General features: G+C 42.9%; 1 pseudogene; it reads right to left on the reverse strand.

Annotated features, from left to right (window-relative positions):
• Positions 1-39,006: 39,006 nt before the first annotated feature.
• On the reverse strand, positions 39,007-92,571 carry LOC121154905 (annotated as a pseudogene).
• Between the last annotated feature and the right edge of the window lie 51,608 nt (positions 92,572-144,179).

The following is a 144,179-nucleotide window of genomic DNA, read 5'->3' on the forward strand; positions in this document are numbered from 1 at the left end:
TTTATTAATAAAATTTATTTTGACATTCTTTACATAGTTAGTTAGAGTAAGAAGGTTCAAGGGCTACAGGAAAGTGGATAATACTAGTATGTTTTCCATATTGTTACCTTCATGTTTAAAGGGGGGTATTAAGGGAGAAGCCCACCCAATTTCCCACCCTCCCCAAGTCCCAGGTGTAGGGCATGCTCTGAGGTTCTTGCTCAAGTGGTTTTCATATTGCCACAGTTATGAATCACTGTCAATCTTGCCACTCCAAGCACTATGAGGTCTTTGAAAAATCCACTGATTGACATAGTCCATCATAGCTGAGATGGTTGGTTGACCCGTTCTGTCTTCTCTCTTTTCTTCATTAGGGTTCTGACTCCAGCATTTAGATTAGGAAGATCTCCAAAGAAACTTCTTGTATGTGCTAACCAGTACAGGGCCTGGCACCGTCCATCGCTCCAATCAGCTGGTGGTTGTAATTGCTGGGTTGGTTCTGTTTTCACTCCCGACTTCCACTGGAACCAATGGGTGTTGCAGTCCAGCCTGGTTCTGCCCCGCACATACTTGGCCCTCACATAAACCAGTGGGAGCTGCAGCCTAGTTGGAGCGACCCACAATAACCCCCACCAGGCCCACCCCCTACCCTGGTTTGCCAGTAAGTGTAGCAGTAATCCAGTCTGTCCCACACCCCATTCCACCCCAGCCGCTGTCTTAGTTTTATGTCCTCCCGTGGAAGTGGTAACCGAAGAGGGATGAGCCCACTCTTTCCCTCCCAGGCCTCTCCCACTCCCAGATTCCAGTTGATGCTGCCCAAACAAACCTCGCCCACTTTAATTTTGTTTGCACCAGTAGGAATAATCCGCCGAGCTCGGCTTTTCCCTGATCTAGTCCACATGAGGCGCACAGGTGTGGTAGCTCTGCCTAGTCTGGTCTGCCCCCATCTCAGCCCATGCTCTCCTGCGGAAGTAATCCATTTTTTAATGAAATCTTAAGAGATTCCTTTGAGAGTTTCTTCAAAGTGCCTTTTCCAGGAGCAGATGGCAAACATCATTTATTTATTAATTCATTTTTTAAATTCCTCCTCCCATCAAATATTTGCTGTCTATGGTATGCCAGACACTATGCTAGGTGATGGATATTTAGTGATGATCACGTGGGAGAGACAGCCATAAAGACAAGTGATTGCCCTAGATTGAGATAAGCTTGAGAACATGAGTATGCTGCAAGAGCGTGGTGGGAGAAGGGCGCTGGAACCAGGTAGGACAGCCAGAACTTTCTCCAGAGATGATGAGAACAGAGCTGCTACTTGGACAGTGAATATGTGAGGAAACAAACAGAAGAAGCATCCTGATGGAGGAACAGCCATGACAGAACTGGCAGTCAGGAAACGTTGATGGGCCCAAAATGAGTTTGGCAGTTGAGTAGAATGCAGGTGGGAGAACACAGAGAGATGAGGCTGGAAGTCTAGGCAAGGCAAGGGCTCCCTAAGGGTGGGGAGGAAGTCTTAAAGAGGGCAGTGAGCTGAGATGGAAGGAGAAGTGAGGGCCCCCTGGTTTACTCCTGTCCCATGATCCTGGGAGTGTCCTGAGGGTATTGTAATCTCTCCTAGATCTCCATAGACTTTAGGCCTTATTCGCTTCCTAACCTGTTACCTAATCTAAAATATGGCAAAAATAATGCTTACTTCAAAGGCATATCAAGAGATTATAATAAGATAAACACACACGCACAGCTCTAAAATAATGCTTGTGACATGGTAAGTTCCCATAACATTGTAGCTTTTATAATTTTTAGGTTTATTTCTATTTGAAAAACAGTCACAAAGACAAGCAGAGAGAAAAAGAGGCCTTCCATCTGTTGGTTCACTTTCCAAATGGCTGCAATGACTGGAGCAGCATCAATCTGAAGCCAGCAACCAGGAACTTCTTCCAAGAGCTTTTCCCAAGTGGCTGCATGGGCCCAAGGACTTGAGCCCATCCTCCACTGCTTTCCCAAGCCATTAGCAGGGAGCTGGATCAAAAGTGGAGCATCCAGGACGTGAACTGGTGTCCATGCGGGATGCTCAAATGAGAAGGAAGAATCCCTATACCTAAAAATCTGTCTCATGGGAAATTAAAAACAAAACAAACAAAATCACATGTACCAAGGTCTTACCAAATACCGCCATCTTGTTTGTTCTAGAATGAAATGACATTGTTAAGGTAGCGAAGATTTCTTGCCCTTCAGATCCCAAGTACTAGGTTTCAAAATAGTGGTAGAAACTTGTCTAATTACTTTATGACACAACCTTGGAATGATGGAGCCTTGACTGCTGTTATGCCACAAAAGCTTTGAACCATGATGCCTGGGACATTTATGAACAGGTGAGTCATCAAATACTGTTCAAGTCTAGACTTCAATGGAGAGATTTCCTATTTGGTTGGCCGTGGCTGTAGGAGCTGGGATATTTACCGGCTGTTGGAGTGATTCCAATGGCCATTCATCCACTGTGAAATAAAGGTCAAAGAAAGGGGCCAGATAAGTGATAAGAATGGGAGTGGGAGTTGAGGGGAAGAGAACAAAAAGAGACATGTCTCCTGCCATCGTGGCAGTATGGGGGGCTGCCAGGGCAGCGCAGGGGGCGAGTCTCCTTGTCCCCACCCACCTGCCTGTGGCTCATCATCTCAGTCACCAATCCCGTGGGACCCACCCACAATCCCGCCCAACCAATTCCCCAGGCCCCTACACCTTCCAGACTCAACTGGGTTGCATAAAATCAGCCTCCACGTGTGACCCCTCCCCTTCCTTCACTCTCCTTGGCCCTCCTGCATCTTGCTCCTTTCCCCTGCCTTGGCAGCATGTGGCAGGAGACATTTCCTTTTTGTTCTTACCCTACTAGAATAAAGGACGTTCTAAGCACAAAAAAAGGTCAAGGAAGCCAGATTACTTTGTATCCCAGTAAACTTGAGGTAAAGAATCTAAATGAATTTCAGCCTTCTAGTGGGAAATTGGTTAATGACTTCACTGTACTTTGTTTTTATGTCCTTCCCCGAGAAGCAAGTAATAACTCCCTCTCTTGATGGTTATTATAAAGAGTAAACATCTCTGTCTCTCCTTTCTATAAATCTGACTTTGCAATAAAAATTTTAAAAAGGCGGTTGGGGGGGGGGGTGGAGCGGTAGCCTAGCAGCTAAAATCCTTGCCTTGAATGCGTTGGGATCCCACATGGGCGCATGTTCTAATTCCGGCAGCTCCACTTCCCATCTAGCTCCCTGCTTGTGGCCTGGGAAAGCAGTCGAGGACGGCCCAAAGCCTTGGGACCCTGCACCTGTGTGTAGGAGACCTGGAAGGGCTCCTGCTCCTGGCTCCGGATCGGCTCTGCTCTGGCAGTTGCAGTCACTTGGGGAGTGAATCAGTGGACAAAAGATCTTCCTCTCTGTCTCTCCTCCTCTCTGTATGTTTGACTTTGCGATAAAAATAAATAAAAATCTTTAAAAAAAGACTAGCCATGCATAATGCTATTTTACCAATTCAAAAGCAGTTGATGAATTTGCTTAGTCATTTACAGAATTCTCCCCTGATCCAGGGGGTTCATGTTCTAAGATATTTCATGAATACTTGAAACCACAGGTAACAACAAATCTTATATAGCATATACTATTTTTCTTTCTTTCTTTTTTTTTTAAAAGACTTATTTTATTTTTATTGGAAAGGCGGATATACAGAGAGGAGAGACAGAGAGGAAGATCTTCCGTCCGATGATCCACTCCCCAAGTGAGGGCAACGGCCGATACTATGCTGATCCGAAGCCAGGAGACTCTTCCGGGTCTCCCACACGGGTGCAGGTTCCCAAAGCTTTGGGCCGTCCTCGACTGCTTTCCCAGGCCACAAGCGGGGAGCTGGAAGGGAAGCGGGGCTGCCGGGATTAGAACCAGCGCCCATATGGGATTCCCGGGCGTGCAAGGCGAGGACCTTAACCACTGCGCCACCGTGCCGGGCCCAGCATATACTATTTTTCCCATATAGAAGATATTGTTTTTCTGTACATGCATGGCTATGCTAGTTTAATTTATAAATTTGACACCGATCAATAACTAATAAAGTAGAATAGCTATGACTTATAAATATTTGAAATGTATGATTATTCTTATTATTTCTGGAATTTTTCACCTATTAGTTTTAGACCTTGATCAATCACAGGCAGGTAAGGGGAGACTACTGTAACCTGACAAACACTGAATGATCCCGTGAGTGAGTTTAATGTGTCTCTTACTCATTACTGCAAAGTGGGAAAAGCTAAAACAAAGTTTTATTTGAGTGCTGTAGGCTAAACCCTAATGCCTCTTTTGGAGATCAGGAAAAGCTTTACAGAATAAATGATACTTGAGCTGAGTCTGTTTTCTTTTTTAAAAATTTATTTATTTGTATTGGAAAGGTAGATCTACAAATAGGAGAGACAGACAGAAAGATCTTCCATCCACTAGTTCATTCACCGAGTGGCCACAATGACCAGAGCTGAGCTGATCTAAGAAGCCAGGAGCTTCTTCCATGTATCCCATGTGGGCACGGAGTCCCAAGGCTTTGGGCCATCCTCTACTGCTTTCCCAGGTCACAAGCAGGGAGTCAGATGGGAAGTGGTGGAGAATCTCGGACACAAACCAGTACCCATAGGGGTGGGATCCCAGTGCTTGCAAAGTGAGCTTTTAGCCACTGAGCCATAGCTCTGGGCCCTTGTGCTGTGTCTTAAGAAATGGATAAGAAGAGCCTATATGGGGCTGGGTAAGGGCGTTCTAAGGACAGGGAGCTACAGCCCAAAGGAATGGAGACTTTAAGTGTGTGGGGTTTGGGGAAGCCATATGTGACTCAGCTTCCCAGGACTCACTGAGAGGTGTAGAGATGAGGATGTTTAAGTGGGCCAATTATGTCGGGTGTGCCTGGATAGAATGGGGACTGCTCAAGCAGTCACAGAAAGCTTATGAGGAGTACAAACACACATTTTAAAAAAGCTGGAGTTCAAGTGAAAGGCAAGCAATGGCAGAGGATTGGATAAAGCAGTGGTGAAGGGGAAGGAGCAGAGATCTTCATTTGATCTTCATTGCCCAAAGTAGCGGGTAGTGAGAGAAAGGGGTCATGAGTAAATGTTGACACCTAGTTTCTGGTGTCATTGTTTGGATGGAGATACAAGACAACTTCCAGAAGGGTTTAACCCAGTGCTATAAAGGAGTGAACCCTCTATAGCAAGAATAGTAACTAGTGAGCTTCCAGAAGATGAAACGACCAAGACATTCCTTAGAGATCTGCACCTCCAATCAATCTCACTGTAACGTGAAGACAGGCCATTACCCTGCTCCAGGTGGAGTCTTTGTCATGGGCGCAACTTGAGCCTAAAGTTAAGAAATTTTTACTCAATTGTGATGTCTTATATATATGACTGATTGTCTCGCTTGGCTGTGTAATGGCCTTACATAATGTCTGGAAATACGTGATGTGGGTTCACTGGGGGTAATGTGATAAGACTCATGTTTGTGGAGTGCCCTCCGTTTCCTTGTGCATCCCACCTAAGAAATTCCTGTGCATGACTCAAGGTGTGGTTCACATCCTGCTTTTAGGAAGCTGTCCTGTGTGTCACTCTGCAGTTACCTGCTCTGCTCCAACATTTCTTTGCAGCAGTGCAGGGCTTGTTATGGACTCGCTTGAAGATCTCAATTTTAGCTTCTGCAGTCACCAGACCTCATCTTTACGTGGTCTTGTTGAGCTTGTGAGCTTCTAGCTTCTGTTTTTATATGCAGGTCACCTGTAAGAATTATGTACCTCCAGAACATAGCTGATATTTATCCACTTCAATAAACGTTGACTGAGCATGTGCTATGTGCTAAGCATATGCTTCAGCTTAAATCTACCTCCTTAACTTCATCCTGCCATCACTCCCTGGGTTTCAGCTACAGAGACGTTTGTTCTCTCACCTTGGGAATGTTTCTACCTGCTCGTCTGGTGACCTGGTATGCCCCTCTTCCAAGACTTCTTTTTCTTCTTTTTTTTTAAGATTTATTTTATTGGGGCTCAGTGCAATAGTGTAATGGTTGAGGTCCTCACCTTGAACGCCCCAGGATCCCATATGGACACCAGTTCTAATCCTGGCAGCCCCGCTTCCCATCCAGCTCCCTGCTTGTGGTCTGGGAAAGCAGTCAAGGACAGCCCAAAGCCTTGGAACCCTGCGCCCGTGTGGGAGACCTGGAAAGAAGTTCCTGGCTCCTGGCTTTGGATCAGTTTAGCACCGGCCATTGCGGCCACTTGGGGAGTGAACCATCAGACAGAAGATCTTCCTCTCTCTCTCCTCCTCTCTGTACATCTGCATTTCCAATAAAATAAATAACTTTAAAAAAGATTTATTTTATTGGAAAAGCCGATCAGATTTACCAAGAAAAGGAGAGACCAAGATCCCCCATCTGCTGGTTCATTCCCCAAGAAACTGCAATGGCTAGAGCTGAGGCGATCTGAATCCATAAGTCAAGAGCTTTTTCTAGGTCTCCCACATGGGTCAGGGTCCCAAGGCTTTGAACCATCCTCTGCTGATTTCCTAGGCTACAAGTAGGGAGTTGAAAGAGAGGTGGAGCAGGCAGGACATGAACCGGAGCCCATATGGGACCCTAGCACTTGCAAGGCAAGGATTTAGCCACTGAGCCATCACACCAGGCCCAAAGAGTCTTTTAAGATTTGGACTCCTTCAACGGACAATGGGAGGATGACATCATCCTTGGATCGGTGGGATTGGCAGCGTTTAGGAACTGTCCTGGCCACTTGGACGGAGCCCTCGGAAAATGCCCACGTTGAGACTCTGGGTTGACCGTTCCTCATCCCTGGGTACTGGGACATGTGGAAAGTCATAGGTGGTTTTCCCCTTTGTCTCTCTGCTTCCCCCAGGAACAACAGGAAAAGGTGGCAAATTTGGAAGCAGTGAGTTCATCCAATTTTCTCTGAGCCTTGATCCTTTCTTCCCTGGTCAACCATGTGGTCATTACTAAAAATTTTTAAATGAATAAAGAAAGAAAGAAAGATTTGGGTTTCCTTACTCTTATTTTCTCAGTGCGACCTTCTCTAACCAGTCTTCAATGCACTGACTCCCTCATTATCCTCTACTTCTTAGAGAACACATGTTATTAAACTGAAACACGCGTGTTTAGTTGGTTAAGGTGTATTACTCTCTAAGTGAAGGGGACCTGAGTGAGGGCATCATTGTCTCGCCATGTGCTGTAACCTATGTAATGCACAGGATGTCTGACACCCAGTGGGTGTTCTATGCGCAGATTTGTGAATCAATGAATGGACTATTTTAGGCAAGCAGGCACCTTCCTTGTTAGAGCTTACAATCTTTAGAGCTATTGCGCAACTTTCTGCTTGCTTTCTGGTGCTTCTTTGGCTTCATGCTTCCCAGAAGCTTCTTCAGTTTTACTTCTAGGACAAGCCCTTTGGTTACTGATAGCTCTCTTAAGGCTGTCAGGACTATTAAGATATATTATAAAAAAAGATCTATCATAAACAGGGCCTGCATGATGGCTCAGTTGGCTAATCCTTCCCTTGCAAGTACTGGGAAACCCAGAAAAATCTCTCGCTCTTGGCTTCAGATCAGCTCAGCTCTGGCTGTTGCAGCTATTTGGGGAATGAAGCAGTGGATGGAAGATGTTTTTCCTTCTCTGTGTAAATTTGCCTTTTCGATAAAAAATTAAATCATTAATCTATATCTATATCTATATCTATCTTACAGTCCATTTCAGCTTATGATGAATAATGAGGCTCCACTTCAGGCCATTTCACTGTCATGTTTATTGATGAAAGTCGGCATTACTGCTGTTTCTGCATTCATTTCACTCCCACTAACATTGTGCTGATGCTGCCATATGCTAGACAAATCCCCTTACTCAGTCTCCTCCTGTATGCAAAGACAGTTAACCTTCATGCTGTCGCGGTTGTTTATTCTACCACGAAAGCACTCATGCGTTAGGACGTAATTAAAAAGAGTTTTCCCAGTACACTACAATACTGCTAGTGGAGCATACTCTGGCATATGCATGTTTAAGCAGCTATACTGATATATTTTTTGAAATCTCTTGGGATGTTAATTTATCTTGTCCTTGTTATAAAAAATTATTATTGTCACATGGTTGATGGATAAATGTTTTATTTCTGGGCATGGGCATCATAAACACTCGATTACAGCTTTGCCTTTATCTGCTTTATAACCCACTATAACCAAAACGATCTCTCTCCATTCATTTGTTACATTGCGTCAAAAATTGATGTTTGGGGCCCGGCACGGTAACTTAGTGGTTAAAGTCCTTGCCTTGCATGGGCGCCGGTTCATGTCCCAGCGACCCTGCTTCCTATCCAGCTCCCTGCCTGTGGCCTGGGAAAGCAGAAGAGGATGGTCTAAGGGATTGGGACCCTGCACCCACGTGGGAGACCCAGAAGAGGCTCCGGTCTCCTGGCTTCGGATCAGCTCAGCCCTGGCCTTTGCAGCCACTTGGGGAGTGAATCAGCAGACAGAAGATCTTCCTCTCTGTAGCTCTGCCTTTCCAATAAAAATAAAATAAACCCTTAAAAAGCAATAGTAAAAAGTAAAATGAATTGACATTTGTTCACTCTGTGTCTAGTTATAGCTCATTTCTGGTCAACTGAAAAAGGCTTTTGTGTTTGGAGAATCAAATTATATTTGCGGTTAGTTTCTTCATCTCTGCAGCAGCCCAATGGGTGCATGACCGGAACGCACGATGTGTAATTACAGTGCAACTCGGGAGTTGCAGGCAGTTCCAGAGGGCAAGGATCGAAGGAAGCGGCAAGATTTGCCAGAGCTCTCTGTCTTCTAGCTCCTTTTCTGTGTGTTCCTGCACAAACCACCTCTGTACTCCTGGCTTTTCCTTTGTGAAACCCAGAAGTCACGTGGAGTTATCTCTGGACTTTCTTCTGCCTGGTTGTCTGAATGTTTAGTAAGGGGGTTGTGGGAATTTCTTGCTGTAGAAAGCTTCCATCTGGGTGGGCAGGGTGGCTGGGGGCTCAGGCGGTGGCTTCTCATTTCCCTGAAACAAGCAGGAGCGAGAGATGGAGACCGAAACCCAGCACTGCGCTTACTATGTAAACAAGTTAACGAGGCCGTCCATGCCCTCTCATTGCTGTAGAATGGAGATAGGAAATCTCGTGACGCAGAGCCATGCAAATGTAGCAATTCTAGTCTTCACCACACAGCCATTTTATCTCCATGCCATTCAAACTACATGACTTGCACGAAAAAATGTCACCCGCATAGCTGTCAGGTACAGCATAGAACTAGAATAACAAGTATTTGAAAGGGATCGTGCTGAGGCTGGTGCTTTCGCAAGGGAGAAACAGGGAACACAACGGCCTCTGCTCAGCTGGGCGGAGCGACTGGCTGGAGACGCACAGAGCTGCCACAGCCCAGGGTGACAGAAGTTTGAATCTGGCCCTGAGGAGTAACCTTATAATGGGACCGGTGCCTTCGCAGGTTTGAACAGCGCTGTGTCACTCACTTCTACCAGCCAGAAATACGCACTTTGGGGAATTTCTTTGTTCTAAACCCTTGGCGTCCAAGATGGCAGCACCAGTCACGTGTGAGAGTTGAGCCGCAGGCACGTGATTAGGGAACCGAGGGTGTGTTGGAAATGTAAAAAAACACCTACTGGATTTCAAAGGTTTATATTAAAAAATGTAAACGAGTTCTTTTTTTTTTTCAATTTACATGTTGAAAAGATGACTTAAGTACATTACATTAAACATATTATTACACATATAATAAACAAAATGTACTATTTAAACTAATTTCTCCTGCTTTTTAATTTTAAAAAAATTATGATTTGGAAAGGCAGAGAAACAGTAAGAGCTCTAGCTACTGACGGAGAGGGAGTCTAAATATTGACTCCCTAAACATTTGCAAAAGCTGAGTTGGAGCCAGCAAAAGTTGGGAGCCTGAAACCGTCCCACGTGGCTGGGCGGCTTGTCACCTGCAGCCCCCCAGGGTGAGCGTTAGCAAGAAGCTGAACAGGGAATGGAGCTGGGAGATGAACCTGACCCATGGAATGTGGGATATGGCTGTCCCAAAACCGTGGGGTTTTTTGGTTTGTGTTTTTAAGATTTATTTATTGTTATTGGAAAGGCAGATTTAGAAAGAGAAAGACAGAAATCTTCCATTGAGGGTTTACTTCCCAAATGGCTGCTAACAGGCAGAGCTGAGCCAGGGAGTCAGGAGCTTCTTTGGGGTTGCCATGCGGGTGCAGGGCGCAAAGGGCTGAGTCATCTTCTGCTTATTTTGCAGGCCATTAGCAGGGAGCTGGATCAAAAGTGGAGCACCCGGGATGTGAATTGGTATCCATACAGGATGTCAGCACCATTGGCAGATGATTAGGAAACTATGCCACCGTGCCAGCCCTCAAAAAAATAGTGTTTTGGGCCCGGCGTGGTGGCGCAAGTGGTTAAGGTCCTCGCCTTGCACGCCCGGGATCCCATATGGGCGCCGGTTCTATCCCGGCAGCCCTGCTTCCCTTCCAGCTCCCTGCCTGTGGCCTGGGAAAGCAGTCGAGGACGGCCCAAAGCTTTGGGACCCTGCACCCGCGTGGGAGACCCAGAAGAGTCTCCTGGCTTTGGATCGGCATAGTATTGGCCCGTTGCGCTCACTTGGGGAGTGAATCATCGGATGGAAGATCTTCCTCTCTGTCTCTCCTCTCTGTATATCCGCCTTTCCAATAAAAAAAAATAATAAAAATAAATCTTTGAAAAAAAAAAAGTGTTTTAACTGCTGTGCCCAGTGCGCAGTCTCCTCTTCCACTTCCTCGGGCTGCTGCTGCTGCTGCTTTTAATTTTTATTGGAAAAGCAGAGTTTACAGAGAGAAGGAGAGAGAAAAAGATCTTCTGTCTGTTGGCTCACTCCCCAAGTGGCTGCAATGACTGGCTCACGGATCCCAGCAGTTGCAAGACAAGAATTTAGCCACCAGGCTACCATGCCAGGCCCCCTTTTTCTTCTTCTAAATGTGACGAGTGAATCTGAAGTGACATAGGTATCTCACATTTGATTTCTCCCGGACAACACTGCTCTTCCGAAGTCGGATGCTTGTTTACTTGTTAACACTCTTAATTTCCTTGCTCTCCTTACAAACCTGAGTTCCTTTACAGAGTCCTTACACGGATATGAGAAGCCTGCTTCCTCACTCCTCCCTTCAGCCTGCTTGCTGCCCTCCACCTCTTTGCCACAACCCCCTCTGCAGATGGCCGGTGTGAGACATGTTCCTCTGCTCACAAGGCAGCAGTTTCTAAGGGCGCCTGAGTTCTCAGGGAACCATGACTCACAGTGGGTATCAGAGGTGCACCTGACACAGGTTCTACCTGCCGATGGAGTTCGGTTTTTGTCCCTGAGAAAGCCATGGGAGATGAGAAACAACAACGTATTAATTACAGTGTCATGCAAAGAGAAACTGGAGTCCTGCTTGGTATGAGTAGGTGGGGATTCAAGGTCCTTGTTTGATTTGTTCCATTAGAGGCTCAGTTTTGCTTACTGCAAGATGGGTGTGAGAAGATCTCAACAATGCTCTCCGCAGAGGATTACACTCAAGTGAAATGATGTGTAAGAAATTACTCGTGGGTCACAAAGCTTTGTGATGGCGCGTATCCGTCTAGGGGGGCAGAGCCTGCAGACAGATCATCTTGTTTGGTCAGCAAAGGTGCCTGTTATTTAGGGGGAGGGCTTTGTAAGTGATACGCTCCAATTTGTCATGGACTGAATTCTTGTTATCTTAATCCAGCTGATTGGTGTCATCTGCTTGATTCCTGAAGCCAGATCTGTGTGTACTGTGGAAGATGGGAGGGGCACAAGCAGTAACCAGACCTTCCTACTGAACCTGGATGCTGTGTTGGATACAGGCTGCCACGGTTCTTGCTGCTAGCAGCTCTCAGCACCCAAGCCCACGTGAAGCGGTGTTTACCTACCGTGCGCGGGCTGGCCTCTGCCCCAAGTTCGAGACATAGAATGGTTCCTTTAAGAACAAGTCTGCCGTTGGTATGGCTAGATGGGGTGGAGAAGGGGGAGAAACAGGGAACCCTCCTTGGAGAAGGGGATTAGGTACTAGTCATGCAGTTTTAGTTTCTCAACCAGCTCAGAACTGGACATTTATATCAGTATTTTGCAGACAAGGTGGCAGCTCGTGAAACTTGCCCATGATCTCATCAATTCAGAGCCAATCTCTGAATCCAGATTCTTCTGAGTGGTCTTAAACCTACTGTGTGTCCCTCCGGGATTACTGGGAGAAAATGACCCGTAGCCACTATTCTTGTTGGTAAGGCCTTTTCCTCCCCATTACAGGATTCTTTTTAGAGAGTTCCCTCCTTTTGTTTTTAAATCTGAAATTCATTGATAAAATTACAATCAGGTACTTAGAACTCAGTGATTGAAAATAACTGATGTTTTTTTCTTTCTAGAAAAATGTCAGATATAATAGTTTATAAGAACAAAGATAAGTTGCAAGTACCTGTAGTAACATTTTAAAGTCACCTGATTGAATAATTGTGGACCTAGGAAAGTTATCAAATGAGATTTCTTGCCCAGGTGTGTAGGAGGTATATTTGAATTGGTCTTATTCTGGTGACTGGCTAGACTTCAAAAGGGTATGTAGGGCCCAATGCCATAGCCTAGCAGCTAAAGCCCTTGCCTTGCATCACCGGGATCTCATATGGACACCAGTTCTAATCCCTATGGCCCTGCTTCCCATGCAGCTCCCTGCTTGTGGTCTGGGAAAGCAGTCGAGGACAGCCCAAAGCCTTGGGACCCTGCACCCACATGGGAGACCTGGAAGAGGCTCCTTGCTCCTGGTTTTGGATGGGAGCAGTTCTACCTGTTCCGGCCGCTTGGGGAGTGAATCATCAGATGGAAGATCTTCCTGTCTCTCCTCCTCTCTGCATGTCTGCCTTTCCAATAAAAATAAATAAATCTTTTTTTTTTAAAGGCTGTGTATATGTGCCTGTGAGTTTGTGTTTTAAAGATATATGTATTTGAGGAGAGGGGAGACAAATATGTGTATATATTTCATTTTCATTCTCCAAATAATGGCAGCAATCATGCTGGGCCGGGAGGAAGCAGGGAGTCGGGAACTGCAGTCTGCACCTGCTGTTTGGGAGGAACCGAAAGGCTTGGGCGGTCCTCTGCTGCCTTCCCAGGAGCATTAGCACGGAACTGGCTGGCAAAGAGCTCAGAACAGCACCCCAACAAGCTCTGGGGACATCCCAAAAGAAGCCTTCGCCACCCAGCCCCCTCAAGGATGTTTTGAAGATGATGTTTGCACGTACACACAACTTCACTAACTCATCAGCGAGGTAGAGACGGGGCACCCGCATCAGAGGAGTCACAAAAATGTCAGGTGCTCAACCCGCCCTCCTCTAAGAAGCCTGGGCCTTTCTGGCTTCAACCTGCAGGGTAAATTCCTAAGGTTGTCTGTTGCCACAGGGCTCAGATCTGCTGGCCAGCTCTTGGTGCACTTTGAATCCCATGGTGACCAGGGCTGTTTGTTTTAAAAAGCCTGACCTCTGGTTCTAGCAGTTTCCTTCAGCATTGATTCCCTGGTGATAAACAGTCCCGCCTCCACCGCCAGGTGAGTTTATTGGGTCTGTTTCCCTTGGCGGCCGGCCACCGAGGCCCTGCCTCTTCATTCCAAGCTGCCTTGGGATTGGCACTTCCAGAGAGAGAAGGGCAGGGAGCAGGAGTTTCGGGCGGTGCCCTTCCTAGACCTGCAGCCTGGATAAAGGTTGCCCCCAGCTCTTTCAGAAGTCCAGGGCTGGAATCGGCCACACCTGATTCGGACCTTTACCCCAGCTGTGTTTTAGGTGGGTCAACTGGCGTGTTTTAAATTCTAAGCCTTCATTTCCTCCTGTGTACAAATATGTACCAAGAAGGTTACGAAACTTTTCCAACAGCAAACGCTTCTATAGCTCTTGATAAGTTCTGGGCTTTTTTCCCCCTTGGGTATTTTACATGAATGAACTCGGTCTTCACCAGGCATCTTTGTCATCGCCATTTACAGAGCAGGATCAGGAGAATTTCCCAACATCCCAAAGTTAGTAACTTCAGGCCAGACAGATCAAAATGATGCCATTCTTGAGCTGCTCTGTGTTATTAAGTATTAAACACATGCAATTTCAGACATTGTCAATATTCAGTAAGTCCTGTGTTATTGATCCCATTGTTACTCTTTTTGTTGTGCTTGTTTTCCTGGCTTCGCCCAGGCACTTTTGATGTGGAGTACAAGGGCAGGGGTGGGGGCTGCGGGATACAGTTGACAGGAAGAATGATTTCTAATGTCCCATATACCACAGTATGCTTATGAGGAAGGGCTGACAACAATTCATTCTTTATTTCTAAATAGCTAGTAAAGAGGCTTCAAAAATTTTTTTTTAAAAAAAATTTAATTCTTTGGGCCTGATGCAATAGCTTAGTGATTAAAATCCTTGTTGCCTTGCATGTACCAGGATCCCAAATGGGCACCAGGTCCTGTCCTGGTGGCCCCACTTCCCATCCAGCTCCCTGCCTGTGGCCTGGGAAAGCAGTCGAGGACGGCCCAAAGCCTTGGGACCCTGCACATGGGAGACCTGAAAGAAGCTCCTTGCTACTGGCTTTGGATTAGCTCAGCTGTGGCCATTGCAGCGGCTTTAGGAGTAAATCAGCAGATGGACGGTCTTCCTCTCCGTATCTATTTCTCTCTGTGTATCTGCCTTTCAGAAAAAAAAAAAAAAAAGATGTAATTGAGCCCTTTTCTATAAAAAAATTAATCTTTGAAAAAAAGTTTTTAAAAATTCAATACTTAAAGTTTAGTGTATGTATGGGGATACTGTGTGCTGTTTCTTTCTATTGTATGCAATGTTAATATCCAGTCAGGGTAAATATGCTTATGCTTTCAAGCATTTAACATTTGTTTATAGCAAATGCATTAAGATTCTTACAGGTTTCTTAAAAAGATAGGAGAATATACATAAGATTAGCAATATCTATAGTCACCCTGCTGTCGTAGAATCCCAGAGCTTGTACCCATCTGTATCTGACACACAACCCACCTCTGCCTGTCTCCCCGCCTGCTCACCTCCCAGCCTCCTCTGAATCACCAGTGTGTGTTTACCGTCTATGAGATCACCTATTTTTTTTTTTTAACTCAGCATGTGAGTGACTGTGTGTCACTTATCTTTCTGGACCTGGCTTGTTTCACGTAATGATCTCCAGTTCCATCCACGTTGTTGTGTGTGATGAGGTTCCATATTTTTATGAGTAATATTTTGTCGGTACACAATTCAGTTTCTTCGTCTGTTCATCTCTGGGTGGACTCTGATGTTGTTTCCGTTCCTTGGCCGTGGTGAATAGTGGTGCAATAAGCATGGGGGTGCAGGTATCTCTTCAACAGATGGATTTGATTTCCCTCAGGTGTAGACCCAGCAGTGGGATTTCAGGATTGTTTGATGCGACTGTTTTTAGGTTTTTGAAAAAGCTCCGTTACGTCTCCCCAAATGGCTGTGTGCATCTTCATCCCCACCAATAGTGTGTGACTGTTCCCTTTTCTCCACCTCGTTACCAACACTTGTTATCCTTTCAGCTTTTGATATTAGCCAATCATACCACAATTAATCGATATCTCATTGTGATTCTTATTTGCATTTCCTTGATAAGTAGTGATATCAAACATTTTAATGCATCCCTTAGCTATTTGTATATCTTCCTTTCAACAATGCCTGTTTAGATCTTCTCATTTTTAATTGGATTTCTTTTTGTTAATGAATTATTTGAGATTTTTATTATTCTACATTGAACCTCTTGTCAGATGTATAATTTGCAAATATTGTCTTACGGGGCAGCATTGTGGTATAACATCCTAAACCTCTGTCTGAGAAGCTGGCATCCTATATGGTTTGGGTTCAAGTCCTGGCTGCTCCACTTCCGATGCAGCTCCTTGCTAATGTGCCTGAGAAAGCAGCAGAAGACCCCAAGTATTTAGACCCCTGTAGCCACATGGGAGACATAGCTGAAGCTCTGGGGTCTGGCTGCAGCCTGGCCCAGCTGTGGCCATTGCAGCCATTTGGGGAGCGAGCCAGTGGGCAGAAGAGTTCTTCTCTTTTGGTGCCTCGCTTCTTCCCTCTGCAACTCTGCTTTTCAAAAAAAAAATATAGATATACTTTCAAAAAATGAAAAGAGAAAAACTCTTTAAAAATAGGTATTTTCTCCATTCTGTAAATTGTCTCTTCACTCTGTTGGTTCTTTCCTTGGCAGCACAAAAACTTGCTAACTTGATGAAGTTTCATCTGTCTAGTTTTGCTTTTATTTCTTGTGCTTTTGGGGAAGAGGATTTTGAATGTTCTCAACACAAAGAAATGATGAAGTTTTGAGCGAGATAGATGTGCCAGTCACTTTGATTTGATCATTATGTGTGGCATACATATGTAGAAATACACTGTAGCCTATGAATTGATGAATTATTATGTGTCCAATTACAATTTAAAATATGGGGGTAGGCATTGGGTGCAGTGGTTAAGTTGCTCCCATACTGGAGGCCTGGTGCTGCTTCTAATCCCAGTTTTTGGACAGTGCACATCCTGGCAGGCAGCAGGTGCGGCTTGAGTGGTTGGGTTCCTGCCATCATCATGGGAGGTCTGGATTAAGTCCTCAGCATCTGGAAAGTTGGGGAAATGAAACAGTGGTAGTTATCTTCCTGCTTGTCTCTCTCTGACTGCTAAATAGGCAAATAATATAAAATAAAAATATATTAGGAATATTTTAGCAACACCGAAAAAGTGATGTGAAGCACTTTTACATGATTTTTTTTTCATATTTTAAAATTTTTCCATGTCTGCAATCAGTTGCTTTGCCGACTTCCAGCATTTAGTGCCTTAAAATAAAAACACTTTGAAGTTTTTGTGTGTTACTAGTGGGACGGAAAGCCAGGACAGTGGCACAGTAGACTAATCCTCTGCCCTGTGGCACCAACATCCCATATGATTCTTGTCCTGGCTATTCTACTTCCAATCCATCTCCCTGCTCAGGGCCTGGGGAAGAAGTGGAGGATGGTCCAAGTCCTTGGAAACCTGTATCCATATGGGAGAACTGGAAGAAGCTCCTGGATCCCAGCTTCGGATCAGCTAAGCTCTCCATTGTGGCCATTTGGAGAGTGAACCAGCAGATGGAAGCCCTTTTTATATCTCCTCTCTTTAAAACCTGCCTTTCAAATAAAAATAAACAATTGTTTTTGAAAAAGTTTATGAGAAAATGAAATTAAAAACCAAGTGTGCTTTGTTGCAATTTTTCTGAAATTCATGCACATATATATAAAAAAGAAATTTATACATAGATTTCTCATAACACACATTTCTGTGTGATTTTGGAAGACTCCTTGTATGCACAGATTTCGATTTTTGCACCAAGATGATTTTTTAGGTTTTACTTGCTTGAAAAGGAGGGTGAGGGACTCACACATACACCCAGAAAGAGAAGAGAGAAACTGAGACCTTTCATCTGCTGCTTTGCTCCCCAATGTTTACAATAGCTGGGACTAGACCAGGCTGAAATCGGGAGCCAGGAATTCCTCCCAGGTCTCACGCCAGAGTGGCAGATGCCCAGGTTTTAGGACCACCATCAGCTGCCCCTGGTGCATTAGCAGGGAGGTGAGACACGATCCTTGGCGCACCAATGTGGGATTCAGGTATCCTAAACAGGGATTTAATTGCACCACAACACCTCCCCCCACCCCCACCCCTTCTTAAGGATTTATTTTTATTGGACAGTAAGATCTTCCATCCTTTGATTCACTCTCCAAGAGGCCACAATAGCTGGAGCTGAGCTGATCCGAAATCAGGAGTCAGGAGCCTCTTCGGGGTCTCCCATGTGGGCGCAGGGTCCCAAAGCTTTGGGCTGCCCTTGACTGCTTTCCCAGGCCACAAGCAGGGAGCTGGATGGGAAGTGGAGCAGCTGGGACACAAACCAGTGCCCACATGAGATCTGGTGGTTGCAAGGAGAGGATTTAGTCACTGAGCTATCATGCCAGGCCCTCTGTGAACTTTGAAGTATCTTCATGTTTTTTCCATATTTTACAATTTTGCACATTATATGCTTTATATTGTCTTTAGGAATGAATGTTACCTTTTTAATTTTAACACGTACTTCACTCTCTCTCCAAGCCTTGTTTCTTCTCTTTTTTTTTTTTTTTTTGGAGGTATTTGATTTTTTTAAAGATATATTTATTTAATTATTTATTTTGAAAGCAGGTTTACAAAAGAGACAGAACCATCTGCTGGTTCACTACTCAAATGGCCACATCAGTGGAGCTGCGACAGTCCATAGCCAGGAGCCAGGGACACCCTCCAGGTTTGCCACGTAGGTATAGGGGCCCAAGAGCTTAGACCTTCCTCTATTGACTTCCTAGGCCATAAGCAGGGGTGTGGATAGAAAGTGGAGCTGCTAGGATTTGAACCAGTGGCCATAAAGATGATTGATTGATTGATGAACTTCCATCTGCTGGTTCACTCCCCAAACGACCACAATGGCTGAAGCTGTGCTGGTTCGAAGCCAGGAGTCAGGCTTCTCCGAATCTCCCACGTGGGTGCAGGGGGGCCCAAGGGCCTGACCCATCCTCTGCTGCTTTCCCAGACTATTAACAGAGAGCTGGATGGGAAGTGGAGCAGTTGGATCCAGCACCTATATAGAATGCTGGTGCCACAGTGGAGGCTTAGTCTACTACGCCATGATGCTGGCTCCAGTGAGCTCATATTTCTAAAGTGCTTAAACAAGTGCTTGGTGCTGAGTTTGTGTTATGTAAGGGAGCTGTAAATGGAGGGTCCTGAAGCTCTCAGTATGAGTTCACTTGATCCTTGACTTTGATCTTTCCCGGTGGGGATGCATCTGTTGGCAGCTGTGTAGGACCATCAGACTCAGCATACAGTTGCAGTCTGTTTCCACCTGCCGGGTTGGGGGCTGGTTGAGGCCAGCAGTCTGTCTTGAGCCATCCTTTAATGGCCTATCTGTACCACAAGGAACGCTTGATACACCAAAAAAAGGTGTGAACTTTCCATGGAACAGTTACATTTCTTTGTGCCTACATCCAATAGGGAACAAGACAACAAACTAACAGAAACTTGTCATTTCCTAAACTTGTTTTCCCACCACTTATGTGGATTTGATTTAGATCATTATTTCAGGACACAAGGAAGAACCTTTGCTGTGTCTCCTGACAACAACTTCTCAGAATATGTACAGGAAAGAGCATCTGTGTCTGGGAGAAGAAGCCCCCAGCTGACATCTTGGTGCCTGTGCAGAGAGGCAGCGTGGGCTGGGCAGGTTGCTTTACTCCCTCTTGCTTTTCTGCCAAGGGGATAATGCTAATCTCATGGAAGTGCTGGGAGAAGCAGTGGAACAGCACATTACATCACCAGCGCCCTCTTGGCTCAGGGGAGGTTCTAGCGAATGCTTCCCCTTCTTAAACGAACCCTTTCTCTGTGCCAGGTGCAGCTCTGCTGGGATGCGGACCACCAAGAGGGCCAAGATGGGAATGCTCTGCGCACATGAATGAATCATGGGTATGTGGACTCCAAAGTTGGTGTATGACTTAAAGGACGATGTCATGAGAACTAAATCAAGTGTTTCTCTGGGAGGCCACCCATGAGGTCAGAGCTTACCTGCGATCCTACGTGAGCTTTGTGTGGCGGGAAGAAGAGACACACAGAAAACTTTACAGCTGAAAGGTATGTGTGTCCCTGACTGCCCTTGAAGCTGTACCCCTCATAGATTTCAGGGGAACTAGCAGTAGTTGGTAAAGAAGAACAGCTTATAGAAAAAAAAGCAACTAGATATTTGAATTGAGGAAGGGGTGGGTAGCTTGCATCAAACTTCCATCTGGGAAGCAGGGTCAATTTGATTTACTAAAATTGGAGCAAAATTCACCTTGCTGGTCAGTTTTGGTTGTGATAGGTCAATTTCCAAGCCCTTTGAAACTCACCACCATCACTTACCCTGGAGATCCAACTGCCTGCCTGCATGGGCTGTCTTTGGCAAGGGGTTAGTTGCTCCCTCTGCCCACTCACCTGCTCTCATCGCAGGCTCAGTGTTTACCCCAGATTGTCCAGCACCACAGGGCCATGGCGCTAGGTAACATTGTCATTCCCTTTCTTTCAGGGTGGTGGCTTCAAACAAAGGCTGAAGAAGGGGACTTCACTTCCTTTGCTTCCAAGACTGGCTTGCTGGTTGACCTTAGATATCTTCTTAACCTACCTGAGCCTTGGTCACCTGCTCTGGAAAACTCCCATCCCATGACTACGTGAACTGAATTACACAATGCAGGGGAAAAAAAACAGTTGCTGGAAAATAATGAGCATGTAGCAGAGAACAGCTGTCATCGTTATTAGAAGGTACTTTAAAAAGTCTATCAAAAACTAGAATAAAAATATTTGTTGCACAGCACTTTTTGAAATCCATGCATGTTTTTTCGTAATATGCATTTTCATGAATTTTTAAGGTCCTTTTTGTATGTGGGCTATTATCCACAGAAACATTGTTATGTCATACGTGATTAGATGTTCACATAAAAGCTATTGACTTGAGATTATAAATATTGACTTAAGATTAAATGTATATGTATGGTGTGCGTGTATAGCTGTGTATATACCTACACACACACACATTCTGTTGGTTCTAGTTTTGTGAAGAACCCTGATTTACACACCCAGTAATTATCGATCCAGTGGCCTCTTAGTCCATGTGGCTGGGGCCGAGCCAGGGATAGAGAATACAGAGGGCGGTCCAACCCCCTACCCAAACACACTTCCTAGTTTACAGCTTAGGGTGAGGCAGAGTTGAGGTATGCTATTGCAAATAATAATTAACTAAAAGTGAATGCTGTGCCTCAGCAAGGGCTCAGGGAGCTGAGTGGGTGTGAGATGGGGGTCTTGGCTGCTCAGAGAGTCAAAGAGGACGTGATGCAGACACTAGCTAGGCCGGATCTGAGGGCTGAGCAATGATTGTGGCGAGGGGGGCTGTGGGGCAAAGGAACCTGGGCTAGGGCGGCAGCGGGGATTTAGGCTTCCTGTAAGTAGGGCAGGTGCCTTGAGTGTTTCAGAACTGAAAGTAGACAACTTCCAGGAGTAAAGAGGCCAGCGCAAACTAACAAGCAGGGCTGCTTATTCCCTCTTGTTTTCTGGAAGAAACTGTGTAACAAAAAATTTTAAAGACTTACTTATTTGAAAGGCAAAATGAGAGAGAACTCGCTCATTCACTGGATCATATCTCCAAATGGCCTTGTCAGCTGAGAATGGACCAAGCCAAAGTCAACAGCCGGGAACACTGTCTCTGTGTCTTGCATGGGTGTAGGGAACCAAGCGCTTGGACCATCTTTAGCTGTTTCTCCAGGGGCATCGCAGGGAGCTGGATTGGAGGTGGAGCAGCCAGCACTTGAACTGGTGGTCCTATGTGGGAAGTTTGCATTGTAAGTGACAGCTTCGCTCATTGTGCCATATGCAGGTCCTCAGTTTTTGAAAAAAGAAATTTTAACAAAAATTATTTGTCTATTTTTACTGGAAAAGCAGGTTTACGGAGAGAAGAACAGACAGAGAAAGATCTTCTGTCCACTGATTCACTCCCCAGGTAGCTGCAACAGCTGGAGCTGAGCATGTCTAAAGCCAGGAGCCAGGAGTTTTTCTGGGTCACCCCAATGGGTGCATGGTCCCAAGGCTTTGGGCTGTCCCTGACTGCTTTCCCAGGCTACAAGCAGGGAGCTGGATGGGAAACAGGGCTGCCGGAACAGGTCCTGGCACCCATATGGGATCCTGGCGCATGCAAGGCAAGGACTTTAGCCGCTAAGCTACTGCACCGGGCCCTCCATTTTATTTTTGTTGTAAATTTGTGTGTGTAGAGTTATTTAGAGTAGTTCCCTATTAAGCTTTTTTTTTGATAGTCTATGTTCCTATTCCTTCTCATTCTGAATGCTTATAATCTGCATCTTTTACAACAAAATTTTTGTTTCATTGTTTTTTTTTTCTTTTTTTGGTTTCTGCTCTTGTAATTATTAGTTCCTTTTTTTTCTGTTTTCCTTGGGTTTCTTCACTTTTGCTTGTACATATTTCCTGAGATCGGAGCTTAGGTCATTGCCTTGAGATATTTCCTCTTTGTTAGTGCCAATGCTATCAAGTTTCCCCTCACTACTGCTAGCACATTTCGACATAGATTTTCCTTTCTGCTCAGCCCATTGTTTTTAGCTTCCTTCGGGACCTGTTCTATAGCTCGTGACGTGTTTGCAAATAGGTTGTTTGGAGATTTTTCCCGATCATTTTTTGTTATTGGTTTCTAATGTAATTGCACTGTGGCTAGATAACACACTCTTTATAATTCGTTGAAGTTGGTTTTATGGCCCAGAATGCGGCCCATTTTAGTAAGTGCTTTGTAGACGTTTGAACGTAATGTATATTGCTACTGTCCGTAGTCCACAGGTGTTTATCGGGTGCTATCAGTTCGTAATGTGTAGAGCTGTTCTATGTCCTCGTGGGTTTTCTGAATAGTCCTGCCAGTTGTTGAGGATGCAGATGTTGATGTTGATACCTGTGATTTTAGACATTTCCATATCTTTTGCAGTTTCTAACAGTTTTGTTTCATGTATTTTATTCCTCTGCTTTTTGCATATTTATTTAAGATAGCTATATATTCTTGATGGATTGATCCCTTTGTTATTATGTACTATTTTTCTTTTTTTGTTTAAAGATTTATTTATTTTTATTGGAAAGTCAGATATACAGAGAGGAGGAGGGACAAGAGAGAAAGATCTTTTGTCCACTGATTCTTTCCCCAAGTGGTAGCAATGACCGGTGCTGTGCTGATCCAATGCCAGGAGCCAGAAGCTCTTCTGGGTCTCCCACGCTGGTGTTGGATCCCAAGGCTTTGGGCTTTCCCAGGTCACCAGCAGGGAGCTGGATGGGAAGAAGAGCTTCCAGGATTAGAACCAGTGGCCACACTGGATCCTGGCACAGGCAAGGCGAGAACTTTAGCCACTAGGCTATCATGCTGGGCCCTATATAATATTTTTCTACATCTCTGATAATTTTCTTTGCTCTAAAGTCTACTGTATGTGATTTTAATGTAGTTATTGCTGTTTCTTCTGATTAATATTAGTATGACATTTATTTTTCATCTTCTTTCATTCTACCTATATAATTATATTTGAAATTAGTTTCATGTGAACAGTATGTTGTTGAGTAATTTTTTTACTCGACTCCCCAAGACTCTGAGTTACACAGAGTGTATTAGGTCATTTATATATCATGTAATTATTGATATGCTAGGGTTTATGTGCCATTTTATTTGAGTTTCTCTTTATCTTGCTTTCTATTTCTGTTTCCTTTTTCCTACCTTGATAGATCATTGACCATTTTATAGTGTACTTGAATGTTTCTCCTTGTGTAGTTTTTGTTTAGTAGTTGCTCTAGGTTTTATAATGTATTTGTGTATAGATGGCTTGTTACAGTCAACCAATGTTCACATTTTACCCTTTAAGTCTTAAGTCTTCTATTTATGCACACTCAGGAACATGCATGGTATTCACTCATATTTCTACATTTCTGTCTGTTTTTTAAAAAATATTTCCTCCTGTCGTTTTTTTGTTCATTTCTTTTTGTTTAGAGAAATTGCTGTAGCCGTTATTGATGTGAGTTAGCAATGGCTCTTTGCATCTCCCTGTATCTAAGAACTTCTAAGATGTATCCCCATTCCTACCCCATATTTTCTCAGGATACAGATTTCTGCTTGTTAGTTCTTTCGTATCAGCACTTGGAAAATGTGCAATTCTCTTCTGGCATCCATGGTTTAAGATGAGAAAGCTATTGTGCTCATTCGATGGTTGCAATGCCAGCGTCCCATGTAAGTGCTGATTGGTGTCTTGGCAGCTTCACCTCTGATCCAATTCCCTACTAATGTGCTTGTAAAAACTGCAGAAGATGGCTCAAGTGACTGGGGCTTTGCTCCCCTTGCGGGAGACCTTGGGGGAGCTCCTGGCTCCTGGCCTCGGCGTGCCCCAGCCATCTGGGGAGTAAAAGATCCACTCACCTGGGGGCTCAGGGAAGGTCTTTTTCTCTCCTTCTCTCTCTGCTTCTTTTTCCTCTTTCTTTCTCTGTAGCTCTAACTTTCAGATAAATGAAAATATCTCAAAATTGCTAGAGATACAGGGAAATATTACATAGTGCCCAGTATGATAGCATAGTGGCTGAAGGCCTCGCCTTGCATACACCAGAATCCAATGTGGGCACTGGTTCGTGTCCCAGTGCTCCACTTCCCATCCAGCTCCCTGCTTGTGGCCTGAGAAAGCAGTCAAGGATGGCCCAAAGCCTTGGGACCCTGTACCCGTGTGGGAGACTCTGAAGAGTCTCTGGTGTCTTGGTTTCAAATCAGCACAGCTCTGGCCATTGCAACCACTTGGGGAGTGGGTCAGAGGACAGAAGATCTTCCTCTCTGTCTCTCCTCTGCTTGTATATCTAATTTTCTAATAAAAATAAATAAATCTTAAAAAAAAGTTAAAGTTTCTGTGGACACAGGAGAAAAAAACAAAGAAAGAAAATAGCTGAAACATTTGTCCCACCCACTTTCCTTGATGCATTAACCCTGCCCGCTGGATTGGAGGCCTACGTGGCTGTGCATTCCTTTCAGCTATGTGAACAATATTTTAAAAAAATCAAAAGAAAAATGTAAATGAATGGCAGTCAGATACAATCAGTGCACTTTCTGAACCCCCGAGTGTAGCTGTGTTTTCAATGTTCTTAGGTTAGGATGGACTCACCGGAGAACAGTCTGTTGCCCCGCCTGAATTCAGGTCTCTGTTGGTCGCTGAATCTCATGGAGGAACAAAATTGGAACAGCCAGAAAGAAGAGAAAATTCATGGATGTGAAGGAAGGGTCAGCCAAAGGTCAAGGGAAAAGCCTCGCCCGTGGGCTCCCGTGGAGGTTATGGTAAGTCCTAGAGCGTGATGTAACCCAGGAAGGAAGCTAACCGTCTTTTCGTACATTTCTCATAATGTGTCACACGTGTTTCCTGCTCAGCCTGGCTTTCCAAGGATGAAGTCTCAGTCTCAAACCTTAAGGCCAAATGAAAACAGGACTGAACTCCAAACAGACCAGTTCGTTCGTCAGAGGGGCAGGCCTGTGAGGCCGTGAACCGTGTGCCTGTAACGGTGAGTCATCCAACAAGGGGGCCGAGTCAAAACTGAGCCCTCCACTGCCACTTGTGCAAGAAAGATAACCCAGATTTATTCCTGTTGCAGCTGTTCCTGGAGGTCACTGGGTTATGGAGTCTCTGGTACAAGTCCTACCCTGGTGCCGGGAAGTCATTCCTGACCTTTTAAAACTCATGCCCATTTCACAATTAATGTCCTAAAAACTCTCTTAGGAATTGAAGCAAATTTTTAGTGTTTGTTACTGTTTTCAAAGTAATAGAAAGAACCATGTTTAGTTTTAAAAAACAATCTAAGACAGGTCTGTTATCAAAGATATATTGAAGTGTATGTTAGTGTTCTATGATACTTACAATGCATATAAGGACCATATTTGGCTTTTCCTATTTAACAAATTCTATATGCTCTTTTATTTACTCTAAATTAATTACAGACAACATGATGAAAACCGAATATAAAAATAATAGGATATCTTGTTTGCTTTGGAATCCAGATATATATTAAAATATGCATTAGGCTGTAAATTACGTGTTGAAGAATCCACTATAACAGTATTCAAGAACTTAGAGTTGTGTGATTAAAATCATCACTTTGGTTATTTTATGTTTTGCTTTTGGGGGAAGAGAGAGAGAGGCTGAGGGCTGTGTGCTGGTAGATCACCATTTGCACAGAGGCGAAGAGCAGGATGGGGAGCCCAGCTGGGTTGGAACCTGCCTCGGACTAGTTAGTTTGATGCTAGAAAGCTGCTTCAACTCTCTGCCCTTTGTTCCCTTCACCTGGCGCCACCGTCAAGTACCTTCTACTTAAGAGCCCAAGGCCCCAATCCCCTCTACTGTTTTGAAACCCACTCTCCCTCCTTTCCTTTGAACAGACTGATGTGCCAACGTCAAGAAGTTCCTTGACCTCCTTGCCTCCTCCTCCCTTTGCAGGGAATGGAGAAACTTGACAGCCTAAACACGAGCAATGTGTGTATTTGGGGGTGATGATAGCAAGGGAAACAGGAGTAGAATATAGGGCTCTACTTAAAAGTTTTTAAATAAATCCTGAACTTGAACATGTTAGGATCACTAAGAGAAATAGAAGAGAAATCATGACATAAAATAAATGCCATAAGCATTTTCAAAGTCCCCTGAGGATTGGTTTGGACACAGGCTAGGGAAAAAAAATACAGATGTGGCTTTTAAGAATCTATTGTTAGGGAGATGGAGGATTTCTCTGCATTCCCTCCCCATTATGGAGTAACATAAGGTATTAAGAGTGTTTTAGGTTTTACAGATCTTTGATGTAGATCTTAAGCATTCTGACTCACATTAATTGTTGTATTATAGGTTACAATGCATTGTCTTATTGCATTGGATACATGTTGTCAGAAGTTGCAATAATGTTACAATGTATTGGTATTATTTTCCAGATTAACAACTTTTTGTCTCAGATTAAGGCAAACATGTGGTATTTAATCTTTTGGGATTGGTTCATTTCTCTTAGCATAATGGATTCCAATTGGGCCCATTTGGCCACAAAGAACTGTATTTCATTTTTTTTTGATAGCTGAGTAGTATTCCATGGAGTATATGAACCAGAGCTTTCCTATCCAGTCCTCTGTTGAAGGGCATTTCGGTTGCTTCCAGGTTTTTGTATTTACTGATTGTGCTGCTATAAACATAGGGGTGCATGTTGGTTTCTCATAAAACAGGTGTTTTGGATAAATTCCTAGGAGTGCTATTGCTGGGTCATATGGTATGCTGATTTTCAATTGATTTAGTATCCTCCATCCTGATTTCCATAGAGGCTGTACAAGTTTGCAGTCCCACCAACAGTGGAGTAGGTTTCCCTTTTCCCCACATCCTCGCCAGCAAGTGTTGTTGGTGGTTTTTTGTATGTGTGCCATCCTTTCTGGCGTTAGGTGGTACCTCGTTGTTGTTTTCATTTGGATTTCCCTTATTGCCAGGGAGCTTGAGCATTTTTTCATATGTTTGTTTGCCATTTGGGTTTGTTCTTTTGTGAAGCGTCTGCCCATTTCCCGTGCCCATTTCTTGAGTAATTTGTTTGTTTTGGTGCTTTGGTTGTTCTGTAGATCTTTGTATATCCTGGAGATTAGGCCCCTATCACCTATGTAGTGTGCAAAAATCTCCCATTCTGTGGGTTGCTTTTTTACTTTGCTGATTGTTTCCTTTGCTGTACAGAAGGTTCTTAGTTTGATGAGGTCCTGTTTGTTTATTTTAGTCTTGATTGCTATTGCCTTTGGTGTTCTTTTTAGGAAGTCAGAACCTACACCTCAATCTTGTAGTGTATTTCCTACATTTTCTTCCAAAAGTTTGAAGGTTTCTGGATGTAGGTTTAAGTCTTTTATCCATTTAGATTTTATTTTAGTGTATGGTGAGAGGTATGGGTCTATCTTCTTGTTTCTACAGGCTATCATCCAGTTGTCCCAACAGCATTTGTTGAAGAGACCTTTCCATTTGCTCGGGTTGTCGTCTGTCTTTTTGTTGAAGATTAATTGGCTGTATCTATGTGGGTTTCCTTCTGTTGTTTCTATTCTGTTCCATTGATCCTGTTCTCTGTCTTTGTGCCAGTACCAAGCTGTGCATGGACCCAAACAGGCCTCACTAGGTGGGACACAAAGATTAGTAATACCTCACTGGGGTATTGGGGATTTCTCTGCACACCCATCCTAAATTAAAAAAAAATGTATTGTACCTCAACTGATAACTGTATGGAAACAAGTTGAATACAAACCAAAATTGAAATGTCTATGAAGAAGTCACAGGATGTAGTTAAGAAACCACATCTTCCCCATCAACATACTATTAATCAATGCCATGTCAATTGATGCCATGAGGTTGTAAATGGCTGTTGAGGGCATGTTGGGGTCTTTAATCATTTGGGATGAAGCTTAGCTGGACTTACCTTCGGACCAGAGATGGTCTCACCAAGAAATCGTTGAACCCACTAGGACAATAAGACACTGGACTTTATGCTTGGTAAATATTTCCAATGAAAGAACCACAACTGAATTTGAACTGTAGTAATGCAACAAGGTGGAGAAATCCACCATTGGGAGAGGGTTTGGGGAGGGGTGGGGGGAATTCCAGTGCCCATAACACTGTGTCACATAATGCAATACAATTAATAATAATTAAAAAAAAAGAATCTATTGTGTGTGCCATGCAACTGCCCTACCAACCCTTTGCTTAGGAAACACAACACCTGATGTAAGAGGCAATGGGTTTCAGTTTGCACATCGTCACTGTCTTTTTCTAGAAACAATTACTCTATTGTCTCTGGCCTCATCTCCAAAAGTCACCTGTGACAGTAACTGCGCAATGTCAAAGTACAAACAGCTTCATGATTTTAACTATCTTCTCTCTGAAAATTCTCACTGCACAGTTGGATTCTCTCTAATTTGCAAAGAAAAATGAGACTCTAAGCAAAGCTTTGAGCTGTTTTGACTTTTCCAAAAATGCAGTCCTAACCTAGGGTAGACAGAGGACAGCACTGGATGCCCCTGGGGACTGAGAGCGCCAGCAGTGGCACTTGCTCCTGCTGCCGATCCCTTTGTTGCTCCCACGTCCCTGTCCCTATGCCATCTCTCATCTTTCCCTGGCAGCCTTGCTTTGTCCCCAAATGTCTTTGAGCAACTTAGGAGGTGAGTCTCAGCCTGAACCTTCCCAGCTTCTCTGATTGCCACTCTGGTGTCTACAAGCTTAACACTTCGCTGCTCGGGCTGGCCCTGCCTTTATTCTTCTTCTTTTAATAATTTTTAAAAAGTTTTAATTTTATTTTTATTGGAAAGTCAGATATATGCAGAGAGGAGGGGAGACAGAGAGGAAGATCTCCAGTCCGATGATTCACTCCCCAAGTGAGCGCAACGGCTGGTGCTGCGCTGATCCAAAGCCAGGAGCCAGGAACTTCTTCCAGGTCTCCCACACGGGTGCAGGGTCCTCAGCTGCTCTCCCAGGCCACAGGCAGGAAGCTGGATGGGAAGTGGAGCTGCCGGGATTAGAACCGGTGCCCATATGGGATCCTGGCGCGTTCAAGGCGAGGACTTCAGCCGCTAGGTCACGTCACCGGGCCCCGAGGGCTCTGCCTTTCTTGAGCTACAGTCATTTCCAATCTGCTCCACAACTTGCATATATCCACATAATGTTTGTAATATGAATTCCTTTATATTTTTCTTGAATTTGACTCATAAAAAAGTTTTAATTGTTGGAAAGCCTTTAGTCAGTCACGTTTAATGGAAAACCACTACCAAATGGAAGTCCACCTTAACAGCAACTGCATTGGCTATAACAGAAACTTCAGACAAATCAAATTTAGCGTAGTTTAATTAAGCAAGGGAAGATCTGCAAATTGGACAGCCCTCAGAACTAGGAGTCAGAGAGCTCAGCTCTACAACACCAGCAGGCAGTGTGTGAGCAGAAAACGATTTGAGGTACACAAAAAGCTTTGATTGGTTAGAGCTTGGTGGTTGCCTTAACTCAGGAAACATTCATTTAGATCTCAGGAAGCATTCACTTCTCATTTAAAACAAATTCCAGACTCACAAACAATACTTTTGTTCAATTCTTTTGATGAAATGGAGTATTTTTCTATATGCTCCTTTAAGCAGGGTTTCAAAAAATGGGCCTTAAAACTCATTGCATGGGCCCGGCGCAGTAGCCTAATAGCTAAAGTCCTCATCTTGCACACACCAGGATCCCATATGGGCACCGGTTCTAATCCCAGCAGCTCCACATCCCATCCAGCTCCCTGCTTGTGGCCTGGGAGGGCAGTCTAGGACAGCCAAAAATCCTTGGGACCCTGCACCTGCGTGGGAGATCTGGAAGAAGCTCCTGGCTCCTGGCTTTGGACCAGCACAGCACTGGCCATTGCGGCCTCTTGGGAAGTGAGTCAGTGGACAGAAGATCTTCTTCTCTTGTCTCTCCTCTCTGTATATCAGACTTTGCAATAAAATTAATAAATCTTTAAAAAAAAACTCATTGCACATTTTTTTTTAAGGATTTATTTATTTTATGAGATACTGCTTTTTTGAACTTCAACAACACGGAGCTGTATCTCCTGGTAAATTAACCATGCAACATTCTGCCTACTAAATGGGTATTGTTTTTTCTTTACAAAAATTAGTTAATTATTTTTTTAAAGATTTATTTTTATTATTTTTTTATTGGAAAGGCGGATATACAGAGAGGAGAGACAGAGAGGAAGATCTTCCGTCCGATGATTCATTCCCCAAGTGAGTGCAACGGCCGATGCTATGCCGATCCGAAGCCAGGAGACTCTTCCGGGTCTCCCATGCGGGTGCAGGGTCCCAAAGCTTTGGGCCGTCCTCAACTGCTTTCCCGGGCCACAGGCAGGGAGCTGGAAGGGAAGCGGGGCTGCTGGGATAGAACCAGCGCCCATATGGGATCCTGGGCGTGCAAGGAGAGGACCTTAACCACTGCGCCACTGCGCCGGGCCCAAATTAGTTAATTATTAACAATGGTGGAGCAGGAGAGAGGAAGATCTTTTATCTATTCATTCATTGCACATATTCCTGCAACAGACAGCACTGGGTCACATTTAGGCCAGGAGCTAGGAGCTCTCTATCCGCGTTTCCCACGTGCGTGGCAGAGACTCATGCACTTGGGCTGTGCTCGTCTGCCTTCCCAGGTTTGTCAGCAGGAGGCTGGAGCAGAAGCAGAGCAGCTGCGCCACGGTGTGAGTACCCCAGCTGTGTTCTGGCAGGACGGAGGAAGAATTCACCCTCAAAGTGCCTCCCTATGTTTGGGTTTCCCATTTCACAGATCAGTAAACTGATTTTTTTTTTCCAGAAAGATGTCTTATTTTAATGGCTATTGCAGAATATAGATCTTTGTTTAATCTGTAGAATTCATTAATGTGCTCTGAATTTATCACCAGGAATTGGAGAGGACATGGGCAACAGTTAGCTGGTAAATGCTTTTTGGTAGAAGCCAGGACCCCAGTCCAAGTTTCCCACAGAGGTGGCAGGAACCCGAGCCCTCGGGGCATCATCTGCTGCCTCTCCGGGGATTCACTGGCAGGAGACTGGCTTTAAGAGGGAGAGGCAGGCCTCAAAGCGGCTCTGTGTTCTGGCCGTAGCCATCCGGGCAGCAGCTTCACCGCTGTGCCTGACACCTGCTCCAGAAAAATTGCATCTTTACCACATTATCTGTGCCTCAGATTTCTAATTGTAAAGTGAAGATAAGAATGGGAAGCATTCAATGGAGTAACTACTTTGTGCAAATATTCAAAGTGTTTAACCTTTGGCTTGGCTCATTAATTTTCGTAAGCAATCTAAGGTGTAGGTAGCAGTGCAGGTCATTACACGGCTGGGAAATCTGCCAGGGTGACCTCGCTGGACAGTAGGAGAAAGACCTCTTCGAGCAGTCCAGCCCCGGCCCCTGTCGTTTGAGCAGTTTGCTACCTTAGCAAAGTAAATGCAATAAACACACATGAAATGACCTGCCTGCCCCGAGGCTTCAGTCATAGTTAGCAGTTACTGTCCGCAGTCTGTCATTGCTTAGGGCTCCCGGCTGGTGGGAATGGGAGTAAATTACTTTTCCATATCCTACTCGTGTGGCCTTTTCCATAATCCTTTGCCACTGTGCATGTTTCCCTGTAGAGAATCAAAGTCAGAAAACATCTTGAGGGCTGGCATTTTGCATAGCAGTTGGGACTGCCTGTGTCCCGAGTTGGAAAGCGTGGGTCAGAGTTTGAACATCACTTTCCGTTCTGTCTTCCTGCTCATGCGGACTGTAGAAGTGATGGCTGAAGTAGTTGGGTCTTTACTAACCAGACAGAGGACTGTCGGATTCTGGGCTCCCAGCTTTGGCTTGATACGGCCCTGGCTGTGTGGTCGTTTAAAGAGTGAAGCAGGGCCTGGCGCGGTGGCGCAGTGGTTAAGGTCCTCGCCCTGCATGCCCGGGATCCCATATGGGCGCCCATATGGGCGCCGGTTCTAATCCCGGCAGCCCCGCTTCCCTTCCAGCTCCCTGCCTGTGGCCCGGGAAAGCAGTTGAGGACGGCCCAAAGCTTTGGGAGCCTGCACCCTGTGGGAGACCCGGAAGAGGCTCCTGGCTTCGGATTGGCATAGTATCGGCCCGTTGCGCTCACTTGGGGAGTGAATCATCGGACGGAAGATCTTCCTCTCTGTTTCTCCTCTCTGTATATCCGCCTTTCCAATAAAAAAAAATTAATAAAAATAAATCTTTAAAACAAAAAAAAATAAATAAGGAGTGAAGCAGACAATGGGAGATTTTTTTTCCCTCTCTCTGTATTTCTCTCTCTCTCTGCCTTTTATATAGATTTAAGAAGAAAGCAATAACAAAAAACAAAACAAAACAAAAACCTTGGCTTAAATGAGCCGATGTAAAACTACCTACATAAAAAGAATCATGAGTTTTAAAACTTGCCATTTTCACGTCATGATCCTGCCTTAGCTCTGTTAACTCAGGCTCTCTCCTCTCCATTGCTGCCACGTTCCTGGGTTACAGTACGGAATCTCATAGGCGTTGGCGCTATTGAATCCTGCGATAACTTTGACTAAATCTGAAGGATATTTGCACGTAGCACTTTTGCAGCTAATAGCTAAAACAAACAAAAAACCAAAAAACCCCTCAAAACTGGAAAGTTACATCTGGTAGGGAAGGCAAGATGTGTAAAACTCATTCACTGTACTGAGAGTCCCATTCACTGCTCCTTGGAACACAGAAAACTTTGAGATCTGGGAAACAGTTTTATTATTTTCTTGCTCCTTAAGCCAAAGAAAGGGACAAGATGCTTCAGCTTAGAGTTGACATGCAAGGTGGTTTTATCTATAATAAAACGCTGGCCACAGAAGTCAGTTTCCTTCAAGGAAATTCACATTTTGAGTTAAATTGCAAACTGTTTTTCAGGTCCTGAAAACAGATCGGAAACTCGCTTCCAATTTTGTTGACTGGGTTCTTGATGATGCAAAATGACTTTCACAGCATCAGTATTACGGAGTCGTACTGGGCCAGGAATCTGCCTTCTTAATATAGATGATGCAGTTCGCTTTACTTCTCGGTTGCTGCTTTGGAAACATTAGCTCTGCAACCTACATGATAAGAATTATTTTTCATAGATATTTTTATGCACAGCTGAAATTCACTGTTAAAAACGGCCAGTGAGGTCAAAAGATTGTGTAAAGATCACTTGAAAGATCAATCAGTAAATGAGATAAAATTCGTTTCTCTTTTCTCTCTGCTAATTGCTTTTAAGTTTTAAACTTGATAATGTAATCTGTGCATCTGCATCCCTTCTAAAGAAGCTGAAAATACTCCAGTGGGAAGAATAACGATAATTATGCTTCCACACCTAAACAAAGTGCAAGAAACTCCCTGTTGCCCTTCTGGCAAGCACTGCGAACCCTGCGTGGTTTCCTTGCTTTACTTTCAGTTTTCCAGGCCCAGCATTCCAAAGCAAACAGGGGTTTGAGAGGGAGCCAGGGCTGGTGAATCAGTCGATGATTTAAATTTTTCCATTTGCTTTCGGGACATTTGGAAAGGCTTGGCTTATCTTTTAGAAACATTTATGTATTCTTATTAGAAAGGCAGATTTACAGAGAGAAGGAGAGACAGAGATCTGCTGGTTCACTCCCCAAATGGCAGCAATGGCTGGAGCTGGGCCGATCTGAAACCAGGAGCCGAGAGAGCCTCTCCTGCATCTCCCACACAGACGCAGGGTCCCAGAGGTTTTGGGCCATCCTCCACTGCCTTCCCAGGCAATATACACAGGGCCTGATGGAAAGTGGAACAGCTGGGACATATGCAATACTGGTGCCTAGCATTGTTTGCTTACAAATCTCTCGGAAAGAGCTGTGATCATAGATTGGTGATAAGAGAATGGTCAATCTGTTTAGGGATTTCGTGGATCTCCACACCCGTCTACCCTGTGTATATTTACCAGGAGAGGAAACAATAAAGGCTCGGGATCTATGTCTGAATGCTGGCGATATCACTCATCAGCTGTGTGGCCTTGGGCGAACAACTATGCCCGAATGTCATTGACTCTCATCAGTTAAATACTTCTCCTGAGTATTTTAAAAGGTGAGATTTTAAATCATTGGATGAATAAAAAAGGCCCAAACCAGTTCCAGACATTTGCATAAATCATATATTGAAGCAGTGTTTGTGCTGTGATCACTCTGTGAAATGACTGGAAGAAGGAAAACCTCGTGTTAAGATGCTGGTGACACCTCTGACTGGAATGATAGATTCTTGAAAGCTTTTTACGATGCTGAAAGCTGGTGCTCTGGTTCAACTGGCTTATTATCTACCTCCAAGAGTTGATCATTGGGCCGACTGTGTACCTACAGAGTGAACTGTTCCCAGCGTTAGTCAGAACCACGGTGTCGGGAACCTGAGTCCCTAGGACTGTGATAAGCCCGGGAGCATTGGACGGCATCAGGCCGGACCTCTACCTCCTTCTCCCCGCTCTGTCCTCTGAGTTCTAAGAGAGTTATCATCAGATTAGGTTTCCTTTCCATTTTGTTTTGAGCCTGCATTCTTGTGGAGAGAAACAAAAATACACAATATTCTTGTTCTTGTTTCAATGGGAAATGACGTTCATAAACCATAGGCTCTGGGGCATTCGATTCCCATGACCAAAACCGGTAACTGTTAATATGCTAAGTTTGTTTGGGTAACTGACTCTGCCAAGAAGAGACCTCACGGAGTTTTCAAGAGTTGAGTTTTGCTGTGGTGGTGGTGATCATGGTTACAGAGTCTCATAGGAACTATTTCCAGAACAGAGGAGGGTCAAAATAGGCATGCGAGTGAGTTAGAGGGCCCCGTCCATGCTCACCCTGTAGCACCCACTGTAGAAAAAGTTGGCCCTCCACCTGTGTGTATCTCTGACCTGCAAGCTTCTCAAATTCGGGGTCTTCTGCCTCTTTCATCTCATCTTTATTTCTGCCCGTGAACCTGCTTGCCATGGTCAACAGGAGTCTTCTCTTTGTGTTTTTTTTGTTTTATTTATCTATTTATTTATTTATTGGAAAGTTAGATATACAGAGAGGAGGAGAGACAGGAAGGCAGGAGCCAGGAACTTCTTTTGGGTATCCCACATGGGTGCAGGGTCCCAAGGCTTTAGGCCATCCTCGACTGCTTTCCCAGGCCACAAGCAGGGAGCTGGAGGGGAAGTGGAGTTGCTGGGATTAGAACCGGCACCCATATGGGATCCTGGTGTGTTTAAGGCGAGGACTTTAGCCGCTAGGCCACGCTGCTGGGCCCAGGAGTCTTCTAACTCTTTGTATAGACTCATATTACTTAATATCGTACACCTGCTTTCAACTTGAACTATTTTTGGCTAGGCAACCTGATTGAGAAATTGTACTCTCTCCCTAGCTACCCAGCCTGGTGATCCTTGCTCCTACCAGGTGGTTTTCCTATGAATTATTTCAGATCTCTTCCTGTTACAAACAGTACAGAAATACAGCACAATGCATATCCTAATTTTTATTTATTGATTATAAAAATATATAGAAAGGCAGATTTACAGAGTGAGAGAAAGACAAAGACCTTGCATCCACTGGTTCACTTACCAAATGGCTGCAACGGGCAGAGCTGAGCTGATCCAAGCTGGGGTTGAGGAGCTTCTTCTGGGTGCTCCCAGCTGGGGCATTCCCTGCTACTTTGCTAAGCCGTTAGCTGAGAGCTGGATCAGAAGTGGAGTAGCCAGAACATACACTGGCCACCCATTCGGGAAGCTGGTGCTTGGAGGTGGAGGGTTAACGTAATAAACCACCACTGGCTCCGAAATACGTTTTCTCATGTTTCTAACTTATCTTCCTTGTATTGTAGGCAGAGTTGATGTGATAGGACCAGTTATATTTCTATTGTAAATTGTGTATTTATGGCCTTTGCCTGTTTTTCTATTGTTTTAGATATTTTGTTGTTTGAGCTCTGGAATACAAAGAACATTCACTTATCAACTAATGATAAACAATAATGTACCAGTCTCCACAAGGACACAGAGTGGATGGAGTGATTAAATGGCAGCCTTACCTTCAGAATATAGAAATATATATATATATATACATACATACACACACATATATGTGCGTGTGTACATTTATATATACATATATATGCATACTCACACAGTTTTTTAATGCACATTTTTCATGAGCTTATTTTTAAAATCTTATTTATTTATTTATTTATTTTTAGTGAAAAGGCACATTTACAAAGAGAAGGAGAGACAGAGAGAAAAAGATCTTCTATGCATTGGTTCACTCCCCAAGTGGCTGAGATGGGCAGAGCTCAGCTGATCTGAAACTTGGGGATAGGCGCTTCTTCCAGGTCTCCCACATGGGCAAAGGGTCCCAGGTGGATGCCAGAGCTTGTGGGTGGAGGATTAGCCAGCTGAGCCATCACACTGGCCCCTTCCATGAACTTTTTTTTTTTTTTTGTAAAGATTTATTTTTATTATTTATTTTATTGGAAAGGCGGATATACAGAGAGGAGGAGAGACAGAGAGGAAGATCTTCCGTCCCATGATTCACTCCCCAAGTGAGCGCAACGGGCCGATACTATGCCAATCCGAAGCCAGGAGACTCTTCCGGGTCTCCCACGCGGGTGCAGGGTCCCAAAGCTTTGGGCCGTCCTCAACTGCTTTCCTGGGCCACAGGCAGGGAGCTGGAAGGAAAGCGGGGCTGCCGGGATTAGAACCGGCACCCATATGGGATCCCGGGCATGCAAGGCGAGGACTTAACCACTGCGCCACCATGCCGGGTCCCCCTTCCATGAACTTTTAAAAAAAGGTTCATTTTATTTTATTTTATTATTTTATTTTATTTTATTTATAAAATAAAAGAAGGAGATACAGAGAGAAAGATCTTCCATCCACTGGTTCACTCCCCAAGCGGCTACAATGGCTGGAGTTGAGTCAATCTAAAGCTAAGAGCTCCTTCCAGGTATCCGACACAGGTGCAAAGTCCCAAGGCTTTGGGCTGTCCTCGACTGCTTTCCCAGGCCACAAGCAGGGAGCTGGATGGGAAGTGGAGCAGCTGGGATGTGAACTGGTGCCCAGAAGACAGATACAAGGTGAGGCTTTAGCTACTAGGTTATTGTGCTGGGCCCAACCCTTCCATGAACTTTCAAAGAAACTTTTAGAGAAATATTTTAAGTGTTGACATTTGTTTCTGCATAAAAAGTAAGCGTTTTAATTTACATTTTCTATGAAGTTATTGGAGCTTCCTTGTGTATCTGTACGTAGACATACGCAGAAGGAATCACAGTATCAGAGCCAAAATTTCAATGTGTGAATGGTGGCCTGTGCCCAGGAAGACACCCCTTCCAGTTTGGGATGGGTCTGGAAATTGCAGAACAAATTCCTAGTGCAAAGTAATCCAGGCTGGCAATATTCTGGGCCTCTTAGCTCCCTCCTCATCTCCTCCTCCAGACCCTGGTGAGTGCTAAATGTGTGCTCCGGAGTGCAGTCACTGAAGATGGATGGTGACGACGACATAAGAGCCCTGTTGGGATGTGAGTAGGCAGGTGTGATGCGAAGACAAGACCATCCTGCCGGGCTGGACCAGGACAGCATGCTGCTCTTTCTGAACCTCTGCAGTGGCTTGCAGGGACCCTTGGGTCCTTGTCTGAGTCCTCGCTTTGAAGGAGTTGACCCATCCATCTGGAAGCCAGCTGCTTGCTTTTTGTTTCTTGCTCGTTGAGTCTCCTGTTTCACTCACTTCCTCCTCCATTTCTCTCCCTGCTTTTCTCTCTCACCTGAGCCTGGCATCTTGGCTCCATTCCCAGGCCAATAAACTGGAGATCATCTTCATGTTGTTTGTCTGCGAAGTGTCTTCCCCCTTCCCCAATCTCTTTCCCTGTCCCAACTCAAACAGATGCTCTTCTAGTTTCTTAGGCTGCTGTAACGAAGTCCTGCAAACATGATGGCTTAGAACCATAGGAATACTCTCTCCCATAGTTCTTGAGGCCAAATGTCTGCAGCCAAGGTCTTGGGGAAGACAAATTCTGGTGAAAGCTCCTGGGAAAAATCCTTCCTTCCTCTGGTTCCTGCTGGTCATCCTGCGTGTTCCTTGTCCTTTCTTCCTGAACCTTTGCATTCCTGTTTCCCTGCCTGAACCCCATGGACCATCTCTTTGTGAGGACAGTAGTCATTGGATTAGGACTCACTCTAAGCCAATAAATCCTCATTTAACTTGATTACATTTGTCAACATCCTATGTCCAAACAAGGTCAAGTTCATGGGTCATGGGATTAGGACTTTGACATAACATTTTGTTTGTTTGTTCGTTTATATTAGAAGATTTACAGAGAGAAGAAGAGACAGAAAGCAAGATCTTCCATCTGGTGGTTTACTCCCCAAGTGGCTGCAAATGCTGGAGCTAAGCTGATCCAAAGCCAGGAACCAGGAGCTTCTTCTGGGTCTCCCACACGGGCGCAGGGTCCCAAGGCTTGGGCTGTCCTCTACTACTTTTCCAGGCCACAGGCAGGGAGCTGGATGAGAAGTGGAGCAGCTGGGATTAGAACCGGTGCTCGTAGGGATCCTGGCATATGCAAAGTGAGTACTTCAGCCACTAGGCTATCGTGCTGGGTGCAACATAACTTTTTTGGAATCAGATAAGAGATGCCCATGTAGTTACATCTTGCTTGGCTTTTTTTTTTTTTTTTACAATTTTACATTATATATATATATATATAAAATTTATTTTTAAAATATTGTGAATTGCTCTTATATAAATAATCAAGTGTTATTTTTTCAAACAAAACTCCTTTACAGGCTAAAAGAGGGTATGTGGTATTGCCCCATCAAAAATTTAACATATACTGCTTTCTATGCTAGTACTTCTACTATCTCAAAGAAGCCATTTGGCAGGATCACGTAACCTCTTTCCGAAAAGTCATCTTTTCTCTTTTTGCAAGTGTAGAACCTCTTTTAGCTTCTCAAGCTGCCCTGTCTTCTGCATCGCTGCTGCTGTGCTGTCTCGAGCTTCTTTGAGTTTTTCAACTTGAGTTGTTGAATCCTCTTCCTCTGGTGCATGGTAACCTCCACGGTGTCATTGTGGTTACAGAAAACTGAGAGACTGTGGGGCTCTGCAGAGGAGGCGTCAGCCGCCCAAACACAGCATCCACCTGGGAAGCGGAGGTGTTAACGGTGGTGGGGGCAGCTGCTCCTGCGACTCCAGAAGATCTTCCTTCTTGTCATGTGGTCCAGTGCAAAGCAGTATCGTGGACACAGCGTTCTCTTTCAGAAGCTTGTTGCTGCACTCCCTCTTGAACCAGTCTGAGCCATACTGCTGCTCTTGGTGCGCTGAAAGTCTTTCTTCCTGACAGCTGCTTCCTTTCCTCTTCTTTCTTTCTTTCTTTCTTTCTTTCTTTTTTTTTCCACAAAGGCTGTGTCAAGTCAGTGGACACTTGTGGAAAGACATGGGCTTTTGCTTGGTATTTTTCAAAATGACACACCGTCATGGGAAGCATTTCTTACATACAAAAAAGAGAGATTTATTCATTTAAAAGAGTATGAAGAGAAAGAGAGAGAGTGCCTCCATCTGCTGATTTGCTTCCCAAATGTCCACAGCAGCCAGAGCTGGGGACAGGCTAACGCCAGAAACCAGGAATTTCATCTGGGTCTCTTACTCGGATGCTAGGGGCCCAAGTACTTGGACAATCATCTGTTGCCTCACCAGGTGCGTTAGCAAGGAGCTGGATTAGAAGTAGGAGGACCGGATCTCAAACTGGCACTCTAATCTGGGATGCTGGCTTTGCAAGTGGTGACTTCACCCCCCTGCCCTACACTGCTAATTCCATGGAAATTATCTTTGCTGCGTCTGAAGGATACGTACTTTGGTATAGATCTGAGTTTGGATCCGTCCTCTGCTTTCACACAATTGATCTTAGCTTCTGCTTCCATACTTGTAAAGTGGGGAAAGTGATACAGTGTGTGTGCGGTTGCTACATGCTAGGTACTCAGCACTGGCCCTCTCACATGGGACACCTCCTGCTTCTCATTGTTAAGCTAGTAGACTCCTCTCTTTCCTCCTCCAGCTGAGTACAGTCACACGGACTTAGAGCAGACACCCACAAAGGATTCAGCGTCCCAAATGGATATTTGACATCCTCAGACCTGCCCACTGTTACCACCATAAGCCCTCTGGGCTAGAGAACAGAAGAAAGAGCTCCAGAACTACCCAGGAGACAAGTTCAGCTTTCTTTTTTTCGTGTCCCTCCCTGTCCCTGTGCCGTCCACTTGCTAAGCAGAAAGCAGCTTAGAGGAAATGTTAGGAAAGCAAAGGTTTCCAAGTGGCAGGGGTGTGAGTGTGTAAGCTTAGATTCCCCAGGGGGCTGCCTTCTGTACACAGCTTTCCCTCTCCAGTTTCTGTTTGTGCTTTAAGCAGCCAGCCTGCCCACGGGGTGGCACAGAGCACCCTGCCTTGGCTCTCTGCTGGTTTCATGTGCTTTGTGGCTCTTAAGCAGTGGCTGGTAAAAACAAACCCGCACTTGTTTTATTTAAAAAAAAAAAAAAAGAAGAAGAAAGAAAAGAAGAAGAAGAAAAAAAAAGAAAGCCAGTCTTTTATCTTTCAGGTTCCTCTAAGTTGCCAAAGATTTTATTGTCTTATTGGAGAGAGAGGAAACAAGTAGGGTTTTATCTTCTACCCGTGCCAGGCAGCCACATAGAACATCAAAGCCGGAAGGGCCTTGGGGAGTGATGGGGAAGTAAAACCACAGAAAGAAGCTGGGCCGCACCAGGGAATGCTGGTGCTCCCAGGCCATTGGGTGACTTTGGTGGTAGCTGGACAAGATGAGAGAGCTGGCAGTTTTAACGGAGAGAGGGTTGGTTCTTAGAAGCGGAGGGCCCAGTGCTGTAGCCTGGTGACTAAAGTCCTCGCCCTGATCATATTGGTATCCCAAATGGGTGCCAGTTCTGATCCCACCAACTCCACTTCCCATCCAGTTCCCTGCTTGTGATCTATTGGAAAAGCAGTTGGGGATGGCCCAAAGCGTTGAGATCCTACACCCACATGGGAGACCCAGAAAAAGCTCCTGACTCCTGACCTTGGATCGATTCAGCTCCGGCTGTTGTGGCCACTTGGGAAGTGAATCATGGGACGGAAGCTCTTTCTCTCTGTCTTTCCTCCTCTCTGTATATCTGCCTTTCCAATACAAATAAATAAATATATATATTTTTAAAGCTTCAAAGTCAAATTCGTGAGATATGTTTTGGTGTGGAGAATGAGATGCTGTCTTAGGTAGGACAGCAGTGTGTCTATCACAGCAGGTGCCTTCCTAAGCTGCACACATCCGGAGGCAGGACTTGGGACACGCACTCCACCCACATCACCTCCTTAGTCCTTGTTACGAGCCCGGGAACGCCATTGTTATCCCCAACCTGCAGGCTCGAGCTTACACAGCCGTGGGATTCAAACCCAGGACTGATGCCTTAATTACCTCTTGTTTCATTTCATTTCTTTTTTTTTTTTTCTGATTAAAGTACATGTAACTGAAAACATACTGCCTTAATCACTATGAAAGTGTTTTGCTCATTAGCATGTTGAAAATGTATGTCCTTCTCCCTAATTTTTCACCTTTTAAACTGAATGTCTATAATCAGTAAGCTAACAGCTCCCCATCCTTGCCTCTCCCTCGGCTCCAGCGACCCTGTCACTGTGAATGCCACCCTCTGAGGACCTCAAATGGTTCTTGTCTTTTTTATGACTGGCTCATTTCACTCAACATAATGTCCCAGGTCATCCAAGGATACCATGTGTCAGAATCTTCTTCCTTTAAAAGATGAATATTTCATGATATGGGCATGCCACATTTTATTCATGCATCTGTTGAGAGATGTTTTTTAAAAGGATGTATTCATTTTACCGGAAAGGTAGATCAGATTTACAAAGAAAAAGAGAGGCAGAGAGAAAGATCTTCCAGCTGCTGGTGCACTCGCCAAATGGCCACAATAGCTGATCTGATCTGATCTGATCTGAAGCCAAAAAAGTAGGAGCCTCCTCCATGCCCCGGTGCAGGTGCGGCATCCCAAGGCCTCGGGCCATCCTTCGATGCTTTACCAGGCAATTCAGCAGGGAGCAGGATGGGAAGTAGAGCAGCTGGGATACAAACATGTGCCAGTGTAGGATAGTGGCACTGGCAAGCACAGCATTAAGCAATTGAAACCCATCACATCAGCCCTGGCACCCCTATTTTTATACAAGAAAAAAAAAAGCTTTGTGATGTTTCTGAGCACCCCTAGGAAGTCTCAAAACAGTTTTAGGTAGAGAAGATACTCTGAGTGCGTTTTTTTTTTTAAAGTTAAGATTCATTTATTATTTTTATTTGAAAGGCAGAGTTACAGAGAGAGGAGAGACTGAAAGAGGGAGAAAGAGAGAGATCTTCCATCCTCTGATTCACCTCCCAAATGACTATCCTAAGTGGTGGCTTAACCTACCGTGACACAATGCCTTCCCCTCACAGATTGTTCAACTGATGTGTTCTGAACTTTGTAAAAAGAAAGCACTTTGGAAATTGTAGATATTGGGGCTGAATAAAGAAAGTTCATTCTCCTTGATAAAAATAGCTTTGGGAAAAGTAAGGTTCTGAAATCATCTCCCCCATCATTCTTATTCCTGACCTCCTTGGGCATTCTCACTATATGCTTTCCCTCTTTTTACTGGATTTTTCTTTCCTTGCAGTAAGAAAAAAATCTTATTGGAGAAAAGTTGTGCCAAACCTGAGGACCTCAGGCCAAACTCAGCGAGCATGAGGAGCTTTCTGGTAGGAACTGTCTCTGTAGGGATGGAAGCCAGTCCCGAAGGCTGCAGCTCCAGGTGGGTGCGGCAAGTCTTTTCACATCTGTCCAGCTCTCTAATTATACTTTTACTCACTCAAGTTCTTAGTGGTTTCCTATCTGTTATCCTGCCTGGAAGCTCCTCCAGGGGCTATCGCATCTGTCTCACATTCTGTTTCTCAGGAGACTAAGGCCATTCAGTGTAGTCTGTACATTCTGTGCCCGGTTTCGCTTGAGTTTCTCTGTTTCTTTTGGCCTGATAGGCGGATATTTTATCCCAGGTGATTTTTCTCCTGGGAACCATACACTTCACTGTAGGAACGATATGTGCTTTCAAGTCATTGTCAGTCTCGCTCACCTAGCCCTTAAAAACAAACTCTCCGATTCATTAGGTGCCGATTGTAGGAGAGGCACTTTGCTGAGCTTATTAATGTATTATTTTATCTCAGTTTCCAAGTAACCAGGATTCAAACAATTCATAGTTTACAATAGAGAAAACAAGGCTTTCATGACCCAGTTAAGTGACCTTCTTGTGATCATGTGCCTAACCACAGGGTCAGAATTTAATCCCAGAACAAACTAGGACTAAGAAGTTTGTCTAGTTTGCAACTTATTTATATTTGTATGCTGTGGTAGTGGCGGGTAGGTGAAGGGGCAGAATCTATTTCAGACTCTAGGAAAAGAAAACTAACATGTCTATATTTTGTTAAGTCTAAACTCTCAGCATACTCGACTGGGAAAGGTGGTTGGGGTCTTGGGTTAGTTACTGAGGAAGTAAGTGAGTAAGTTTTTGGCATTCCCAGGGTGCACTTGCGGGGTGGAAAGTTGGTGCTTTTCCTCACCCATTGCAGGAGCCGAAGCCCACACCCTGTAACAAAACGTTAACCATGTTCACAGATTGATTGAATAATAGTTTTCTGTGAAACAGCAACCTTTGGAAGTGGAAAAAAACACTGATTTTATGCATAGATCTAATGAAGCATGGAAAGCACACAGATGTAAGATTGGAACCAAGGTGTGTGAGCTGTGGGCATCAGGTCAGGGGGAAATGCAGTAGCGCAAGTTGAGGACTTCAGTCACTAGGCTATTGCGCTGGGCCCTAATTCTCCCCTTTTAAAGATTTATTTTAATTACTTGAAAGGCAAAATGACAGAAAGTTAAATTGGGACAGATAAATAAAGTAGCTCTTCATCCACTGGTTCACTCCCCAAACAGCTGCAATGGCTTGTGGTTGGCCAAGCCAAAGCTAGGAGGCAGAAACTTTTATCCTGGTCGTCCACGTGGTGGCAGGGCCCCAAGCACTTGGATCGTGCTCTGTTATTTTCCCAGGTGCATTAGCTGGGAACTAGATTGCAAGTGGGACAACTAGGACCAGAACCAGTGCTCATATGGAGTGTCATGGTGCTGGCCCTGTTTTCAGCTCTCTGAAGGGCAGGAGAAAGTCAGATTGGTATGCCTAGGTTTTATGGCTTACTCGGGAGAGGAGGAGTTGTAGTTTCTTTGACCTCACTTTCAAGAAGAGGAAGCTTGCTTTTGTTCTAAAGACAAGGGAAGACAGGAAAATGTCAGAGAAAGACTTTGCTTCTGAGGTCTTTTAATATTCCTTAGTCCAAAGCACTCAGCACTCTAAAGGGCTGTGCCTTGGGATATCTTTTCTGAACTCCATCAGTGATGTTTTCTCCCTTTTTAATTAGATTTCTGCTTTTCATAGATGTCTCTCAAAAGCACAGACCATCCCATGACTTTATTTATTTGTCTTTGCAAAAGCTGGAGGTGACATGATTTTCTGGGAGTCGTATGTTTAGGAAGTCCTGGTAGCAACGGTATTGGGTTACATTTAGGTCAATCTGCAGTTTGATTTTGTGTGTGTGGTTCTCCATCTTCTGTTTTGTTATTCTTTTCGTCTTTAAAGTTAACTCACTTACTCAACTTCCCATACCAAGTTCAGGGGCTTGTGGCTATGGCTTTTGCTACTAGGGAAAAAATTAGATAAAACCATTTACTTGACTTACCTTGTTCTTTGTGTAAAAGAATGCTACAGCGAAACCTCTTAAAGCATAGTGTGATAAGGGTGAAGATCTTAGACTTTGGGGGCAGAGGTATTTAAGGGTCTGGTCTACATTCCTTCCCAAGCTGGCCCTCTCCAAACACAGGGGCTTGGTGTCTGTTTTTCCTTGAGCCAGAACTTTGTGCCTCCTTCCTAGCTGACAGATATTTACTATTTAGGTCTCAACTCAAGCTCTGCCTTTCCAGGGAAACCCTTGTTGACTTCTGTGGTTATTTCAGATTTTCCCAACTTAGGCTGTTAAAGCACCATGATCACTCCTACTTAACACTTGTCACGGCTTCCATTTTTCATATTCTTAGGTGGAGTATTGTAGACTGACTCTCCTACAAGTAGACACCGGGTTCCACGAGGGCAGAGGTCAAGTGACACATGGTTTATGTTGTGCCACCAGTTAATAGCTGTTGATTGAAAAGGACCAAGAACCTTCAGGGACTTTGGGTACCTTGCTTTCCTTCCTTCTGTCCCATTATTTACTGAAGATGAAGAGCAAACATCATTATCTTTCTGAAGAAGCCTGTAAATATGAAATCTGGCAGAGTGAACAAAGATGGCAAACATTTCTTTCCAATGCTTTAACACATTTCTTTTTCAAAGTTCTGTATGGGTTCTGTGCCAGGCAGGCATGTACACCCTTGTGTTGCCCTGGGCTGAAGTCTTTACTAAACATCTCAGAATATTCCTTGGGACTCCTATTGAATCAGTGTGGAGCCAAACTTGTTCAAGGCCCGAAGCCCCAGGATGTCGTCCTCTTGAGTTGTTTGGCATGACTCAAGCCAGGAAGCCAGGTCTTCCTACAATCCCAAGCAAATTTCAGTGTTGACTATTTCTGGTTTTATATCAGCAAAAAGAGTTGTCCAACTTTTGTAGTTCAGATCTTGGCCATTTAGAACAAGTTCTTCCTTCACCGTTCTTCTTCCTGGAGGCCCTGACCGTCACATATTGTCATTGCTGGGGCCACCTCGCCCCGGGAGGTCTTTCTTAAAGCTGCAGGACAACGCTCTGGCCTCAGACCAAACGTGGAGTGGGAATGGCCTGGCTTCTTGGCAGCTTTTCTGTTCCACTGACAGCAGCCCTGCTTGTGGAGGCGTCTGGTATCAGGAATATCTTGAGCTTGGGTCCTGGGAAAATTCTTCTCTGTTGCTTTTGTGGGGAGAAAAAAAAAATGTGAAGACTATCTGTGTGTAGTATGTGTGGGGCAGATTTTATGCCAAGTGTTTTTAAAAATGCTGGAACAAACCAAGATAGATTCCATTCTAGAAACAGCATTGATTATTTATAATTGAGACTTTTGTAACTCGTAATGTTGAAGAACAGAAGTATGTTATAGTAAGAGTTTCAGAACAGCAGTTACTTTTGGAGGAATGATGGTGGGAAAATAAATCATAATTTAAATTGCATGCTAGACATTTTCCATGTGCGTTAACGTAAAGATTTAAGAGCCAGGAGTTGGGATCTTCAGTCCAAAACCACTGTATTTGTCTAAGGAGCATGCATTGAATTGTTTTTGAAATAACAGTGATAAAATTAGGGATTAATTGTGTAGGCTCCAAATCAGGTATTTTCTGTATGACATCTGGAATCTTCTCTCTGTAAGCCTGCCCATAAACTGGGGTGGGGGTAGAATCTCTGCCTTGTGGAGTTGTCAGGGCTATTTGAGATGACATATGGAAGTACTTAGCATAGCTTTAGGCAAACAATGTGCCCAATGACTGGTGGCTTTAATTGTAATTATAATTTTTGAAGGTAAATATTTATTATTATTTTTAAAAGATTTATTTACAAGGAGAAGGAGATTCACATAGAGAGGGAGAGATAGAAAGATTTTCTACTCACTGGTTCACTCCTCAAGTGGCTGCAATGGTTGGAGCTGAGCTGATCTGGAGCCAGGAACCTGGAGCTTCTTCTGGGTCTCCCATGTGGGACAGGGTGCCAAGGCTTTGGGCCATTCTCAACTGCTTTCCCAGACCACAAGCAGGGAGCTGGATGGGAAGTGGAGCAGCCGGGATACAAACTAGCACCATATGGGAAATTGGTCTATGCAAGGCAAGGACTTTAGCCATTAGGCTACTGTGCTGGGCCCAAGATTTATTTATTAGAAGGAGAGAATTACAGAGAAAGAGAAAGATCCCCCATTTGGTGGCTGAGCCCTCAACATGCTGACAATAGTTGGGGCCTGGTCAGGCCGAAGCTGGGAGCTTTATCCAGGTCTCCTACAGGAGTGTGGGGGTCCCATCTGGGTCTCTCATGTGAATGTGGGGGCCCAAGCACTTGGCCCATGTTCAGTTGCATTTCCCATACTACTGCCAGGGAACTGAATGGAAAGCAGACCAGCTGGGACTCGAACTGGTACCCATAGTAGATGCTGGTGTCACAGGTGGCTTAACTGGCTATGCCACAATGCCAGCCCCTTTATTTATCATTTCTAGGGTATTCCTGAATCCAAACTGACACCTCTAGGCCGCTCCTGAGGGTGGCAGGAAGAAGCAGACTGCAGTTTCTAGCGATGGCGTGGAAGGTGCAATGAGGAAGCAGAGGGAGCCCATTCTAGAAGAATTATTAATTTCTATCAACAGTAATTACATTTGGTTAATGTTTACAGTTTACAACATGTTGCATCTTTCTCCTCCCAGTAACTTTTTGTTATTGTTGTTAATATAAACACCTATGGGGTAGAAGACATCAGCTCAGTTTTTAGGTAAAGAAATTGAGGTCCAGGATCTTAAAATGACCACATCATTGCACTGGGAGTAAGTAACAAAATTATGGAACTTGGATAAATGCAGTTTCCTAATTCCAAACTCACACATCATTTCTATTATTTCATAGCAGTAAGACTTCACCCAAACTCAGAATTAGGAGTTTAAAAGTACGTATTCTGGGCCCAGCATGGTAGCCTAGCAGCTGAAGTTCTTGCGTTGCTCGTACAAGGATCATATGTGTGCCGGCTCGTGTCCTGACAGCCCCACTTCCCATCCAGCTCCCTGCTTGTGATCTGGGAATACAGATGGCAAGAGCCCAAAGCCTTGATATCCTGCACCTGTGTGGGAGACCCAGAAGAGGCTCCGGGCTCCTGGCTTTGGATCGGTACAGCTCTGGCCGTTGCGGCCATGATTGCAGAGTGAGTTAATGGAGAGAAGGTGTTCTTCTATGTGTCTCCTCCTCTCTGTATATTTGACTTTTCCATAAAATTAAAAAATAAATCTTGAAAAAAAAAAGTACGTATTCCACTTATCTAACAAATCATGCTGCTCTGTCATTTGCCTGGGAGAGCAGGTTGAAAAATCCTCCTGGTTTTGTTAACTTGTCAGTTCCAGTCCCTTTGAGGATATGTGCATCTGTCAATGAAGATGTACAAGCATTTGGGGACTTCAGTCCAAAGTCACAGGGCCTGGTCAGGCAGGAGTGAGTGAGCTGAGGCTCGTGGAACTGCAGTCTAACCTGGTCCCCGGAGAGGCGGCCCCTCTGACTGTGCAGTCCTCCCAGCCCAGGAGCAGGTGTCCAGAAGACTCCCGTGGGTGTGGATTCGGTGATGCTAGCCGTGGACTTGAACATGTCCTCTGTACAGGCTGTAGTTACATGAGTTCCTTGTTTGCTGTGGACAGCTCACCAGGGTGTACAGCGGCTAAAGGGAGGGGGTTGTCCTGGCCTGGTTCTGACATCCACTTGCTAAGCCACTCAACGCGCCCCTCTCCGATCAATCCAGTCAGTCTTGCTTATTCTTGTTATCTTTCCCAGGACTAACTGGTTTCAATGTGAACCCTAAAAAGTAAAATTGCAAATCAAGCACAAAACCAACCGACCAGCCCCAGAGATCCCCCAAGGGGGAAGAACAGCTCCGGGTAACTGTCCTCCCTCGCTGCTGCTTTCACAAGCAGACAGTGGGTCCTGCTTCCAGGGCGTCCCCACCCTCGGCCTTGACAGTGAAACCAATCGAGTTCTGTATGCAGTGATACTCCCAATTCAGTGAGTTTGAGTGAATTGTTGTTAGAGAAGAAAAATGGTTTTAAATGTAATGTTTTGTTCTTCCTGCTTGCAAACTAAAGACCTTGGCATTAATTTAATTTCTTTCCACTTATCTGTGGCTGCTAATTGATATTGGTTACAAATTCGGAATCATACAGTCCTTTGTCCAGAGTCCAAGGCCTTTCAAGCTCACATCTGCAAACTTCTTTTTGTTCTCTAGAGAAAAATCAGTTTACTCTTCAATCCTGTATAAGTATAATGAATCTCCACATAAATGCTTTGATTCGGGGAAAGGCTGGAAGGAAGTTTGATTCCTAAACTGTAAGAGGCATTTTTTCGTTGTGTAAGTATGCACAGCAGCAGAGCAGCTTCCTCCTAGCGCAGCAAGAACTGAAAGACAAGAAAGGCCACGGGCAGGGACAGAGCAAGCAGGGGAAATTGGCTTAAACCTTGGGCCAACATGCGTTGAGGGTCTCTGTGTCTAAGAAGCCAGTGGCAGCATCAAGAATGGCCTTGAACAAAATCCATTTTTTTTTTTTCCTGAACCACAGATGACATTGAAGTTGTCCTACTCTGTGAACTAAAAGGGAGAACTGCCAGTGTTTTGTCTACCGACAGGCTAGTTCAGTATGCTGGGGTCATGGGCGGCAACGTGGCCTCATTGTAGGCTAAGCTTCCACTTGAGGCATCAGCCTACTTTGGGCACAGGTTTGAGTTCCTGCTGCTGTACTTCTAATTCAGCTCCCTCTTTATGACTTGGGAAGCAACAGACAATGGCCCATGCGTTTGGGCTGTTGCACCTATGTGGGAGACCCAGAAGAAGCTCCTGGCTCCTGGCTTTAGATGGCCCAGCTGCAGCCATTATTGCTATGTATGGAGTGAACCAGCACATGAAGATGTCTCTCTTTGTCTCTCTTCTCTCTGTAATTTTGCTTTTCAAGTAAAAGTAAAATAAATCTTAAAAAAAAAAAAAAAAGAAATGTTGGGTCATGACCAAGGTCAGGAGCAGATACGTGTTTTCTTCACTTCCCCAAATCTTCCAACTACCGGACATTGCTATTAGTCTAGCCCTCCCAGGTAACATTGAACTTCCCTGCTTGCTGGAGTAGGCATCGTAGAGAACAGTGCTTCCCCGACTTGAATCACGGTCAGGATCTCACCTAGCGCTTAGGAGGCAGAAATCGGTGGGCTCCAAGAATTCCTATATCGTATCAAATCCGTTTCCAGTTGATACTGATGTTGCTCATCTGGGCGCCTGCTCTGGAAACTGCTGGGCTGGAGGGCAGCAACGACGGAGACAAGCAAGGATCCTGCAGCCCAGTTCTTCCTGTTCCCGTGTGCCTTGCGTGAGCTTTGAGTTTCTCATCTGACACAGCAGATAATGAGAGATAATTCACAACAGTGCCTTGTAGGTGGGAAACTATTAGGATTTTTTGGTAATTATGGAAATTATCTATATGCCATAGACATAGAACTCATCTCTCCCAAAGCAAACCCTAAAGATTAGGGAAGCGGGGCTACCTGGATTAAAACAGGCACCCATTTGGGATCCTGGCATGTGCAAGGCAAGGACTTTAGCCACTAGGCTACCACACTGGGTCCTGATGAAATACTTTTACCTCCAGGTTATTTGAACTTATTTGGGAAAAAGAAACAAATCTAGGCTAATGAGTCACTGATGTTGAAGGCACACAAATGTTGCTAACTTACAGAGTATTCCACTAGTTCTGTTAAAAGTTGATGTTATTTTATGACAAAATGAGAAAGAATCTGAGATTGTTAGTGGTATAAATTTAATGTTAACTTTATCACCCAATACTAGTGCAATGAAAGAACCTCCAATTTGATAGATGGCAAGAACCGCCTTAATAGATGAACAATGTGAAGCAAGTGAAGGGATCTCTACCTCACAGGCCTCACCAAAGGAGCTTTGCTATCTTGTTACAGCACAGTGTTTAAACATCTGGATGCTAGTGGACAAGGGCTTTTCGTGAACACTGGAGACTGGGGCAGACCGTGTACGCACTTCCTGCCTTGCTGTTCTTATCTGGGAGCAAATGGAATCTAAAGGAAACCGTCATCATCCTCTCTTCTAATTACTGGAACACTTAAGTTCCAGACATCAGGCGTGTTTGGTTTTATCTTTGACCCACTGGAGATAGCAAGACATGGGTGCCGTGTTGTATTGACCCTGAGGAAAGCATGGAAGTCTCTGTTCCCAGTGGAGTAATTCACAGTCAGGTTGACTCCTGTGATGCCAGCAAGCTGAGCTATGGCAGGATGTCAGACCGCTGCTAGCCACTCCTCCTGAAAACAGAAAGTGAAAAGCAAGTAGAAGGCCCATTGCAGTAGCCTAGTGGCTAAAGTCCTCGCCTTGCATGTGCCAGGTTCCCATATGGGCGCTGGTGCTAATTTCAGTGCTCCACTTCCCATCCAGCTCCCTGTTTGTGGCCTGGGAAAGCAATGGAGGACGGCCCAAAGCCTTGGGACGCTGCATCAGCGTGGGAGTCCTAGAAGAATCTCCTGGCTTTGGATCAACTCAGCTCTGGCCATTGTGACCACTTGAGGAGTGAACCAGTGAGTGGAAGAGCTTTCTCTCTGTATCTCTTTCTCTCTATATATCTGTGATTCCAATAAAAATAAATAAATCTTTTAAAAAATAAATTATATGGGATCCTAGCAGGTTCAAGGTGAGGACTTTAGCCACTAGGATATTGGGCCAAGCTCAGATTATCTCTGTGACAAGTGTAGCTGTCCCTCCTTGGCCAGTGCCCCCAGGGGTGCCTGAAGCTATGTGTGTGCTCATGTTAATCTGTTGTTTTGTCTGTACCTGTGCTAATATCTGATTAATATACGTAGATATTGTAAGAGATTAACCACGTTAGCTAACAATAACACAGTAACTGTATACTACAATCAAAACAATTTAAAACGTAACTTCTTTATTTCAGGAAATTTTATTTTTAAAATTTATTTATTTTTATTGCAAAGTCAGATATACAGAGAGGAGGAGAGACAGAAAGGAAGAGCTTCCATCCATTGAATCACTCCCCAAGTGGCCACATTGGTCACAGCTGAGCCAACCTGAGGCCAGGAGGCCAGAGCCTTTCCTGGGTCTTCCACATGGGTGCAGGGTCCCAAGGCTTTGGGCTGTCCTCGACTGCTTTCCCAGGCCACAAGCATGGAGCTGGATGGGAAGCAGGGCTTCCAGGATTAGAACTGATGCCCATATGGGATCCTGGCACATACAAGGCGAGGGCTTTTGGCGCTAGGCTACTGCACTGGGCCCAGGAATTTTTCATTTAGTGTGTTTGAACTGTGACTATGAGTACATGACACTGCAGGAAAGAGAACCACAAATAAGAGGGTCAGATAATTAGCTTGGAGAAGCTAGATCTGCTCTGTGGGTGGGCATAGCCCCCATGTTGTCCTCTGGTGTCCCTCTGACCCCATGCGCAAAAGATGGGCAATCTTTTCGTGGCCCTGACACCTGTGACACCCCAAATACTCTTCTCATCTGGTTTAATCTGCCTGAATTTGCAGTGGAGTCCGGTTCTCTTTACCTCTAATGTGATGCTCAAGACATCTGCAGCACGCCTGCACCCCTGGACCTAGTGTTTCTATCTTTAGAAAATAAAAACTTTGCAACAAGAGCTGGCATGTTTCCAAGGAGTTCATATTCCCAGAGCCTTCCTGGATTATCCTAGATGTGATGTATAATTCAGGCTCTGGGTCGTGAAAACAGATTTTCAGAAACCAAACAGCCAAAACAGCCAGGGAAGCTTATCTACCTGTGTGAAAATGTCTGGTTATTTTATTTGCCTTTCTTTCTCCTCTTCCGCCTCTTTTTCTTGTCTCCTCCTCCTCTTCCTGTTATTCTTTCTCCTCCTGTTCTCTTCCTTCTCCTTCTTCTTTTCAATGGTTATTTCTTTTACCTGTAAGTCAGTGTTACAAAGAGAGTGTTGGAGGGAGAGGGTCCCTGCATCCGTATGGGAGTCCCAGAAGGAGCTCCTGGCTCCTGGCTTAGGATCAGCCCAGCTCTGGCCACTGTGATCATTTGGGAAGTGAATAAGCATAAAGAAGACTTCGCTCTCTATTTCTTGCTATTTCTGTCCTTCCTCACACACTCCATCGCCTGCCACTCCCCCCACCCCACCCTGTCTCTCCCTCTCTTTGCAACTCAGCTTTACAAATAAGTAAAAGAAATCTTTCAAAGCGTATAGATGGCTAAGGACTTAGAACGCCAGCACGGGGAACTGAGTTTACAATGATGTTCTCTGTCTCCTACAGCTTCTGCCATCACCTCACTTGGGAAGGGATGTTGTTGAAATGTGCGTGGGGGTGACCCCGCAGAGGAGTACTGTGAGGATGGAGTTAAAGCACAGGACAGCCAGTGAGTGCTTGCAGACAACTGGAGAATGGATGGATACAGAAGTGTCCCATGTTGAGGGAGTGGTGGGCATCCAGTGTTTTCAGCTGTCCCTTACTGCTTTGGTTTCAGCAGTGAGCTATGGGGGAGAGGCCAGAGTATGTGAGGAATAAGAGGAACAAAGCTTGCTTTCTCTAACAATGGAAAACATTAACTATTCAGCAGGGGTCATCTTTAAGGTAGATCTGCATTAGTAAAATAAACTTTCAGTTGATTCTAATCTCTTGGCTGCCAGTATTTACTTTTCCATGATGAATGGCAAGATTTGCTGTTGCCAAGAGAAAGAACTTTCCCTAGGTTTGAGCAACCTCTAACTTTCACAGGGTTGTTGTCACCGTGTCCCTATCCCTGCTTAGCTGGTAGCACAGCATCTGAAGTCATCCTGTCCCTAGCGTGGGTGGGGCTGGAGGCTGGGGCAAGTCAGAGGAAGTTCCTGTTTCCGGTCTATTCAATTACTGCTTCCATCTGTAGAGGTGCTTTAAAGCTTCGTCTTTCTTGAGAAACCGGCTTAGACCCAAGGGTTGGGCAGCCTCCTTCCCCATGCCCATAGATGCTATGATTTAAATGTATTCCCAAGAAGTTTATGGGCTGAAAACTGAGCCCCAGATTCAGGTGTGAATGGTATTTGAAGGTGCAGCCTTTGAAATTAGATGAGGTCATGCGAAGGTGGCGTCCTGGTGATGACACTTGTAGCTAACAAAGAAGAGGAAGAGAGGTGTGAACTGGTTCTCTCTTGTTTTGTCTCCCTCCCACCATACGCCACCCTCTGCCATGTTGCAATGCAGCAGCAAGGCCCTCCCCCCCGCCACCCCTCACCACGATCCAAATAAACCTTGTTGTAAGTCATCCTGTCTCAGGTTTGTTGTTATAGCAACAGAAAACAGACTGAGACAACAGGCAATCACCTATCCAGTCTTGTTTCTGGACAAATCATCAGGCTGGCAGTTCATTGGAGAGGAGTGTTGGGCACAGGAAAGAGCTGATTTCAAGAAGCCAGCATTCTAAAGGAAAGATGGATTTCTTGTTCCAAATTTTGTTTTTTACGCCCAAACAAGCCAGCAGAAAACAGGGGGGTGGGGCGCAGATTTTAAAGGCAGCAGGAGTAGTTGTATGGTAAAGTTTAGGGAAAGCAAACAAACATATGAGCCCAAACAGTTGATAGTTATGTATGTTCAGGCTTAGTTCTTTTTCCCCCAAAGATTGATTTATTTATTTTAAAGACACACACACATGCATGCATGCACATGCATACACACACATGCATGCATGCACGTGCATACACACACATACACACACACACACTGGTCTTCCTCTTACTGATTCACTCCCCAAGTGACTGCAATGGCCAAGGTAAACATCAGCTGAGGCAAGGAACTTTATTTGGATCTTCCACTTATATGTAAGAGCCCCAGCAGTGAGCTGGATCAGCAATGGAGCAGCCAGGACTTAAACTAGTACCCACTTGGGATGCTGGTGCTGTATGTAGGCAGTGGCTGAACCCACTGTGCTACACTGCCAGCCTCTTGTTCTGATGCCGATACATTTGTGAAATGGATATCAGCAGGTGCAGGCTCCTTTGATGGTGGAGCTGAGCATCCATTAGATGCAGCTGCATCTAAGGTCTGCCATTTCTAATTATGTCATTTTAGTAGGTTCCTGATATGTATATTTTTAAGATTTATTTATTTTTTATCAGAAAGCCAGGTTTTATAGAGACAGAGGAATTCCATCTGCTGCTTCACTCCCAAATGGTTGCAACAGCTGGAGTTGAGCAAATCCAAAGATAGGGGTCAGAAGCCAAGAGTTTCTTCTGGGTCTCTCATCGGGTGCAGAGTCGCAAGGCTTTGGGCCATCCTTTGCTGTTTTCCCAGGCCATAAGCAGTCAGCTGGATCAGAAATGGACTAGCTGGGACATGAAGTGGTGTATATACGGGCTGTGAGTTCTTGGAAGGGGGAAGATTAGGTTGCTACGCTGCAGAGCAAGCAGGTTCCTGAAATTCTTTTCAAGCATTATTCACAAGACAAGGGGTAGGGAGATGGCCTCATTCAGATAAAATTGTGAAAAGGGGAAAGGAAGATATGCTTATAAGAGTTATCATCTGGTCACTCTATTTATTTTTAAAGTAAGTATTCTCAAAAAGAATATTAAAGACACAGGATGTATTCCATCCTTGTTGGTGCTGTATATACAGCACCACTAGGGATTGCCCCAACCAGAGGTTCTTGCAGGGCCTCTGACACTAGAGCAAACTTGGGCCAGGCCTTTCCAGTTTTCCTTTGAAATCTTGGCAGAGGCTGGAAGGTCCCTATGCCCCTTGCACTTGTGCACCTGTAAAAGCAGTGCTCTGTGGATGCTGCCAAGAGTGGCTGCCAGCGTGAGCAGTGCCTCGGCCTGCTTTGAACCATGGCTGAAATAGCAGCCCAGTACTTCTCTGGCAGGCAAGGAGTAGAATCCCAAGGTGACCCTTGGCAGGTAGCCCACGAGGACCATGGTTTCTGTCCTTTGAAACAGCTTTGTCCTTCTAGACCTTTTAAATTGTGATGGAAGGGGCATCTTCAAAGATTTCTGAGATGATCAGATAGTGTCAATAGTCTCCCATTTGTCATCTTGTTCCCCTGAATCTGCTTTTTGACTTTCTGTGTCTTGGCTGTGAATTTTCCAAATCTTTCCAATCTGTTTCTTCTTTTCTTCCTTCCTTCCTTTTCTTTCTTTCTCCTTTCCTTTTCTCTTTCATTCTTTCTTTCTTTCTTTCTTTCTTTCTTTCTTTCTTTCTTTCTTTCTTTCTTTCTTTCTTTCTTTCTTTCTCTCTTTTTTTCTTTCTTTCTCCCTTTCTCTTTCTTTCTTTCTTTTTCAGATTTACTTTTTTTTTAACTAGGAAAGTAGAGTTCCAGAGAGGGACACACACACACACACACACACAGAGAGAAAGAGAGAGAGAGAGAGAGAGAGAGAGAGAGAGAGAGAGAGAGCCTACACCCAAATGGCTACAAAGGATGGCTGGCTGGAGCTGGGCCAGTATGAAGTTGGAATCCAGGAGCCCCGTTCAGGTCTCCCACGTGGGTGTAGGGTCCCAAGCACTTGAGCCATCCACCGCTTCTTCTTTCCAGGCCATGAGCATGTAGCTGGATTGGAAAATTAAGCAACCGAGACACTTATCAATGCCTATATGGGATGCTAGCACCAGCAGAGGATTAGCCTGTTGAACTACTGTGCTGGTCCCTCCACTCTATTTCTTTGACTCCTAAGTTTCAGTGTAAATTTGACAGAAAGTCTAATCCTCCATCTGCATCCCATATGGACACTGGTTCATGTCCAGCTGCTCCACTTTCACTTCAGCTCTATGCTTGTGGCCTGGCAAAGCAGCGGAGGATGGCCTAGATACTTGGACAGCGGCACCTGCACTCCACCTGGGAGATCAGAAGAAACTCCTGATTCCGGGCTTTAGATTGGCTCAGCTCTGGACATTATGGCCACTTGGGGAGTGAACCAGTGGATCAAAGATCTTTCTCTCTGCTTCTCTCTGCTCTTCTCTGTAAAATCTGCCTTTGAAATATAAATACATAAATCTTAAAAAGAAAAACAGAAGAGGAAAATTTCATAAATGTCTTCATGACTTCAGAGTAGAGAGTGAGTTAAGAATACAGTAAATGCACGTTATAAAGGCAAAAATATCACATGCAAATCTAAGAGAAATTCACTGAGAGAAGTATTTGCAGCAGTCAGAACTGACAAAGTATGGATATCTGGAATGTACTTTTTCCCTTGGGAAGGAAAGATCTATTTTGGCTTCTAAATCATGCTTAGTATTGGTGTTCCCATCAGTCTGATGGCAGGTGGAGGCTGGCAATAGTGGAATGGGTACAGAGATGGGATTCCTGGTGAACCAGGTAGCAGAGAGAGGTTGGCCAAACTCAGCTGAAATAACAGGCCCTCTTGTGAGAACCACCCTCTCAAGATAAGCCCTGTAACCTAAAGATCTCCTTCTAGACCCTCTTCTCAGACCCGTAATTAGATCAAGTGTCCCCCATTGTTCCATCAACTGTTACTGTAAAACCTCAGAGTTGAAACATATGTATGAGTTTGGGGAGCTTTGTCATCTTGAGTCCATAGTAGTCTGACGCCCCTAAAACTCATATCCTTCTCACACGCAACGTAAAATCCCCAAGTCCATGTCCTTAAGTCTCCTCTGAGACTGAAGGCAAGATCTCTTAGCTGCAAACTTGTATAATCAAAAGCAAGTTTCTTACTTCTAAGAATAGAGAAGACAGGGATATCGAAAGGATTGGGTCAAAATAAGATAGAAATCCAGCAGGCCCAACTTTCATGTGAAAGGAGTAAGTTGAAGGAAAATACACCTATATGACAGCATTTATGCAACAATGTTATATGTGGTATGGGTATGGATATATTTATATATGTATGCTGTATATGTATTCATGCATATACAACATGTATATGGGTGAGTTGTAAAAGTATAAAAATATGCACTGAATGAAAAACACATTTTAATTTTTACCTCTAGGGAAGGAGAGGAAAGATATCAGCACACAATTAAAAAAAAAGAAAGAAAAAGAACAACATTTAAAAATCTAAGTGTTGGATAAATCGGTGCTTGTTGCATTCTTTTGAATATCATTGAGAAAATTTGTCATGAAGAGTAGTGGATGATTTTTGAAACTTGGGAAAGAGGAGTCAGATCAGGGGAGGAATGGTCAAGACCTGGGACATTTGGTTAACTCAGGCCATACCAAAGGAATGCCAATGACCACGGTCATGGAAAGAAGACAACTTAGAAATACAAACATACCTCAGGGCTCAATAAGCTTTGGCATAGGGTATAGAACAATGATGTTTCTGTTTATATAATTGTTTTTCTAAAAAATATGTGAAGTATACCCTCGTCACTATTTTGTAAGCATGCGGTGTAGTGGTACTAAACCCCTTCACATGGCTGTGCAGCCATTGCTGTGACCTGTCTTCAGATCTGAAGTTCTGAACCTGCTCAGCACTAGCTCCTCATTTCCCCTCCCCCAGCTCTGGGAAGCACCGTTCTACCATCTGTCCGGATGCATGTGGTTACTCTAGGTACTTCATAAAGTGTCATCACAGAGTAGTTATCCTTTGGAGTCTGGCTTATTTCACGTGGCAAAATGTCAGTCGTGTTGTGACAAGTGTCAGAATTAGCTGTTTTTTTTTTTTTTTAGGCTGGATATTTTAAGAATGAATAATTTCTTCACCTATTCATGCAGTGGTGGACATTGGGGTTGTGTCTCTCCTCTGGCAATTATGAAGATTACTGCTCTGAACATTGGTGAACAAATATCTATTCATGTCCTTACTTTCAATTCTTTTGGGTTTGGACCCAACAGTGAAATTAATGGAACATATAAAAATCCTATTTTTAATGTTCAATTTTAGGAAGACAATGATTTTTATTAAAAAATTACAATTTTCAGGTACTTCTAAAGTGAAATAATATATTACATTCAAATGTTAATCTGCATTTCCTCACCATCACTTTCCAGCAACCTGCCAAGTTTGCAACTAGAATTCTCCTAGAAATTTTGTTACCATGGATATGAGAACAGGATTCCACAGAGACATTGTTGGAATAGAGCCAATCCCCAGAGACCATCTGTCACTCAATGATGAGTGAATGAATGTTTATGAAGAAGATCCAATACAGCGATAAAAAAAAAATTTTCCTTCTGTGCAAAAAAGTATTCTTGCTGGTCTAAACCATTTTGTTTATGATTGACAATCTAACTGTAATGGTCAATTTGTTTCTCTATTTGTCCTAAGAAATGTCAAGTGAAATGTTCAAGAATGAAGAAAATCTTAAATCCCCAAATCTTTGATGTTTACATTAAACAAAATAGAAACCTAAAGTCAAGAAAAAAAAAAAAAACACCCACAGTTGTTGCTTCTAAATGTTACAAATAAAATTTAGGTTATTGTAGGATAATGAAAAACAGAGATACATAAAAGTTCAATTATTAAAATAATCTGTAGGGCCTGGCGCGATTGTCTAGTAGCCAAAATCTTTGCTTTGCCTGACCTGGGATCCAATAAGGCGCTGATTTGTATCATGGTGGCCCCACTTCTCATCCAGGCCCTAGATGTGATCTGCACTTCCTCCCCCTTTTCATTACATTCATTCAAATTATTTTCTAGGCATCAGTACTTATGTGTTGAGTCCATGTGCTTATTTATTTATTCACTTATCTATTTATTTTAATAGGAAAGGCAGACGTACATGGAGAAGAGATACATAAAGATCTTTCATCCACTGTTTCACTCCCCAAGCACCCACAATGGACAGAACTGAGCCAACCTGAAGCCATAAGGGTGCATGTTCCTAAAGCTTTGGACCAGTCCTTATTGCTTTCCCAGACCACCAGTGTGGAGATGGATGGGAAGTGGAGCAGCTGGGAATTGAACTGGTGCCCATATGCGATCCTGGGCATGTGGGCAAGGAGGGAATTTAGCTACTAGGCTATTGTGCCAGACCCGAGTCCAATCTTTAACTGTAAAACTGAATCAGCCTGTATTTTTCTGGTAACTTTTTCTCCAATTAATACATTGTATAGTATACCCATATAGTATCTTTGTAAAATAGAATGATGCTTAAAATTGGAAAATATTCATTTTATGGGTGAAATATCACCTATATTCAGTGTTATGTTATTGAACTTTTAAATCTGAAATTTTACCTTACATATATGGCAATGAACTTTTTCATAATAAAATTTTAGATTCTTTTTAATTTTATTTTTTGATAATTTTTGCATAGTTGATTAGAGTGATAAGGGTCAAGGACTACAGGAAGGTGGGTGAGATCACAATTTCCACATTCTCCTTTTTTCCTTTTTGTATCTGGGGGAAGCAGGGAGACAAGGAGAGAAGCCACGTCCAGTCTACCAAACGCCCCAGCACCCAGGGTCCAACCACCTGACACTACCCCAGGGTTCCCGATGTGGGGGATGCTCTGAGGGTTCTGCTCAAGAGGTTTCAGTCATTCAACAGTTCTGAATTACTGCCGATCTTGCCAATCCAAGCATGATGAAATCTCTCCAGAATCCACTGATTGTCAAAGTCCACCCTAGAATCTCTGCCCAAACATTCACTGCCAATACCTGGTTGGGGCAGTTGATCAACTGATTCTGTCCTCTATCCTCTGCCGTGGTATCAGGTGTTCTCTGCAGACTCCGATGTACTGCCATATCCTCCATGTGCACCTGGATATGTTGTTCGCTGCTCTATCTAAGCCATTTAAAAGGCTCAGCTCTTACCTTGCACTCTATGATCAGACCATGAAACCTATGATTCTCTCCATGGTTGGCATTTTGAGTCCAGCAATTTAGCTGGGGAGATCCCCAAAGAAACTTCATCTGAGGTGATCCCAGACCCGATTCTTGTGTGTGCCTGCCAATACAAGGTCCAGCACAGTCCGTTACCACAATCAGTTTATGCACATGCTGGTGGTTGCAATTGCTGGGTCAGTTGTGCCTTTAGCCCTGTCCTCTACACAAACCAATGGATGTCGCAGCCCAGCCCGATCCTGCCCACCATGCACCTGGCCTTCATATACGCCAGTAGGAGCAGCCGCTTAGTCAGAGTGACCCGCAATATCCCCCACCAGGCCTGCCCCCTGCCCTGATTCCTGTGCTTGTCAGTATGAACAGCAGACTGGTCCAGTCTGTCCCACATCCCATTCAGCTCTCATACATTACAATGGACATTGAAGCCTAGTCCAACCCAACCTACCCTACTATCCAGCCCACACAACTGCTGGCGGGTGCCACTCTTTGTCTAACTATGCGTGCCTCCGTCCTCGTTCTTATGCTCACTAGTCAGAGTAGCAATCCATTAGGGAGGTGCCTACATTAGGTGTTTCCCTACTGGATCCACTCCCATTCCCAGACCTTGCACTCTCCAAGTGGTTCTACAGTTTAACTTGACAGAATTTGCACCCCTGTGCCAACATCTGCCAGCTGTTGCTGTGGCAAAGCCCATCAAATCCACAGCCACTCTGACTTATGTTTGCACCAGAAGGAATAGTCAACCCAGCCTGGAATTTCCCGAATCCAACCCACATGAAACCCTGCCCGGCCTGGTCTGCCCCTGTCCCAACTCCAGCAGCAGAGCCCTCCACAGCCCCTTACAGCTTCACTCCCTACTCCCTGGTTGGGTGCTGCAGCCCAGACTGGAATGGCCCACTCTCCTCGGCATTTGCCACTGGATGCTATAGCCTGGCTGGGTCCAACCCACCCTCAATTCCAGCTGATGCTGGTGAGGGTTACAGCCTAGTCCAGCCCAGCCAGCACCCAGTCCCAGCCATAATGTGTGCTGGTATGTGTTGCGACCGAGCCTGGCTTGATCCACACTCTATTCTGGTGCTCGGGTTCGCCAGTAGAATGTGGACAGGTTCAGCCTGGTCTGCAACCGACCTGTGCCAAATGCATGTTGGTGGGACTGTTCCCTGGTCTGGTCTGGGCTACTCCCTACTGTGGTTCTTGCGCTCACCTGCAGGGACTATGTCCTGGCAGAGTAGTAGTTGCTATGCTCTTCCATCAGAACCTCTCCTAGTGCTGGATCTTGTGTACATTTGTGGGACCATGGATCAGCCCTACTTAGTCTACCTCCTGTCCTAGCAGGAACAGTGACCTTTCCCGACTGGCTTTCTTCACCCATTCCGGTTTTTACTGTTGGGTGTTACAGCCCAGCCAATCCTGGTCACACCCAGACCTAGCCTAGCCTGTCCTACACCTACCCTGGTTCTCACGAGTGCCAGTTGCTGCTGGAGTCTAGCCCAGTCTGGTCAGCCTAGACCCAGCCCACACTTGTGTGAGGGATACTGCAGCCTTGTGCAGACCAGACAACAGCCCCACTCTGGCCTTTGCACTCACCAGTGGGAACGATAACCCAGCCAGGGTGTTCCTTTTGCTCCCCAACCAGGTCTGTTCCTAGCCACAGATCTTGTGTGTGCAGTAGTTGCTCTGATCCAGCTTGGCTTAGTCCTTTACCTGTGTTGGTCTTTGCCTTTGGATGCTGCAGCCTGGCCTTACCCAGCCTGCCCCTAGCCCTAACTCTCACTGGCAGGTGTTGCAACCTGGACCCGTTCAGTCTGCTTCCATCTTTGTCTCATGCAAACAGGTAGGTGTGACAGCCTATTCTGGCATGTCCTGTGCTCTAACTTGGTTTCTGCACTTGCTGGTGAGCTAAGGTTTGCTTGGTCCTGCCTGGTCTGCCCCCTTCCAAAACCAACTCATACATTTGCCATCAGTTGGAGCTACCTTGCCCAGCTTGCCCAACTCCCAGGCCTGGACCACATGCTCACCAGTAGGTGCTATGACCCACTACGGGAATTCCACACGGTCCCCATGTGGCCTACTCCTAGACCCAGATCCTTTTTAGTTATTAAATAAAATATCATTGCAATATTTGATTAAAAAGTATTGTTATCAAATAATATAGAAAGAATAAGAAAAATTATATTGCCTCAAATCCTCAAGTTAACCTTCAACATATGTAGACAGTTATACAAATACACATGTACAGGTCCTTAAACTTTATCTACAATGCCTGCTATCATAAGGGTTTCAAATTTTGTTCTGAGGATTTTTGATTTATTTATTTACTTTGGGATTTTACTGATTGAGCAGTTCTAATCCCCCCAAAATCCAAAAATGCAAAATATTCCAAAATCTAAGAACATTTTTGACATCATGTTGATTTTGGACATTAGAGCATTTTGGATTTCTCATTTTCAGAATGGGCCTGCTTATCTCAAAAAATATAATTAAAAAATGAAACCTGATTTTATTTGAGTTTGGCAGTAGTGTTTTTTTTTTTTTAACTTACAGAGAGTAGTTTTTTTTTATGCTGTTAAATATTCTTATACAGTGTTTTTTTTTAATAGTTTCAGACCTTACTGTTCTTATGCTACCCAAGTTAATCCCAGTTTCTGCAGTCCCTTCAGAGGCGATCACCCACCGAGGCCCCTGCCAACAGGGTAGGGCTCCCCTCCTCTGTTGCTCCCTCCTCAGCCATCACCACCAGGTGATTTATATAGCACTGAGTGTTTGGCGTGTGGGTATTTCTAGGCAGTGAGGAGGCCTTGGGCACAATCGCTGTCCAGTTGAGGAAGAGCTGGAACCATGAGGATGTGATTATTCAATCTGAGTTAGGAAATATGCAGAAAATCATGCAGCTCGCATTGGGCTCACAGCTTCAAGATGCATAGAAAAAAGGTCAAGAGGGTCAGGAACCAGCAACTTGACCTGATAAGAAGTTGCAAGTACAGTGATAAACTGTCAGGTTGGTACAAATATGTAGCATAAAGAACAACATTTTAGGATAAAAGATTAAGGTGTTTGATGAGCATTTGAATGTTAATAATTCTACTTGAATGATATGTAACTTGAAAGGATAAATCTTTTGAACCATAGTTTTTATTTTTATCAGTAACACAGGACTAATAATATATCAGTAATTGTTGAAAAAAATTATCTATCGAATGTAGGTGAGGCTCTTAATATAGTTCGTGACACCTAAAGCCCTAACAAATGCAGTTATTACAGCTCTTTCTTCCCAACTTACACCTTGCACCTTTTATTTAATGTCCTTCCTGTTCTGTATTTTAAATCTGGGATACATCAATTTTTGAATATGTGATTAATAATTGAATGTTGCATTCCTGGAAGTTTCCTCATATTGAAGTCTGGACTTTTTAAAATTATTAACCGAACAGCTGAAATAACTAAATTAATTTTCTGTATTCTAGTCTACAACTTTGTGCTTTTGTGGCTGAATGGAGATTTTACTGAGAGTGCTTGTTTAATTTGGGGCTTATAAAATTGGTCTTTTCTTTGGTTTCCTGAAGTCTGAATGGTTGTAGGACTAGAAGCATACAAAGGAGAAACGGCAGTAATGTGTCAGTTGGCAGCTGGCAGACTGTCCTTACACGTAACTTGAAGTCTCCTGCCTTTTGTCTTAGGAGGGAGTAACTTGTATTTTCTTTCTAGCCAGAATGGCACAGAGGGCAATGGGTGGCTTCAATTTTTAGTCAAGTCAACTATCTGTCTCTTCCCATCCACTCCCTGCAAATAATTAGGGACTACGTGGCAAGTATAAATAGCTTCTGTTGAGAACATCCTCATATCTTTGCCCCTCTCATCACCAAACAGGGCCTCTAACTGATGTTGCAATTGGAATACTGATTTAGCTCTGAGAGGCACGTTGCAAATGACCCAGCAAGGAGCACGATATTTTTATCAGTACTGACTGATGAAGACTTTGTCAACTGTACCTCTGGCAGATCACTTGGTGACATGCTCTGGGGTTAATCTTCTCAGTATAGCTGAGGATCCATGTTGATGTTTTCTGCAGCACATCTCTTACACGAAGTGCCACAATGTAGAGCAGCCCTCTCCAAAGACTGATAATTAAAGCAATAACTCTAAGTTTAGGGGTAAGCATAAAAGCGGCCATGGTGGATATATTTCAGGGCACAGGTCATTGGCATCATTTATGCCAATAGGAATGCGTACTTGTGTATTGCTGGCTTAATTGTCTATTTGTCAAAACAAAGGAAATGAAAATAGATGGGCTACTTATGTTGTGGAATTCCAAATCATCTTTTTCACATTCCTTATAAGCTGCAGATACTTGAAAACCACATTATATTCTCGGGGCTAGTACGCAATACAGAATAAGAAATTAATAGGATTGTTTTGGTTACTTGGTTAGAGTTAAAAGTCAGTAATTGATTATCTACTTATTAAAATATAAATTATTTGACTGTAATTTATATAACAGAGTAACATATTAAATAGTAAATGATAGAATTAATTTCTATACATAATTACATTTACTATGAAAATATGAGATTTCAAAAAGCTAACGGAAATAGGATTAAAGGGTAATATGATGTTTCCATGTATTTTGAAGTTGGGTCTCTGTTTCTGAAGCAGAAGCACAGTGGAAAGAAGGGAGAAGTTGAGCTCATTCTTTCTCCCTTCACTGTTGAAGCTGCGGAGGGGTTACAGTTCATTAGCGAAGGCTGCACTTTTGGCCCCTTCTCTGGTGTAAAGTACAGCGTGCTCCTTTGTGAAGGGGCTTGCAAACAGAGCATCTTGTCTGTCCAGTGTTACTGCTGTTTTGGAGTGTATTACCCGCCTCCATGCCTTCCACGCCTGTCTTTTATGAACAGAAGCTACCCTAGGAGTCCAGAAGATGTAACTCAAACAGTCGTTGCTCAGTCTGTCCTGAGCCCTCTGATGGGCACGGGACACTCTTCTTCCTCTCTCTTGCTGATGGTTCCCTCCCTCTTCCTCTCAGGCTCTGCTGCTCAGACTATCAGATTATTCCCAGTGGAACCAGAGAAGAGGAAATACCAGATGCCCTTTACAAGGGGCTGGAATAAAACTGACATTTCGAGGCCCTGCCTCACTTTGACACGCTACCTGCTTCTCTTGGCATACTAATTTGTCCCACTAAGCCTTTTGTATTATTTTGGTTCTTATTTTCCCTCTTACCTTAGACATGCTGTATTGTTGTAACTTGTATGGAATAGGATGAAAATAGGGAAGGGCTGGGTAACTGTACAATAGAGAACTTTCTCATCCTATTCCATTATTACCTGTCCTTTGTATTCCTTGTCATTAGTGGTTCTAGACCAAGGACCCTGCAGTCTCATCAACGAAATGTCAAATGTAGGCCTAGGGAGGGTGAAAAAGCAAGCAGGAAATGTATATGCGATTTAGGACTTTTATCCAGAATATAAAAAAGAACCCTTGAAAATCAAAAACAATTAAAATAAAAAATAATTAAAACTGAGCAAATACCCTAAAAAGAATCTTTAAAAATCTCTAAAAATATAGGAACATCCAATAAGCACATAAAAGGATGATCAACATCATTAGGGAAATGCAAATTAATGCCACAATGAAATGCTATCACATACATAAATGTGTGCCCCAAATCAAACCAACCGCTCTAAACTGACAGTACCCAGTGTTGGAGAGAGTTGTGGGGCAACTGGGAGTCTCATCCATTACCAGTGGGAAAACAAAATGGTACAGGTGCTTGGGAAAACAGCTCAGGAGTTTCTTATAAGGTCAAAATATATTTGCTGTATGACCTCGTAATTCCACTGTTAGGTGTTAGTCCAAGTATATTAAAAATTTATGTTCATGTAAAAAGCGGTGCAAATGGTAAAAGCTTTATTCATAAGCGTGCAAAGCTAGAAACACTCCCAGTGTCCTCCAATTAGTGGATGGGGAAGCGAGCTGTAGCACCCCCTTCCATCCCCACTGCTGCCCCAAACAGTGGACCTCCACCAAGACGTTGGAAGGAACTGATTCGTGATACATACCAACAGGATGGCTGCATCTCAAGTATGTGATTCTACATGAAAGAATCTAAGCAGCCACATCCTACAGGATTGTATTTACAGGATATTCCGGAAAAGGTAACACTGGAGACCCTGGAAAGGAGTGATTGTTGCCCAGGGTTTCAGAGAACAGAGAGGAACTGACAAACAGGACTGGAGGGAACTTTTGAGGATAATTCAACTCCTGTGCATCATCGTAGTACCCTCCATCAAAAATCAGAACCATGCTCCAGGAAGGGTGACATTGCTATGATAAATTACATCTCAATAATTCGGCAAAGTATCAAGAAAATGAAAGCAAAGACACAGTAGAAGTCATCAACAATGGTAAGTCACTTCTTCAGGAAAATTAACAGAATTCGGTGTTTCTGGTAAGGTTTGGCAGCAGGGCTGCCAAAAATAGACACACAGAGAGGGTGAGGACATGGGCTGTTGAGCAATTCTGAGGCAGCCTCTTCTGGACCCCTTGGAGGTTCAGGACTGTGGCCCAAGCAGCAAGGCTTAGCCTGGGAAAACACCACTTACAGGAAGCAGTGAGCAGGTCAGTTTCCCCGGTGATGTGGAGATACAAAGGTTACTTAGCAAAAAAATGTTAGGTTTCCATGCTTCCTTAGACAGTTTGAATATGGTGCCATCTAGCAAGTAAACAGTTTTAATAATCTTTAGCACATTATAATGAGGTTGTGTACTTGGAATGAATGGCTTTAGAAAACCTGATGGTCTTCTTATAGTGCCTTGTACAAGGAAAATGTACCTAATATATACTCAAGAAATCATATGGTTTGGAGCCTCTATAGTCTTATCTGTGAAATGGGCACAATGTAACCTACTTTACAGTTTTGCAAGGAGGGCTCAAATTACATGTGGAAAATGGTCTGCTGTCTAATAAATTTCTGTACAATTTCCTAAGTCATTCTTCTTTTTTCTTGATTGTGGACTATAAACACTAACATTTTTAAGGATAATGTTCATTTATTTAAAAATTTATTTTATTGATTTGAGTGTCAGAGATAGATTGAAAGAGAGATTCCATCTGCTGATTATTTACTCCTCAGGTGGCCATAGCTGCCAGAGTTTGATCAAGCTGAGCTGAGAAGCTGAAACCGCATTTGGATCTGCCACAGAAGTATAGGGACCCAAATACCTTTGCCATCTTCTACTGCTTTCCCAGTTGGATAAGCAGAGAGCTGGATCAAAAGTGGAACACCTGGGACTCTATCAAGCATTCATTTGAATGCTGGCATTGCAGGGGATAGCTTACTGTGCTGTGCCACAATACTGGCTCTAAGAATAACATTGAATATAGTAACTTCTACAGGCCTGCCATTATTTTTAAACTCTTCATTTGTAAAGAAAAAGATTTATTTATTTTTATTGGGAAGTCAGATTAACAGAGAGAAGGACATACACAGAGAGAAAGATTTGCAATCCCCAAGTGGCTGCAATGGCCAAAGCTAAGCCGATCCAAAGCCAAGGGCCAGGAGCTTCTTCCCGGTTTCCCATGCTGCTGCAGGGTCCCAAGGCTTTGGGTCATCCTTGACTGCTTTCCCAGGCCACAAGCAGGGAGGTGGATGGGAAGTGAAGCAGCTGGGACATTAACCAGCATCCATATGGAATCCTGCAGCATGCAAGGAGAGAATTTAGGCACTGGGACATCACAACAGACCCAAACTCTTCATTTTTATTAGTCATTTGATTATTATAGCATTCCTATGAGGTAGGAATTGCTGTTATCTCCACTTTGCAGATATAACACCAAGGAACAGGAGCCTCTGATGTTTTTATGTTTTTTAAAGATTTATTTTCACTTTATTTAAAAGGCACAGAGAGAGATTCATCTGCTGATTCACTCCCCAACAGCCTACAAAATCCAGGGCTGAATTTGAGGAAGCCAGGAGCCAAGAACTCCTTTTTGATCTCTCTTGGGGGTAGCAGGAACCTGGATACTATTCTCTGCTGCCTTCCAGGTGCACCTTAACAGGAGCTGGATGAGAAGTAGTAGAGTCAAAACCAGAATCAGGCACTGGGATGCAAGGATTCCACGCAGCATCTCAACTGCTGTACCAAGTGCCCGCCCTGCACCAGTGTGTTTAAAAAGCTGCTCAGTTGATGTGATGCTAATGCGAACTGCTGTGGACAATGAGAATAATTGCTGAATGGCACAGGGAGACCCAGATTCCTTTTGATTATGCCAGCCTCCAAAGATACCTTGTGGTTAGTTATTTTCATATTTATTTATTTGCTCATTCAAAAATTCTGTTGTATGCCTGCAGTGTGTCAGGGTTTTCCTATACAATGAAAAATGAGAAATGTGTCTTTGTACACTTTAACTATATGTACTTCCTAATCACAGTAAAAGTATTTGAACACTTACCATGTAGCACAGGAGCTCTCCAATGCCTGCATGCCGTAGGTCCCATCGTGCCCCACATTTTACATATAAGATACATGAGACACACATGGGTGAAGTCGCTTGCCTAAGGTACACAGGCAGTGCTGACAGAGGTGAGAGGTGTCGCCTTCGCCCACAAAGCAGTCCTTCCTCTCAGCCATGCCCACCTACTTCCTGGGCAGAAAGCCAATGTTTTTTAAAATGACTTGAACACTAATAAATACCAAAAGAGTTACTCATGGATCTTTAAAGTGAAGGCGTGTGACTTGTTCCAAATAAATGCACTTCATCGACCAGTAAGCAGGTAGATGGCCATGGCTCATAGCAGGTGATGTTGAGAAATGCAGTCCAAATGTGAGAACAGCAGGAAGGGATGAGGCAACAATTAGTCTTCAATCCAGTATCCTCAGTGAAATACAAGTGTTAAACTTAATGTCATCAAAATTGTCATAATTTTTCTAATTGACTTGTTTTATTTAGAAAGTAAGTCTTGGGCCCGGCGCAGTGGCGCAGTGGTTAAGTTCCTCGCCTTGCATGCCCAGGATCCCATATGGGCGCCGGTTCTAATCCCGGCAGCCCCGCTTCCCTTCCAGCTCCCTGCCTGTGGCCCGGGAAAGCAGTCGAGGACAGCCCAAAGCCTTGGGACCCTGCACCCGTGTGGGAGACCCGGAAGAGGCTCCTGGCTTCGGATTGGCATAGCATCGGCCGTTGTGCTCACTTGGGGAGTGAATCATCGGACGGAAGATCTTCCTCTCTGTCTCTCCTCTCTGTATATCTGCCTTTCCAATAAAACAAAATAAATCTTTTTTTTAAAAAAAGAAAGTAAGTCTTTTCTTATAAGTACATAATGATACTATGCTATATTCTTTTCTAAACATTTTTAAATTTTGGCTTTCACATTTCAGTTTTAAATCTGCCTGCTATCAATTCTGATTTATGGTTTGAGGTAAGGACTGTATTTCTTCACTTTATGTCTGGTTTCAAAATGTTACATTTATTCTGTGATAAATTCTCTAAAAATTAATGATCCTCAAACTCTGGGGAAATGATTTGTTCTTTATTTGAGTATTCTATTTGTTTTCTGTTTCAGGAACTCTAGTCAGATATTTGGAATCTAGAATTTATTCTTGATATACTTGATGTATATTTGTCACATGAACTTAATACTAATCATTGTTATTTTGAATTGAATGTTCTCAGAACAACATTAGTCAAGACCATTCAAAGAAATGGATACTTTCCTTTTTGTTGATGTTGACATTTAGAAAGATTGCAAGCTAATAGGTACTTTGAAAGACATGACTCTCTTGGGAAACTTCGGTGGCAGAGCCTGTTCACATATTCAAGCTCTGTAGTTCAGTCTAGTATTCATGTCCTTATGAAACCTTTTCCAGGCATCTCTTCCAGGCAGGGGGATGGAATCTACTTGGGGGAGGGGCAGAAGACCCTGAGCCAAGGGGCTGGTGAAAGTGTGAGACCCGGCGTCCATTTCTGCCATCACTCATTCCTTCCTCCACTCCGCAGACATCTTCCAGGCTCAAGTGCCAACGCCTGTAATATAGCCGATGCCTCTGATATCAAGAGCCTTCCAGCGTACCCCAGGACAGGAGATTTGGGAGGAAAACAAGCTAGGGAAAATAGGTTCTTGTGATCACTGTTGAAGGAGGGACGCACAATTGATCAGCACATATTTATCTTTACCAGTGGTTGTAGGCATTTGTCAGCTTTAGCCATTTTATTTAAGGTCCCCAAACTTTTTCTCCGTTTATTCTTTCTTTCTTTCCTAGGAGTCTGATTGTGCTTCACAGATGTGGCATCTTTCTTGATCTTTCAGAGGCTTCAGCTTCTCTCCAGCCTCCTGTGTTTTTATTGTCTTCCATGAGATGCCATGAGCTTTCTTGAGGATTTTCTGTTGTTAAAAGTTTTTTGTTTGTTCTTGAGTGGTAGAGGAGTCCAGAATGAGTCCCTGGAAGAAGAAAACTTTGGACATAATAGAAAAGGATGATCTCATATCACAACCTTTTCGGAGCAATAAATCTATGCTGACCTTGAAATGAAGTGATGAACTCCAAGTCTTCCTTCATGTTTCAGTGAGAGCTGCTGGAGACTGGCCGTGCTTCCTGCCTGGATGTGACATGAGCTCTGACAATGGTTCTTGGAGTGTTTAGTAGAGTCTGGCTTGAGTGCTGGGCGATTGCCATTCTATGTAGGGTTTTTTTTTTTTGTTGTTGTTTTTTTTTTTCCTGGATTCATTCAGTTTCCCTAGCAAAGAAACGTCAGAATTCTTGTCTGGGGAAAAAGGGCCTGGTACCAGGAAACTGCTCAGGGATGTTTGGGAATACAGACTTCATAGCATAAATGTTCCAAATATAGGCCCTTTTGGTCAATCCCATACTTTTCTGTGGTAGCAGTAAGTACATTGAGCTTTCCTGATCACTTATTCTGTGTTGTATATTGTTCTACTTGTCTATGCTGTTGACCCTGCTTACTCCTCCCAACAACCTTATGAGGTACATATCATTATCTTCCTTTCATCAAAGAGAAACCTGCAGCACAGGGGAGATTAGGTGACCAGTCTATGATCACACAAGGACCAAGCGGGAATGACAGCAGTTCAAACCCACACCCTTTGACGGACTACAAGGCTACCTCCTTTGCACAAAAGTGCCGTAGGCTGGTACTTGGACACTAGACAGTCACACCTAATAGAAAGCTCTGACACCAAAATACCACCCCCAAATCTGAAGGTTGAAGGGCCTGTATGATTCCATAAGTAGAAAATTCTGCTCAATGACTTTTCTGCCATGTACTTGAAAGTTATTTTAAGTATTACATAAAATTAACTTCAGCCAATGAGCATGGCCTATACATGAAACATGAGTTATTTTTGTAGTCACACTTGTGTACTAAACCCAACTGTTTCAAAAATTTGAAAAACAAAATCTAAAAGCTGAAGCACTTCTGATTCAATCATTGTGGACAAGGGATGCTCACCTGGTATTCTCTCTGGGTATTCACAGGATTGCAATCTCAGGAAAACAGGGACTTTACTTTTTGTCTTTACCACCACTGTACCAGATTCTAGAAGTGTAAGGGCAATACATTTTAATGGAGTGGTTACATTTGGTGTCTTTCTTATAGAAATGAGGTTGGTTGGGGCTGGCACACAACAGGCTAATCCTCTACCTGCAAGCACCGGTGGCCCATTTACCTACTAGTTTGAGCTCTGGCTGCTCTAGTTTTGACCTAGCTCCCTGTTTATGGCCTGGGAAAGCAGTAGAGGATGGTCAAAGCCTTGGGATGCGCTGCACCCATGTGGGAGACCTGGAAGAAGTTCCTGGCTCCTGGATACAACCTTTTGACAGTGAACCAGGAGACAGAAGATTTTTTTTGTCTCTCTTTCCCTCTGTAAATCTGCCTTTCCAATAAAAATTCATGAATCTTCAAAAAAGAAAGAGAAAGTAATGAGATTGGGCTGCCTGGAGGAAGATGAGGAATGTGTCTGCTGCTGAGGCCTTCTGGTTTTCATTCAGCTGTTAGAAATCCCCTTCGCTCCGGGGTGGGAAGGAGAGTAGCAGTGCGAAGTGCCTTACTTTAGTAATGCTTCATTTCCTTCCACAACAGGCTACCTCATCCTTTGTTCCAAGACTGCTGGTTGGGGAATGAGCTTGTTCAGTTTTTCTCAATATTGTGCGTTATGAATCAATCTTCTTATCATTATTTATTATCTGAAGTTCAGGGACAATCCTAAGTCCACACCATTCCCCCATCAAAAACAAAACAGAATGAAGCCTGATTCGTAGATTGTTCTTATGAATGAATGCTCCAACCATTCTTTGCCGTACAGAATGGCTCTTATTTGACAATGACTACTTACAGCATGAATTTCCTGAAATGGAATGGCCGGAGGGTCATGAAAACCCACGTGCATTACAGATTTGAATAGTAATAAAAAAAAACTTAGTCATTTCAAGGATTTATTGCTACGTTGACAATGTACTTAGATCTTCCACGGAAACCTTTTTGTAAATAGGACTCCATGTATAATCAGACTCTGCAGTTTTATCACCAATGTCACTGATATTTATTATAGATTTTGGAGCAGAAACAATTACTTTTTGTTTATTTGGATGGCTGGCTCGCAAATCCAGATTTCTCAATGGCTTATGATTTTGGAAAACACTTTTTTAAAATTGGCTCTGATAATAGTTCTTGTTTTCCTTATGGAGAAAGCAATTGACTGTAAGCAAAGTATAATATGAAGTGGAAAATGAAAAGTTTCTTGAAAGAAATCAGTAGCTTTTGGTAGTGGCTTGTGTATAAGCCATAATTCCTTCTATGGTAAGCAAAAAAAAAAAAAAAAAAAAAAAAAAAAGACAAGTTGTATGGAAGCCTAGTGCAAAGAATACAAGACAAGTGAAACCAGGAATTGGCAAGTGTGGGCCTGAGATCTCCTTCCTGCCACCACTACTTCCTGCCTCCTTTCTCCCTCCGTTAGCCTATCCCTGTTTTTTACATCCTTTCTTCACTTCTTCCCTTCTACAGATCTCACGATCAAGGCTCCCCCCACCACCTTGGAGCCAAGTGCTGTGGATACGGCAGAGAACGTATCAGTGAGAGAGAGCCCTTCCATCAAAAAGCTCCTATTCTCATAGGAGGAGAAAAGTTCTGAACAAAGCAAACAGGCTCAACTCAGGTTCTAATAAACAGGGTACCTATAAAATTGAGGCCGACTTTTGAGTGATTGAGTTGCCGTTAAGTGCTGCTTGTCAATAAGTGTAAATCCGTCCAGGGCATCCTGGAATTGTCACGGGCAAAGGACTTTGGAGAGAATTAGGATAGGGTAAGGTAGTAAGGACTTGGTCGTTAGTTGATACTGGTGGTTGAAGAGGGCCTCCTGTAAGCTGAGACCTGAATGATAGGAAAAAGCCAAGCATAGCAAGGTGCCTCCCAAGCAGGGAGAACAACTGGATGGAGAGCTTCCAGGGCTGCCTGAGCTTGGAGCATTTGCAGAACAAGAGAAAGCCAGCAACTGGTATACCCTGGCCAGGGAAAGCCTGGTTGGGAATGGGATAGGAGACCCAGGAAAGGCCTGGTGAAACCTGGTTTTTTTCAGGGTTTTGGCCTTCTTCAAAATAGGATGACAACCATGGGAAGGGGGTTCAGGAGAAGTGACATGATTTGCTTTACGTTACAAAAGCACCACACTGCAATGTTACGTGGTTATGCCGCTTAAAAACAAAATAATTGTTTGGGATCTTTATTACTCTTTCATTTGACATAGTTGCATTGAAAAATTTCCTATCTTTAAAAGCAGCATATGTATACAAAAAGCTTATCATTTATAGGCCAAATAAAATGCTACCTTACCTTGACATCACAAAAGAAACAGGGTTGATTTGATTAGATGCTTATTAAAGATGCACAATTGGTGCCATTTATGATGGTTGGATGAATTATCCCTCCTAGTTTTGCATAGGCTTGACATTTTAAATCAAGAAATATATATTTTTTAAAAACCTGGAAAATTTTCCCTGGATTTAAAAACAATGAACATAGGATCTATTTAAAGGTATTCTGTTGATTTTCTTTGATTCCTGTTACTCTGGTCTCTGCTACATTCTTCATTTGTGGGATTACACATGTATGTTTGTTCATCTTTGTTTTTGTGTTTTGTATTTTCAATGTAAATTGTCTTATGTTAGAGTGAACATATGATATCTGTCCTTTTGGGACTGGCTTGTCTCACTTAGCACAATGCTCTCCAGTTTGGCTCATTTGGAGGCAAATGATAGAATTTTATCCTTTTTGTTAAGATTTATTTAGTTTTGGGCCCGGCGCGGTGGTGCAGTGGTTAAGGTCCTCGCCTTGCACGCCCGGGATCCCATATGGGCGCCGGTTCTATCCCAGCAGCCCCGCTTCCCTTCCAGCTCCCTGCCTGTGGCCTGGGAAAGCAGTCGAGGACGGCCCAAAGCTTTGGGACCCTGCACCCACGTGGAAGACCCGGAAGAGGCTCCTGGCTTCAGATCGGCGTATCATCAGCCGTTGCACTCACTTGGGGAGTGACTCAATGGACGGAAGATCTTCCTCTCTGTCTCTCCTCTCTGTATATCTGCCTTTCCAATGAAAAAATAATAAAAATAAATCTTAAAATAAATAAATACATCTTTAAAAAAAAAGATTTATTTAGTTTTACTGGAAAAGCAGATATACAGACAGAAGGAGATATATAGAGAAAAATCTTCTGTTGCTGGTTTACTCCCCAAGTGGTCATAACTGGAACTGAGCTGATCCAAAGCCAGGAACCAGAAGCTTCTTCGGAGTCTCCCATGGGGGTACAGGGTCCCAAGGCTTTGTGCCATCCTTGTCTGCTTTCCCAGGCCACAGGCAGGGGGATGGATGGGAAGTGGAGCAGCTCAGATAAGAACTGGCACCCAGATGGGATCCCGGTGCATACAAGGCTGCAAGACAAGGGCTTTAACCACTAGGCTACTGAGCTAGGGCCAATTTTATTCTTTTTAGTAGCTGAATAATATTCCATAGAGTAGATATACCACAGATTATTTATCCAGTCTTGTTTCAATAGGCATCTAAGTTGTTTCCACGTTTTTACAATTGTTGTTTGTGCTGCAATGAACATGGGGATACAAGCTGCTTTTTCGTGTATCGAATTTTTTGGATATATTTCCAGGAGTGGGGTTACTGGGTCATATGGTAGGTGAGTTTTCAGTTGCCTGAGTATTCTCCATACTGGCTTTCTTAGTGGCTGCACCAGCCTGCAATCGCACCAGCAGTGGAGTAGGACTATGTGGAGTAAAATAAATAAATAAATAAATAGGTATGGAGAAGGCAGGTACCCCGGTAAGTATTTCCTAGAGTTAGCACAATTTTCTTCGCCTTTTGGATTTCCTGCTTCGTGGACTGGAAGAACACCTGAGTGAGTTTTGGTGAGTTCATGTCAGTTTGCCTGCAATAGGTTACATCCAGGAAGCCTGTGTATGCATTCTTATGTCTCAGTGTCTACTTCAACTTAGGAGGTATCATTGCTTCTGGCGTTATGACTGTAGTCAGACTGGGATCTGATATATCATTTGGAGCGTTTCTTCTCTGTAGCTTCAGGGAAATAGCCACTGTTATTAAGTTTAGGCATTTTGAAGAGTTTGTGTAGGAGGAACAACCGTTCCAGGCAGGATGTGTGTTTCCTTTCTGTGAGCGGATCTTGGCTCCTGTTTCTTTCCGAAGGCAAGAGGATAACACCTTTTCTGTGCAGGAGTTGTTTTGAGGGATGACTTGCTTACAAGAGTGGATGAGGCAATGGCCCTTTAGGGGAATGTTCTGGGCAGCTTCTTTTGGGGGTGTTCTGGCAGCATGGAATTGAGAGCTTAATGAGTGCATAGTTTGGCTTTTATTATTACCAGCAAGTCTCTGGCCATTGTCTTGCTTCAAGTTGCTAGGATATTCCTACAGTCAGGATGAAAAATGTCTTGGTTAAAAGTTTAGGTTTGAAGTCAGATCAGGTTTAGAGCTTCACTCTGCCACTAACTGGCTGAGTGACCACAGGGCATTATTAATGCACACCTCCCTTGTGTGGTATTTGGTAAGAGTAGTTAAGGCTTGGCATCTAACATTCAACAGGCAAGGTAAACATGGCACAATTAGTGATGGTTTGGAGTGCTGCAAGGACCTCTTGGATAGAAAGCTGTTCTCAAACATCAAATGCAATGTATGGTCTAGAGAGAGAAGGGAAAAAATTTGGGGGGGGGGTAGGGGGAGGTAGGATAAGTCAGGGGAGCCAAGAAGGAGCATGAAATGATGGAACTTTAATTATTGGACTCAAATCCCAAGTGAACTGCTTGGATCCTTTGAGAAGTTACATTGCTAAGCCTTAGTGTCCTATTTGTAAAATGGAAATGTCGTTTATTTATAAAGTGGTTGTAAGAAACAGATCAATAAAACAGTAAGCACACAGTCTTGCAGATCATAGGTATTCATTAGAGAATGGCGCTGATGAATCAGAGTTGTGGTTGGAAACTGCGGTTCACATAATAGAGGCAGTGTAGCTAAGTGGGTAAAGAATGGCCTTCTGCATTCCTGAGATTGCACCAAGTTCGTCATTATCCACTTAGGAAGGGCAGATTCTGACCCTGCCCAGCTCTGATGGCTCAACAAAAGTTGTTAGATCAGACATAACAAGGGCCCTTTTCAAGCACACACAGACTATTAATGATCCTGAACATTCCATTTTACATTTTACTGTGGACATCACATTTTTCTGTTGCAAGCTGTATCTACTAAATTCCCATTTTTAAAAATAACCTTTATTTTATTGTATTACTCTTTTGAATCTGATCACTCAGGCTTGGTGAAATCTTTGTTTTGGAATTTTTTTCAAAGCTCATGGGACTAGCATTTTCAATGCATCACCCTTGCCAAAATTGTGTAAGCAGAATGGAATCACAAAGAAAAAGATAAACCCAGAAAAAGGCACATCCTACCAAATAACTGGCCTGGACTCTTGAATAAACTTGAGAATCAGGTCGATAGAACTGGAAATCAGATTGCTAGAGGTGATTAAAAGAGATGAAAAGCAAATACATGAAACCTGATTGGATATAGATAATCCTCTTCCCTTAAAACGCACAATCATACAATATATTAGGGGACACTTGGGGGAAATTTTATTATAAGTGGTGTATTAGATATTATTTCTCTCTCCTTTTAAAAATTTATTTATTTGAAAGGCAGAGTATACACACAGAGAAAGACAGACAGACACACACACACACACACACAGGAAACATTTCCTATGTGCTGGTTTACTTCCCAGATGCTTGCAATGACCAGGACTGTGCCAGATTAAAGCCAGGAGCCAGGAACTCTATCCAGGTCTCTCAGGTTAGTGGCCAGAGCTCAAGCACTTAGAGCATCTTCTTCTTCTTCTTTTTTTTTGGTAAAGATTTATTTGTTTTTTTATTGGAAAGTCAGATATACAAAGAAGAGGAGAAACAGAGAGGAGAATCTTCTGTCCACTAATTTACTCCCCAAGTGGCCATAATGGGGGAGTGAGCTGATCCAAAGCCAGGAGGCCAGAGCCGCTTTGGGGTCTCCCACATGGGTGCAAGGTCCCAAAGCTTTGGTCCATCCTCAGCTGCTTTGCCAGGCCACAAGCAGGGAGCTGGATGGGAAGCAGGGCACCAGGACATGAACTGACGCCCATATGTGATTCCAGCATGTGCAAGGCAAAAACTTTACCTGCTAGGCTACCACACAGGGCCCTTACGGCCATCTTCTGATGCTTTCCCAGTTTTCTTAGCAGGGAGCTGGATCAGAAGTGGAACAGCTGGGATTCAAACTGAACTCCTATGGGATGCTGGCTTTCAGGTGGTTGCTTGACCTACTGTTCCACAATGCTGTCGCCCGAATATTCCATAATATTGAATTAGTGAAAAATTTCATGGCAATGACAATGATGTGACAATAATGTTCTGGTCTCTGCGGCAATACCTTTCTTTTAAAAAATAGATACAAATGTTAAGTACTAAGAAATACAATATCATGATTTCTGTAACTGGAATAATTCAGTAAGAAAGTGAATAAATGTGTACATCCATCTATAAAGCTATAGACACAGATACGTAAGGAGAAAGCAAATGTTGTTTGGGACGCAGACAATCTATAAGAAAGGTTCTTGAGTGTTCACTGAATTGTTCTTTCAACTTGTCAGTGTCTGAGTATTTTCACAAAAAGTTGATGTTGGGCAGGGGAGTCAGGGAAGAGAAGCAGCTGCCATGTGCTTCTCCAGCCAGCTTTTGTGCTACAGCAGAGACACTGAGGCACTATTACTCTTTCATGACTGAGCATGGCCATCAGATAGAAAGGAAGGGAGGAGTTTCAACCTTTGACGAGACGCTCTTATAGCTGAAATGCTGGAGAGGGAGATGTGGAGACAGGTTTGCTCCAGACAGGAAGCTGTAAAACAAGTACGCACTTGAGATGGTAACCATTAAAAAAAAAAAACTCATAAGGAAATGAAATTCCCTTTTGTTTTCAAGAAGCAGTTGGCCAGTCAAGCATCTGTGGACACTTGTAGGAATCTCAGCGTCTGGTGTAATGAAGAGTTAGGATTCTAGGGTCAAGAGACTCCTGGCATGTCCACCTGGAATTTCTGTGCAGAAAATGCCACACATTTTAGGATCCATATTTTATTAATTATGTGTCTTAGGAAGAAGCAATTTCAAGAATGGGATTTATTAGGGACAGAGAGTGCTGGGCTCATTCTGCTTGTAGCTTAGTCACCAAATCTGAAGCAGTTGGATATTCTAATGACTTCTCTCCTTCGTACCCACTGGTGTCAAATTTAAAACCTACCACATAAAATGTTGGGGGCAAAAAGTAGTCCAGTAAACAAACTTATTAATAGCAATGAAATCCCACAGGGACCAGCCACACACAAGTCAGTGGGATATTAAATTCCTGTGATAAGTTAACATGGATTAAGCAAAACTTTTTATAGTGCAAGTTCTCGGTATCAAATTTTGAACCACAGCAGCATCTAATAATATAATTGTTTAACCATTTCTAATAGGCTGCACATAATTCTGAAGGGACATGCTGAAGGAAAAATACTGATTCATGCAATAATGATCAAGTATGTGTTTTGCTCCTAATTTCCCAGCAACCACTCTCTTCTGAAGAAGTAAACTTAGACAAATTGTTTTGTAATGCAATACAAAATTCATTGAGTGCTATAAGAATAGTTAATGGGTTGAACATCTGGAGTAGCTTAGGTTTTGTGAACATTATTCATCATAGAATATTATCTTACAATTATTTCTGAGTAAGTTTAATTTCTTACGGAATTTCATTACTGTATAGAGATTATATGGACGCGTCATGCAAATTTTTAAGCTCACGTCTTAAGTGTGGATGGTTGGCACTTTTAAACTCCCGCCTCAATTCCTTTCTCCAGTATTTCCCCCAGATAGGCTGTGCAACAGGATGATATCGATGGGGGTGGGCAGGAAGGATGTCTGCGTATTAATCGTTGATCAGTTATCGTTTGGTTTTATATACCAACTTGGGGTAGATTCTCGAGTTTGTGTTTAGATTCAGGCCCTACCACTGCAAAGCTAAGCAGTTTTGGGTAACTTAACATTTCCCTAAATCGAACTTCCTTAGCTCTATATGGGATAGTAATAATATATCCCTTCTCCTGTACTTTAAAAAAAAATTCTAAACGAAATGTTGCACTGGAAGTTTTCATCCCTGCTGAGACTTGAACTGTTTTGTGGTGATTGTGTTACCACTGTTAGGTTATCTGCTCATCTTTTCCTGTCCCAAGGCATCTTGGCTTTAGATTCTTATTTTCAAAGCAGCATGCAAGTCATTCCTGATCTCACACTAACGCATTCACATTCTAGTATTATATGTATATCAAAACACATACAAGTTCACATGTAGCAGAAAACCCATTTAATGGAAAAAGATTTAAGTGCCTCCAAGATTAATACAAGAAAATACAGACTGTTTAAAAGGAACATCTATGACGTTGATCATATTTCCTGAATGAACATCTGCATAATAGATTTGTATGTTTGTGAGGCAACCTAAGTAAGCACCAGCTACTTTTGGGTCGACTGAAATATATATATTTTTTAATTTTACAAGGTTTATTTATTTGAAAAGCAGAGTTTCAGAGAAGGAGGAAGAGACAGAAAGAAAGAGAGAGGGAGGGAGAGAGGTCATCCATCTACTGGTTTACTCCTCCAAATGGCTATAATGGGTAGGCCTGGGCCAGGCTAAAAGCAGGATGCTGGAGCTCCATGCAGGTCTCCTGGGTTGGTGCAAGGGCTCAAGTGCTTCTTCTTTCACAGGCACATCAGCAGGGAGCTGGATCAGAAGTGTGATTACAGGCTTGCAGGCAGAGGCTTAACTTACTGCTCCACAATGCTAGTCCCTACTGAGAATTTTCCTAATGACCGAGGGAAGATAGTTGTCCTAATATTCATTACTTCCCTCTTCGTTGTTAGAGAATCCTGTTTTTTTTTCAGTTGCATCTATGGTTACACAGAGAAAAGACTGCATTTCCCAGGTTTCCTTGCAGAAGCAATTATGTGACTAAATTGACTTATTTACATACACACATATATGCATATATATTTACATGCATACATATAAATATTTATATATGCATACTTACATCTGTACATACAAATATTTATTTGCATATATGCTTATTTACATATATGTATATGTGTGTGTATTATATATATATGTAGAGAGAGAGAGAGGCAGGCAAAAAGGCTGTGATAGGAAAAGAGGTGTCCTTGAAAGTGAAGGAACAAGGGCCCAGTGCAATAAATAGTCTAGTGGCTTCAGTCCTCGCCTTGTACATGCTGGGATCACATATGGGTGCCTAGTTTCTGTCCTGGCTGCTCCACTTACTATCCAGCTCCCTACTTGTGGCTTGGGAAAACAGTAGAGGATGGCCCAAAGCCCTGGGACTCTGCACCCGTGTGGGAGACCCAGAAGAAACTCCTGGTTCCTGGCTTTGGATCAGCTCATCTCCTGGCTGTTGTGGCCACTTGGGGAGTGAGCCAGTGGACAGATCTTTCTGTATGTCCTTTTCTCTGTATACCTGACTTTCCAATAAAAACAAATCTTGAAAAAAAGAGTGAAGGAACAAAAGCAAAACAAACAAACAAAAAATAAGACAAAAGGGAAGGAACATGTTCTCTGCTTCCTTTCCTCATTCTTTCAGTGGGATGCATGTACAATAATGAGCTGCATGGGTCATGCAGACACCCTCAAATCCTCTTCTTTGTGGCTCGAATCCTGGAAAAACACAGGTTTATTTTGAGCGTGATATTTTTCACTGTATGGAAGAATTCGTCCATGGAATTTTGAAACCGCCAGCCATCTTACCAGATATACATATATATGTATTTATCCAATTCTCTGACTTTAATGCAAATTTACCCTAGACTCTTAAAATCTAGAACACGAGGAGATCTGTGCCACCAAATAAACAAGGATACTGGACATCAGAAAATCTACTGGTCACCAGGTTTATTGTGAATCCATGAGTAACCCATGAAAGCAGAAGGGTAGCAGAAGGAATAGGAATTAGCTTCATTTGGGTTTCTTTGCTGTCTGCAGCACACCCCATGCCTGGGCTGTTGTGGTGGGATTCAGGGGCCTCCTTCCAGTCTGGGCCATGATGTCCCCTTGCTCCTCCTGCCTGTGTGATGTCCACGTTCTGGAAGCCTTGACTAGATCACAAGCCTGCTCTTTCCTCATCTCTTGTGAGGAGAAGGCAGCCAGTATCACTGGCCCAGACAGAGCAACTGAGTCATTCTTCTATTGTTGTCAGGGCAAAGTTAACTGGTGAGTCGTTTCTCAAGTCACTGAACTGGATCCTAATGCTAGTTCTTGGTGCCATTCATGGAGCTGGATTTCACCAAAGGTTCAAGAGGATGCTGGCCACTGAATGGCTCAGAGAGGATCTCAGTTGCGTGTGACTGAGGCAAAAACAAGGATTAATTCGCTCTTGACACCTACAGGCTTGAAAAGGAAAGGGGGACAAATATGTTTGTGTCACATCATCATCACCATCCTATCAGCATCCTTAATCTCTCTCATCATGTCCTGTAAATTCCCCGGTTTATGGCTTCTTTAGTGCTAGGCTTTTAAATAATTTTTTAAAATCCTATTTGCAATTGAGGCAATCAGTTTGCTTCATGTTACTGCAGTCATTTATTTGAATTTGGGGCTGAAAGGAAACTAAATTTATTCCCTTCTTTTTCATGTGAGAATCTTTAAAGTATCTGGCAGAGTGGGGGAAAAAAAAAGAGCTGGCTGCTGTAATAAAATTAGAAATGCAAGCCATTCCAAATACAAGCTGTTCATACTTAGTGGGAAGATGTTTTTTATGTAGCACTTTCTGCATACATAGCTTAGAATTTCTTAATTTCTACCCTCCCCTCTTTCCTCATGGCTTCCTATGCATCGCCTATCAGCCTGCTCTTCTCCTGACTCTCCCAGCTAGGGAGGAGAGAGGCACAGGTGTTATCTGTACTGGTTTGCCCAGATTTCTTAGTATTTATCACCTCTGGTGGAAGGCACGTTGTGGTCTTTTACAGTCAACCGGGTGATTTTATCCTTTGTTTCACAGCTACAGGAGAAGGGAATATTTTAGAAAACAAAACAGAATTCTAATAGCAAATCTAGGAATCTTCATAGTTGCCTCTTTTGTTGTTGTTGTTGTTTTCAGTGCTCATCTGTGTGAATCCTCCAGTCCCGCCCAGGATCCTCTGAGACAGGGCTTAGAAGACACACTCTAGAATCTACAGCTTATTCAGCTTCCTGGGAGGTTCCTGCATCTATTGAAGCTTGGGAGTCTCTGAGCATTACATGGCTAATCTTGAGGGGCTTTATGAAGGGCCATGTGTGTCTATACGCACATTTTTTCTTTAAAAAAAAACCATTTATTTGTTGAAGGACTTACAAATATGAGCTGGAGAAACATCAGAGGTCTCCCATTGACTGGTTCATTCCCCAAATGACTAGCAGCTGAAGCCAAGAGCCCAGAACTTCATGTAGGTCTCTAATGTCAGCACAGGGCTGTTGTGGTGGGGGTTCAGTCCTTGGGCCATCATTAGTAGGGAGACAGCTCAGAAGTAGAGGAGCCAGGGCTCCAACCAGCACTCCACTGTGGAATGCTGCATGCCAAGCAGTGGCTTAACTTGCTGAACCACCACCCCTGCCTCCCATGTGTTTTTCTGAGGGAGATTCTCAAATGGACTTTGTCTGTGTCCCAATGCATAATGGCTAGCAAATGAAGAAAAAAAAAGATACAGTCTCAATGTACATGAAAATGCAAAGTAAAACAGGAGAATCACATTGCACTCCAATTTTTTTGAAAAAAAAAATCATTGTAAAAAGATGTGGGAAAATGGGAATCCACACATTGATGATGGTACAGTTTTGGGGTAGCAATTTGATAGTAGCTAGAAAAGTTAAAGTACACTCTGTTTACATCTGATCAAATACGTTTTTAAATAAATAGTAGTTCTTAAACATGGGAACATGACATGGTTAAGAATAATTTTTGGAGTATTGTTTACAATGGCAAAATTTGGAAATAACTTTGATATTTACCAATATAGGAATACAGAATGCAATGTAGTCTGATCAATGATAGGTTACTATGAGGCAATTACAAGGAATGATCTAAATTCATTAAAAATCATGAAAATAAGAAGTGTTTACTGGCACTTTCCTAAGAGCGTTGCATTGATTGATTATAAAGCTAGATCACAAAACATAATGTTGAGTGAGAAAAGCAGGAAATGATGCAGTATTAGGAGGGCATCATATCATACTTATATGGCCTATCAGTACATTATCTTTTGTTGCACCATCATCTATCTTATTTGAAAAAAAAACCCTTAAATGAACATGCTGTTACATGAAGGCATGTCCAAACATTCATGGAAATGGAATTCAAAGGTTGTCTTGGTGCAGAAAGGGTTTGAGGTACATGCAGTTGTGCATGAGCAGTGAGCTCCATGAGCCCTATGGAGGCACCTTGTATGGTACTCACAGGGCCTGCTGAGTGCTCAGTGACAGGGCTGGAAAAGCCCTACAGAAGGATCCAGGGGAGGAGGCCTCCTAGGCAAAGCGTATTGTGGAGGACAAGCAAGACTTTAACACGGAGGGAGCTCAGGAGCTGTGCCACCGGGGAGGTTACTAGAAATGTAACCTCCCAAGGAGGAGGAATGTCTGTAGGAGTTGGTGGTGGTGGAGCTGGGGCGTGATGGGAAACTCAGAGATGGGCACACATGCAAACAGATGTTTACAACGGAGATTCTGCCCCAAGCTTCATGGAACCTTAAATTTCCAATCAATTTGTTCTTGGAGCAGCTGGAAATACGTGAATATTTTCTAGGCAGGGGGGATATGTGGAAGTCTCATGTGGTTAATGAAGAACATCTGATATTCTATTTAGTGCTAGATTATAGCAAACGAGGCCAACTTATCCTTCATTCTGACCTGCAGAAACTATATAGCAAAATGCCAGTTAGCAAATTCTGTTGAAGAAAGTGTGAGTTCTTTCTGAACTCATGTTACCAGTTCAGAGAGGAGGAAAAGGCAGGTGCCTACAACTTTAGGTTGGGAAACTCCACTACGCATTTCAGTTTAACAAAAGACAATGTCTCCCTGTCTCCCTGTCTCCCTTTCATGCCCAGATTGTCCCCTTAAAAAAAAAGGAAAAGAAAAAAATAATAAAATTTGGAAAAAAAATGTATGGCTGCTTTAGGAATTCTCCTTGCAACCACATTTCAAATTTAGAGCTCTTTATCTCCCACTTCTCTGCCCACAGGATTAAGTGTGACCCACAAGGCTCTCTACATTTGGTCCTAGCTTCCTTCCCGCCCACCCCACCCCCCACTCACATGGGCTCCTCCTGCTTCATTTTTGTGATGTCAGCCTTTGCACATGCTGCTTCCTTTGCCAGAAGTGACTTCTCACTGATCCCGCTGTGCCCAGAAAATTCCAACTGTCCTTCAAGGTCCTTTCTTAAGAGTTCCTTGAGAGGGACATCACAGATGCAGATGTGTTATTCACTTCACAAATACTTCTTGGGTGCTATGAATGCCCTTCAGCCAGAGACCATTCAGAATATGCTAATAAATAAACAAGGTATGTTTATTACTCATTGATCAAGGGTGAACATAAAGGGACACTGTTTTAGTTACAATGTTAATAAGAACCCTTTATAAAGAAGAAAAGCAAAACAACAACAAAAAAATAGAAATATAAAGAACCCGTTATAAGTCCTGGCTTTGGGTGATTAGGGGAAAATCTAAGAAATCAAGAGTTTGCTGTAGACAGCATCAAAAAGATCAGAAAGTCACACAGTTCTATAGTAGTTTTATGGATGGCACAGTGACATTGTTTTTGTCTATGTATAGACAAAATTATAAATTGGGCAGTGACTTCGTTTCATGGTTCAGAGTAAGTTTGAAGTTTGTGGCTTGAGATTTTTCATGTCCAATAGGGGACCAAAATGGCCTGTCTGTGGATGTGAGACCAGCTGTGACTGTTTCTCTGGGTAGGGATTAGTTTTTTCCTTCTTCTGCACCTGCACAGCACTAATCAGCAGACTGTGATATGGTTCATGTCTTGATGTCATCTGGCATATTGTATTATATAGCAGGCAGTGCTGCTGTGGACCAACCTGTCCCTACTGTGGGCAGTTACCCAAGTTTAGTGATGGCTCCTAATTTACCTAGAACATCAATGACGTATTTAGGGATGCACATTGCAGATAGGGTTCCATGGAAAACCCTGAGGTTTGAATGCAGGCAGCTTGGTAGGGAGGGCTCCTAGGAGGATGTCAGGGCAGAGGAAAGCCTGATGGGGCAGAGTGAGAAACTGACCTGTCAAGTGATTGCAGCAGAGGCCTCCCTCAGTTTGCTGCTCAGAGCTCTGGAGTTGGCATGAATCTTTAATGATGCCTGCATTGTGATTGGGCCAACCAGCCAATACAGGTAGTTTCCTTTCAAGATGGGCAGGATGCATTGATCTGGTACCTTACTCTGGGCAATCTCTGGGGAGAAACATAGCCATCAAAAACCAAATCTCCCTAAATGAGGGATTGGGGGTCTCAGTTCTAAAGAAAACACCTGGTTGACACAGGCCCTATGATGGACAAAGGTGAATAAACTACTTTTTTTGACTTGCTGGTAACTGTACTTTCTAGAGAATAGAGTTTTGGTGCTGATGCTGTCTGCTGTATCTTATTTTGGCTGCTATAACAAAATAGGTTGAGTAATTTATTTATTTATTTAAACTTTCTTTTAAATAAATATTTATTTAAACTTTCTTTTAAATAAATACTTATTTATTTTTTATTAGGAAGCCATATTTTAAAAAGAGAAGAGAGACAGAAAAGTCTTCCACCTGGTGGCTCACTCCCCAAGTGGCTACAATGGCTGGAGCTGAGCTGATCCAAAGAGAGGAGCCAGGAACTTCCTCCAGGTCTCCCAAGCAGGTGCAGGGTCCTGAGGCTTTGGGCCGTCTTTGACTGCTTTCCCAGACCACAAGCAGGGAGCTGGATGGGAAGTGGAATAGCTGGTTGGGACAAGAACCAGTGCTCATATAGGATGCCCGTGCTTGTAGGTGGAGGATTTATCCCATTATGTTATTACATGGACTCCCAACTGAGTAATGTATAAACAGTGGAACTTGCTGTTCACAGTTCTAGAGCTGGAAAATCCAAAGTCAAGGTGCTGGAAGATTTGGTGTCCAGTGTAGCCTGATTCTAGTAGGGGGTCTTCTTGCTTTGTCCTCACACAGCAGAAGGGGCTTGGGTGCCCCCTTCGGCCTGTTTTGAAAGGCCACTCCTTGAGCACAGAGCTCCATTCATAACCTTCTTAAAGCCCCTGCCACTGGGTAGGATCACACTGGGCACTGGACTTCAACACAGGGATTTTGGGGTGATGATCACATTCAAATCATATCATTGTTCATCAAGGAGCGATCAGTAGGGGTAATAAAGAACCTTGGGAGGCAGTTACTGTTATTTAAACATGCTTCCCAAGGCTAAGCCAGTTGGAAGTGATATTGCTTGGTATAGCGGATGTTTTAGAGTTTAGGATTATTATACATATTTTTAAATTAGTGAAAGGGAAATTTTCCTGAAACTGTATATTCCTAGATGCATCATCAGGAAAAAATCAGCATACAGATCCTAGAGGAAATAAGTAAACTAGGGCCTGGCGCCATGGCCTAGCAGCTAGAGTCCTTGCCTTGAACTCGCCGGGATCCCATATGGGCTCCACTTCTCATCCAGCTCCCTGCTTGTGGCCCGGGAAAGCAGTCGAGGATGGCCCAATGCTTTGGGATCCTGTACCCGTGTGGGAGACCTGGAATAAGTTCCTCCTGACTTCAGATCAGTGTAGTATCAGCCGTTGCGCTCACTTGGGGAGTGAATCATTGGATGGAAGATCTTCCTCTCTGTCTCTCCTCCTCTCTGTATATCTGACTTTGCAATACAAAATAAATCAATCTTTAAAAAAGAAAAAAAAAAGAAAATAAGCAAACTAGAGAGAAACTTAGAATGGCATTCATGTGCTATAGGTAGCCTGAAGCAAGCAAGAGAGGATGGTGTCTATCTCTTTCCAATTATCTATTATAAAAAAGAATGTTTACTTATATCTTAAAGCAAACACATATGCCCATCCACTGGTTTACAGAGGTCCACAGGGGGAAGGGTGCCTGAGCTGGGAGCTGGGAACTTGGAACTCCAACCAGGTTGCCCATGTAGGTGACAGAAACCCAATTACCTGAGCTACCACCACTGCTTCCACAGACAGAAAGCTGGAATCAGCGACTCGAGCCAGGAATCAAACTCACATCCTTCAGTATAAGATGTGAGCTTCTTAAGGGCCAGGCTAACAACGTCTCCATCTCTTTTTCAAATTCTGTTTTTCATGGTATCCACAGCCCTAGCAGGCCAGCTCGCTTCCCCTCCTTCTATGCCTCAGTCACAGAGGCTGCCCAACCTGATACAACCATTTGTTTGGTAAGAAACAAAATGTGTCACGGATGGTGCAGGAGCCTTGGCATTGCCTTATGGGAGGAGTGGGGCCATTTGGATATGGAATCAATGGCCAGCAAAACACAATAACTGTGGAAATGAGCGTTTGGAACTGGGGGCAGAGGGTTGGAGACTATGATTTCTTAGTAGTTTCCTGTTCTTTCTCAGTCTGCGTCTCTTGGTTTATCCCCAGTAATCCCCTACTTCCTGCTTTCTCTGTCCTCATACCCACTTACCTTTCTTTGTCTCTCCCTTTGCCTCTTCTCTCCCTCTCTTTCTCTCATACTTTTTTTTTTTTTTTCCATTGAATTCCTTCCCTGGGCTTTGGGCAGGAAGCAGTAGAGGAGATTGAGTTTAGCCACGAGGCATGTGGGGGGACATTCTTCTCCATGCCTGGCCTTGCATTCTCAACTCTAATAGTTGTTGGCCCCTGGCCTGCTCTTGCTCCCTTTCTGTCATCACACAAACACACACACGCTCTCTATCACTTGCTCTGCCTGACATACACTTGCATCCTGGAGAGATTATATTTATAATACCCTGGGGCCTTTCCAAATGTCAGTATTCAATTTAGGAGCACACTTGTGTGTCTCTTGCTTGGAACAGAGTGAATTTTCCACTGACTCAGAGTCTCAAAGGCCTTTCGGTTGAAAGAGAGAGAGAGGAGAGAGAGCAAGAGACCCCATGCCAGCACTGTGTGTTAGGGCACACTCAGCTTGCACTGAGGGTCGTGCTTACCCAGCACTTGTGCAAAGACTCGCGGCTGCACTCGGCACCAGCAGCTTACGTTGCACTTTTTGGAGCAAAAACTGGTGTAGGGAAAGGAGATCAAGTGAGAATGGATCTTACAGGGCTGCGATAGACCATTACAAGTTGATCTTAGAATTTATTGGCGGGGGTGGGGTGGGGTGGTAAAAGCACTAAAAGAGAATTTTATTGAAAGAAGCAAATTTCTCCAAGGATAAAGTTGCTCACACAATATCTAGGTATTCGTGTGAACTCATTTAAAGTTTTTCAGACCTATTCTTACGGCTGTCCTGATGTACTGATAGACTTGGGAAATTCTTCCACTGTGTATTCCTCCCCTCTTTGCTCTGTGAGATATCCTTAAAAGGATTTCAAGGAAGTCTTTTCACAATTAGAGCTATGACTTGAAATACTTGTTCTTGGGAGAATTAAGACAGACTTTAATTCATACTAAAGTGTGAATGACTAGGTTTCTTTCCTTTTTCACACACAATTTTATTTGATAAGGAATCGTGGGGGAGAGGGACAGAGACAGTCATGAAAGTAATGAAAGTTGGAAGAGAGAGAGAGAGTGAGATTTGGGTGGAATTGACTGGAGGGACAAGGGTCTGAGATGCTGGAGCTCTCATAGCATTCTTCTAGTTTTCAGAGTTGATTCCAGTGCACTCTCGGGAGGTCACTGCTCAGGTGAATCGTGCGTTTCTGCCACACAAGTTTTTAGTTTTCTGATTTCAGCTGGATTTTTTTTAAAACCCTTTCCGGTGATAATAATTTACTGGTAAAGTGGCACGGTGGTGGAAGGAAGGAGGGGACAAAAACGCATCTGCCCCATTGCTGGGAGGATGTTTTATTGCCTGCCGTGTAATTTCACCGGGTGCTCTTGCAAAGCAAAGTTCAAATGATCTCACCTTTTTGGTTGAGTACTTTGCAAGTACCATTTATTACTTTGTTTTTTTTTTTTAAAGATTTATTTTATTTTTATTGGAAAGGCGGATATACAGAGAGGAGAGACAGAGAGGAAGATCTCCCGTCCGATGATCCACTCCCCAAGTGAGTGCAACAGCCGATGCTATGCCGATCTGAAGCCAGGAGCCTCTTCTGGGTCTCCCACACGGGTGCAGGGTCCCAAAGCTTTGGGCCGTCCTAGACTGCTTTCCCGGGCCACAGGCAGGGAGCTGGAAGGGAAGCAGGGCTGCCGGGATTAGAACCGGCGCCCATATGGGATCCCGGGCGTGCAAGGCGAGGACCTTAACCACTGCGCCACTGCGCCAGGCCCCATTTATTACTTTTTGAATCAAAATTTTCTTTAAAATGTGGAAGAGAGAATACTTTCATTGCTGGTTCGCTCTCCAAATACCCATGATACCTGTGGCTGGGAGTCGGGAGCTCTGTTAGGTGTCTAATTTGGGATCTAAATACTTGAGCTATCACCTACTATTTCACATGGCAGCAGGAAATGGGCATTGGGAACAGAACCAAGGCACTCTGTTATGGTCTTTGGGCCTCCTGATGGGTGTCTTCAACACTACACCAAGTACTTGCTCCTAAAGCTGTCATTTGAAAGAGTAGAATGAGGGTGAGGGGAATCCCAAGGTATAAAAATTTCAAAAAGAAAAAAAAAAAAGAAAAAAGAAAGAAAGAAAGAAAGAAGGAAGGAAGAAAGAAAAGAAGAAGTAGGATAAGGAATTTGATTTAGATTTTCTGGTTTGGATATCATGTGTTCCCGGTATATAGGCCCCTGAACAAAAGGAGATAATGTGTTCTAAGTAATGTGTCACGTTTCACATGTGAATACCAACTGATTTAAACATTTTAACAAGATTTATTTATTTTTATTGGAAAGGCAAATTTACAGAGAGAAGCAAAGACAGAGAAAAATATTTTCCATCTGCTGGTTCGCTCCCCAAATGGCCCATCTAAAGCCAGGAGCCAGGAGCCAAGTTCTAGGAGCATCTTCCGGGTCTCCCACGTGGGTTTAGGGTCCCAAGGGTTTGGGCTATGTTCTGCTGCTTTCCGAGGCCATAAGCAGGGAGCTGGATGGGAAGTGGGGCAGCTGGGACAGGAACCGGCTCCCAAATGGGGTACTACCTAGTTGAACCATTGTTCTGGGCCCCTGATTTTAACTGTTTTAGCAAGTTCTTCAGCCCCAAAAGAGCGCTACTGCTAACGGGAACAATCACTTTCAATACACGACGTGCTTGTATGCATTAGGGATAGGCCACACATGCACTGCAAAATTCGAGCATGTTTTTATGACTTGCCTTCAGGGTTTGTGTAAACATGGCAGTGAAAGTCACCTTTGGTTCATGCCAACTTTATAGCTTGCAACGCAAGGTATCCGCTCATGTACCCATAGCTGGCCTTGAGAGGGCTCTCCTCCCGCCATCTGGACGTGAGCTAATTCAAGGTCAGTGCCCCTAGAGAGAGAAGAGTTTTCCTCCTTCCCTACTATTGGCAGACGAGTGAAACTCCGGCCGCAGATTATACAGGGAAAACTACCAAAGTGCTTTGATTCATTGCTAGCAATAAATTGTCAATTGGGAGTAATGACACTTTTGGGGGGGGTACAGAATCACAAATTAGGCCTGTGGGGGCCCCCTCCCCCTAGGCACTCTGATAACGAGGTTGTGAAGGCCCCTGGCTGCCCGATTCGCAAGCGGCAGCATGAGAACACAGCGGGGCCTGTGCTGCTTGGACACGGGCCAGGCTGTGAGGACCATCCACCCTGGCTTGGAGGGCTGGGCCGTCCTTCACCTGAGGAGAAGCTCGTGGCAGACCCTCTTGACCTGGGATCGTCCTGCTGATAAACCGCAAACCCTGGAAACTCTCACCGTGCCAACGCCGGAAGCAGGACCACAGCCTTCCGGAAGCAGAAGCATAAAGAGGCGGGCTTTCGAGGCTTCTCCGGCTGCCGCTGCGAGGGGGTGCCGAGTGTCGATGGGGCGCTCCCGCCCTGGAGGGCGTCCGGAGCCGGGCAAGCTGGACTACTACCCGGAGCGGGACTCCGCAGTCCATCCCCGCCTGGACCACGGCCGGCCGGTGAGCCTCAGCCTCCTGTCCGCCTCGGGTGCTGGGAGGTGGAGGAGGCCACGCTGCTCCTGGCTGCTGCTCAGGGGAGCTTCACAGGCCAAGGCCCTCAGGCACTTCGAGGCCTGTAAGGAGCAGTCAGCCGAATTCTGGCAGGGAGGAACTCATGAACATGCGCTCCTTTCAAGGGAGACCCGTGTGAGCCGCCTTGCTGGGCAGCAGAGCCAGCCGTACAGTGGGGCTGAGGTGAGGGCCGCGGCTCGGTGTTCTCAGAGACCTGTGGCCTGTGGATGCAGTGAGGGGAGGACATCTCTAGTCAGTCGCCTTCCACCTGCCCAGTGGCCATCCTGCTGATTGAACTGTTACAGTTTGGGAGGAGTGAAGATAGCTTGCGTTTATGCTTTAGATATTGGTTCTGTTCAAGACACATCCCCTTCCCACCCCGCCTTTCCATAGCCTGATCTGGGCATGGTTGATAGAACAAAGTTGAGACACCTGGAGTTGGTAACAGCTGTTGATACGGGCTTAGCCTTGCTTATGCTTGAGCCGGTGGGGTGGGTGATGTGTGGGACAGGGACAGCTGAGACTTGATCCTCCTCCCCACCCTGCCTCTCCATGCTGTTAAAAAGAAACCTCACCTCAAAAAAAAATAATAATAAAATAAAATAAGTAAATAATGTGATAAGCTACTAAAAGGATCTAACAGATATCTTGCACCAAACAGACCCTCAATTTTTTTTTTTTCCTGAGTATCATCAGATCTAGTTTGGGCTTTATCTTCAGGTCTGAAATTCCTTTGGAGTTAATTTTGAGAAAAATATAAGGTCTTTGTAATATATTGATTTATTTATCTGGAAGACAGCGTCAAAAAGGGCGAGGGAGAAAGGAGGGAGGAAGAGATCTTTCATCTGCTGGTTGACTCTCCAAATGGCTGCAACAGCTGAGGCTAGACCATGTCAAAGCCAGGAATCAAGAACTTCATCTGAGTCTCTCACATGGATTTCAGGGCCCAAGTGCTTCATCCATCACCTGCTGCCTTAGCAGGAACCTGCAATTGGAAGCGGAGCAACCAGGAAATGAACTGACATATGATAGGGGATGTGGACATCACACATAGCGATGCACCACAGTATTGGTTCCCAAGGTCCTTCCTTCTCTTCTTCCTATCCCTCCTCTTTCCCCTCTCCTCCACTCTCTTCTCTTTTCTCTCTTCCTTGTCCCTCCTTTCTTCTTTCTCTTTTATTTCCTCTTATTTTTCTTCAGATATGTGGATGTCCACTTGCTTCAGCACTGTGAGTTGAAGAGATGACTCCCCCAGTTCTCTTTGCTGCTTTGCCAGAGACCAGCTGACTTATATTGGTGTGGGTATACTTCTGGGCTGTTTATTCTTTTTTATAGATTGGTTGGTTCATGCTTTCACCAACTCCACACTGTTTTGATTTCTAGAAAGTTTTTTAAACCGGAAAACTTGAGAGCCACGGGAGGCAGCAATACCAGAGGCAGTGACCAGACAGGGTCTGGAGAGCATCTCTGTGCTGTGGATGCGTTCGAGGATGCGATTCATCATTTGTGAAGAAGGAAAGACAGATTACAAGTTCCAGGACATAATGAGGCAATAGTGGACTTGATGTCTTTCTTCCTGTTGAGTTAGAGGACAGGGACTTGTTTGGAAACATCTACCTGCTTAATCTCTGCTCTTGCTTATTTTAAATGGTTTTCTACTGGTAACTCAAGCATTATGCATTTCATTATTTTGTTACTTATTCTCCATCTTAAACTTGTTTTCTCTTTACTATTCAAGGTAGGTATGCCTCCTGATTGCCCATTTTTGTGTAACTGTAGCTGATATTTATCCTGTACTTCAGCACCTGCCTTTCCCCATATGCTCCCTGACTGGTGGACTCAGCATCCCCTAGGAAGTTAGAAATGTGCTTCTGGGGTCCCATCCCAGACCTACCAAGTGGAAAATCTGGTATGAGGCCAACAGATCTCTGGTTTGACTAACAAACCTGACATTTGCTCCACTTGGAGATCTTTTGGGTTTCCAAAGAGTTTTGCATTCCTCTAAGAGCAGCATTCTCACCTGTGTTCTCTCAGATAAGTGGTGTGACAGCCCATGATCCCCTTTAGAGAAGGAGAGCTAGAGACTCCCTGATGTGTTGGGAAAGGTCTGGAACTGTGTCCCTCTCTGAATTTCTGTAGGTATTATTTTTCCTTGGCAATTCAGGGTTGGCTGTGGCAGGCCGTGGCAGGCCGTGGCCTCTGCTGGGCCTCTGTGTCTGAGTGTGTGGAGGGGATGGAGTGGGAGTGGGGAGGCTTTCCTTAGCCATGGCCTCAGAGAGATCAGCATCCCTGATCTAGCTATTGAGTGATAACTGATTGACAGCCTCAGCTGCTCCCTCATGTCTTGGCCTGTGGGAACTCTCTTGGTCTGTCTTGCACAGTTGCAGCTGCAAGTGCAGCAGCTGCCATTAGCTAAGCCCTATGGATGCCTGCCTTGGGAGAGGAATCGTAAAGTCTGGATGGGCCTTTCCCTGGAGACGAGCTCTCTAGAGGGACAAGGCCTGGGAAGATTGTCCTTTTGGGCAGGAGACAAAAGGCTAGACTCTGTGTTTAGGGTGTAGACTTGGAGTCAGGATGGAGGCTGTAGGAGCAGGAAAAGGGATTCTGTTGAGTGTGTGGCCTTTTGCTGGTTCTTTTTTGCTTAGCTGAGTAGTGTAAACAGAGACATCATAGAGGATGAAAAAATTTGTTTTAGTGAAGTAAGTGTTGATTCCATTGTAAATATTTTTCTTTTGTTTGTTGTTGCCCCATTTGGAGGCACATATATACTCACAGATTTAGAGTCTTTGACCTGTCTAGCAAGATTTATATTGCTTTTTCTTAAAAGGGAGACCAGAAACATGAGTCTGCCAATATGATGCCACGTTCATTCTGTCATGGGTGGTATGGGTACCGGCCTTCTGTTTGTTGATCATGACTGATTGGCAGCACATATCCCTTTTTCTACAACTTGAACATGTGTGGTGGATACATGGAATACTCCACATGTCTTAACTTCCCCAAAGTATTTTGGCTGTATAAAAGCAGCCTTTGTCAAAAGCTTAAAAAATGACTAAACTAATGGGTAAGATCCATTCAGGCAACTTGGTGTTTAAAAGAAGAATGAATTTGTTTTTTAAAATTTATTTCCAGAAATAAAACTAGGTGCTTCCAGAAGGCGAGATCTTTTCTTCCCCAGTGAGCAGGAAATAATGCCACACAAGTTAACTGATGGCTTGAAGGTGTTGATACTGCTTGGAAAACGCTGCCCTAGAGACCCAGGCTATGGATGTTAAGACTGAATATGTGGTCAGAATGGGAATTAAGCAGTGCCATGGTAAAGGTGATTGAAAATGATTCAGTATGACTTTGTGAGCCATTCGTTTCTCTAATGAGACATCTCCTCTTTAGAAATATTGCTCTTTTGTCTCTCTCTTCACCTCTGAAAGTCTGCAAAAAGATGATGTCCTTCATTTGTGATGACTTAATCTCTAAGAAATGTTTTGCTCTCATGCATTTCTGGTCATTCCTCAGGAAGGTAGACACAAACTTACGTGTGTTTATGACCCAGAATACTATACTTCCTAGGTATGCACTGAATATAGTAATAATATAAAAATTCATAAGAATAAAACTTGCTTATGGATGTTTATTAGCATTATTTGCAGTAGACAAAAAGTGGAAACAACCCAGTGTCTATCAGTTGAGGAATGGATAAGCCCAATGAGACATAGCTGTGCAATAGAATGCTCTGCATTCATAAAAAGTGCAGAAACAGATGGGCTTAAAAACCTTGTGCTAAGTGACAAGCCAGAGTCAAATGCATATAGGATGCCATTTACTTGAAATGCATAGGCAAGATAAGTCCATGGCAACAGGAAGTAGGTTAGTGGTTGCCAGGGCTGATAGGACAGGAGAGAAGGGGAGTAACTGTGAAGGGGTGTGGTCTTTCATTCTGGGTTAGAGAAATGTTCTGGAATCAGCTAGTGGTGATAGTTGCATTACCTTGTGAATAAACTAAAAAAAACGACTGAGTTGTACATTTTAAAATGGTGAGCTTCATGGTATGTGAATTGCATCTTAATTTTAAAAAGATTTTATCAGGCACTGTCATGTCTCCTATTGCTTTTTTTCTCCCCTTTTGAGGTAAACAGAATTGTTCTTGAGTGGTGATGACTAACACAAGGACCAAAGATGCTCCAGGCAAGCAAAGATGTTAAGCAAACAATTATAACTCACAGTGATCCACCCTACACAGGAGCTTAGAAGGGGTTCTGGATGTAACAGAAAAATTTGTGAGGAAAGAAATAGTGTCCTCACGGCATCATCAACAGAAGCAAAGAGGCAGAGGTAGTAATGATGATATGTTGGGGGCAGATGAGAAAATAACCAACATTTTATTGAAAACTATTTTTTTTTAAACGAAAAAAGGACTTATTTATCCAAATGACAGAGCAACAGAGAGAAAAAAAACCAGATCTTCAGTTTGTTGAATCACTCCCCAAATGGCCACAACAGCTGGGGCTGGGCTTCCACATTGGTAGCAGGGAACCAAGGATTTGGGTCATCTTCTGTTTCTTAAGCATTAGCAGAGAGCTAGATCAGAAGTTGAGCAGCCAGACTTCAGATTGGTACTCCAATCTGAAATGCTGGTATTGCACGTGGCAGCTTAACTTGTCGCATCTACATCTTTTTAAAAGATGTATTTTAAAGGCAGAGAAACAGAGGCAGATGTGAGAAGGGAGCAATGTAGAGGGAGATTTTACATTCTGTGATTCTGTCTTCAGATGCCTGCAACAGTTGGGGTCGAACAGGGCAGACCCTGGAACTCAGAACTTAATACAGATATCCTGTGTGGGTGGCAGGGATGCAAGTATTTAAGCTGTCACCTGCTGCCTTCCAGGATATGAGTTAGCAGGAAACCAAAATCAGAAGGCACATCTGGGATTTAATGCAGGCACTCTTTTGTGGGCATGCAGCAGTCCTGGCTGGTACACCAAATTCCCTATCTAGGAGCATCTTAAGGCAAGCAATTGCTCGACTCTTGTTTACTGGCTATGAAAATTCTTTCTGAAGATTATGGACATTGGCAAAAATTTTGAGCAGTGAATAGTAATCTCCCTGGTATAGTCTCCCTTAATTGTCCCCTCCAAATGGAAGTCTTTCCACATTATCTTTTCTTTTAACTGCATATATTCCTCTTGGTTTTATTTTTGAGAAGCACACACTTCATTATTAGGGTTACATCATTTGCGAATTAAAAAGAAATTTTTAAAATTGAATTCCTGAAATCAAATGTTACTCTGTTTAATTAAGTTCAACTTGCCTTAAGTAACTATATCGCATTTTTACTTTGTATTAGGCTTTTGATGCCAAACAATTGATTTCATGGACTTAAGCAGTTGTTTTCAACTGCTATTTGCTTGTTCATTTGTTCGTTCGTTCGTTCAGTCAGTCAAGAGGTGCTTGTGTAGTCACCTGCCAAAGACTTGACTCTATACAAAGATTTGAGGATAACAAGGCTAATAAGATAGGCAGAGTTTCTATCTGAGTTTAGTGGGTGCCCTTTGGAGGAAGAAAAGGGTCATAGCAAAGAAAGTCTATCACGGTGATCAGGGATGTGACGGTTTTAGTATAGTGAATGGATACAAAACAAGGATGAGGAGCATCTCCTTGGAAGTTGTGATATTTGCTATTTGAAAGACAAGAACTAGTAGCCATGGAAAGATCTAGGGGCAGGCAGTGCAGGTGAAGGGTATAGCTGTTACAGGCCTGGTAATGGAAGTCAGTCAGCATGTCAAGGAGACAGGAGGAAGACAAGGATGGCTGGAGCTCAGATGGGAAGTGGAGAGGGAGGCATCTGTGTGACAAGGAACCGCAAACTAGGCTGTTTAAGGCACAGACTTTTTTTTTTTTTTTTTGCCATAATTCTCAAGGGTACAAGTCCACCTGAAGGTGCCAGCATTGTTTCTATCAGAATCTATCATTTTGGCTGGCAGAAGACTGTCTTTTTTACCTAGGGTTTCTTCTGCATGTGACTGTGTCTTAGTATCTTCTTAGAGGGACAACAACGATCTTTTTGAAATAATGCCTCCCATAGACTCTCATGTTAATTGCCCTTGTAAAGGTTCCATCTCCAAGTACAATCACTTTTGGAGGTTCAAAAGTTCAGTTCAAAAGTTCACAGTTCAGTTCATGTGGCTGTTAAGATTTGATCAGTGTTAAAATTGTGTAGGATTTTGTTAGGGTTAAGAATTTAAGAGTAGTTGAGAGTCATGACAAGGTGTGGAGTGGGATCTTCAAATCTGATAACCAGTTTAGAATTGGAGTTTCCCAGGAGGATTATAGAGCATCCCTGACTCTGGACTCATATGTAGACCCTCTAAATCAGGATCTGGATTCAACTGTCCTCATGCTGTTGATTGTCCTTGCTTTTTGGCCGAGTTTGTACAGGGAGAAACCTACATACCCAGGATAGCCTGCCTTGATACTCCAAACAAACTCTGCAAAGGGTCCACCATAAAGATGCGTTTTACAAACCTTCTAATCTATTTATGCCTCAGGAATCTCGTAAATAGAGGAACTGGATTAACTGCAAAGAGCTATGCTTGACTTTCTGTGAGTATGTTGGTAATTGTGATGGTTCCATGTGCCACAGGATGATTATCAAGAGAGATTTCTGTGTAGTGGTCATTTTCTGTACCCAATGGGTCGTGTATTTTCATTTGGATCAAGGTCTTAAACATAAACAAAGAGGGGACTGTGGCTTGAGAAATAACCACTTTGTTAATAAGCAAAGCTGAAACTGGAACAACGAATTTTGTTTTGTAAACACAAGCTAGCTGTTTGGTTTCTGCAAAGTACATTTGCAAAATGCTACAGTGACATGGTCCCTGTGGTGTTAGAGTTTAAAATGGTTTTGGAAGAATAGAAATTGTAGCTGTGTTTATTGTGCAAATGAGGCAAATCTCAAAACCAAATCATAAAAATTATTCTAAGCAACTGAATGTCACTTACCAGCTATGAGCTACCTGCTTCAACAAAATCCTTTCAAGTTCAAAGCAAGAAAATCTCTTTCCTCCCCATGTATTTAAAGATAGCATCAGAATTAACATCTGAGTCATAAATAGTCCATGAAACAGATGACTTCTTATCATATGATTTGAACTTTTTCTACTAGAAACATTCTAAGTGAAGCTTTTTTCTCTTTTGTATTTTTAAAAGCTACTTTCCTTCTCTGGGTTGGGATCTCTGGTTAATGTGCTGAGGCAGGCTCTTGGCAGCCAGATGGAATATAATCTATATTTAGGACTTCCATTAGTTCTTGTGTTGAATGTGCTAGCATCTCCTAATTTTAACACAAATATTCTGTGGTTGTAGATCACAGTTTGTATTGGTGCTTCATAATTAAGTCATTGTGATCATACACACACACATAAAAGTCATGCACATTCCCTTTTTATTGGTTGCCCGTTGGTAAATGGGAAGTTAATTTGGTAATATTTGCCAGATTTAGACTGGTTGGTCTTGCTTCTGGCTTTTCTGCATGTTCCTTCCAGGCAGATGCATGCTTTTTCAGTTTGTGGGTGTTCAGCAACCCAATTAACCTTCAGAATGGAGGAAAGGGAAAAAGAAAAAGTTCACCTTAGGTTAAGAGGTCAGTTTTGCCCATAGGAAAGTAGTTACTGTGCCATTTTGGGTGTGCCAGTCTTACTGTGTTAAAATGCTGCCTAGAGTTAGTATTGAACATCTATAAGAAAATTGGGTGGAAATGAAAGTTTGGTGGTAGTAGAATAAGATAACTACTCCTCTTCCCCCTCCCCACCTTAATTTCTATTCTCCGAATTGGGTAGTGGAATACTCATAATGGTAATTGTAAAAGTAACAACTCCCACTTGCTTGGGCTAGATAGAATACAAAGCAGTTTCTCATGTTGGTGTTGATGGAGAGTAATCCTCCAGGCATCAGCCAGACCTTCCTTGAGCCTCCTGCAAGGTGGTCTGGGAATGAAGCCTTGCACTGAGTCTCAGGTTTATAACAAGCGTACAACATGGAGTACTTTCTAGAATCTATGCATACTAGTTATATATACACACACATCTAATACATATCTAATATATACTGGCTACCTTCTATGGTCTGATGCTTCTAGAATCTGTATTGCCTATGTATACATATGTAATACATACTAGCTACCTTCTAGAACCTGCTGCTTTCACAAAAAAATACATATAGTTAAGGTTGCAAATACCCCAAAGGGTTTGTGGACATGGGAAATGAGATGAGGAACTTGGAGAAAGCCTTATGTGCATGAGAGAGTGGGTACCAAGTTCATGCTGCTTCCCTATCTCAGCAACTGTTTGGACTCAGTGGGAATCCTCACTGCATTTCTTGTCATTTGAAGGAGACAATCGGGAATTTAGTGCATGGTCCACAGAACTGAAGCCTGTCACAGTTAGTCACCGAGGTGGTCCACATGTACTTTTGCATCAGCTCTGGTACACTTTGGGACAGATTTCTTGCTCCTGTGTTACCCAATCCCTGGCTAGAGAGGATGATGGAGGGAGATCCCATACTACATCAAGAACAATCCTTACTGATTTTGTCTTTTCTTTTTCTTCCCCTGACAAGGGACTGTGGCCACTGATTTTTTGTTTTTGTTTTTGTTTTGTTTTGTAATTTTTTTCTGATTTTTTGTTTTGGTCTTTGGCTTCTCTTCCTGAAATCCTGAAATCTTCACTGTTACATTGCCCAGGGTTGTGCCCTTGGCACTTCTCTCTTCACCTGTACTCCCTGGGCAGTCACATGAATTCTCTGGCTTCAGTAACCATCTCTACCAGGACAGCTGATGACTCTCCAATGAAATTGATGTCTCCAGGCCAGGTCTTGTTCTCTGGTTCCCCAAACCTTGTCACTGAACATGTTGGAACTGAACACCTGATGTTTCCAACTCACCCCAGGTCATGGCTTCTCCTGGGATCCTTGTCTCTGCAACAGTGGCCAAAATTTACTGTACTTATAATACTCCAGGCTCTCTTCCAAGCCTTTGGTGTACTTTACCTCATCTGACCTTTCTCAGAGCCTGATCTCTGAGAAACAATTACCACCCCTTTCTGCTCCCCATCAGAGGCACAGGATGAATCGGTGCTGTGGCCCAAGGTCAGCAGCTTGGGGAGGAGCTGGGGTTTGAGTATAGGCTGTCTAGAGTCTACACTTTGAGCCAGTGTGCTCTGTCATGTGTTGTGGTAGTCTTTCTGATGCCTCTTGCCATTTCTGATTTGCAGTCCTTTGCCAATCTAGCCACTTTTAATTCCTGAATAGATTAAGCCTTTCTGTTTTCCTGTGCCTTCACTGTCACTGTTACCAAGCCTGGGCACTTGCAGTGATTTCCTAACAGCTCTTTCCAATACCCTGTCTTTTCTCCTTTCCACTCCATAGATTTTCCCCATTACAGCCAATGGACTGTGTCTTAAACATAAATTAAAAATTTTAATTCCACCAATTAAAATATTCCAATGATTTCCCACAATCTTGGGAGAAAGGTTGGATGCATTAAAAAAGTATTTATATTAATTTGAAATGGAGGTAGGGAGAGAGACATCTCATCCACTAAAAGATCTCTCTCATCTACTGGCTCACTCATCAAATACCAAAGACTTGCAATCTGGGGCTGGGCTGGGCTGGGCTGAAGCCAAGAACTAGGAACTCAATCCAGGTCTTCTACATGGATGGCATGAATTAAACTGGTTAAGCCAATACTTGCTGCCCACCAGGGTCTATATTAGCTGGAACTGGGAACAGATCCAGGATTCAAATCCAAGCATTTGATACAGAATGCTAGTGTCACAAGCAGCATCTTAACTGTTGCTACAAATACCACATCCCAGTCTGAACCCTGTAGTCTACAGCCTGCTCGAGTCCATCTCCCTCCTTGTACTGTCGTACTCTTCCTGACTCCTGGAATGATCTCCCTTCCCCCTTACCTTTTGCCGTTGAGTGGTCTGATCCTTGTCCTTTGTCCTTCCTTGACTGACTGCTACTCATCGTTGAAGGTTCAGGAGTCTTCTCCCTGAGATCTATAAAAGGACATTGGTGCCTTGACTGTCCGTGTTCAGTATGGCTGTTGCTCACAGTGGTGAGGTTTTGCTTGGAGCATTTTGAATATGAGGATGGGTTTAATTTTTTTTTAAAGATTTATTTTTATTATTTTTTTTGTTGGAAAGGCGGATATACAGAAATGAGAGACAGGAAGATCTTCCGTCCGATGATTCACTCCCCAAGTGAGCTACAACGGCCGATCCGAAGCCAGGTCTCCCACGTGGGTGCAGGGTCCCAAAGCTTTGGGCTGTCCTCCACTGCTTTCCCAGGCCACAGGCAGGGAGCTGGAAGGGAAGCAGGGCTGCTGGGATAGAACCGGCGCCCATATGGGATCCCGGGCGTGCAAGGCGAGGACCTTAAACACTGTGCCACCGCGCTGGGCCTGAGGATGGGTTTAATTTTGCAGCACCTCTACCAGGTAGGCCCAACTATTATTATTTCCATTTAGCAGAGGAGGCAGCTGAAGCACAAAGTGTACCCATTGTAGTTCACCAGAGGAAATCTGTTACAGGGATCAAACTGTAGGGTATTACAGGAACAGAAAAGGAAAATAGTGGATGCAAGGCAATTTAGAGGTTAGTACCCACAGGAATCGGCTGTGGCAGGGTAGAGGAAGCAGGTGGTATTTCGAAAATTGAGATACTAGGGTTGTGTAGAGGACGTGTGACTATCACCAAAGAAGCTACTGTGAAATGTGATGTTTCACTACTGTAATCCACAGAGATCCATCACCACTGCTACCCATTGACTGTGCTCATCAAAATACCCTTGGTAAAGAGCCTGGGGAAGTCATTTGCTGAGTCTTTGGGGAAAATGGAGGATGGACTAAGAGCAAACAGGCAGGAGACTCAAGAGAAGTTCACCCAAGGCTATATAGCTTCTAAATAGCAGGATCTAGGTAGTTTTGCCCTGGGAGGTGTACTTTTTATTTATTTGTTTGAAGATTTGAAGATAGGTTTATTTATTTATTTATTTTGGAAAGACAGATATACAGAGAGGAGGATAGATCCATCTATTGTTTCCCCCCCCCCCCCCCCCCCGCCCCCTCTCCAACTGGCCACAATGGCCAGAGCTGAGCTGAGCCAAAGCCTGGAGCCAGGAACTTCTTCTGGGTCTCTCATATGGGTTCAGGGTCCCGAAGCTTTGGGCCATCCTCTGCTGCTTTCCCAGGTCATAGGCAGGGAGCTGGATGGGAAGTGGAGCACCTGGGCCATGAACTGGCACCCATATGGGATCATGGCATGTGCAAAGCAAGGATTTAGTCACTAGGCTATTGTGCTGGGCCCTGGAGATATCTTAAACAGTATTGTGGGCTTCTTTGAGAACCTAGGGCAATGGAATGCTTGTACCTTCAGATGTGTAAGGTGAGGATAGTAGTAGTATTATCTTCTTGTAAAGGCTAAATGAATTAAAACATCACATATTTCACATGTGGTGCCTGGAATATCACAAGTATAGGAAATCTTTGTCACTATTACGGAGGTAAGGAGGAGAAAGCAATGATCTCAGGGTGGGAGCCACACTCAGTGTTGTTCTGAGAAAGGCAGTTGTAGTTGCTATTTGTTTTATACATAATAAAAACCAGAACCCAAAGAGTTTGACTTTCCCATGGTAACACAACAAAAGGAGGACTGGGACTCAAGCATTAGGCTTCAGTGCCATTGATTTTGCTGCCAAATTGACATTCCTGTGTAGCAGATCGACTCTCAGCTATGCTCTAGATTTTCACGGGACATACCTGCATGTATGTGTGTTCCATCAATTCCCCAACACTAGCTCAGCCTGGTGCCTAGAAGTTTCTCACAGCATTCTTGTTTCATGAGTTAGCCAATAGCCTGGTGACTTGCAGTTGCCTGTCGAAAGTAGACATTTGACAGACTTACTTTAGGACTCCTTGGTTAGTAGTGAAGTTCTGGGTGGGGCACCAAGGCCAATTCTTCAGGTACTGACTCAAGGACATCGCTGGAGTGCATGCTTGGGTGGGCCAGCTGTGCTATGACTCTCTCTGACCTCTCCTGTGTGAAGGCAGTTTATTTCCTGCCACCTTGGAGTGTTTGGGTCTGACAGTGGCAAGAATAGCCATCAGAGTGGGAAGACTGCAGTAGGAGGACATAAGAGAAAACAAAAGGTGAAAAGTCACCACTGGGTGTTTCCCAAGGGCACTTAAAATCCGTAATTTGAAAATTAATATATGAAGATGCCATCGGATCGAGGTACATATTTTGCTGCCTTAAACATTTCTGTTTGCATCTTGGCAATCACCTTGGGGTATGAAGCCAAAGCAAATCCTCTTTCTCTGTGTCTGTTTCCCCATGTAAAAAGAACAAGGCAAAGGTCAGTTTCACTGAGCGTGAAAGGCTCTGATTGTTCAAGAAATGGGACACCAGATCAATTACTGAATTGGGTATTGGCATGAGCACTTGACTAAAACTAAATTTTTAATCTGTTGTGACAGCATAGCTTTAGGGATAGCGCTGTTTCATGAAATTTCTGTCTTGTTGCTAGCACAATATGTAGATAATAGCAATGAGGTGCCTGGTAATGCTTCCCTCTTGTCTTTGGTCATTTACAAAATAGAGCTGAAGAGAGCCATACTTAGAAGCATGGTGGATTTTAGGGCATGCCTTTTATGACCTAGTGTCTCCTTTGGTACTCACTTTTCTGCTTTACTCTCTTCACCATCCCCTCCCCCACTTTACGTTTAGTTCATAACACTTTGCTGAATAGTATGCATGTTGGTAAGCTGCCCTCATCTCTCCCTGGAGCAACAGAAAGACTTGATTTTCCTGGCTGTCAATGAAGCCTTTTAGGGTGCTGGCACAAATCAATGCTCCATCACTTTCTGGCACAAACTAATCCTACAGAGACCTTATAGATAATCAGAAGTCATATATTAAGTTCCAGAGTTCCTAGCTGACAGAAATTGACATTTTAGAATCAGTTGATTAAGAAACAATATTGACAGTTAGTTTTGATTGTTTATTAATGAGTTTGTTTATATTAAAACATGTACAAATAATCCATGTAAACAAATAATGTGCATATGGTGGTTTCAGATAATTTCACTGAGCATAGGGTATAGACCTTTTTTTGAGAGTTGAAGACTTGCAAGAAATCACAAGCACCATAATGGCTGAGCTTTCCAGAACTGAACTTTGGGATTTTCCCTTTCCTCCTTATTAAGACTGATTTAATTCAGTGCAGTGTCTCCAGGTATGTTCTTGTACCAAATGTTTCCTTTCCACGTAAGAAAATTAAGGTATCAGTGTTGCAGGTAAAGTTGCCAAATGCCAGCATCTCATATGGATGCCATGCATAAGCCAATTCGAGCCCCAGCTACTTCACTTCTGATCTAGCTCTCTGCTGATGTGCCCAGGTGTGCAGCAGAGGACAACCCAGGATCTTGGGCCTGTGTGTTCAATGAGGGAGACCTGTATGAAGCTCCTGTCTTGAACCTGGCTCACCTCCAGCCGCTTTAGACATTTGGGGAGTAAACCAGCAAATGGGAGACAGTTCTTTACTTCTCTTTATCTCTTTTGGTCTTCCTTTGTAATTCTGTCTTTGAAATGAATTTAAAAAATTTTTTCAAATTATTTATTTATTTTTATTGGAAAGGTAGATATACAGAGGAGGAGAGACAGAGAGGAAGACTTCCGTCTGATGGTAACTCCCCAAGTGGCCACAACGGCTGGAGCTGAGCCAATCCGAAGCCAGGAGCCACGAGCTCTTCCGTGTCTCCAACGTGGGTGCATGGTCCCAAGGCTTTGGGCTGTCCTCGATTACTTTCCCAGGCCACAAGCAGGGAGCTGGATGGGAAGTGGGGCTGTTGGGATTAGAACCGGCACCATATGGGATCCAGCTGCGTGCAAGGTGAGGACTTTAACCACTACGCTATTGTACCAGGCCCCAGTTAAAACTTTTTTTTTTTTAAAAGATTTATTTTTATTATTTTTTTCATTGGAAAGGCAGATATACAGAGAGGAGAGACAGAGAGGAAGGTCTTCCATCCGATGATTCACTCCCCAAGTGAGCGCAACGGCCGATGCTATGCCGATCCGAAGCCAGGAGCCTCTTCCAGGTCTCCCACGCGGGTGCAGGGTCCCAAAGCTTTGGGCCGTCCTCGACTGCCTTCCCGGGCACAGGCAGGGAGCTGGAAGGGAAGCGGGGCTGCCGGGATAGAACCGGCGCCCATATGGGATCCCGGGCGTGCAAGGCGAGGACCTTAACCACTGCACCACTGCGCCAGGCCCCAGTTAAAACTTTTTTTTAATGAAAAATGGAGAGCAATAGGTTAATCTTGGACTTTACCAATGATATAATTTACTCTTTAAGTTTCTAGACATGCATTAAAATCACTTCTTTTTAATACTTGAACAAAACCACTTAAGCTTTTGAACCATGTTGAAACACATGCTGTGCTATGACTTTAATGTTTTAATTCTCAGATGCAGTAATTTTTTTTATTAATTGCTGCTATTTGGATATAGTTTACCCTCTACGGGTTCAGGTGTTAGAAGCCTGGTCTTCAGTAGGATAATATAGAACATCTCCAGGATGAGACCTAGTGGTGGGGTCACTGAGGGTACTATGGCAGGAGAGGATTAGCCAAACTCTCCTTGGCTTCCATGAGGGTGCCTTGTTCTGAAGGGCCTGCCTGGCAAGCCCTACCTGGTCTCTGGCTTCCTGTCCTGCCAGGTTACATGTCCTGCCAGGTTACATGTCACACTCTCCTTCTGCCTCACTGTCCCCACCCCTCCATGATGCTCTGCATCCACCATGTGACCCTCATTAGAAGCCTCGAAGATGGGCTATTCATCCATGGACGTTTGGGTTTTCAAAGTAAGAGCTAAATAAACCTCGTTTCTTTATAAAGTATGCACAGCTTCAAGTATTTTGTTATAGTAGCAGAAAGCACACTGACTATACAATTTATGAATTGTATATTCCCATTAAAAAAAAGATCTTGAGATGACAAGAATATAATTTTGTGCAAGGAAGCCATAGGGGAGCATCAACTGACAGAAATTGTACTGAAAGTCAGAGGCTGTCCTGACATTAGAGCTTAATTATAAAAATCAATTCTGTTTTTTTTTTTTCTCTTCCTCCATGTAATGCTACCTAAGGGCTCCTCCCTCCTGAAACCAAGATTATCCTCTCCAGGTAGCAGTTTTCTTTTCACAACAGACTGGCACATCAGATCTTTAGGATTCTGGTGATTGTTTCAGGGAATCCACTGAAACCAACTGGGCAGGAGTGCTTCTCCGCATGACTGTGCCTCGGCAAAGGCCTGGGGCTAAGCCCCAGTGCTAAATATCGTTCCATAAAAGGCCCTGTGCCCGGAACACCACCCCCTGCCGATGCTACCCAGGCCCCAGAGACAGCTGGCAGAGGTCCATTTCGCTTATCTCACTGTGGATTTCTGCTTTGCTTTGGATAAGGGTTAATTCTGAATCATAGCCCAGCCTGTCATCTGGGGGTACCCAAGGGATAATTGAGAAAAATACCATGCAACTTGTTTAGCAAATTGAAAACCAAATTAAATGTTAAAAATAACGAACGAAAGAAAAGCTCAGACCTCTTGCGAGGGTAACTAAGTGAAATACAAGCCTCTTTTTGTGCTTTGAGACAACCGGGGTAGGGAAGGATACTGGGAGGTGGTGGAAATGTAGAGAAGCAGCTGAGTTTATTTTTAACGCCAAGTTAAAGGCATACTCTGTGTTCTTTCCTTTTCAAAATAGACTTTTAACCTCTTGAAGCATTTTGATTCTATTCTGCCTGTGGGGTAATACCCTGCTCGTGGCTGGCAACTGCTACTGGCTCTTTTCCCACTGCAGGCTTCCTGGCAAGTACTTAGACCCATGGAAAAACCCCAGAATTTCTGTTCAAAGAGCCCCCGATTAGCATACTCACATAGAGAGTGAAACCCTGGCTGTTTACCTGGCATTCCAGCTTTGTTGATCAGGAAAAAGTCCTCTTTGTAAAAGAATTGGTCTTGTGACGTCTCTCATGATTATTTATTGGTGGGTTGGGTGTTATGAACAGCATAACATGCACACATTTATGCCAGTATGATCAAATGTGTGGGAATATATAATACCACCTCATCTCTCTTGTTCTGGATGGCCCAGCAGGTGCCAGGCACTGCTGCCTGTGTGCTCACCATTCGGAATGATGCTCTGTGTTGGGGAGAGTGGTATCTTCCTTGTTTATAGAGGAAGAAGTGTTGACTCAGGCCTACTAAGTAATTTGTGGAGATTGTTGAGTCATGGAACAAATTTTGGGAAGAAGCCAAATGCAGGCAGTTAGTTTATATCTTCTGCTAACCCACACAGGATGTGCATCAACTAGTAAAGCAGCCTCTGCTTTAAGACATTTTTGCATCCATAAGTTGGAAAATTATTAAACATACTGATTTTTGTTAGAATAAGACATTCTGTTGCCACTTATCAAATACTGCTTAATGAAAGAGATCTAGCCTTTTAGTCTTTGTGTGTGTATCTAGACTCAACATTAATACTTTTATTTTGTGAATCATTTTTGTTTCATTTTTAATTTTTTAAAGTAGAGAAATATACAGTGCATTCACATTTCCTACAGTCACTCAACTGTGCGGTAGAACTCTAGAACTTATTCCTGTCTAGTTATAACCCAGTGGCTACCAGTCAGCCTTTCCCATCTTTCTCTCCTTCTTCTCTCCCCAGCCACTGGCAGCCAGTATTATAGTTTTATTGTATGAGTTTAGCTATATTTTATAAGGATTTATTTATTTTAAACACACAGAATCTATCCTCTGCTGATTTGTTTTCCAGGGGGTGTGCGAGGCCACAGCCAGGAACTTTTATCTGGGTCTCTCAGGTGGATTCGGGGGGTTCAAGTACTTGGCCTCCAGTGCTTTCCAAGGTTTATTAGCATGTAGTTAGACTGGAAGTGGAGAAGTTGGGATTTCAACTGGCATCTGTATTGGATGCTGCATTGTATGAATCAGCTTAACACTAGCTTCTATTATTTTTGAAATTGTACTATGAGTGAAATTATATAGTATTTCTTTCTGAGCTTAATAATCTCCAGTTCTGTCCATGGTGTTAAAAATGAGAAAAATCCATCCTTTTTGATGACTAAATAATATTGGTTTTTTTGGTGTACATGTACCATATTTTCTTTACACAATCATTAGTGGACAGATAATTAAGATTGTTTTTGTTTCTGTTGGCTATTGTGCATGTAGTGCATGTCTTTTCATTAGATTACATTCCCCTTGTATGTATCCCCAGCAATAGTTTTGCTGGGTTATGTGGTTGATCTGGTTCTGGCTTTCTGAGGAGCCTCCATACTGTCTTCCACAGCAGGTGTACTAATCTCCATTCCCACCAGCAGTGTGCCAGCCTCTTCTTCTCCTAGTCTTTGAGAATGCTCCTTGTTGTTGGTCTTTTTGGTAATAGCCACACGTTCTGCACTGATGTGATCTCCACTGTGGCCTGGATTTCTGCCTCTCTGGTGATTTGTAGTGTTGAGAGTTATTTCATGTCCCTTTGGGCATTATATTTCTTCCACTTTAAAATTTCTGTTTAGATCTGCTGTTATAAAATTGGATTATTAGACTTGTTGCTATTGAATTATTTGAGTGCCTTATATATTCTCTCAGCCCCTTACCAGATGTATGTTTTGCTAGTTTACTCAAATTATTTAGGTTACCTTTTCACTCTATTGAGTGCTTGTTTTGTTTTACAGAACTGTTTAGTTTGATAAAATCCTTTTCTTCATATTTTTTAATTTCCTGTGTTTTTGGAATCTAATCTTTAAAATTCTTGCCTATTCTAAAGTGAAATCTTTTCTCTGTTTTCTTCTAACAGTTTCAAACTTCCATAACTTTCATTTGGTTCTCTCATCCATTTTAAGTTAATTTTTGTACATGGTGAGAGGGTTCCAGTTTCATTCTTCTGCATGCAGAGTCCAGTTTTCCCAACACACTTCATTACAAAAAACAAAACCAAAATGCTATTCTTGAATCCCTGGGATGAATCCCAATTGATCACAGTGAATGATTTTTTTTAAGGTTTATTTTTATTGGAAAGTTAGCTTTTCAGAGGAGCAGAGGCAGACATTCCATCTGTTGGTTCACTTCCTAAATGGTCACAATGGCTAGAGCTGACCTGATCCAAAGCCAGGAACTTCTTCTGGGCTCCCAAGGCATTGTGCCATCCTGTGCGGCTTTCCCAGGCTGTAAGCAAGGAGATGGATGGGAAGCAGAGCAGTTGGGACATGAACTGGCAGCTGTATGGAATGCTGGTGCTTACAGGTGGAGGATTAACCAATTGAGCCATTGCATTAGCCCAACAGTTGAATGATCATTTTAATGTGTGTTGAATTTGATTTGCCTTCAAATAAACAATGTATGATTGCACCATAAGAAACTTAAAAACAAAAAACCCCAAACAATAACAGCAGAAAACAAGAACAATAAATAAAATCCAAAATTGTAAGGAGGGATATGCTAAAACTTAGAGTGTGCGCACACACACACACACACACACAAAACCAAATAAAAAACACCGAAAACCTCAGAGCACAAATAAATATTTAAAAATTTACCAAAAATGATCAGTGAGATAGAGGACATTCTTTGAAAAGATTAACGAAATTGATAAGGGGGCCTTGCACTCATGGGAGACCCGAAAGAAGCTTCTGGCTTTGGATGGGATTAACTGTCGTCATTGTGGCCACTAGGGGAGTGAGCCAGCAGACAGAATATCTTTCTCTCCTTCTCTCTGTAAATCTGCTTTACCAATCAAAAATAAATAAATCTTAAAAAGAAAACAGAAACAAAGACACAACAAAAAAGGAAAACTATGGCACTATATCCTTGATGAACGTAACTGCAAAAATCCCTAAGAAAATACTGGCAAATTAAATCCAATAGCATACTTTAGTTTTTAACAAGTGGCCAGGCTGGACAATCACTCCTGTATGTGTCTTAGTCCAGAACTATTGTAGGTCATACAAGGGAGTCTGATACTTGTACACAAAAATGCCCTACTCTCACTTCCTTATCTGATTAACAAACATTGAAATGTACATTGTATACAGTGCATTTTGTATATGAATATGTATTTGGGGTATGTTAAGATGTGGGGGAAAATTGTGCATGAACACAGGGAAATGAAAATTACATTATGAAAAATTTCAAATACTGCTCCTAAGCAGAGCAAGATGGGTCAATTACTGGAGTTCCTGCCCTGAATGATACACCCTGATGGAGTAAAACTCCCTGGAGTCAGCTGGCCTACCCATAGCTGTTGTGGCATTTTGAGGAGTGAACCATCTGATAAAAGATATTTTACTCTTTCTGTCCCTTTCACTCTGTAATTCTGCTTTATAAATAAGTAAACGAATATATTTCTTTAAAAAGATGACCAGTAGAATCAAAACAAAAGGTAAAATATATCAACACTTATTAAGTTTTATTTATTTGTTTTAATTGTTATTAACATTGTATTATGTGATACAGTTTTATAGGCACTGGGATTCCCCCCACCCCTCCCACAACCCGCCCCCATAGTGGATTCCTCCACCTTGCTGATCAACACTTATTATAGGAAAGATTATCAATAAAGATGAGGATACTTAAATAAAAGATATGAACTATTAAAAAAACAGCTCCTTTGCCCTTCTTTTAAAAAATATTTATCTATTTTCACTTGATCTGAAAGGCAGAGAAACAGGAAGAGACTTTAAATCTAAATTGTTCACTCTCAAAAAAAAAAAAAAAATGCCTGCAGCAGCCTGGGCTGACAAGTTGAACCCAGGAGCCCAGGACTCAGTCCTGATAGTCTACATGTGTGGCTGGGACCTAAGTACTTCAGCCATCATCTACTGCTACCCAGAGTGAATACTGGCAGGAAGGTGGATCCCAAATGGAGTGGTGTGGCCGGTGGCATGGAGTAGTAAGCTAAACTTTCATCTTCAGTGCTGGCATCCCATGTGGGTAGTCTTGGATGCTCCACTTCTTTGCCAGTTCCCCACTTGCAGTCTGGGAAAGTAGTGGAGAATTGTTGAAGTTCTTGGACCCCTGCACCCGTTTTGGAAGCTGTGAAGAAGCTCCCGGCTCCTGGCTTTGGATCAACTCAGCTCCAGCTGTGGCAGCCATTTAGGGAGTGAAACATCTGATGAAATATTTTTTTGTCTCTCCTTCTCACTGTAAAATCTGGCTTTCAAATAAAAATAAATAAATCTTTAAAAACAAAAAGTAGAATGGTGAATTGGAAGTGGCTGCGGTGTCTTCGGGTATCACAAGGATTGTTGTCTTAACCACTGTGCCACACTCAGACCTCATTAGCACCATTATTAAATCTAAACAAATAACTAGAAGGCCTTACTATCATCATATATTCAGTTAGTATTCACAATGTCCATTTTCTCCCCAGATTACTCAAGCTTCCTTTTAACATGTTTGTTTTCTTCGTTTATTTGGAACAGGAACTGGCTCAGTTCAAGAGTTGCATTGGTCATGTCCCGTCAGTATCTTCATCTCTCTCTCTCTCTCTCTTTTTTTTCAGAGTCTGATTTTTTGCGGATGGTATCCCCACAGGATACAACACAGTCCTCTTCAGCAGATTTCTCTGGAGGGTTGCCAGCATCTCTGTCTTCCATAAGGATGTCTGGGTGACTTTCAGCCATAGCGAGGCCTGGGATGCACTACAGAAGCTTTGTGTCTGCTGTTGAATTTCTTAACACCTTAGTGGAATGTGAGTACAACTGCAAATGTGCATGTCTGCTATCTGTCTACTGGTTAAAAAGAAATGCTGGCTTGAATGTTGAGCACAAACAGATCTCAAGGGAAGCTCAGGAAACTTTGGGGAGAACAATTTCTTAGCCAGACCTGGGAGGGGCAACAAACCAGAAGAAGGAGGAATTCTCAGCTGGGAGATGTGAAGGTCTGACCTGAGACCATGTGAGAAGCAGTAACAGGTGATTTGTTAATTAGAAGTCAGGGCCTTTATTTCATGGGATTGAGTGAGTTGATGATTGACTCAAGTGGAATTCGAGTAGCTAGGAGAAAGGTTGTATGACGCTTGACTGATGTTGAATTCACATGTTTTCAACAAATTGTGACATGAGCACTTTTGATTTGTTTCAAGTACTTTTGTTGATGAAGAGTTTGGCTTTGCCGAAGGAATCCAACAAAGGCAGAGAGGTTGTTGGTGCTCTGCTTTATGGTATCCATTTCTGTAAGGATTTACTGCGTCAAAGACTTTGCTCATAAAAGGCAGGCTTACCCTTGCAGAAGCATTTCCTGCAAATGCTTGTGGAAAAAAAAAATAAGTTTGGCGGTTCTAGATTGTTTTGCACGGGCCTTCTTTCCCTTGTGCATCTTTAAGGCTCTAAGTCAATTTCAAAAACAGTGATGGAATATTACATTTTCTTGGTCAAACTAAGGGTTTTGAATTTCATTTTTCCATGTGCATAGAGGTCTACCAGTACCTGTTGCAGTTCTCTGCCAACATTGTGTTATCTGCTACACTCATTGCCCAGGGAGATGCTTGTTGTCTGCCTTGGGTCAAAGTCTGTCCCCACCATTGGCTGGTTAGGTGACCCTGGGTAGGTCACTTAATTTTCTGATCCTTGATATGTTTGTGTGTAAAATAAAATTCTTATCACCAGCTCCACCTACCATATGAGAATGTGAACACTGAATCAAAAGGTTAGTGTAGGTGAAAGTCCTTCATCAAACCATAGGGCATTACACAATTGCCCTGGGTATCTTTCACCTTCCCTTCCACCTGCATTCATTCCCTCTTGGCTGACAATGTAGCAGAAATGGCACAGATTTTGGAATCAAAACCCCACTACTTTTTAGATGTAAAATTTTGCACAACTTGTATCATGAATCTTTGTTTTCTGCTATTTAATTAGCTGTAATTTATTAAGCCCTTATTTATTTATGTCTTTATTTGTTCAGGGAACACTTCAACATAGGCTTGTTATGAGGTCTAGAGCTGAGACAACATGTTATCTGCTTGTTAATGTAGACTTGGCACTTAGTCTGTTCTTGATAAATGGTAATTATTTCTATGTCCTTATACTTGAAAATTGGACTATGGTATAGCCCAGCTGTATGTCTTCCTTTATAAAGAAAAACTCCCCCCCACCCCGATTTCTGAAGATAGTACTGTATAATAGCTTCTTTACCCTTTGATTTTTGTACTTTTCCCCTAAACTTTGTTATGGCTCAGTCATGCTTTAAATATACTCTTTGAGCTCTTAGGGGAATTGTAGGCAAAGTCCTCATTCTATAATACTTGTAAATGCAGGTTACTCAATAGCCCATGTTAAAACAACAACAACAACAACAAAACACTTCAGTGACTACAAAATTAAAGTAAATCAACAGTGTGATGAAGCAGGTAGAACATCTGTCTTAGGAAACACTCACTGAGGTGACCAGGGGAAGGAAGCCACAGGTGCATCCTGCTTGTGTTTTCAGGCCACACCTGTAAGAAAGGACACACTCCAGATGCTGAGACCCTAAGTATTTGAGGAACTGATCGAAAGCCAGAAGATCTTTAAACTGCAGAAGATGCATCTCAGGAGAGGGACATATTTATTGTCGTCTCCTCTTGTTTTGAATGGACTAAGCAATTTGAGAAAACAGAAGAGTATCAGTTTGTAATTATATGAGAGTCTAATAAGGATAGAGTTTATAAGGATGTATTTGACTCAACAGGGAAGAATTAGGGGCAGTATGTACAAGTTACAGGGCAGTGGTTCTAATGATACTTGTATTTCTCCTTCTACCTGACAACTTGGCCTTTTGTAAGCACTGGGTATTAAGACTGGGCTTCCTTGTGGCCTGCTTCAGTATGGTGCTACACACAAAAAATATTAAAAAATAATGTTGAAATTATGAATCAAAAGGGATAGTACCACAAATATAGTAGAAATTAGAACATGTAGCAAGGGATAACTTTGTTATTAATTTGAAAGACAATGGTCAATGTCCTTGCTAGAAAACCGGTCAAAAGTGACTTAAGATATAAATGTCTGATATACTATCATCTTAAAATATATTAAATCAGGGATTATGTCCATCCAAATCATGAAGTAAAATGCAGAGAATTTTCAAAAACATACAATCTTAATTTTATATATATTATTTCAGAGGATATAAGAGCATTGTGAAAAGGATCATCCCTGATAACTGGAATGCCATACTCAGCAGGGTGTATTGTAAGCAATTTTACTTATTTAGTTTTTCATTTCTAATTATAAAGGTATAAATTACATAAGATTTTGTAAATTTCATAACCTAAAAAAGCAATAACAAACCTAAAATAAAAAAAGCCTGCAAAGACAAGGTTGGGGTTATCCCTGGAAAGCAAGGATGGCTTAATGTTAGAAAAATCTATTATTTCTTACATTAACAAATTGCAAGAGAAAAACCATATAATTACCTTTGTAGAGGTATAAATTAATTTTTAATTTAATACTTTGTTTTTCCTCATCCTTAACATAAAAATGGATCTTTCTTAATAGCATAAAATATCAATCAGAAGTTTGTAGCAAATATAATTAGTAATGAAACTTCAGAGTTATTAAGAATTATTCCCTTTAATAGAAGGGACAAGACAATATACCTCCTGTTACTGCTCACATTTAATCATTTAGAGATACTATTGAGAATAGTAAGACAGAAAAAGGAAAGGCATAAATATTACAAAAACAAATTATCAAAAATTATCACTGTCACAGCACTATGATTGTCTTCACATAATCTGAGAGGAAATACTAACAAATAATTTGCTCTAATATGACATCAGAAATTTACTAGACAAGATCACATAAAAATAATTTGCTTTCCCATCAAACAGTGATGAATAATTTCTAAAAGGTTACATATTATTAAAAAATTACTTTTCTCCAAATTAATACATTCAAAATAATTATATGGCTATCAGCTTTTTTTTTTTTCTTTTTCTGTGTTTGGCAAGACTTAGAAAATCATATGGAAAAGTAAGGGACTAAGAAGTTTGTAGAAAACCAAGCTGATAAGGTTGATAGTATCATATGAAGTGTGTTTGGGTAAAAGAAAGCAGCATCACCATGACTGTTCTGGCACAAGGAATTTGAGGAAGTAGACTATATATCGCTGTGGGAGGGTCAGAGAAAACGAGGGTCTGGAAGCATAAGCTGGGGATCCAAGCACATTCTAACCTGTGCTCTGGAAGGTCTGGTATGGGCGGGGAACTTGGAGTTCTTGGGGAAATGAGCGTTATTGAGATGGTACTGCAGAAGGAGCTCATGGAGACACTATGAAACTATTGCGTTTGTGTGGACACTTGACTGTGTGAATTAGCCAAGTCTCTCCAGCAGGCATTTGGCTGTGGGATCAGAAGTTGGGAGAAAGAATATGATGCAAATGGAAATCCTTTCCCTGTTCTGTGTTACTTGTCATGCCATCTGCTATGGTCTGAATATTACTTGTTCCCTCTGAAACTCATGTTGAACCTTGGTTACTGAAAGAGCCGGATTAAGAGAAGATGGGGCACTTAGCAAGTGATGTGGTTAAGAGAGATTAATGTCTTTTTAGCAGGACTGGATGAATTACTAGGATAGTGATTTGAATGAGGCTATCATGTTTTGTGTCTTCCCAATATTCTGTTCGCCTTCTGCCAGTTCTTCCATGAGTTGCAGGAGGTCCTCGCCAGTGCCATGATCTTGGACTTCCTGCCTCTGGTATTATAAGCCAGAATAAGCTTCTTTCCTTTATAAATGACCCAGTTTCTAATTTTTGTGAAAAAAGTAGAAAATGGGCTGAAATTCCATTTAGTTATGGAAAACTTAACAGAGTAATGACACCCCCCTCAGTCCCTACACACACTTTGTTTTTTAGATTTATTTTTTATTGGAAAGTCAGATACATAGAAAGGAGAGACAGAGAGGAAATCTTCCATCCATTGATTCCCTCCCCAACTGGCCACAATGGCTAGATCTGAGCTGACCTGAAGCCAGGGGCCAAGAGCCTCTTCCAGGTCTCCCACGTAGGTGCAGGGTTCCAACACTTTGGGCTGTCCTCGACTGCTTTCCCAGGTCACAAGCAGGGAGCTGGATGGGAAATGGGGTCACTGGGATTAGAACTGGTGCCCATATGGGATCCCAATGCAAGGACTTTAGCCACTAGGCTCTGGTGCCACCGCCCCCCCCCAAATGTTCAATTCTCAAATAAGGTCTCCTCTTGACTAACTTGAATCTGGAAGCAAGTAGGGAAGCAGATTCCTAGTTCAACAGTTGTGCTAAAGGATAAGTCCACCATGTCAGGACTTATTGCAAGGCTTTTTAAATTAAGAGAGTGAAGTAGCTGGTGAAGGCAAAAAGCCAAAAATCACACAGAAGGGTCTGTTGCAGAATTTTAGTGGCTAAATTCTTCACCTTGCATATGCCGGGATCTCATTTGGGCACTGGGTCTAATCCTGGCAGCCCTGCTTCCCATCCAGCTCTCTGCTTGTAGCCTGGAAAAGCAGTCAAGGATGGCCCAAAGCCTTGGGACATTGCACCTATGTGGAAGACCTGGAAGATGTTCCTGAATCCTGGCTTCAGATTGGCACAGGTCTGGCCCTTGTGGCCTCTTGGGGAGTGACTCATCGGTCGGAAGTTCTTCCTCTCTCTCCTCCTGTATGTATATCTGACTTTCCAATAAAAACAAAATAAATCTTTAAAAAAATATCACACAGAAGAATGCAGTAATAGAAAAGACCAGAGCATCTACAATGAGACCTGCACATACAGGAAAACTCTGTCTGCCCCATTTCTGGTCCCTGGAGCCTTCTGTCCTTCACTGGATAAGCATGCTTTCCTTGCTCTACACTTTCCCTTACCCAGAAATAGCTCTGGCTGGTTAAGGAAATCTTCTGCTTTGTCATGGTTTGAAGTATTTTATTTAGAAAAAACTGAAGGTGCAACTACATTCATAGCATTTCTGATCACAGTAACTAAAACATAGAAGTAACCCAAGTGCCTATCCATGAATGAAAGGATAAGACAAAAAGTGCTAAAGCTAGATCCAGGAGGAGAGGAAGAAGAAGGGAGTTATTGTTTAACAGGTTTAAGCTTTAGTTTTTGGAGGATAAGAAAACTTCAGAGTTGAATGACAGTGGTGGTGACACAACCTTATGAATGCAGATAATGCCATTGAACTGTATCCTGAAAAATGACTAAAATGGCAAATTTTATGCTATGTGTATTTTATCAAAGAATAAAAAGAAGAAAAAACCCCTGCAAACCCTCAAAGGTTAGAAGGCAAATTTTAATACCAGAAGCCTCTCCCAGAGGAGGCAGCAAGAGTTTGCATTTGTCCTTCTTGCTGGCTCTCCACCACGTGGTATTTCCTACCTCCTCCAAACCTTGGGAGCTCCCAGCGGCGTCCATCCTCCATCTCCAGGGGCTCTGCTATCTTCTCTCCTTGTCAGTATGTCATGTCCCAGTGATGTCTTCACTTCCTTGCTGTCTTAGTCTCTGTTCTGCTACTATAACAAAGTACTCACAGCTGGAGGGTTGATGAAGAGATTTGGTTAGTTTACAGTTCTGGAGCTGAAATTCCAAGCCCCATGATGCTGCCTCTGGAGAGGTCCCCTGTGGGGTACCACATCACACACAACTGGTTGGCATCATGACAGAGTGCATATGAAAGAGGGAGGTCACGTTCTGAGACAAGAAAACAAAGTGAAACTGAAGTCCTTCTGAGGTCATGTCCCTGACTGGTGACCTCTCACTAGGTCTTCCTTCTTAAAAGTCTCCTGACTGCTTCATCGCACCACACGAAGGACTAAGCTTCCAACATGTGGAACTTTGGGGAAATACACATAGCCATTAAGGAAAGTTCAATGTGACACTGTGTCTTCTGCATTTCTGTCCTTTACCCCGCATCCCACTGATGACAGGCAAAGCACTCCCTCATCAGACCTGGAACCCTGAGCCCCCTTGGTTTGGTCTTCACCGTCTATACTTGCTTCTGCGCCATTCTCAAGCTCCTCGTTTCTGTTTTCAGGGTTGTACCTCAAGTTCTGATATCTTCCTGGGCCTGGGAATGTTGATTTCTTAACCTCAATGTGAATTGTAACTAGGATGAATTCAGCTGTTTTGTTTTGTAGCAGGGACCAAGCTTTAGTGCCTCTGACGGCAGTGTGTTGTGTTGACGGCAGTGTGTTGTGTTGACGGCAGTGGGTTGTGTCTCCATTACACAGTTTACTGAGTATGAACTTGTTTGTTACAAAGTCATTTTAAACTCTTAGGATGACCTATTTAAATGCCTCTCTCTATATTTTTTTCCCACCATTTACTTATAGATGCATAGAAAATACCAGAAATTGGTACTAAGGGTAACATCTTCCAACATCTTTTCTTCATCTTAAATTTTAAACAAAAATAAAAGCAAAAAAATTCCACTTGCCATTTTTATAATAAAGTTCAGAGTGCTGTGTTCTATCTGGTATAATAAGTTCTTAGTATTTGATTCTGTGAGTCTCTTTTCCAAAGGTAACTGTAGGTCAGAAATGCTGCTAAAGATAACTTGAGCTTCCAAGGGAAATAATTATGAGGAGGTACAACTTCAAGTCCGTTGGACAGTGGCAAGGGCAGGGTCTGGCTACAGACTCTTTCTAATTTGGAAATGACATTTGAAAGGGAGTCACAGTGTGGCCACAGAAATGAGTTATGGGAGTGTCACTCTAGTCCTGTAAGTGTTTCTGTCTCTGAAAGCAATTTGGGGAAGAAGCCCGAGGAATAGAGCCTCCCCCTCTAATTAGCCAGGGAGCCAGGTAAGGTAAATATTTGAGATTGAAGCAGCATGAATCTGTAGACTCTGGGAATCTAGCCTAGAAGTGTTGTGCTGCCAAGTTGCCAGGATACCCATAGTTGGAGCTAGTTTAATCTCAGAAAGCGATTCTCAGTTTATAACAAGTAGGAAAACAGCTACAACATTAAGGTTTATGTGTGAAAGGAGGAGGAGGGGAGGCTGAGGAAGGTATATTGGTATCTCACGTTAAGCGACAAATTTTCCCTATTTTTGTTTTATTTTAATATTGATTTCTTATATTTAAAAAGATTTCAGTGTCCCAGATGTAGAAACATAATTGTGCTTCAGGAACATTTAGAGAAAATGGAGCTGAAAGACAATGTAAATGCTCCAGTAACTTTTTTTTTTTTGAGGCCCTCTTGTGTTTAACCTACTGTATCTACTGGCTCATTCTCTAATTGCTAGCTCATGTCATTGCCCAGCTTAAAATTTTTCAATCCTTTTCCATTTCCCTTAGAAAATCTGAACTTCCATAACTTACAGAAGAAATGGGCTGACTCCACCATTTATCAACTAGGACAGTTGAACAGTTCCTGTTAGAACTGACTCCAGCTCGCCTCTCTCCTTGTCCGTTTCTGTTCAGTTTGTATCGGCTATGCTGGTTTGACTTCTGTGATGTAAACAAGTCTGCAGTCTTGGCTGTGCTCAGGTCAGCCTTATTCATCTCTGGGGTTTCCAGTATCAGTTGAAAGGGAGCCCTTCTGTGCCCTCTCACTCAAGGTTGACCTCCTCAGGTGCTTTGCTTCTATCCATCATTGACTTGATCAGCACGGATGATCTTGTTTATGTGCTCATGTCAGCTTTACCATCTACAAGGATGAGGCTGGGCCTGGTCTGTCTGATTTGCTGGCCTCACACAGGGCAGGAGCTCAGTCAACACTCACACATGACAAGTAAATGAATGAGCAGCTGAAGGTCTCCTAGCGGGACTGAATGACCCAGAGATGCCCTGTGGCTCAGTTGTCACTGTAGGAATAAGGTCTGTCCTGAGGAGAGAAGAAATGGAAATAGAAGAGGAAGGGAGCAACAGGAAAGGAGGAAGAAGTGAGACTGGAGAAATCCATAAGTGTACAATTTACACTTCATTTATAAGTGAAGCCATTCAAGTGTGTGATAAATAAACCTAAGCTTCCCTTAACTGGAAATAGGACTGTAGTTTGCAACTAAGACTTCTAGTGAAATGTAATTAACCTATTTGTTTTATATGAATAAAATGCTTCAGAGTTCAATAGAAGGATTGTAAGAGGAACTTCATGGCTTCCCATGGCTCTCGCATCACTTGCTAATATTTGACCAGCTAATATTTAACAACTGGAAATCTTAAGTCAGATGAGAACAACTTACCTTGTTTAAAGAATGATATCTACAAGAAAACCTTGCACATCACACATACAATACTTTCTGTCAAAGTTCATTATTTCATTTGAAAGGCAGGACTACAGAGAGATCTTTCATCTGTGGTTTCACTCCTCAAATGGCCACAACAACAGGAGCTGGGTGAAGCCAAAGACAGGAGTCTGGAACTTCATTCAGGTTTTCCTTGTGAGAGGGCAGAGGCCCGAGTACCTGGGCTGTCTTACACTGCCTTCCCAGGCACCTTGGCAGGGAGCTGGGTTGGGTTTGAAGCATCCAAAAATTGAATGGGCACTTGTGTCGGATCCTGGCATCACAGGCAGCAATCAAAACTGCTGCGCCATAAGGCCAGTCCCACTAGTAGCATTTTCTGTATAATTAAAAAGATTTTACATAGTTGAGTCAAACTTGATTTTATTAACATTTTTTTTTGGATTGTTTTGCTAGGAAGGTTGTGGGAAAGGAAACTTTGCCCTTTGGAATCTCACTTCCCTGTGGGCAATAATGAATTGCATTATTCTTTCAACATCTCATGCAAACAACACAGCAATCTTTAGGGCTGCTTATTATTTTCCTGAACAGAAGTCATAAAACAAGTTCAAAGGATGCAAGTAAATACAGACCACTGATAAGACCTATTCTGTACCATGCAGTCAGAGGGGTGTGTTCAATTATAGGAAGGTGAAGCTCACGGTGTATCTCTCTGTGGAATGGTTATCCCTTGACAGTAAGACGTGTGATGCCTTTTATTTGTTTATGTAGTTCACTAATTGCAGTTTCCTTGTCTTTTATCTTCTTCACTGTATTCCTTACTGCTTTGTATTATATATTTGTTTCCCTGCTTTTGGCCACCTCCCTAAAATGTGAATTCTGCTGGCGAGGATTCTGCCTGCCTTATTCCCTGCAGTACCCTTGGTGTCCAGGTTGCAGGTTCCATGGTTTGGTACAGAGTATGTGTCCAGTCACAAGTGCCAACTGCAAGGTGGGTAGTGATTCGGGACATAGAATCAAAGGGATGCTGGGTGGCTGAGTCACGGGGCAACTAAAAGGGCTTTGACTAGATTTTTATCCAAAAGGAAATTACAAAAGCATATTAAGCTAGAAATTGGGGGAAAGCAAGGGTATGATCATCTTTGTGTTTTAGATGGATTATTCTGGGTGTGATACAGAGGAAAGGTTTGAGACAATGAAACAGTGAAACAGGGAAATCATAAGGAGGCTGTTAAAAATTTCTGGGTGAGTGGAGATTAAAGCTCAATGTAGAAATTTGATAATGAAAATAATAAGTTATTGTTAAAATAACAGAGCTAGGCATTACTATCTGTCTTCCGTACTGCATTCCCCAGCCTTCTTCACAGTCAAGTGTGGCTATGTGATTATGTTCGAGCTAATGGAATGTGAGCAGAAATAATGAGCTCTACTTCCAGGCCTGGCCCATAGAAGTCTCCTGTGTGTAGCTCTTCTGTGTTAGTTCCCTTTTCTGACTAATCGGGATGGAGAAACCCCACAATGAAGAAAATTTGGCACCTGTTTGCCTAGGTCCTTATAAAACCATATAAAGAAAAATTGTCCCAGTTGGTCAGGAACACATGAAAAGCTTGTATAAATGAGGAAGAAATATGTTTGAGTTACCAAATAATTTTAGGGCGATTTGTTACAACATTGGCTATTTTCCTAGACAATTCTAACTAATGAATAATGTTCCATAATGTATATATACAACATTTTCTTTATTCATTTGTCAGTTGATAGACTTCTGAGTTGGTTCCACATTTTGGGTGGTGTTAATTAGGCGCATAGGGGTGCAGATAGCTCTTTCATATGCTTAGTTATTTTCCTTTGGGTAAGTTCCCAGGAGTGGGATGACAGGGTCATATGGAGGAGATATATCTCGATTGATATCTGTCTGTCTATCTTCAGATTTTTGAGGAGTCTTCATGCTGTTCTCCATAGAAAGCACACACTAGTTCACTGAGTAGAGATGAAAAAGTGTCATTTAAAATATGACCTATGGAAAGAAGAGCTCAGCAGCACATCTTTGGGAATATAATGAAGGTAATGGGAATAATATTCCACAATGATCATGTATCAAAATTGGTGAGGATTGTAGAAGCATTTATGTCCTCTATGTATTAAAAGAGACATGTGTAAAAGCAAGAAAAAAACTTCTAACTAAGCTTTATTCTTAATGTTTTAGCCATGAAAATGAACTTTATATTCATAATAATCTACTTAGGAACATAATATTACATTCATCGTCAATTTGCAGATGAGGAAACTGAAACAGAGGGGCTGGCTATACAATGTGCCTCAGTTGGTCAGGAACACATGAAATGATGTTTGGAAATGATGGAACCAGATTTCCAACTGCTTTATGGTTCTTATATTTTGAGCAATATCGGAGTAGATATAAATGTTTTTTTCCCCTCAGTTAAACAGTCTGCATAAAAAAGCAGAACCTTAAAAAAGTTCAAATTATTGAGCATTTATTTCAAATAAAGTTTAAACAGATAACATTGATTTATGTTGGATGTTCTGGAATCAAATACTAGACTGAGAGCTGCACACAGGAATTGAAAGGAAATCATTCCCTTGAAGGGATTGCTTAGAGGGAGAAGCTGAAGTTGAACTTGACTCAGAGTGGAGGACTCCACCCATCTCATGAGCACTTTAGGGTTTGAGGTCACCTGTCATAGTCATCCTCATTGCAACAAGGGTGTCTGGGCTCCTGTGTTCTGCCTTAACAGTCACTGGACATGGAGGGCCACCAGGAGGGCACATCAGCCTCAGGGAGGCAGCCTTCTTGGTGAGGAACTTTGCAATGTACCTGCACTTCCTGCAACTAGAAGAACGAATACCGTGATCACTGATCTGAGTGATGCAACGGAAATAACAAAGAATAAACAAGTGCCAGTTTTTACAAATGTTCAGTTGTTCCAGATTGCCCCATTAAGTTTTAGACTGACAGGGTCCAGTAGCTCCCAACTGTGCTTGTAGTGTAAATGTGAGGAGACTAACAAGCAGTGGAGTTTCAGAGATGAGTTAAGGCTGGGTGAGTGTCCATCCTGAGGAAACTTCGTTCTGCTCTCTCTGGTCCCTTAAAGTGAGCTACTTTTTCTATGTGTAATTGATTTCTTCATCAATCTGTTTTAGCAAGAAGCTTCTTTTGGATATTCCTTGCCTGCTAGAGTTACAAATCTAAGTGTAGAGGCACAAAATATATATTTAAACCCAAGTTTTGAAGCAGATTCAGAATCTGTTCTTCATGTATTGTTAGTTCTGTCATGGCGTCTAGTGGAAGTTCTGCCAGTGGGCTTGAAACCACAGGTACAGTAAGAGGTGACATGAGCTATGGTGAGCTGGGGGACAGTGTGTGTGGTGAGAGGCTGTTTGCTCTGTTTGAGGCTGGTGCTGAGTGCCCATATTAAGGCCTTTTGTGTTGCCTCTGAGCTAGTTGTTGGATAGCTTTGGGTGTTGGACTATTCCCTTTGTTTTTGACCCAGAGTGACTTTTTTTGGCCTGAGTTATATAGGGCTGCAATCTAGAACTTTCACAGGAAGCGTTTTTGCCAGGTAATTGGAAAGCATAACAGTATACAATGCATTTAATTTATAAAATTTTAAAACTTACTTATGTTTTAAGCCAGATGAGTAAAGTGGGATCGCATCAGTTTACAAGATATTTATGCTGTATTTCCTCAGGTCAAATTAAACATTCATTTAACCAGTAGTAATTGGTATCTCTGGTGCCAGGCACTGAACTAGATATGTCAAACAGAGGCAGAAGATCAGATAAAACTCTCCTGTGTCAGAATTCACCAATTTTTAAAAATTCTTTTTGAAGATTGATTTATTTTTATTTGAAAGGCAGATTTACAGAGAAAAGGAGGGAGAGAAGTTTTCCAGTGATGTTCATTCCTCAAATGGCTGCAATTGGCAGAGGTGGGCCAGTCTGAAGCAGGGAATCTGCAGCTTCTTCTGGGGCTTCCATGTGGATACAGGGTCCCAATGACCTGGACCATCTTCTGTTGCTTTCCTAGACACTTTAGTGGGGAGTTGGATCGAAATTGGAACAGCTAGGACTCAGACCAGTGCCTATATGGAATGCTGGCACCACAGTTGGAGGCTTAGCCTACTATGCCATGGCATAGTAGAATTTACCTTCTTTTTTAACTTTATTTTATGTGTAATATTGTTTGTATAGCAGAGAGAGATGCATACCTGTGTGGCTGCCTGGCTTGGCCTGCCCCCAGCCCTCAACTATTGTGTTCCCCAGTTGGAGTTGCAGCCTAGCAGGGCAGTTTAAGTTCTTCTCTGAGGCTAGCTCCCAGCCCTGGATCTTACATGTGACAGAAGGGGCAGTGGCCCTGCTTGGCATGGACTGCCCTTAATTGGCCTTTGCAGCCCAGCCCACTCCTAGCTCCTGCTCCCACAAATATCAGTTGTGTCCACGGTCCAGCCTGGCTCAGTCTGCTTCAGGCCATCATTACCCACAGCTTTCTGGGCAAACTGGTTGGTGATACAGAGGTGAGCTTGCAAGTCCCCAGGGTGCTGTGGCTAAGCCTGATATGACTTACCCCCTGCTCTGACACTTGTTGGTGGGTACTGCAACCTAGCCCCGCCAGGCATGCCATCTAGCCCAGCTTTTGCATGCACCAGTGGGCATAGGCGATGTTATTTAGCCCAACCTGTGTCTTCCACGTGGGTGGGTGCCTTGGCCTGACCCAGACATGTCCTCTGGTTACCCCCCTCTAAACCACTCTGTTTTAGCTTTCTCACCTAAATGTGAGTGCAGTGGCCCGGTCTGTGGAAGACCCCAGAAATCATTCCCCGCCTGTCAAACATGTCCTCAGTTGCTCCCACTTCAACATGTCCCCAGATCCTTCTCCCCAGGCAATCTGCAGCTCTTTGGAGGGCCAGGGTAATATGTCCTGACCTGGTGTTTCCTTTCCCAGATATTTTTAAAAAATGATAAATAAAAATAAATAAATAAAAGGAATGGAAACTATGCTGGCAGACTGGTATAATTAATACAAATTCAGTATTAACCAGGCCCAGCCAGCTATTGGCTACTTTTCTCCTACCGATGTAACAGATGTCTAAGTACAAGGCAACCTAGGCAGTTGCCTACAGCTGGGGAGAATTCACCTTCTAATGCTGGAAGAAAATAAGAAACCGAAATAAAGCTTACAGTATGTGCAAGTACTAGGAAGAATATAAAAATTCGGATTCAGTTTGTATATCTAGTTCGTTCCTCGCATTGTAAGAGGCTTCCTTGGGGAATGATTATGTTTTTTTATGGACGTTGCAGCATACTAATGTGGATCCAGATTTTGTATTTAAATTGGCAAGCATTTTGAGCAGGGATGATGAGATTTCAACATTTTTAAGAATAAATGTAATATATAAGACTTTAAATTCTATCTGGGTTGTCACCAGCTACTGTCTACAAAGACAGTGCTTATTATTATTTTATTAATAATTTTAATTTAAAAAAAACCTGTGATGGTGCTTTAAATGAGGAGGGACCCTCCTGTTTTCTTTATAGTGACATACTGTGATTCTTGGAGCATACTAAAAGGAGGTAGCCACTCTGAACCATGCTGATACCTTTTTGTTCCCAGGAATTGAATTTTGTTGTTTCTGAGAGTCAAATTGTTGGTCCATGCGGCAGACATTGGCTCCAGCACTGAAGATTCGCACCCTCCACATCAGAGACTTGGGTTCTGTTCTCAGGTCTGACTGACTTCCTGTCTGTGTCAGCCCTGGGAGGCTGAGGTGATGCTTCAGTCATTGGTGCCATCCATGTGGGAGGCCTGGAGGTGGGATGCCTTCCTTTTGCCCCAGGGAGCCATTGAGGGCATTGAGGAGTGAACTGACAGATGGAAGCTCTCTGTTCACCTGCTGCTGAAATAAATTCATAAGGATGAAGAAAATCTATACATTTTGTCATGAATGCTTTCAAATTTTTATCTACCACAAAAAAAAAATAACAGTGAAAAATGAGATTATAGGTATGGGTTAGGTAAAAAAAAAAAATTGGATCCAAAAATCATGGTCTTTCACTAGTTTGGCAAAAACACTGATAATTAAGTCAAAATATAGTATTTCTATCATGACTTTTTTTCCCCTTAACTGACACTTCTGATTAGCCCACTAATAGTAATTCTGATTGCATACTAAGGAGATTTTCACTGTCTTTCTACATCATGTGTTGTGTGTGACAGGATCTGGAGTAGCTCAGGATTATAATCCTGACATCGTCTGATAAAGAATGTGTCCTCAAATCAGTCTTTTTCTGGAGTCGAATCTTTCCATTGAGCACATCAAAGCTCTTTATAGGGGTGAATTTCTAAATAAGCAAGAACATTCGGGTGACCTGAGAGAGACGTGGAAGTCATTTATTGCACTCTTACCAAGAATGGTAGACTGATGCTGAGCAGTTGGCAGGTGTATCTGTCATCTCTCAGGAGAATTATGTTTCTCCTAATCTCCCTGCCACGCTCTGTCCTGCTCTCTATTTGTGTCAATTACTAACAGATCTGAAAACTGAGACATTTTAAAAAGAGCACTTCTGTGTGAGCCAGCACATGCAAGCTCAAGCTCTGGAGGTGCTACTAACTTGTGTGGTTTGGGACTATTTCTGGCTGGTCCTACTATGTCTCAGCTCCCTTATCAGTAAAATAGGAATGACATTTGTTAATACTCCTGGTTCTAGCAAAAAAGATAGTGGAGTGGAGAAGGGGCCATGGGTGTGGTGAATGTTTTACAAAAGATACATGGACACAGTATTTGCAGGTGGTGCCAGCATCAGGGATACATGGGTACTAGTTACTTTTCCTTACTCTCATTTTGGGTGCCTCTTTTTTTTCATTTTTTAAAAAAATGTATTAGTGATGATGTTTATGTAGTTGATCAGGGTGGTAAGGGTCGAGGATCAGGAGATAGTGAGTGAAACCCTTGTTCACACATTTTCTTCTTCCTGTATATGGGGGAAAGGAGGATACAAGAGAAGAAGCCACACCCAGCTTCCCAACTGCCACGTTATGCTGGGAATTGGGGAACTGCCACCTGATGTCATCCGAAGTTCCCCCTTGTGTAGCATTTTCTGAGGGTTCTACTCTTGTGGTTTTAATAGTTCTGATATGCTGCTGCTATCACTGTTCCACAGCTGAGGAAATCTTTCTGAAGTCATAGTCTACCCCTGAGTCTCCGTTGGCCCAGAAATTTGCTGTCAAGTTTCACTTGGGTAGTTGATGAATTTTTTTCTGCCCTCCATCCTCAGCAAACCAATGGGTGCTGCAGCCAGCTCAGCCCTGCCTAACATGCGCTCAGCCTTCGTGTACCACAGGGGGAGTACAGCCTAGTTACAGCGACCCTCAATAACCCGCCCCCACTGGATCAGTCCCCTAGCTCTGGTTCCTGTACCTGACAGTATGTGCAGTGTACTGGTCCTGTCTGCTCCACATCCCATTGAAATTTTGTGTACAACACTGGGCGTTGAAGCCTATCTCAACCCAACCAACTACCCTCCAGCACACAATGCTGCCAGGGGGTGCCACTGCCCATTCAGCCAGGCCGGCCCCCAGTCCTGGTTCTCATGCTCACCAGTGGGAATTGCAGCCCATCAGAGAAGGGCCCACAACTCCAACCACTGGACCCACTCCCTGTTCCGGATTTTGCACTTTCCAGGTGGTTTTGCAGTCTGGCTTGATAGGACTTGCCCTGGTTCCAGCACTTGCCAGCTGATGCTGTGGCAAAGCCCAACCTGCCTGCCCTTATTCTGATGCCTGTACCAGTGGATGTAATCGGCTATCCCAGCATGGCTGTTGCCCTAACCCTGTTCACATGTAGGCCAACAGGTGTTGTAGCTCCAGCCTGGTCTGCCCCCAGTTCCAGCTCTCAAGCTTACCAGCATAAGTGGTGGCCCAGCATTGGAGTCCCCACTGCTCCTCTACCAGGCTCAGTCCCCATCCTAGTCTTGCATGTGCTTGTCAGAGCTGCTGCCCAGGCTGGTGTAGCCTGTGTCATCTCGGCATTTGTTGGTGGATGCTGTAGCCTGGCCTGGTCCAGTCAGTTTCCATTCCAGCTCATGCTGGTTGGAGCTGTTGCCCAACCTGGCTGAGTGCCCCATTTTTTTTTTTTTTTTGTCATGATATCTTTGTTGATGTGTTGAGTTTTGGGTTCCAGTTTGCGTATTAGTTTTGTTACAAGTACAAGTGAAAATCCCTCCTCCAATGCTGTCATCCTGTAAGGACCATCTACCACCTTTTCTGTCTTCCAAGATAGTCAATCCTAGACTCAGTAAGAAACGGAAGCAAAGGAACAGATCATGGCAAAGGTGGTCATGTGTTGTGTTTTGATCTACAGAACCAGCAAGTGATGGCCATTCTCTAAAGGTATGTGTATCCATTGTTCATGTCACTTACAGGAGAATTACTGATAATGCAAAACAAAACAAAGGTAAAATATGTTAAATTTTCAACAAAGGGAATTACTCAAGTGAGTGGTAGTACCATGGAAAGCAATTTATAAAAAGTGATGTAGATAAGTATTTCTTGCCATAGTAAAACACTGTAATGGTTTTAAAAAGCAACTCCACCAGGGTAATGTACAACAGTTCAATTACTGTAAATGTATATGCGCTTAAATTAAAAAAATTAAGGATATAAGGTAAGGTAGCCATCTCTGGGAGGTAGAATTATACCTATCTGAATTTTTTTTAGTGGAAAATAGATATGTTCCTTTTCATTAAAAGAGAAAACTGTTTTAAATTCAATAAAGCCCTATGACAAAACTACTTCTGGAACAAAGAACAATATTTTGAAAAAAATAAGTACCATTACTAACACATGAATTAGAAGGCTTTTTAAAAAATAGTAATGATAAATTTCGTTCTTTTTAAAATTTCTTAATGGCAGATGTTTGCAGTAAACCAGCATCAATTGCAAAATTGTTTCCTAGCATCATTCTTTAGATTGGTTCTTAAAGGGACTCAGAACACAGTATGTAAGTGTACTTGAAGAACCTAAAAGAGTTGCAAGTAACAATATAATGTAATTTTCTTTTCTTGTTTAACTTAACAACATGTTACTTCAAAGCGAATCATATTCTGAGATGGGTTAGTTGCAGTAAACTTTTTAATAATAATAAAAGCTCTGATTATCAGTAGTCTTGTAAGTACTTATAAGTAATGTAAAATTTGGTGATTTGTTTATTTAATTCTCTGTACCTTGGAAAGCAAATTATTATGTTCATTTTAGAGCTCTTAAAAACTAAAACTTAAAGAAATTAAAATTGCTACTCAAATATTAAATGGTAGAACTCCACTGTCTTATTTTTCTTTTTCTTTTTGTTTAGAATGCCATTGTTTTAAAAAAATAATAACGAATATTTCTTGAATCTGCTGTTTGTTAGCTAATGTGTGCTGTGTGCCAGGAATACACTGATGAGTGAGACACTGTGGTGTCAAAGAAGCTTACATTCTAGTTGAGTGACTTGAAGCAAATAATTATAAATGTGCTTAATGTCACAAAAGAGCAAATACTGTTAATCCAGTCTATGGCATCCACACTGTGTTCAAGACTCTTAGCACTGAGATCTGAAGAAAGAGTAGGAGTTAACAAGGTGAAGGGTGGGATGGAAGAGTGTTTTGGGTAGAAGGAATAGCATGTGCTAAAGCAGTGTTATGCCATTTGGTTTTAATGATGTAGTAGAAGCAACCATGCAAAACCTTGGCTTGAAAAAAGAAACTGATTTATTTTTCCCATAAAGCTCTGCTATTCAGTTGCAGCTGGCTGGCTTTGGCTGAACTGCAGGGTCCAGGTATCCCTTGTATGTATATTTCTTCTCTCTTGGCAAGTAGCTTCAAGGAATGTAATCCTTCCATAGCACATGACAGGTGCTCAGAGCCCAAAGGAAACCATATAAGCACATTGAAGCCTTTGTACGTATTTTGTAGCTAACTAACTTACCTAGCTCAGATGGCCACACCCAGATCCAATGCAGTGGGGAACAATTATACACCCAGCAGATGGACCCCCAGAGTTAGTGGTCACACAGGGTGCTCATGAGTCCATCAGTTGCATCTTAAGTTTCTGAGAAATCCATTGCTAGTGTGGTTGATACTTTACTGGTGAGCATGGAAGCTCTTAATCAGTGATTTTCTTGGAAACTTCTCATTGTAGAGATAACATATGAAGGTACTGTAAAACATTTGTGGAAGAGTGGAGTTAAATATAAGTTCCTGCTGGTGCAAAATCTTTCTGATACCATATGTAAAAATTAGGGGCCTTTGAAAACTTCATATGAAACTTTTGTTACAAAAAACTGTTCATGGGCCTGGCACGGTAAACTAGTGGCTAAAGTCCTCACCTTGTGTGTGCTGGGATCACATATGGATGCTGGTTCTAATCCCAGCAGGCCCGCTTCCCATCCAGCTCCCTGTTTGTGGTCTGGGAAAGCAGTGGAGGACAGCCCAAAACCTTGGGACCTTACACCTGTGTGGAAGACTCCAAGGAAGCTCCTGGCTCCTGACTTCGGATTGGTTCAGTTCTGGCTGTTGCATCACTTGGGAAGTGAATCAGCAGATGGAAGATCTTCCTCTCTGTCTCTCCTCCTCAATGTATATCTGACTTTCCAAAAAAAAAGAGAGAAATATTTTTAAAAAAACTATGCACGGATTTAAACATTTTTGTAGCAGAATAAGCATCTTTCAATTTCATTTCTTGTGATTTTTTTAAACTATACTTGTGTGTATATACTTAATCCAGAAGATAGTTATTTTTCCAGTATTTCCCTGAAGGATCAAAAAAACATTGATGTTCCATGATTAATCATGAGAGAGTTGAGATGTTGCCCATCAAATGAATGTTCTTCCACAGTGATGCCCCAGGTGTTGGGTCTCTGAGTGATAGAAACACAGTCAGAAGCAAAGAAGCAAGGACTTGAACCTGTGAGCAAATAACATAAATTTGCTTGCTACTCATTCTCCTGGAATGGAGGTCAAGCTATTTTATGCAGAGTGAATAAGCCTAACTGGTCATCAAACGTGAGGAAACATCTAATTTGATGGCCTCGTCCTGTGAAATACAATCTGCTATTTGGTCAGATCACTTTGATAGTGTTACAAAAATAACTTGGTTTATTTTTACCCGTTGCTGCATACATACATTCATTTGCTTTACAAGGGCTTAGGTCTAATGCCTGAAAGAACAGGTGGAGAGACAGGAGCTGGCCAAATATCAACTCATGTAGTTTATAAGTATAACAAGTGTGGGCATTTTCCTCCCTCTTTACCTCCCTCCCTCCCTCCTGCTCCCTCCCACTCCCTTCCTTCCTTCTTCCCTTCCTCCTTCCCTCACTTCTTTCTTCATGAAAAGCGCTGGAGATAGAACTGATGCAGCATTTGCAATTATCAGTGTGTGTATAGGCCGAAATGGGTGATGGACTGAGGCGGATCCTGCACTGGTAAGCAGACATAACAGTCAGGTCTGGGGTCTTTTCAGACAAGGTTTCTTTCGGGATCCCCCTAAATCAACCACTGCAACCATGGGGAGACTCATAAGACCTGTGGTCTGACCGTGGAGTGCATGTGTCAGAACTGGACTGCCTAAGTGGCTAAATTGGAGCAGGTATTGGTGTACTCAGATGAACATGGAAGAGGATATGGCAGTCCATTGGGGCCTGCAGAGGACATCTGGTACCATGACAGAGGAAGAAAAGCAGAACAAACTGCTCAACTACCCAAGCCAAGCATTGACAGGAAATATCTGGGCAAATGGAGACTCTGGGGTAGACTATGTCAGCAGGTGGACCTTGGAAGGATTTCCTTATCCTTGGATCAGCAAGATCAACAGCCTTTCAGAACTGTTGATACTACTTGAACGAAATATTTGGAGCATGCTCCACGTCGGAAACACCCAAATGACATAGGGTGGCCGTTCCCCATCCCTGGGTACAAAGGCGGTTGGGAGGCAGAGTGTGGCATGTCCCCTAATCTACCTGCTTCCCCCAGATACAGAAGGAAGAAAGTAAAAATTTGGAAACAGTGCTGTCATCTGCTTTCCCCTAGTCCTTGGCCCTTCCCACCCTGGTCAACTATGTAAATAGCAAAAATAAAAACATGAAATTCAGAAAAAATTATTGACTCTTACGGTATATTTAGCCAAAGAAAAATGTGTTACTTTCAGTTGAGGTGATTTTGAAAGTACTTATGTGATAGAGAGTGAGACAGAATAAGAGAAAGATAGAGTGTGAATGAGAGCTGCTCTCTGCTGGTTCACTCTCCAGATGTTCACAATAGCCAGAGATGGGCAAAGGCTGGAAGCCAGAAACACTACCGGGTCTCCCATGTGAGTGGCAGGAATACAAGTTCCAACTCCCAGGTTCTACATCAGTAGGAATTTGTAGTTAGGAGCCGAGAGTGGGCTTTGAATCCAGATACTTCCAAGTGGGACACAGACATCTTAGCCAGCAGAACTAATGACACCATCAGGTGATTTTTTAAAATTATTATTCTTTTGTTAATAGAAATTAAATGGAAATCTTTGCCTCCATGATGCCTTTGTTCAGAGCCAAAAGTTTGCCTTTATTCGTTGAGAGCTCAGTTTTATAGTCCTTCAGATAAATACTGTTTTTCATAAAGTTTTTTAACGTATCATAGTAAATTTAATTTAAAATTTTTAATTTAATTTATTAGGTGTTTTTGGAGAGAGACAGTGAGAGATTGATTGATCTTCCATCTGCAGGTTCATTCTGCAAATGGCTACAATTGGCTAGGGCTGGGCCAAGGTAAAGCAAATAATACAGGGACCAAGCACTTGGCTTTTTTTCCCCCTGCTTTTCCAGGTGTATTAGTAGTAAGCTGGGTGGGAGGTGGAGTAGTTGGGACTTGAACTGTTGCTTGGGATGCCAGTGCTGCAGGTGGCAGCTTAATGTGTTGTGCCACAACACCATTCCTGTAAATTTCATTTGAATACATTAAAATTTCAAAGAAAATCAGTGCTTCTGATAAATATGATAGGAGAAAAGAGATCTCATCCACTGGTTAACTTCCCAAATTCCTACAGTCCTGAGAACTGGGCTAAGGCCAAAGCTAAGACCTAGTAATGGGATCCAGTCTCCTGCATGGGCGGCAGGAATCCGGTTACTTGAGCCATCAGTTGCTTCCTGCCAGGGCTTAAACAAGCAGGGAGTTAGAGTTAGGAGCCAGAGTCTGATATCAAACCTCGTTACACTGCTGTGCGATACAGTTGTTCCACCTTCTCTCCCTGATCGCTTTTTAAAAGTCATTCTTTACCAACTTTTTAAAACTATACAATATAATGGAAAATAAGATACTATTCTTAAAAGATAAAACATGTAGGAAATAAGGACTTTTCTAAGAAAAACCTGAACTCAGTTTGAAAAATTTGAATAAGTGAAATTTGTGTCACATGCTTGACATGTAAATATGCCAATTGCAAGCTTCACCTATAAATTCTGTGAAATTTCAGACAAAATTGTGACTTTTGTATTGACTAAAATTGATGTGATGGAGTGAAAATTCATGGTGCCTGGATCTATTTTCTCTATGAAGAGAAAAGAGGAGGGACTGTCCTCCTACATAAAACCGTGGACCTGGAGCCCAGTGAAATAGAAACCAACAAAATGGACAGAGTCAGAAATAGACAGATCTCGACCGGAACTGTTGTGGGTTAAGCATGAATGACATCATAAGTCAATGAGAAAAGGATTTAGGATTTCGTAAAACCCACTAATTGTTGGTGGGGAAACAGCTCATTATACAAGGGTATTTCAAAATCTTTGTGGGAAATAGAATTAAAAGGCAAGTGTATTTTGTTGCCAAAAATTTTCAAATTTCTGAGCGCCTTTAAAATGTTCGTGGGAAATGCCCATTACAAAAAAAATGTGTGCATAGATTTTAATTTTTTGTACCAAAAATAACTTGATTTTTGAAAAGATTTATTTGTATTGAAAAGGCAGACCCACAAAGAGGAGAGAGAGAAAAAGATCTTAAATCTGTTAGTTCATTCCCCAATTGGCTACAATGGCCAGAGCTAAGCCAATCTGAAGCTAGGAACTAGGAGCTGTCTCTGAGTCTCCCACATGGGTGCAAGGTCCCAAGGCTTTGAGCCATCCTCCTCTGTTTTCCTAGGCCACAAGCAGGGAGCTGAAAGGGAAGTGGAGCGACCAGGATGTGAACCGGTGCTTATAGATAGAGGATCAGCCAGATGAGCCAATACATTGCCCCCAACCTGATATTTTATTTTTCTCTCCAAATTTTATGAAATATGATTTATGAAGTAGATTGTCCACTCTCTGCATATACTAAAGAGAAATCCAGCGTTGACATGAAATTAGAAAGTTTTTAGAAACTGTTGGTGTAAAGCTCTTGAATGGACAGTGACTTGAAAATTTAGTAGATATAGTAATATCTTAAGCATTTAAGAATTTTGGAGGCTGGCATGGTAGCACACTGGGTTAAGTTGCTGTCTGCAGTGTTAGTATCCCATAGGAGAGCCATTTTGAGTCCCGGCTGCTCGACTTCCTACTAAGGAGCCTGGAAAGGCAGCAGCAGATGGCCAAGTACTTGGACCTCTCCCAGACATGTAGGAGATCTGATGTAATTCCAGGTCCCTGGCTTTGGCCTGGCCCAGCCCTGGATACTGTAGCCATTTGAGGAATAATCCAATAGATGGAAGAGCTATCCTTCTCTGTCTGTAATTCTACCTTTTAAACAAATAAATATTTAAAAAGATAAGAATTTTTGTTAAAGCTTAGATTCTCACAAAAAGATGACAATCAGATAAACCTGCAAGAGATTCATATGTAGAACATAAGAAGAATCCCCCCCTTTTTTTTTAGTAAAATGGCGACCATAATAATAGTACACATGAGTTTACCATATAGTTAGTACATACTTTTTGCTGCTACAGTTTACTTGTTTTTTTTTAACTTCTGTGACAAAATGCATTTATGTTGAACTATGTACATGGACCCTGAATGGATGCTGTTGGTGTTGTTTTATGTTACTGGTTGATGCAGCTATAGAGAAATATACATACAAATAACCAGCAGGTCTTAATAGACACAAACTCTGCTTGGTGGATGCCCTTGCATACCTCAAGGGGGAAAAATGAAGTAGGGACATTAATGCAGGCATTTTCCATGGCACAGAAGTGAGGAATACGCTGCATGTGCTACTGTAGCTCTGGAACCAACTGCCAAGGACAGGTGAGGCAGCAAGAAGATTGTATTTCATGGCTTGAGGCATGAATCTTGTGACTGCTGTATTTCATTCTGTCTGAAGCTGGAGCCTAAGAGTGCTGTGTTCAGAGGCTAGAGCAATTGAGTGCGGGTGGCTCCTGCTTATTAATAAGTGTTATGTCCAGGTCTGATGTTTGGCAGATAGGGTGAGGGGCTGAATGCCCCAACCTTTTCCTGCTGGGTCTCCTGGGACTCCCACATCCTGGAACAGGTTGGCTACAGAGAGATGGCTTTGCTCAATGTCACCCAAACTTGCTTCCTAGAAGCAGAGCTTTGTCTTTTTCTGCGTCATGACCTCAGCTTTGAGGAAGGCTTTGCCTCCCCAAATGTGACCTGAAAACTCAAGATGATGACGCACAGGGAAGATGATAGCACATCGCACTTGCTGACAGTGACCCATACTGGGTCTACTCCTTGAACTTGACACATGGAAAATACCAGTCAGCCAGGGCTGTCCTGATGATAGGGAAGGAAGAGAACCTAGTGAGAACTGTGGGCTGGAGGCCAGCACATGCATGGTGTCCCCTTTAATTTTGGGAGTTGAACATTGCAAAATCTGTAACTCAGAGGGGAAATAATTGTAAGTGACCCTCTGGGATCTGAACCCTAAATAAGTGTTTGTTTATTCATTGCATCACTTTCTATATCTGTAGACTTAGCGTGTTGGTAGGTGGATGCTAGGGTGGATCTCTATGAGCCTGCTAGTGCAGCTTGAAGGACTCCAGGGAAGAATACAAGGCCAGTGTGTCTTTGTTGTATCTTGGTCACTGTTTCAGTCAGGCTTTAGAGAAAAAAATTTACTTCCCAATGTCAGATTTGAACATACATTCCTATGGTCAGCTGGTGTGAGGTGTGGCTTTGCTTTCTCCGTAGAAACTTTGTTCTCATGAAATTATGATGTCCCTTTAAGAGAAGATGGGATTTTGGGGAGACTATGTGGCTCGGATGGATTCTGTATGTAGGAAGAAACATGGCAGGGCCTCTATGGCAAGCAAGCACTTGCTCTCTAACCAGGAGGAATTTTATTTTTCTGTGCATCTGGGATCTTGTACTTTAACGGATTAACTTTATTAGCCATTAACAGACATGCTCTTATCCAAATATCTGCCACTGGCTTTTTTATGTGTACTTAAGAGATCATAGGTGTTTTTGTACTACTGCTATTGGGAGTGGAAAGATTGCTGTAGCTATGTGTTCTTGCCCATGTCTTGTGTTTATGGCAATGACCAATATAATAACAATCATGGCAGGGGTAATAACCACCCATCTACTGTGTATTTGCACTGTGATAAGGGATATAGAAGGCTCGCCTGTTGTTCACAGGAAATCTCAGGACTATGTGTTATTTCAGGTTGGGTTACTGCAAATTGTAGGAACTCAATGTCAATGGTATAATTAAATGAGAGAAAAATTTTTCATATGGTAAGAAGTCCTGCCATATGCTTTTCAGGCAAGAATGTGGACACTAAATGACATCAGTAGACACCTTCACTTTGGGCTTTCTTACTTGTGTTTATTTCATGACTGTTCAGTTTTTCATGCATCCTGATCAATTTGGAGATGGAGAGTAGGAAGATGGTCAGGACTAAGTGACAAGAGCTTAAGGTGAATTCAGGCCAAGTATGCATCTTCTAACAGGCTTCCTTAAAAACTCTACCTGGTACTTCTACTTGTCCAGAATTGTATTGTGTGACTATATTTGGTAACAAGGGAGTCAGCTTGACAGCTTATTGGAGTATTGAAGTGAGTCCCTGGGTTAGTAAAAAAAGGACTGAGCAGTTGGCCCAACTCAAGTAGTTAATGTTTGTTCAAAACTACAAACAAAACAAGTGAAATTAGAAAAGATGAGTGTTTTCTAGAAATCGCCTAGCTTTGGTGTTTAACATCCTACACCAAAATCCAAGTATGTGTGATTCTAAGGCCAAAGTCCTATGGCTGTGCTGTGCTAGAATTTGTTCCACATGCTTGGAACATTCCTTTTGGATGGAGAGCAGAGGACTTTAGGAAATTCTCTTATAGACCAAGAAAAAGGATTAATTGGTATCCATATGTAAAAAGATTTTTTTTGATACAAGGAAAGAATCTTAAATAATTATAGTAATATTTTGTTAAGTGGACTGTGTGGCAAACTCTAGTGCAATGTTTATGTAGAGATTAACTTATTTTCAGAAGAGATCCTTGAACTGCCTTGGATGTCCATTGTGAGTTCCAGATTCTAGGTATAGGACACAGAAGATTGAACAAGCATGATGAAAAGAGGGATTCTAGGTGTTGGTGTTGTGGTGTACTGGGTTGCCGACATCCTATATTGGAGGACTTGTTCATGTATTGGCTGCTTCCCTAACAGCTCCCTGCCAATGTGCCGTGGAAGATGGCCCACATACCTGGGTCCCTGCCACCCATGCAGCACACCCAGATGGAACTCTGGACTCCTGGCTTTTACTTGGCCCAGACTTGGCTGTTGCAGCCATTTAGTGCGTGAACTAGCAGTTGGAAGATCTTTCTCTCTCGCTCTCTCTCTCTCCCTTTCTCTCTGCCTTAAGTGTAAATAATCCTTTTTAAAGAGAGAGAACTTTCAGATTCAGTGAGGACAGTTTCTGATTTGTTAGAGCTAAAGTGACTGTATCATTCATTTGTAGCCCAAGTTGAGATATATATATATATATCGTGTGTATATATAATATATATATATATACATCATTTGTGTATAGATATATCGTGTGTGTGTATTTTTTTGTGAGTGAAAGAAGGATTGGCTAATAATTGTGCTGGGATGAAAAGACATGCCATAACCATAATTGTCACAGACCAACTGGAAGCTATAGCCACCCTAACAGAGACTCCTGATGAAGAAAGGGTAGAGAAGTCTGACTCATAGAAGCTGACAGCTGACAGCTATGTTCAGGAAGGAAAACTTGGACACTCCTGCTGGATTCTTCCACCTCTGTAGGGTGGACTCTGAAGAGGCCTTGTCTGTGATGGTCTTGGGTGAAAGATGCTGGAATCTGCTAGGTAGGGACAATGTGTGACCCTGAGAACATGCACCTGACTAGGATCTTGTGTGCTGAGTCTCCTCTAGATGACTCATTTCTAAGACACTGGGCTCTGATCATGCTGGGCTGGTTACTGAGTCATGAATCTATCCAGTTGTAGGCTTGGAAGAAAATTGGATTTCGCACATCATTCTCTCCTTTTAAAATTGCTCTTCTGGTTTTCTCAGTGGCCTGGGCAAGTTACAACCTCTCTGGATGGTTTGGCATATCCTTTAATGGAAATAAAATGGAAATGGTAGTTATACAAGAGAAAAAAAATGTTTCAAGATCTTCCAATGAAGGATGGCCACAGAGCCAAGTGATACTATTATTTTTATGACAGTTATTAGCAGAGGTGCTCCTGGTTCCATCCCCTCTCATTAGGCCACAGGGTACAGAATAAACATAGGTTTGGCTAGTGACTGGTATTTGATGATGTTGGCACTGGAAATGAAGGGGAGGCATTTCTGTCTGGCTTGCATTCATTGTTAACCTGTTCATGCCTGAATCTCAATTGTTATGATTATGAAAACTAGAAGCTGCTGGGAATCTCCGCTATGTCTCCTGGCACAGGCAGCCTGTTCAGGAAGCCTTTTAATAATGATGCTGTTAAAATGTTGTCTTTATTCCTCCATTCATTCCTTTATTTAGCAAATACTACCTCTGTGTACCATTACTATGTCTTCCATCTGTAGAGCAAGATGCACAATGACAGCCCTAAGTTCTTCCACATTTGTGAGACCCCAAGGCTGGAAAGCTGGCCTGCAATAATCTTGTATCTCTGCTATTCATCCCAAGTAGCATTTCTAATGGCAAAAATATTTCAATAATATGTATTGCTGTATGTTTCCTAAAGAAACAGAATTTGGATTTATTTATTTTTAAATTATTTATCTTATTTGAAAGGGTACAGAGAGAGTGAGAAAGATGAAGAGAGCTTCCATCTGCTGGCTGATTTGACCCCAGATAACCACAATAGCATCTGGATCTTGCACACTGGTTGTAGGGGTCCAAGTATTTGGGCCATGATATATTGCTTTGCCAGATGCATTAGTGGAAAGCTGGATTGGAAGCAGAGCAACTGGGACTCAAGTTAGCATTCCATTATTGGATGCTGGTATCAAAAGCGATGGCTTAATCCACTGCAAAACAACACTGACTTCAAGACCAGTTTTTTTTTTCTTAGTATTTATTTTTGTTTTTATTGTAAAGGCAGAATAACAGAATGAAAAAGAATTTCCCATACACTGGTTCAGTCCCTAAATGGCTATAGCAGCTAGAGCTGGGCTTATCTGAAACCAGGAGCCATAACTTCATCCAGGTCTCCCATGTGGGTACAGGAACCCAAGGACTTCATTCATCCTTTGCTGCTTTCCCAGGATGTAAGCAGGGAACTAGATTGGAAATGAAGCAGTCAGGATTCAAACTGGCACCCATAAGGATGCTGGCATCATGGGTGGAGGCTTAGCTTACTATACCACTGCATGGTTCCTACCAAATTTTTAAATATGATAGAAACAATTATTTTTTCTGTTCAGTTTTCTGTATCCTCTATTACTGAGTCAGTCCCCTTTGATCCTGAGCTCCAGCTATTGGGATGTTCTGCAGGCCTCTGAATAGTGAGTTCTTTTGTACTTCTTGGCTAATGGTAGCAGACACTTTCTGATAATAGTTTTAGTTTTCAGGTCATAGGGTCTCAATGTCAGTTACTCAGTGGTACTGGCTATGGTACTGAAAACAGCCACCTGAATTAGTGCCCAGGTGGGATACTGGTGCCACAAGTGACCATATCGGCACTGGTTCAAGTTCCTGTAACCCCACATTTGGTCCAGCTCACTGCTTGTGGCCTGGGAATGTGGTGGAAGATGACCTAAGTTCTTGGGCTCTGCACTCACATGGGAAACCTGGGGAAGCTCCCAGCTCCTCTCTTTGGACTGACGCAGTTCCAGCTCGCTGTGGCCAACTGGGAAATAAATCCGCAGATAGAAGACCTTGCTGTCTTTCCTCTCTCTCTAACTCTGCCTTTCAAATAAGGAATAAGTAAATCTTTTTTAAAAAAGATTTATTTTTATTGGACAGTCAGATATACAGAGAAGGGGAGAGACAGAGAAGAAGATGTTCCATCTGCTGATTCATTTCTGCAATGGCTGGAGCTGCGCTGATGCGAAGCCAGAATGGAGGAGCTTCTTCCAGGTCTCCCATGCGGGTGCAGGGTCCCAAAGCTTTGGGCCATCCTTGACTGCTTTCCCAGACCACAAGCAGGGAGCTGGGTGGGGCCGCCAGGATTAGAACTGGTGCCCATGTGGGATCCCAGTGCGTGTGATGCGAGGACTTTTGCCACTAGGCTATTGCATTGGGCCCAGTAAATCTGTTTTTTAAAAATAAGAATGTAACTAGACTCTTATCTCTCATGCATATGTACAAACGTTAGCTTAAAGTGGATGTGGGACCTAAAAAACTGAAATTATTAGGAGAAAATATACAAAAAACTCTTCAGAACATTGGAATGGGCATACATTTTCTAGGTCTGACCCCCAAAATATATGAAATAAAGACAGTTAAGGGGAATTTCATCAAACTAAAGAGCTTTTGCCTAATGAAGTATCTAACCAATGCAAGGAAGAGATAACCTGCGCAATGGGATGAGATATTTGCAAACCTTAGGTCTGACAAGGGGTTAATATCTAAAATGTGTAGGACACTCAAATTCTGCAATAGGAAAACCAAATCAGACCAGATAATCCAATTTAAAAGTAGGCAGGAAAAAAAAAGTATGCAGGAATTCCAACTAGACATTTCTCCAAGGAAGACAAACGGATAGCAGGTCCATGAAAAAATGCTTACTCATCATCAGAGAAATGTAAATTAGAAAGGAATACAAGGCAATGTCACCTCACTCCAATTAGACTATGAAAAAGACAAAAGATAACAAGTGTTATCTCGTATGTAAAAGAAAGGGAGCCTTTGCACACAGCTATTGGAAATGTGAACTATCACACTCAGCGTGGAGAACAGTGTGGCTGTTCCTCAAAAACTAAAAATAGAAATACCATCACTGGGCATGTATCCAAGGGAGATTAAACCCATCTGCCGAGGAGATAGCTATAGGTCCATGTTTATTGCAACATTATTTACAATAGCCAAAAAAAGGAAACAGTCTAACTGTCCATCTGCCAATGAATGGATAAAGAATTTGTAATACGGAAGCACACTGGAACACTACATAGTATAAAAAAGGTGAGAATTTGTCCTTTGCACCAATGTGGATAGAGGTGGAGGTCATTATAAGTGAAATAAGTCAAGCACAGAAACTTAGATATCACATAATCTTACTCATATGTGGAGTATAAAATAGATGAGATCATATGAGTTAAAATATAGTGGTAATTATCAGAGGCTCGGAAAAATTTGGGAGGGAGGAATGAGGAACTGTTGATTGGTGAGCAATAAGAGGAATGAGAAATTGTGGGGTTCTGTTGCATAGTAGGTTCACTATAGATTATGATCATATGCCGTATATTTTTCTTTTAAACACCTAGAAGAGAAATTTTGGTTAGTTGCTCATGTTTAGAGATTATTTCAAGGTTTCTGTAGCTGATTCAATCTGTCATCCATGCTTATCCCTGTTCCCAGATTCCAGGGTTCTGCTGCTACTTGGTGAATTCTTAGGGCAGAACCAAGAGCAGTAGTGACAATTTCAAAACTCTGACTTGAGAAAATGACTAATAGGTGAACTTGAGGTGTACCAACAAACTGCCAACACAGAGCAATGTGTTTCTTATTTTTACTTATATTCTGAAGTACAAGATGTGTTTTCCCCACTGATTACTAAGGGAATGGGGCCTTCTGGGTTAAGGAGCTTAAAAACCTCACAGCCTGCGGATATTGAAATAATTCCTTGTATAGTTTAAATCTAGCTTTTCTTTCATCTAATCTCAGCCTCTTTAAGGTGAATGA

This window comes from Ochotona curzoniae, unplaced genomic scaffold (genome assembly GCF_017591425.1).
Source record: "Ochotona curzoniae isolate NIBS_2020 unplaced genomic scaffold, NIBS_Ocur_1.0 contig_1014, whole genome shotgun sequence".
Lineage (NCBI taxonomy): Eukaryota > Metazoa > Chordata > Mammalia > Lagomorpha > Ochotonidae > Ochotona > Ochotona curzoniae.